General features: G+C 40.6%; 10 protein-coding genes and 1 long non-coding RNA gene across 15 annotated transcripts in view; 4 read left to right on the top strand and 7 right to left on the bottom strand.

Moving 5' to 3' along the window:
* Positions 1–668: 668 nt before the first annotated feature.
* Positions 669–8,005, bottom strand: LOC137295898 (mediator of RNA polymerase II transcription subunit 20-like). Its single transcript, XM_067827466.1, has 4 exons — positions 7,916–8,005; positions 5,315–5,460; positions 4,375–4,625; positions 669–1,964 (listed from the first exon to the last, which is right to left on the bottom strand). The coding sequence occupies exons 1-4, from the start codon at positions 7,927–7,929 to the stop codon at positions 1,728–1,730; spliced, it is 648 nt and encodes a 215-aa protein (XP_067683567.1). The 5' UTR covers positions 7,930–8,005; the 3' UTR covers positions 669–1,727.
* A 163-nt stretch (positions 8,006–8,168) lies between these two features.
* Positions 8,169–11,421, top strand: LOC137295897 (small nuclear ribonucleoprotein F). The gene is made up of 4 exons (XM_067827465.1): positions 8,169–8,302; positions 8,919–9,044; positions 9,994–10,058; positions 10,372–11,421. Exons 1-4 carry the CDS (start codon positions 8,297–8,299, stop codon positions 10,439–10,441), a joined length of 267 nt encoding a protein of 88 aa, XP_067683566.1. The 5' UTR covers positions 8,169–8,296; the 3' UTR covers positions 10,442–11,421.
* Positions 11,422–14,370: 2,949 nt separating this feature from the next.
* On the top strand, positions 14,371–15,287 carry LOC137295768 (uncharacterized). The gene is made up of 3 exons (XM_067827306.1): positions 14,371–14,437; positions 14,680–15,069; positions 15,223–15,287. The coding sequence occupies exons 1-3, from the start codon at positions 14,371–14,373 to the stop codon at positions 15,285–15,287; spliced, it is 522 nt and encodes a 173-aa protein (XP_067683407.1).
* A 4,018-nt stretch (positions 15,288–19,305) lies between these two features.
* LOC137297097 (uncharacterized) lies at positions 19,306–21,767 on the top strand. The gene is made up of 3 exons (XR_010957685.1): positions 19,306–19,391; positions 20,951–21,062; positions 21,640–21,767. It is a non-coding gene; the product is annotated as an uncharacterized lncRNA (long non-coding RNA).
* A 2,208-nt stretch (positions 21,768–23,975) lies between these two features.
* Positions 23,976–45,028, bottom strand: LOC137297080 (urocanate hydratase-like). Of its 5 annotated transcripts, none has more exons than XM_067829056.1 (21): positions 44,961–45,028; positions 43,556–43,906; positions 41,308–41,438; positions 40,430–40,583; positions 39,647–39,775; positions 38,381–38,442; positions 37,925–37,991; positions 37,237–37,380; positions 36,800–36,951; positions 35,797–35,905; positions 34,399–34,469; positions 33,208–33,305; positions 32,026–32,134; positions 30,487–30,575; positions 29,778–29,848; positions 27,616–27,714; positions 27,068–27,167; positions 26,458–26,539; positions 25,911–25,959; positions 25,676–25,726; positions 23,976–25,040 (listed from the first exon to the last, which is right to left on the bottom strand). In XM_067829056.1, exons 2-21 carry the CDS (start codon positions 43,679–43,681, stop codon positions 24,900–24,902), a joined length of 2,034 nt encoding a protein of 677 aa, XP_067685157.1. In that variant the 5' UTR covers positions 43,682–43,906; positions 44,961–45,028; the 3' UTR covers positions 23,976–24,899. The 5 variants fall into 5 exon arrangements, with proteins under 5 accessions (XP_067685157.1, XP_067685161.1, XP_067685160.1 ...); XM_067829060.1 differs by having other exon boundaries at positions 43,556–43,769; positions 44,961–45,023; XM_067829059.1 differs by having other exon boundaries at positions 43,556–43,831; positions 44,961–45,014.
* Positions 45,029–46,841: 1,813 nt separating this feature from the next.
* LOC137296004 (mitochondrial intermembrane space import and assembly protein 40-B-like) lies at positions 46,842–52,419 on the bottom strand. Its single transcript, XM_067827629.1, has 3 exons — positions 52,273–52,419; positions 49,203–49,289; positions 46,842–48,088 (listed from the first exon to the last, which is right to left on the bottom strand). The coding sequence occupies exons 1-3, from the start codon at positions 52,292–52,294 to the stop codon at positions 47,766–47,768; spliced, it is 432 nt and encodes a 143-aa protein (XP_067683730.1). The 5' UTR covers positions 52,295–52,419; the 3' UTR covers positions 46,842–47,765.
* A 19,940-nt stretch (positions 52,420–72,359) lies between these two features.
* On the bottom strand, positions 72,360–80,586 carry LOC137297092 (UDP-galactose translocator-like). Its single transcript, XM_067829076.1, has 3 exons — positions 80,341–80,586; positions 77,226–77,566; positions 72,360–76,089 (listed from the first exon to the last, which is right to left on the bottom strand). The coding sequence occupies exons 1-3, from the start codon at positions 80,408–80,410 to the stop codon at positions 75,445–75,447; spliced, it is 1,056 nt and encodes a 351-aa protein (XP_067685177.1). The 5' UTR covers positions 80,411–80,586; the 3' UTR covers positions 72,360–75,444.
* A 2,567-nt stretch (positions 80,587–83,153) lies between these two features.
* LOC137297086 (dol-P-Glc:Glc(2)Man(9)GlcNAc(2)-PP-Dol alpha-1,2-glucosyltransferase-like) lies at positions 83,154–87,849 on the top strand. Its single transcript, XM_067829067.1, has 3 exons — positions 83,154–83,354; positions 84,972–85,172; positions 86,272–87,849. Exons 1-3 carry the CDS (start codon positions 83,205–83,207, stop codon positions 87,346–87,348), a joined length of 1,428 nt encoding a protein of 475 aa, XP_067685168.1. The 5' UTR covers positions 83,154–83,204; the 3' UTR covers positions 87,349–87,849.
* Positions 87,850–99,339: 11,490 nt separating this feature from the next.
* On the bottom strand, positions 99,340–104,790 carry LOC137297093 (thrombospondin-1-like). The gene is made up of 6 exons (XM_067829077.1): positions 104,723–104,790; positions 103,325–103,405; positions 102,967–103,001; positions 102,250–102,438; positions 101,861–102,055; positions 99,340–99,731 (listed from the first exon to the last, which is right to left on the bottom strand). Exons 1-6 carry the CDS (start codon positions 104,788–104,790, stop codon positions 99,406–99,408), a joined length of 894 nt encoding a protein of 297 aa, XP_067685178.1. The 3' UTR covers positions 99,340–99,405.
* A 6,472-nt stretch (positions 104,791–111,262) lies between these two features.
* LOC137295769 (uncharacterized) lies at positions 111,263–112,173 on the bottom strand. Its single transcript, XM_067827307.1, has 3 exons — positions 112,107–112,173; positions 111,461–111,850; positions 111,263–111,327 (listed from the first exon to the last, which is right to left on the bottom strand). The coding sequence occupies exons 1-3, from the start codon at positions 112,171–112,173 to the stop codon at positions 111,263–111,265; spliced, it is 522 nt and encodes a 173-aa protein (XP_067683408.1).
* Positions 112,174–118,678: 6,505 nt separating this feature from the next.
* LOC137297095 (peptidyl-prolyl cis-trans isomerase-like 1) overlaps positions 118,679–121,896 on the bottom strand; it is a 6,489-nt gene continuing 3,271 nt past the window's right edge. Inside the window, exons 3-4 of the mRNA XM_067829078.1 lie at positions 119,860–119,928; positions 118,679–119,581 (exon numbers count right to left, since the gene is read on the bottom strand). Of these exons, the coding sequence (XP_067685179.1) occupies positions 119,358–119,581; positions 119,860–119,928 (293 nt within the window). The 3' untranslated portion in view covers positions 118,679–119,357. The remainder of the gene's footprint in view (positions 119,582–119,859; positions 119,929–121,896) is intronic.

Below are 121,896 nucleotides of genomic sequence, written 5' to 3'. Positions count from 1 at the left end.
AACCACTAGACTACCCCACTGCCCACACAGGATCATGGAAGTCTTGGCTAAATGTTCTGCACTTTCTACCCCAGTAACTATAGCATCATGGTTATCACTCATGTCACCCTTTTCCTGGCCTACCTGGTAGATACAGCCTCCATCCAGTACCCTGAAAGGTCCCTCCTTCCATTCCATTGTCATACTAACACCTAACACCTACTATTACCTCTGAGAGCTTTCGTTGGTTCACTTTTCAGGGTTCAAAACACATAATGGTCAGCTGGTTTGAAAGGACAACAAAGCATGTTGAGCTGAGTGAGTGTGTCAGTGAGCCAGCCCTTATCACAACCCACCATAGTAAGTCAGGCAGAGGAAGGAATTGTCAAAAGTATGGGATATTGAGCTTTTAATTCCCACAATGTTACAAATGACACTGAAAGATGCTATATGATAGGGGTCCATGGTGGGTAGCCTAGTATTAAAGCGTTGGCTTGTCATTTTGAGGATCCGGGTTTGATTCCTCAATGTGAAGCCCAATTCTGGTGTGCCCCTGTTGTGATATTGCTGGAATGTTGCTAAAAGCAGTGTAAAACCAAACTCACTCCTTATATCATGTAGAAACACATTCTTCAGTGAATCTCATCAACAATATGGATTCAGCTCTAAAACTATGAAAAAGACAAACATTTTTGTGAATACATAAGAAGTATTTATTCACCACTACATTGATCCTTTCTTCATTCACAAGATATTAACAAATACCAAGACAGCGAGTTTCACTTATCCAGCATCTGTATCTGACCAGACTTATAAATGTCATTCATCCAACCTGCTTCCATATAGGGGAAATAAGTCACATAGTGCTCCCCACATAGTATCGCAACAATAATCCACTTTTCACAAATATACACAATACAACTCTTTTTGGGTTGTGTGTTTTGCAATGGAAACTGTGCCAAATCAGTTTATACAAACTCCATACACAGGAAACCAGACAGATATCAAAATTGATACTTCTCAAAGTCACGTGAACAATATGTTACAAACATAATACAAAAGGAAGTTAAGAAACTGAAAGATGGAAGGTTGTGTGTTGCATTACCCACCCACTAAGACAAATTTAAGAAAATCTCGCATCAAGTGATGTGTTTTGAATATATTCTACCCATTCCACATGCGATCTTTGCCAAGGTGATGATAAATCTCATGATGTAACTTTCACCCAGGCACAGAGTAGTCCTGAGATCTGTTGTTGAGTGAGTGAGTGAGTGAGTGCAGTTTTATGCTGCACTCAGCAATATTCCAGCTATTTGGCAGCGGTCTGTAAATAATCGAGTCTGGACCAGACAATCCAGTGATCAACAACATGAGCATCGATCTGTGCTATTGGGAACCAATGACATGTGTCAACCAAGTCAGGGAGTTTGACCACCTGATCCAGTTAGTCGCCTTTTATGGCAAACATGGATCGCTGAAGGCCTTTTCTACCCCGCGACCTTCACGGGTAGATCTGTTGTTGAATGAGCCACAGGGTACATCAAGACATCCAATGGGTCACAGTCCTAACCACAGTTTTTAACTTCAATATAAGGGAACGCTGATGTGCTTTGACAACAGGCTCAATCTTCTTTGTCTTCCAGCTTTGCCTGCAATAGTTGCATTAACTGTATTTAACCAACCAGTCACCAAAGTGGACACCATTTAAAGCATATACTGCACAGAAATCCTCAGAAATGTGCGGCATTCTACCGTGATATCATAGTCGGCGGTGTTGTCGACCCTGTTGTTGATGCTGACTTCCGGATGTTGTTGAAGTGTTCCAGGTACTGACTCATAGTATCGGTTGTGGTGTACAAACTGTCCATCTTGGACTTGAGGTAAGATGGTGGGTTGTCTGTAATGCTGCTCCCTAAGATGCTCTGTAGCAGCTCTTTCATCAGGTTCCAGCAGTCGTTGGGGACGACACATGGACAGTACTCCACCTGCAACACAGTACACAACCTTAGTCAACCCACACAGAATGATACTGAAATATGCTACACACAGCACCAAACCTAAACTCACTTCTCAGTCCTGTGCATTCAAAATCTGTCAGTATTTAGATTATATTTACCCTCTTTGCTATGTATAAATAATAGGTTCAATACCAATACCACAAAGGAAATTTATTCAGAGGCATATAGTCTGGTTCATAATTATTGAGAATTTTTCTTCTTACTTTGGGCTATCCTAACACCTCAACTGATTCACTGATACTTAAAACAAAGTAATGGTATAAGGGAGGTAACTCATCTTGGTCTACTGAGTATAGTACAATTAGAGTTACTTCCCCTGAATTTGTAGCAGACGTCATTTTCCTCAGCACTGTCAACAATCTCTGCTGAAGATAAAAGAAGGTTGATTTTTGAGTTGTGTAATCAAGGAATTGATGATGTAAATACATTGGCAGAGAGAACAGGAACTCCTCTTTCTACTGTGTATAGGATTAGGAACAATTTTAAAGAGGAAAAGGATTTTGGGCACCAGAAAGGAGCAGGGAGACCCAGAAAATTGGACTTCTCAGATCGCGTCTGGCTGGGAATTTTAGCGTCTAAAAAGCAAAGGGCAAGCATCTCCAACATCAGGTATAAAATGATAGAAAGGGGATCAACAGTTGTATCAAAATCTACAGTTAGAAGTAATTTGATTGATCTTGGATGGGAGAAAAAGACTGGAATTCCTTCTCCTCTCATGAAACAAGAACATAAAGACAGGCGTGTTGAGTGGTGTTTGGCACATGAAAACTTTGACTGGGAAAATGTGATTTTTACTGATGAAAGCTCAATATGGGTATATCCCAATAATGTGAAAATATGGACAAAGTCTGCGTCAGCACCGTTGTATGGACGACCTAAATACAGCCCAAAGTTTCATGTATGGGGAGGGATATCCTTATTAGGAACGACCCCGCTGTGTGTGTTTGAGGGAAATCTGACAAGTCAACGCTACACTAACATATTAGATAATTTTCTCCTTCAAAGTGCACATGTGTTTTATGGAAATGACTAGATTTTGCAGCAAGATAATGATCCTAAACACACCGCAAAACATGCCAAGCAGTGGTTTCAGGAGAAAAATGTGACTGCATTACCATTTCCTGCATATAGTCCTGACTTAAATCCCATTGAGAACATTTGGGGGATGATGAAGGAATGTGTGAATCAAAAGGGGTTGACAAAAATTGAAGACATGAAGAGAGAAGTGGTCCGATAGTGGGACAGCATAACTCACGAGACACTAACCTCTCTGATAGGAAGTATGCCTACCCGTCTTAGACTGTGCCGAGAAGCTCAAGGAGACTTGATAAAATATTAAATTGTTACCTACACAACATGAAAAGGTCAGTTCACTTTCACAATACATTCAGTTTTATCTGATTTGTTCTCGTTTAATAATATGAAATGCTTTAGCTATTCTCAATAATTTTGAACCATACTGTAAGTGTCACCGACAGCCATATTTCTTCTTTATTCTGTCCTACGGTTGCCGCTCAGCTATCAAATAAAAAGGAGTTGCATGTGCTACCAGTATCTGATTCACAGGTATAGTCCGTTGGCACAAAAGCAGATCCATGAATCTTAAGGACATAAATTCCGCAAAACACTAAGAGATGGTCTGATGTTTCGACTAGGATGGGCATTTCATAGAGTATTACATGTTTATTAGTTTTCGAGTTAGATTGCAATTGATCGGTGTGCTTTTTAATAACATGGGTTATAATTCACAGGCTTTTGACAGTGACGGACAACAGAAGGTGCCAGACAGATATCAACAATTCATACTTTCACCTCTTCTAATTAGGCCAGACCAATTTCATGTCTACTTTGAAAGATCCTCCCTTCAGATTTTTTTCAAGAATAAAACAAAAAATATAAATTAATTTTCTCCACTCAAAAAAATTAAATCGTTATATTAATGTGTTATTAGTGAAATACTCTTGAAATCAGTATGAAACCTAAACTCAACTTATTTTTAGTTGATATAAACAAAATAAACAAACTAACATAGAGACTTGTGTGGGTTTTGCTTTGACCGGTGATTTTTTCAGTTATTTTTTTTCTCTCCTGCCTTTAGGCTTTCTGAGGAGAAAAATCCCTAAAACAAGAAATACAATTGGTCTGGCCTTACAGGTAAATAAACAGCTTCTAAAGCAACTCTGTCTCCTCTTATTTGTCTCAGACATAAGGTTTGTCCTGAACCTGCGACATATGGAAAATATATGATGCTGACCATTGTTTAACCCATGGGTCTTCATAATTAATGAAATGAACAACTTTCATAGATAATAATAGATCTCATGACAAATTTGAACCTTTAGTGAACAAACAGCTTACAAAATGTTCCTAACTTTACCTCAACTAAAATTCCTTTGAAATTTGATGTCAGTGTCACAGAGCCTATCTTTATGACGAAGTCCCCCAACTCATATCTCTGTCCCTTCGATTCAATCTTGAATCCTTTCCTTTGCTGGTAGTAGTTCTTGAGCTTCTGCACCAGCCCATCAAACAGATCATCTGCCACTAGACTCGTCCCTGAATCCAAGATGGCGAAACACGTGGCTGGATACTCACTGTTGTGAAGGATGCTCAACTGTTTCTGTTGGGCTGAAATCATAATCCATGATTGCTCAAACTTTCAGAGTATATTATTTGGTATATGATTTGTTTGTTTGATGTCTAATGCAAAACTCAGTATTCCAGCAATATAGCGTTGATATGAAGATAATTGAGTCTGGACCAGACAATCCAGTTATATACTGCATTAACATCCATCTACGCAGTTGGTTTACGATGATAATAGATTCAACATGTGCCCCATCCTGACCAGTGAACAACTTATAGTGTAATCAAGTGAATTGAACTGTATCTCTTCATGAATTCAGTTGATTATTTATGGTGATTACAATAAAAGACTCACAAATTTATTAAAGAAAGTGTATTTTCTACTTCAAATCACCAATTATTTATCAAAGTGGGACTCATACAAACCTGTTATACATAATGTAAACATAATGTATTGTTGCAACCCTAATGTTGCAGCCCAGATAAAGTTCCCGTTCAGCTGTACTTGCCTTAACAATGTCTCATGTGAGGACTAAGCAGACATATTGTCAGACTTGGCCCTTCTGTTATAATACACCACTAAAGCCAGACGGTGATGATAGTTGCTGAATTAATCAAACACTAGTTTGTCTGATCACGATTTCATGATATACCAACCCCTTATGCAAAGAGCTGTGTTCCATAACATTCACTCTAATAGAAAGTTTCATGTATTAATCTTTTGACCATACCTCCTTGCTGGAAAGTAGATTGGAATGTTTCACAGTCCACACAGAAATTGCCTGCCTTCACTGCTCCAAGCTGCTCTGTCTGTCGCTGAAGTGTGTCCACTACTTGCTGACCACTCTTCCCCTCCGGCACTGGGTACAGGTACACGCTGTAAAGAGGAACACATGGTCTCTGTTGTGAGTGAGTGAGTGAATCTAGTTTTACGCCGCACTCAGCAATATTCCAGCTATATGGTGGCAGTCTGTAAATAATCGAGCAATATCAAAAATGCCTATACTCCAACATACAGATATTAATAAGCAAATTCATTGCATTCAGTGTATTTGCACCATTAAGGTTTATCAGTGTGTTAAATAATTTTGAATATATACACATGGAAGACTGTTAATTTGAGGGCAATAATCGCCAAGCAATCTACCTGCTGCCATGTTGGTAATGCACACTTCCAGCTGACTGCTCTATTGCTGACATTGGGTTTATGTGGTATAAACTTACTATGAATCACAATACTTGGCACCATGACACATGCATTGGAAAACAAATCATATGAAGTTCACATGTGGAAGCATTTGAAACATATTTACAACAATACCTTCTGTTTGACCATGTAAAATGTCTAAATTCACAGATTCAGAAGTCAGATCTGCTAATTACATTTGGGTTTGCTGTATTTTTATCTCAATTGTCAGTTGACATATTTCCTAACATGGTACTGAAGAGAGTGGTTGAGAGCCATAATATGATAGGGTTCCAGGACACAGTCAAGACACGATCCATGGCAACTGATATTTGTTAACAATATACAACTGACTTGACTTGAAATTCTTGTCAGATCTGTACCTATTTTGGCGCATTGGTACCTTTTTGCTCAAGCTGTACCCAAACCAAGATGACATGTAACCCATACCCTTTCATTTCATGGTCACAACCAGATAATGTTTAACCAGTTTTGACTGTATTTAATGATAAAACATCTATTTTTCTCATATTAGAACAAAACTTATTAAACCTCTTTAACAGAAATTTATTCCTTGGACTATCACATTTCCAACATTTCTGAATTGACTGAGGTGATATATTGTCATTTTAGTATTAAATAAGTAGGGCTAGAATCCGTTGGAGGAACAAGATGTTGACACGGTCAAAATGGTCAGTGATTACTAACATTTGCAAACACACTTCAACAAAATCTTATACATGAGAACACGCCTAATTCGTTGAACAGATACTTTTCTGATGTGACTGAAACTACTAAAAATATTTTCAGCGATTAGTTCATAATAACACCACCTCAACATGTGCCCTGTCTCAAACAGTATTTCTTTATCATTGCATGTGATTTCATTAGGTCATTGGTGCAGTTTAGAGTACAAACAATCGCTTCAAATAGTATATATTTTCTTTGGGTACAGTTTGGCTTTTTCAGTTATGAGTGATCCAGTTGTTTGTCTTGGTTGGTGTTGACTGGTTCCCCATGAAAGTAATTTATGAAAGGTATTTGATTATATTTTTTGTCTGTTTCTGCAAATTCATACTTTTTGAAGTATGGTAAACAGATCATAGCCTTACTAACACTGACATGTCTACTGACTATTTCTTAAATGTTTTTATCCTCAGTGCCAACAGTGAACTCATTAAACATTAGGCTGTTGTGAAAGCCCTCTCCTGTCTGTACTACTGCATCAGGTAACCTTCTCTTCTGTGTAAACCAGCACATCTCTGGCTTCCCTAATTAGAGTGATAGCAGACACTTACAATTTGGAGATAAACATCATGTGTTGGCCAATTTCCGGGTGTTATTGCAATTCATATTCCTGTGCTTCAAATACTCAGAGAAACAACAAGAAACTGGCCAACACATGATGTTTATCGACATTGTAAATGCAAAAGTAAACCAAAAGGCCCACATGGGTTTTACTATCACCACTCATTGACATCAGGTATGGGTACAGCAGTGTAGTGTCAGCTGGTTCCCAAGGTAACCTCAGGAACTCCTCATTTGTGATGTCATTCAGATTTTACATCACAGTATGATTTGAATAAAATCACCAATACTGACAACGCAATAATACAACTATGTGTGATATTTGAACATTTCAATACACAGCGAATAGCTTTGCAATTTCAGTGAATCGAATACCATTCAGCCAATCAAATACCAAATGTCAAAGTGACACAGTGACTTTGGGTTTAAAACCACATCTTCATTACAATGTTTATAAAAATGCAGTGCATATATTGCTTTGTATCCTCTCACATCGGGTCACATCGGGTAGCATGAGTAAATAACTTGAGAAAAATCGTCATACACATGTATGATAGTGAAGTTGTTATCATTATCATTTCTGCCTTGTTTTCACCAGATACCAAATACCGGGGCCCCAATACCGGTAAATGGTCTCTGTCTTCACCCAATAACTTGAGATTATGAGAAGCAAGAGATGCAAATTCAAATTGGATTAGAGAAAGAAAGACACCATTTATCAGCTTGTGATATTAATCATTCCAGCCAGTGAATCATTAGGGGAAAATCATTAACTGGGATACACTAAAAGGACTATCGTTGACTTTCTATCTACTCCTTCAACATCGCACATACACACCATACAACTCCCATTGTTTTCACTTGAGTGAGGAGACTTCAGGGCAGCGCCATGTTGATTGATCACAAACTGGAATACGATAACAGAAACGAACGAAAATGTGTAAAACCTTTGACAAATACACTGAATGTATGCTTTGGGGACTTTACTTAGACATTATGGGAAACGAATAATTATTTATCACCAAGTCTTTGTAAACCATGCACATATTTAAAGAAGTGGCATTTATTCAGAAAATGTATATACATTTCAGTTTATACATTTAACCGGAAGTAGGAGTGCGCATGACGTTTTCGTAGAGACCACGCTTTGCCGGGAGAAAATTGGTTTCGAGTTTGGAGGACCTTTATCAACTGAGCAAAACAACTCAAAACACACACAATGGCTGTAAGCATTTCCATGTATTTCATCCATCCTGAACTAAATATGATTAGTTAAGTGATGAGTTGTTTCGAAACACCCAGTCTGACTGAATTGATTTAGAACTGGAAGGCGCCCGTCTAACAATGTGCGTGATTTCCTTCGTTTCTGATTTATAGAACAATTTCCATTTACCGGAAATATGCATGGCTGCAATTCTTTTCTTTATGAAAATGACGCCTGACCTTTTTGGCTTCTATTAGTTTCCATGAACATAATAAACCATATGTCGAACTTTGATCCGTCAAAGAACATTTTGCACAGGATCAGGTTCTTCTTCCATGTTTCACAGATTTTGGGAATTATCCTTTACTTCTGCTTTCATTTATGGATGAGTAAGCCGAGTGTAAACATGGCTTTTCATGTTGAAATGTCATAAGCAGTTCAAGTGGTCATAATTTGTTCACCCATGTAGTCAATTAATTTCAATGCTCCAAGTCCTAATGAACATGGCACCGAAATGTGTGAAATGTGATCAGCTGAAATGGGAATTTTATGAAATCCTGGAGAGATTTGTGTTGTGATGTCACTGAACACAAACATGTTTTGAGAGAAGATCATATCTGACATTTTTACTTTGCAGGCTCTTCCTATGAACCCCAAACCTTTCCTGAATGGTTTAACAGGCAAGCCAGTGATGGTGAAACTCAAATGGGGAATGGAGTACAAGGGCTATTTAGTGTCAGTGGATGGCTACATGAACCTACAGGTATACACACACATATTCATATGAAGTTGCATACAACTTGAAATGTGGAATTCTGTGAGTGTGATAGGAAAACATGTACCCAGCAACTTTACGTCAAGACTAGGGTAATTATTGTCTGTTATCAGTAAAGGCCATGATGTTCCAAGACAGTCTTCACATAATAGGGTGGTAGTTTAGCCAGGATTAAACTGTTTGCTTGTCATACCAAAGAGTCAGGTTCCTTTCCACACATGGATACAATGTGTGAAAATCATTTCTAATTCTAGTGTCCCCTGTCATGATTTTGGCATAGTACAGCTAAAAGCAGTGTACAACCATACCTACTCACAACATGGTATAGGTTTTCAATTACAAGGAGATGAGTTTGTTATAAGAGCAAACTTTGATGCAGTATTCATCCATACTAACGTAGTAACCAGCATATTGAAGTGTTGGAACTTCAGGTTTACTGCTCTAGAATTTGTGCATGCCAAGGACCTCTTGGCTTTCATGCCTAATTTTGGACCCGTGAAGGTTCCGGGGTAGAATAGGCCTTCAGCAACCCTTGCTTGTCATAAAAGACAACTATGCTTGTCTTAAGAGGCGACTTACGAGATCAGGTGGTCAGGCTCGCTGACTTGGTTGACACATGTCATTGGTTCCAATTGCTCAGATTGATGCTCATGTTGTTGATCACTGGATTGTCTGGTCCAGACTCAATTATTTACAGACCGCTACCATATAGCTGGAATATTGCTGAGTGCGGTGTAAAACTGAACTCGCTCGCATAATTTAGAGACTTGGCAAGTTGGCTAATTTAAATTAGCAAATTATGACTTGTCACAGTAAAAAAGAATTGGCGTTAGTGATTGGACTGTGTCAACACATGTTCAGCATTTTCAATATGTTTACATAGTTACGAGTTTGGTATTTATAAAAATGTCACTGAGACATTTTTCCTTTGTTTCAGTTGGCCAACACAGAAGAATATATTGATGGTGCATTAGCTGGCAACTTGGGAGAGGTTCTCATCAGGTAACACATTCCTAGATATGGACAAGACTGTTTGGGTCATAATGAAGTGGTTGTCTGATTAATTGAAATAATTGAAGTTTGGTTACAGTGACTTATCAACTAAGCAGTCAGACACAAATAATTTTTTAATGCTTGTGTCCAGTAACATTATTTTTACCAGGTTAGTTTTGTCTGTGTCATTAAGTTTGCATTTCATAAGCACAAGCTTGTTAGGATTGAATTTATCTTAAAGGCACTAGGAAATTTATGTTCCTAAGATAAGTAAGGTCCCTTCATTGAGAAATGAAAAATTAGCTGATGTGTTTTCTTGCAGATGCAACAATGTGTTGTACATCCGGGGAGTGGAAGAAGAAGAAGAAGAGGGGGAAATGAAGGATTTATAAAACAGGGAATGGATATGAAATGGACTTGAACACTGTGCCCGGTCTGGAACAATGTTCCATCTAGGTGTTGGACTGACCCAGCCACCAATCATTCCTGCAGGGTTTTGTCATCTGCCATTGTGTTTAAATCCACATCGATTCATGGAGTTCACCTCTACAAAGACTGTGTGGACAAAGCCTGTCATCAATCATTAGTTTGTTTCATGTATATTGTTTCTCAAACCAGTGTGAATCATGCTGTATGGAATTATTTAAGACGATTGTCATTGCCTATGTCATCACACATAATTATTTCACATGCAGAAAAGGAAACATGCCATGTTTGTTCTTTCCATTTGTTAGTAGATAAATAGGCCAAATCCCTTTGAACATTCATGCTTCACTAGCATATTTATCAACAGTCATAGTACACAGATGCCTTGGACTGTGAAAACTGTAGATACTACTCAAAAGTTAAGAATAGGAAGAATAAAAAGAAAGCTTTGTTGTATCCACCAACAATTTAAGAATAGCTATAATCACAAATAGTGGTATTGTTTTACATGTTTGCTGGTAGCATAAAAAACTTGCTATGCAGTAAGATTTCATGAAAGTCTAATAATTAATCTATTTTGGCCTTGAGGGTGTGGTCAGGCCCTGTGTTGGGAAGTGAACCTGAAAGTCAGGAGGTAATTGTATAACCCAAATGTTCAACATTTAAGAGGTTCCATGATTAAAATATTTCACCAGTTAACTTCACCGAATCCAGGGTTGTTGTTGAACATTGACCAGGGCATGTTTCAAGATGGTGTTTCTTATACTGGTGGATCAGTACAAGTACCACTAAGGAGGTGTATTTGTCGAGGCTTCACATCACTGCCCTGTCTTTATTGTTTCAGGTATTGTATCATGTATTTCAGGATACAAAATGTACCTGTTTCAGATGCGTATCTTGAACTTGTAATTTTTTTTAATGAAAGATAAAGAATGTCGATTTAAAAGTATGTCTTTGTTGTTGATTAAGAGCAGCTGGACATCTTGACTTGAAAAAGTTCAGCATGTCTGTGTTATGTGCTAGCGCTGGATCTAGAACTACATAAAATGTTACAAAATCAAGTGTTCTTTAACTTCTAAGTGCAATGTGTGTCATCAACTCAAAGATTTGAAAAAGTAGGGCTTGTTAGCTGGTAAGGCTACATGAGGTAGATTAAGAAACATTCTTCAGTGAACTTAAGCAGTAAGTATTTTCTGCCGGGACATTCAGACTTTAAATACAAAAGGCGAAACAGAGTATTTTGAGATCCTGTCTGTAAACTCTTAGTATTACATCAAACAATACCAGGTCACAATGTCAAGTTTGTGAGTTATTTGAGATCTATTGTATACAGTTTTGTACATTTGCACTATGACAAGCACTTTGTGTTCAGAACTCAAGGATAATGAGAGTTAACACTGGATATTCCTGAGTGCCTGGTGTGATTAGTGGCACTCAGCATTTACTAAACCTAGGAGAATTAGTTCAGTTTTTCACATTGACCACACATGGAGCATTTTCACACTTCAAAAACAACAGTAGGGGTAACAGTGGGTAAAGACACCAGTCTCATATGGGTACAGTGGGTATATTTCTAAAAGCTGGGTAAAACTAAAATCACTCACTCCAACCTTTGGCCTCATCAGATGATGGTCAGGATTCACTTCTTATGATAATGGTATTAAGGAGAAAATATGAGCCGTTTGTCAAGAACTTCATTTAGTTGCTGCACATTTCTTAATACTTAAAAAAACTATTCACTTACTATACATATTAAAGCGTGCAAAGTAAAAGTATAAACAAGTCAGTTTGTCACTATACGTTCACAGCTGGAGAAGGGTGGCAAATTTGGGACAAAGGTTTGGTAGTCCAGTTATGACCAAAAAAATTATACTTAAAATATGAAAATGAAAGTGACACAGTTAACAATTTGTAAACGTACATAAATATTTTCAAAGTATCAAACAAAGCATCCTGGCAACCTTTGTATAAAATGATTTAACTTGTACCAAAGACATATATACACGTCTTCGCTGTGCCGAGTGCAGCTAGGTGCTTGCCACCATTTTGACACAGTCAAAAAGGAAAGGTAACTCTTATTTGATTCGAAAGTTAAGACTGAATTGGAATGTTGCAACATCAGTCATACAACGTAGAAGTAGGGGCCAGGCAGAGTGTGATCATCAAATACATTGTTGGTGTCCTCGTGACAATAATTCTCCTTATGCATGCTTCAATGTGATTATAAGTCACCTCATCTTATCACACCGCTGGATCCGCCAATGCTAGCCTACTGCCCCTTACTGAATCTCCAGGTACAATGTATAACAGTGAGTGAGCATGGTTTTCACACCGCCTTTAGCAGTGTTCCAGCAACATCACGGCGGGGGACACCAGGAATTAGCTTTACACATTACACCCATGAGGGGAACTGAACTAGGATCTTCGGCGTTGCGAGTGAATGCTTTAACCACTTGGCTACCCCACCACCCGATACCTCTAAAACACTATCTTTAAATACTGAGTGTAATATTTTCTGCCTTTACCCTTCCCAATCCCATCCCAGAAGATAAATTAATGAATAAGTAGATATTTTTATTCGCCGGTGGTGGGGTAAGCAATTGGTTAACCCTTGGATGCCGAGTTTTGACTCTCAGGGCGTTAAAGCGTTCGTCCGTCACACCGAAGACCCATAACTGAAGCTTAATGTTGGTGTCCCCTGTCGTGATATTGCGGGAATATTAGCAAAAGCGACGTAAAACTAAACTCACTCATTCATTCACTAACAATAACAGAAAAATCAAGAAAATTAGCTGTTTGTGTTTCCCAATTGCATACGTCAAATGCGGGTTTAGGTTCACTTTTGTGCTGTACCGGTCGATTCAGATCCTAATTTCCCTGACGTGAGTACATTACTTTGTGATGAAGGGATGGGTTTTGTTGTTTATTAGCCAAATTCGAACTGGTGTAAAATATTCACCGTCATTCAATGGTTGCTCCGTAATGTGGGAAGTGACGTCATAAACAACCCCGCATAGTTACGCCTTCATTATCAGCGCGTCGCCGCCTTAGTCGGACGTTTTGTTGCTGACGCCGTTGTTCCACGCCGTTATAGACGCCGTCATATCAGTTGGTCGAGGCAAGGTAGGTAACAAGTTTCGTACTATGTAGAATACCAGTGGTTAAACGATTCAGGTTATTTTTACATAAGCTTTAGCAAATTTATCTCTACAGATTACACTTACAATCAGGGATTCGAACGCGTCACCAGTTGTGGTGAACAAGTTAACCCATTTAACTATCTGCTGGCAAAGACAGCTTCTGTCATTTTTAAACCCGGATTTTTCAAACAGTGATTTGACACAAAAGTTGTCTTTTTCTAAGGTTAATATCGTACATCAGTGTGTTGGTACAGATAATTGCATTGTTTTACTGCATGCATGGATGAAGAGCAGTGTGGTAGCCATGTGGTTAAGCGTTCGCACGTCACGCTGAAGTCCCGAGGTCGATTCCCCACGTGGATACAATGTGTGAAGCTCATTTCTTGTGTCACCCCAGCGCCACACGGCGTTACTGGAATGTTGCTAAAAGTGGCGTAAAACTTAACTAACCCACTCATTCCCATATTGCATGTGTGTTCATTTCAGTAAATATTGTCCTTTGTGCACCGTCAGTATAGACAGCCAGCTTCAATGTCAATTTCTAGTGCGTTACACAATGAATAGGTATTGAAAGGTGTTTATTTCGCTATAGTGTGTGATCCTTGTGTGATTCTTCTGTTTCATTATTATCCTAAAATTAAAATAGTATTTATATTTCCAAAGTAAGTCACTGAATTTCCAAAATAAGAGAATGTATCACTTTGGAATGATAACATGCATATTTCGTTTTGTTTTCCCACAGCACTAAGAGCAGGATGATCTTCCTTCACGGTCTGGCTCTTGCCGTGTATGAATTTCAGAGATACCTCAAACACCGCGATGGTAGGTATTATTTCAACATCTTAGGCAATTTATGTTTGTGGTGTTTATATTCAAACTACATGAAGGCGGTCTGTGGTCAGTTCTGGACAGTGGAATACGTGTATTTACATCATGGGCATCGGTGCTGTTAACGTCGTCACGGAACTCCTCCAACGAAACATTTGTTCGTCTTTATGTATCCATTACTGTATCAGTGAAAATACACTCTCTATGAAATAATAAAGCTCGTTTCCCACCAGCAGATCAGAGACAAGAGATGGTAAAGCGAGAGGCAGATCAGCAAGCCGCCGAGGCGTACGTCGCCGCTGCTGTGGAGAAGGCCGAGGCTGCTACTGCTGCAGCAGACGCTGCATATGCTGCCTGGAAAGAGGCCCTGCTTTTTGCTGCCATGGAAGCCGAGAGAGTGTCGGCATATTCCTCTAAGAACGCTGGGTTGCCTGCAACGTTGGAAGTCCATAGACTGGAGGACGTAGCATTAGAGAAGGCATATACGTATGCTGCACTAGAGAAGGAGAGAGCAGCTGCAGCTCTTGCAATGGAGAAGGCACAGGCTGCTGCAGCTGGTACTGACCTCCCCAAGGATGAAGACGCTGCAGCTGCTGTTGCAGCCTCCGATGCCGACACCGTTCAAGGTAAGAAATAAGGATGCTATGTTAGCTAAACCCCATTAGAAATCGATCCAGATATTTTAGCATAATTTGTGTGTCGGTGTTAATGGACTTGAAACTTAACCATTAACCGAACTGAATCATGTCAGGGGCTCACATCCTCATATTTTCTTTCAGCCAAACATGACAAGGCCAAGAAGAAGGGCATCTTCGGGGGCATGAAGGCTGGCTTCATGCTGTAAATGTTTTTTCCTTATTGGTCATCGGCAGTTTCCCTCATCCTTTAAAGACCCATGCATATGTCCTCCACTAACGGCCTTGACCCTGATTGAAGTAATACCGAATGAACATTTTCTCTCTCTGCAAGAACCTCCCGGTCATCTTTAGATGAGATGCATATATTCCGAGGCTGATGGGTAAAAACGCCTTTGAGACATTGTTTGGACACCCACTAGTGGTGTCATTTCATTAGATAGGTGTTGATTTGCATCAAAGATCTCTAGCTGTTAGCATGTTCAGGACTGTTCAGTGATTATAACTAATGCCATTTGTCCAGAACAGCAGGAACACTCACATCTTTTAACGGGAGCAATTTATTTTACCTTTTTGATGTGTGTCTGACAGGTCTAATCGTTAATATCACATGTGATTCACAGCAATGTCTGAAGTTACCATGGTGATAGAGTAGTGGTCTATATATGATAGATAGCTGAATTCTGAGGTATTACCGTGAAGGTCGGAGAGGCTGACTGTACAGGTCGGACTTATGAAAGAGAGGGGCGTGTGGGGTGTTATGGAACTGGTGGGTGAGGTGATATTGAAGGGGTGTGTGAGTTGTTTGGGAAGTGGTGTGTGAGTTGTTTGGGAAGTGGTGTGTGAGTTGTTTGGGAAGTGGTGTGTGAGGTGAAAGACCTATGTGTGAGGTGTTAGGAAAGTGATGAGTGAGGTGTTGTGCAAGTGGTAGGTGAGATGTCGAGGAAGTGGCAGGTAAGGTAAAAGAGAGGGGTGTGTGAGGTGTTGTGGAAGGGACGTGTTAGTGGTTAGGCGAGGTGTTTTGGAAGTGGTAAGTGAAATGAAAGTGAGGGATGTTGAGGTGTTATGGAAGTGGTGGGTGGTGTGTTATGGAAAAGGTAGATGAGGTGTTAGGGAAGGCGGCAGTACATGCTTGCTTATTTTGAGTCTGGCGGAGAATTCTCGATGGGAGAGGCATCTTCTTGCGTGGTGATGGTCTCTTGGTGTCACTTCCAGTGTTCTAGCGTTCCAAAGTACCACAGTATTACCTCTCTTGTGTGTCTTCCTAAGACAGCAATATCACGTCTCCAGTGCGGTGTTCCCAAGACACCAGTGTCACCTCTCTAGTGCAGTTGTCCAAGAAAACAGTATCACCTCTTTAGTGCGGTGGGCCCAAGACACTAGAGTCACCTCTCTAGTGTTGTGTTCCAAATAGCCCAGTATCACATCTCTAGTGTTATATTCCAAAGGCACCGGTGTCACCCCTCTAGTGTTGTGTTCCAAATATCCCAGTATCACATCTCTAGTGTTGTATCCCAAAGACACCAATGTCACCTCTCTAGTCTTGGGTTCCAAATAGCCCAGTATCACCTCTATGGTGTTGTGTTCTAAAGTCACCAGTGTCACATCTCTAGTGTTGTGTTCCAAAGAGCCCAGTATCGCCTCTCTAGTGTTGTGTTCCAAATACCCCAGTATCACCTCTCTAGTGTTGTGTTCCAAAGGCACCAGTGTCACATCTCTAGCGTTGTGTTCCAAATATCCCAGTGTCACATCTGTAGTGTTGTGTTCCAAGAAACACCAGTGTCATTTCTCTCGTGCTGTATTCCAAAGACACCAGCAACATCTCTGTAGTGTTTTTGTTCGAAAGACACCATTGTCACCTCTCTGGTGTTGTGTTTCAAAGACCCCAGTATCACCTCTCTAGTGTTGTGTCCCCATGACACCTGTTTCGACCCTGTAGTTTTTGTTCCAAAGACTCCAGTGTCACCGTGTGTTCCTTATATCCACGCATCAATCTCTAGTTGTGTGTTCTAAAGACACCAGTGTCGCCTCGCTACTGTTATGTTCCAAATATCCCAGTAACATATCTCTAGTGTTCTGTTCCTGTGACACCAATGTCACCTCTCCAGTGTTGTGTTCTAAATATCCCAGTATCACATCTCTAGTGTTGTGACCCTAATTAGTATGTCACCTCTATAGTTTTTGTTCAACGACACCAGTGTCCCTCTCTAGTGTTGTGTTCCAAATATCCCAGTATCACATCTCTAGTGTTGGGTTCCAAAGATCTCAGTGTCACCTCTCAAGTGTTGTGTTCCAAATATCCCAGTATCACACATCTAGTGTTGGGTTTCAAAGACACCAGTGTCACCTCTCAAATGTTGTTTTTCCAAATATCCCAGTATCACGTCTCCAGTGTTGTGTTCCGAGGACACCAGTATCACACATATATCGATCATCTGGATCTGCATGCGACAAAAGTCGTTAATTTACCCATCAGCCTCTTTTGTGATTAAAATACTATGTTGTTTTGTTTTCATTCTGCCAGATGTGCACGGGTGTTGCACATAAATAAATGTGTCTATTTTTCTATCAGAATGACTTTTGTTTCCTAATTGTTTGTACAAGTGTCTTTGATTGTGCACGTCATGGCTACACACCGAAACGTATACTGGTTGTCGAGAAACAAAGACTGGTCACGAACAGTTCATGTAACACGTTGTAGCCATTTGGCCATTTGAGTGAGTGAGTTAGTGAGTGAGTGAAATGCCATCGGTTCCTAATTGCGCAGATCGATGCTTATGCTGTTGATCACTGGATTGTCTGATCCAGATATGATTATTTACAGGCCGCCGTCATATTGCTGGAATATTGCTGAATGCGGCGTAAAAATAAAACTCACTCACTAAACTGTGTTTAGCGCATTTCTGCTCTACGGGTGTTAGACTCCACATCGACACGTCGTTAAATTAAACAGAATGTTATTTACACGGTTATTGAATTTCACATGAACTCGCCGACTACAAGAATTCTAATCTGACAGAATTGTTCAAGCACAAGAAACGATTAAACAAAGTGTATATTTAATGAACGAATAAAATCATGCTTTTTTTATACTCTGTTAACCATAACATACGAAACACTTGTGGGTAGTCTTAAGCGGAACGCCAATTTCGTTCTTTAAAAGAACGTGTGGTTAATGAATATCAAGCAATTAAAAGTTGCCCAAAAGTTGTCTGCTTCTCTTCCGCCCGCCAACGAAATCACCATGTACGTAACTGTCGCCAGAGCACCGCAGCGACTACTGTGACGTCATGTGAGGAAGGATTTTCGATTAGTTGTACATAAAATATGTAACAAGCTCGTCAATTTGCTGATTTCTCAACGTCAGCAAACTCAAAGACATGTCGAATCGTTCCGTTGCCGTCAGATGTTCCTGGGTGATGGACGATGGTGTCACCATGCAGAGATTTCATCCGGAACCAGGGCCGCAGTTAACTTTTCAAAATAATGTGGTCACCATCCACGTTAAAACAGTGTTATACCAAAAGTTTGATGCACAAAACAAATCAGTGAGAAGATTCTAGGGGTCACCTGCACCCTTGCCCCTCCAATGTTCTTAAGCTGGTGACTAGATTAAATGGCAGTAGATTGTGAAAACATAGAGCTTTCAGTTTTCCAAACAATTGTCACGGTTGCAGGTTTAGACAAACCCATAAACAAGATAATCCAGCCCCCTAAATGTACATGAATAATATAGCAAGCCAAATAGGTACGCCCCTACCATTGGTTGAGTAGTTTTGATGACAGGGTTTCGTTTATAATGATGTCAGTAGATGATTTATGCATTTGTACCCTCCTAGAGCATATGTGATCTGTACAATAAAAGCGTTATATACTTTCGTTGTTGCTTATCCTGGCGTCGTTGTTGAAATACACCCATATATGTGACAAATGTTCACAATCAGTCTTTTTGCTTAACGTTAAACAACCAAGCAACCCTGCCTATTAATCCTCATTTCGTAATTATTTTGCAATTTGTCCAAACTCGACCAACTCGAAGCATATTCTCATGCGTCTTTGCTTGTACGTACGCTTCACATATTAAACTAGTCTTGTGATTGTGCACAATGTGCGTGTAGACGGGCGCTCAGTCCAGTCTTGTTTCCTCCTCAATCGGAGCTATCTCACATGAGCTAGGGCAACTCGGATTTGTTCCGATATAAGGTGACGTGTTGAAAACTACCGATTGCTTCCGAATGCCTAACTAATCCCACAAGCATGGCGTCTGCGGTTGTATCATTCGCAAAGAGTTTATGGACTGACCCATTCAGATGGTTTGTATCTAATATGTGTTGTATCTGCTTTACAGATTCGGTAGCAGCCAAACTGAATTCGGAGCAACACGAGAAGTACGCCTTCCCTGAAAGCCGGATTAAATCGCCATTCATTTATAAGTTATTCATTGCCTCAGAATTCGTTCACCCCTGTGAAATCGCTGGCTAGTGGCTGATCAGTAAACTTCGTGCTGTTGTTTCTTAGTACATGCATATAGATCTATGTTTGTTGTAACCACTATTTGAATATTGGTTATTTAGCTGAATTCATGTTTGTCCATATTTCTCAGGTTGATGTGCAGGGGTTGTCGACAAGGGTACGACAGATTATTCCAGCCATTTTAGCAAATGTTGAGTCTTCAGTGTCTGTATGAGAACAAACAGTATCTTTATTCTGAACGTTGAACGAGCCCATATTCCACAACCCGCATGCCAGTTCACCTAATTTCCGGAGTTTGCACATGATAATACTCTGTTCTGGAATTATGAGTGTGCTGTACAGTTATGTTAGACTAACAACTATAGTCTCTGAAATGAACATATTTACTGATATGTACTTCACTGTGAAAGTTTGTTTTCTCTACCTTCATATGTTTCTAATTTTTTTCATAACCATTTGTTATATTGTAATGGAATGTATTTCATAAAACCAGAGACCATATAACGGTATGTGGTCTCTGATAAAACAGTATAACTGTTCAGTATTTTGATTATGGCTTGGGGTCTTTTCTGTATGCTAATACATACTTTGGGTAAGTATCTGTAGTAGGTGTGCCATCAATAACCTTTCCAGTTTGCTGAAAACTAAAGCTGACAGAATTAAAGATAAATAGGTAAAGGATGCTGTTTGATCAATCATAAATCAGGGGTCAAATAAACTCATTGACAGAATGATATGTCTTTTGGTGTACCCAGTATCACAGGGGCTTGTAATTGAAAGGAAAGTGATAAGATATTGTTAGTGACAATACAGTCGAGCACCGCTGTGTCAAACTCTGTGTGGCATGAATCAAAGGAATGCTGTAGTGTAATCAGATTAGGACTGCACTGAAGGTTTCACTTATTTGTGATTTAATTAGGATTACTTATGATGGAATTAATTATGAAGTACCCACTGTTACAACTAGACACTACTGATGCCAGATTATAGTTATGATCAAAACATACTTTGAATCCAGTGAGGTCTTTGTGTCATCACGTGATTAGCATGTGATCTTTGAATTAGGTTTCATTAGAATTTCAGCACAAACTTAACAAATTAGAACACAATACCTCATGACATACTGTGTGAAACTTTGCTAACAAAAGCATTGGCGAAACAGTGCCTTGTGTCATCAGACTTTAGTAGATTATCGATTGTGCCCACTCTCTTCTCAGTGTACTGTTATCTCTGTACACATTGCCATGGAATAAGCTGCGGACACTTTATCATTTACTTATTTAGTTATTAACAGTTTATGTTCAAATTGAAAGATGATTTTCCACATCATTGCTTCTGCCTCGTTTTAATGTGACTCAAGTGTATTCCTCCACATCTAATAACACAATAACTGTTGCAGGTCCCTTGTGAAGAGTGTCGTCGTGTTCTGTGGCGCTGTTTATATTGCAAGGGAGGTAGCTGCAGTAGAAGCTGCAGAGGTGTTGCCAACGTCTTGAAACATGTTGAAGCAGGTTTGTCCAGTTGCCCACTAAAACTAAGCATCACAGATTCCATAAGAAATGTTGCTATGAATCCTAATTTGATTTTCAGGAATTGCATGATTTGGGGTTAGAGTTTTAAGCATGGTTCATTTTCTTGCATAATGGTTGTTTTACAAAAGGTCAGTAAGAAGTGTTATACAAATTTGTAACATGTCAGTGGCACATAAGAATTAAAGCTTTATGAGTAGTGCCATTTGTCTGTTGGAAAATCACTGTTAGTCTGAGATACGATTTGAGTTTAAGTTTTTAGAATCATTTTTGCTAATGTCTTTGATCAAGGTTGTTTTCCTATCATAGACCCTGCCTAGCTGATTTCATATAGCACAAGGTGAAAATGAATCGCACAAGCGGGAAAATGTAAAGTTTATAGCAATTTGAACAGTGGAGGTGGTCATCAACATCTGAAACCGTGCATGGTAACCATTAGAATAGGATGATGATACAATACCCACTGTAATTAAGGATGAATTTGTTGTTCATCTTGATGATACCACTACTACTGCCACTACTACTGCCAATATCATTCATACGCCAATTTCTGTTTCAGTTGTAATTCTGTGACATTACTGGCGAGAGACTGTATCGAGAGGCAACGCCTGCATTGTAGAACAATCTGAATTCATGTGTGTGCAAGATCTGTGATGTACATGTTGTGTATAAACATGTGACAACTTGTGCAGTGGTTACATTTGTTTTTGTCACAGGACCCATGAAGATCTGGGGCAGTGTGCGATATAGCCACTAGCCAGTAAATCTCCACAGTCACTGGCCCAACTGGATAGTGAATTATCATGGGGTCATTTTGTAATTTTATCACTCTCTCCGACTTGTTAAGTTGTAACATTTCTTGAATCAAGAGAGATAATGGCCTGATAAGTATGTTCATCACATCAGCAGCTTAATAACGCAACATTAGTTGACATTGGTTCTCATTTGTGCAGATCAGTGTTCATGCTGGTGATCATTGGATTTTCTGGTCCAGACTCGGTTATTTACAGACTGTCACTATATAGCTGAAATATTGCAGAGTGCCGCATAAAACTAAACTCACTCACTCAACCACTCTACAGTAACTGTGATAGCGTATTCCATCTGTACATATTCCAACTCTGTTCAGTGTTCAGATAGTCATAACATGTACGATGAATAAGTATTGCCGGCATTGGTACTGATACTGGACAGCTAATTGAACTCTACTGAGGATAAGAAAGAATCCTTTCATGGTCTTCCTTACAGACAAAATCTGTGAATGTCAGGGTTAGAATTGGTCTACAGGAATCCATGCTTGTCATAAAGGGCAACTAATGGGATCAGGTGGTCAGGCCCACTGACTTGGTTGACACAAGTCATCATTTCCAAATTGGATATATCAATGTTCGAGATGTTGATCACTGGATTGTCTTAGACTCCTACAGGTGGAATATTGCTGAGAGCTGTGTTACCCCACAAACAAAGAAACCTCACAGTTAAATGATAATCATGTAGTATTTGAATTCTTAAATTTGGAAGCACCCAACAATACTGCAGTTTTGGTACCAGTTTGAACTGAATAAAACTGACAAAATGTTCATAAAGTAAACATTGCTGTCATGTTCTAGTAGGGCTAGCTGTAAAATGAGGACTAGTGAAATATGGTGTGCTTGTCTTCAGGACATGCCCTATGAAAACAGGAATGTTTGAGGCTGAATTCTGGTGTGATTTATAAATGTGCACTCAACAAATCTTGTCATGGATCATTAATGTGTGGATATGTTGATGAAGTTTTGTGCTTAGTATACACTACAAAAACATTCAATATCACAATTACTGGTATGTTTTGTTCAGTATATGAAAACATTATGGGGTGGGATCACTCACAGTGTGTGGATATGTCTGATGGCCCTGCAGGTGGACAGACTTTAGCAAATTAGTTTACTGGTGCATCTGGATATGTTATATTCTGATGAATATGTTTACGTTTGTCTGTCATGCACAGTAAATGCTTTGTCAGTATGACAGTGCTTTGGTTATTTCACTCCCTGGGATTCGAAGCACTGTTTGGCCAGTAAGTTTGAAAAATAAAAATCTAAACTTTGGCAATCATGTATTGTTTAACATACATTTCAGATTTGAACAAAATTGGCGCAGAAAGAAAGATTTCAAGAAATTCTACGGTTAGACTTATTACATGCTGAAGTATATGAGTATTTTGACAGGCTGCTGTCATATTGCCAGTGCTTAATTATAAGTAATCAACCTGGTCATACCAAACATAATTTGGAGAGAATTACTAAACGTGACACAAGTTATTTACATGAATTTTTAGCTTTGTTTATAGGATCCCAGACAAGTTTTTGTCACTTTAGCAAGGAAAAGAACTTAAGACCTACATATGGTTCTGTCTTAATTAGTTATGCCCCAAGTTGTTGAACACTTGATCTCAAGTTATCCCAGTCTTTATCAAAACCTCCATCACGTTAGGGTGATACGGTTACCATTCGCGAGTTTCATAAATATGGTGTTACACTGGACATAGTTTAGTATTTCATTTATCACACATCCAATATTAGCAAAATAATATCGAGCAAAGTACGTCCTTCCTAAGAATTTAGCAAGTGTGATGACTCAGCTTTCCGCAAGGTGTAAACTATTGTGACAGAGGTATTAGCATTGTGACATCATAAATGCAAAATACTTCATACGTACGGCATCACGCGATGTTATGGTACAATGTGTAATAAATTTGTAAAATTATTAAACAGTGATAACTTCAACTGGTGAGTAGTAAAGTACACTACCCGCTTTTCTATGTTAACACTATGGCCGGAGTATGAGTCAGTGGTGAGCATCCCTTCTCTACCCTCTGGATCCGCCTTTGATGTACATTGCAAAAACAACATTGGCTTCGCGCATGTTTACTTTATTACAGTAAAGGATTTGACATTACCGCCGATGAACACAAGAAACAAGCTGACCTGGTCAATATTTGTGTGGATACACCACGCTCCTCCACCATCCGTCAATACATACAACCAACCAGTGAAAATCTGGGGAAGAATCCAGCCACCCATACCAGTAAGGGGCGACTAGCAGTACGTGGCGGTTGTTCTCAACACAGGCAAACTGTAGCACAAACAGGGGTGGGCAGCGGAGAGAAACGTTACCAGTCTTCCTACATTCGTGCGGGGCTGTTCTCATGGACTAGATCGATATTGTAATTGTATCCGGACTGCGTAGACCGATGCTTATGATATCAATCATTGGGTTGTTTGGTGCACACTCGATTGTTTAAAAAGCTGTGATATACCTGAATTATTGCATTTCAAGCATGGTTGCCAATTCATGAATTATTGCATTACAAGCATGGTTGCCAATTTTGGAATTAGGGCATCACAAGTTTGGGCCGCTAATATTCTATTATTATTCTATTACAAGCATCGGTTGCCAGTCCTAGAACTAGTGTATTACAAGCATAGGTTACCAACTCCAGGATTATTGTATTTCAAGCAAGGGTTACCAATTCTAGAAATAAAGCACAGCAAGCGTGGTTTGCCAATCTACATGGATCGACTGTTCTTGTGACCTGCTTCATGTCGTTTTAAGGTATCTCTATGCTTCGTGGTCAAGCGACCATGCTCACATAACAGATCACAGTCATATAAGTGATTATTTCCGAATATGGCTTTAAACAATATACAAGTACGTATGGCGGTGGAACATGTGTACTATAATGGTCAGCTGTAATATGAGACATGTAATATAATATGGCAGGATGGAGTATGTTTCAGTGTAAATATCTTTGGATTTCACGAGTTTCACGAGTTGACACTAGCCATTGAGAGCCTTGTCGATAATGTCTGGGTTTTTCACGTGATATGGTATCGTGACCTTCAACTTGGGGTCGGACTCCATTGCCCGACATATTGTCTCCTCAGCACGGCTGTTGCCGGACCAGCAGCGACGGGCCACCTGAAAAACAGATTTTTAAAACAAGATTTTTTTCACCTAAAAACGAACTCCACTGAATATTCGAAAAGTACAGGTATAACATGACTCCATTCTTCATACGGATGTTATGGCGTCGCTTAGCGATACACTGACGTGAAGGAAGTATGAGGTAGAAAAAGGTGTAAATATAATGAAAAATGTTTTGATTGTGACTTTATCATGACCGTCTAAAAATGAAAAAAAAAACTTGATGAAAAATCGGGGAACGAGCCACGACATCGATGTGCACTGAGAAGCACGTTATGTTTAGAAGTGCACAACAATACTACCCAGACAAACGAACCGATACAAAACTATCAAAGTTCACATGTACCATGCACTCACACATACCTACACACACACCATATATATGAATAAGTTACTAGTATATCCAAACGTTTGTTTATACGTAGGGTCCTAATTTCACGACACATTGTATCTGTCCCAGTAAAGATACACACGATCATGATATATCTGAAAATGAAAGTAGCCTATCTTCTAAGCAGTTGATAAGTATGTCTCTGATTGGCCCAAATATTCGTAGATAATGAGCAATCGATAAGTAGGATATAATTTTTCGACGCTAATCCCATTTTAACCCTGTTTACCCTTCTTACCCCGTTACTGACGTCCCAAGATAACATCCGCTTGGCTCTCAAGGCCGAGTCCTGGAACAAGAACATTTGTGTGAGGACAGGGCGACAGAAGTATCCACATAAATATTGTATCAAACAAAACCCCGATCAGTACGTCACCTTCCTCCGTGGTGCCGCTTGCCGCAAAATTGTATTCCAAATCAACGTTGTATACTAGTATACAATTCATCCATGTATATAACAAAAAGATACCTACCAGGCTGCCATCGAGGACGAGACCAAACCCGCCGTTGATGACTTCTCCCCTAGGAACAGAAGGATCACACAATTCAGTTATCTCATGGCAAAGGGGTCACATATAGCCCACACACAATTAGCGGCCTTGGTTATGTCAGGATCCGCTGAACTGCGGTTTCCTTTAAATCCTTCTGCTAGTTGCATCCCTGATTTGGATTCAGCACCCAACAATAACTCGGCGGTTTTACTAAACTATCAAACTTCTACAGTGACTTTCCTCTCACATCAAATTAGAACGCTGTGATATAGCTGGAAATACCAGTTCTAGACAGCGTTAAAACCAACAGGGTTTGTCACTTACTCACGGTAGATAGTGAGATAGTGAGGTGTTAGGCCATGTGTCATTACTAGCTTGCCTTGAGGATGCATGACCAAAATTGGATTTATAAAAGACCTGTACATATATTATTATACGCCAAAGCCGTACTGACGTGTGATATAGGTTAACTGTTTTCTGACTCCATATACACCGGTTGGCTTGACGGAGAAAATGTGAAGCGACTCACCAGCCAACACCACCGCCGTTGTGTATCGCCACCCACGTCGCTCCACGGAAGCTGTCGCCGATGACGTTTTGGATTGCCATATCTGTATAGTCAAGAATAAAGTGAGTTTATCCACTGAAAATCCTGAAGCAGATACACTGTTAGTAACAACAATGAGTGTTTGATCTCCGCTGACGGAGCGCGAAGGGTGTCACTGCGCAAAGCAATCTTAGTGGTCGCGATCTTAGTGATCGTCAATCCCATGCCTTATATAGACTTAAAACAGGCGTAGCACTAAGGTTTCATTTTATATGCAAGGGCACCGTGGTCATCGTTCTACATGCGATACCGGCACAGGGTCTATCGTAAGTCAGTTAAACCATGGTAGTAATGTCTTAGCACTGGGCCCTGGTCACACCTATTTTTGGAGAAAGTGGTAGCACTGGTTTCACACAATGTACTCACTAGGGAATCTAACCTTGTCCTCCTCTATGATCATAATTGCGTAGATTAATGCTCATGCTGTTGCTCACTGGATTGTCTGGTCCAGACCGCCGCCACATAGCTGGGATAATGCTGAGTGCGGCGATAAACAATAAACCAACAATGTCCACACATAGACATGACGTACCCGCACAGACGGATGACCCGTCGTAGATGTTGGACGTCTCCCTGAAGGGGCTGTCTGTACCACTGACGTCGTGGTGGTCACGGCTCAATACTACCGGGCCCTGCAAGCATGTAGAACATGTATGACCATCCTCAATCTTAACCCGGGAACACTATCTATAACCATCCATCTCATCAATACAATAGTCATTACATCTCTCCATCTCATCAATACAATAGTCATTACATCAATACAATAGTCATTACATCTCTCCATCTCATCAATACAATAGTCATTACATCTCTCCATCTCACCAATACAATAGTCAATACAACCATCCATCTCATCAATACAATAGTCATTGCATCTCTCCATCTCATCAATGCAATTGTCATTACATCTCTCCATCTCACCAATACAACGGTCATTGCATCTCTCCATCTCATCAATACAATAGTCATTACATCTCTCCATCTCATCAATACAATAGTCAATACATCGATCCATCTCACCAATACACTCACTACTCATTATATCTATCCATCTCATTTGCATATATAATTGCCTACCTTTATCTGCCCTTCTGCAATCGCTTTGTTGAAAGCCAGTGCAATCTTAATCCGCCCCATCTGCTCCGAATACAATATCCGAGCTTGTGACCCCACGACCTGCAACCAGAATAATGATACTCTGATCAGATACTCTGATGACAGGAGGCACGTGTTGTTCTTTGACGTCGTTCACGGCGACACTGGTCTGTAAGTGGCCGTTGTTCATAATATCAGTCACTGGGTAGACTTTTCGATGCAAGGCAATCGAATGACTGATATCATGAACAACCTACGACCGAAACATGTCATAATGATATTCTGTCTCAGTTTTGACTACCCTTTAGATCATACGAAGGTTGGCCAAAAAATTCTAAGCCTACATAACTTCTATATTAGTGACACCTACTAATCCTAGAAGTGTTGTTGAACAGTGTTCTTCATCGGTATTTCAAGTTAATTTACTCAAATAGATCAACTAGTTCGAAAGTAACAGGTCCTTGAAGCATACTGGGGTATACATATGAGTACAACATGAGAGATGTTGAGGGCTGGGGTTATATTTATATGAAAATGCTTCGTCTCACATCTCTCGATTGGCAAAGTCTGCAGTACATCAATGCGGCTTCCAAGAACTTCCTCATCCTCCATACTCACCTGACCCAAAACGACTTTCACCTGTCTCAAAAATTGAAGGAACATCTCCGTGGAAAACGCTACGGCGGTAATGACGAGCTCAAATCTGCTCTAGTCGTATGTATACCCCAGAATGCTTCAAGGACCTGTTGCATTCGAGCTAGCTGATCTATTTGAGTAAAATAACTCGAAATGCTGATGACGAACGCTGTTGTTGGAGCTGATGACGAACGCTGTTGTTGGAGCTGATGACAACGCTGTTGTTGGAGCTGATGACGAACGCTGTTGTTGGAGCTGATGACAACGCTGTTGTTGGAGCTGATGACGAACGCTGTTGTTGGAGCTGATGACGAACGCTGTTGTTGGAGCTGATGACGAACGCTGTTGTTGGAGCTGATGACGAACGCTGTCCAACAACACTCCCAGTGTTCACGATGGTGTTTCAGAGTAACAGGACATTGGGTCCTGTAAGTTTCAGATGTCTGTCTGACCCACTGAATATTCACAGGACCCACAGAATTAAGTTAAACATTTTAGATTTACCATTTCTTATAACTGACATTGTAATTTTTAACATTATATGATTTATATACAGCAAACAAGTGTCACATGCCACAATTAACAACTTCACACAAAGACATTGTGAAATATTCAGTCAGACACTGGGGCTGGTGGGTTGATGATTCTGGAGAATCTGCCAGATTTGTCAGAGAGTCAGACGCTATTCGTGAATACTGCACTCCTAAGATTAGTTGGTGTCACCAATCTAGAAGTTATGTAGACTTAGAACATTTTGACCAGCCCTAGTATGTACAGGCGATGACGAAGCATGGGTGTCACGCACGACGTGACAGTCTGTTGTTGACTGCCACAACAGACGTAGGACAAATGATTTACATTCATCTACATTGATGGCTGTTTCACAGGTTCATTTCTTCAGGGTTAATAGGATCCTAACATAATAACAATACACCACGCAAATAGTATACCTTCCAACGTGTACAGTGTCTACAGCTACAGGTTCTGTCAGTACCACCTGCGTAAACTAAAAACAAATTGATCAACACACGTGTTCATTCTGTCGCGGATACGGTTTCATGTTTCACTTGCCATTTATTGTAGTTTACATAAAAAATAATGATCTTTACAATTAAAAATAATGAAAAAAATATTTTCTATGGTTACCGTCATGCCACCGTTATAAACATACACGATATATTGATGATATTTATGAACGAAAGAACATGCCTTCCAATTCACACAGCGACCATATGTAGAGAATGTCATGCTGTCTCACTCTTCTGAGCAAAATAAAGTATGGATGTGAAAAGATTTTTTTCGTAAAACAGTGTAATATATATCAAATCAAATAACCTGTATATCTTTAAATGATGCAATATTGCATTCCCCCGGTAACATTTATTCCACCAGCTTGTATTGAGGCACCTTTGACAGTGTTACCCTCAACAAACGCCAAGAAGATTTGCAAGTCACTAGCTAGTGTTGAAGCATTACCAAAACAAACCTCAGGTAGACGGACAACTCACCAGCTTGTGTTGAGAGGCTTCTCTGATCCAGCGGAGATTGTCTTGGTACAACTGTTTAACTGTTTCAGGCACTGGAATAGTGTATGCAGATATATAGATACTGAAGACACGGAGTGTTATACCGTATATATATTACATCTTTCCGTTTACCTGACAAAGGAAACACGCGGCCGCACTCACAACACTAGATCAGTGAGTAGCTATGATTTATACGAGTGGGCGAGTAGGGTTGGGTGTGGGCGAGTGAGTGAGCGAGTAGGGTTGGGTGTGAGCGAGTGAGTGAGCAAGTAGAGTTGGGTTTGGGCGAGTGAGTGAGTGAGTACAGTTGGATTAGGACAAGTGATTAGGTAGAGTTGGGTTTGGGAAATTGAATGAATGAGCGTGTAGGGTTGGGTGTGAGCGAGTGAGTGAGAAGAGCTGGGTTTGGGCGAGTGAGTGAGCGAGTAGAGTTGGGCTTGGGCAAGTGAGTGAGTGAGTGAGCGAGTAGAGTTGGGCTTGGGCAAGTGAGTGAGTGAGCGAGCGAGTAGGGTTGAGGTTAGGCCAGTGAGTGAGTAGGGTTAGTTTGGGCCAGTAAGTGAATGAGTGAATGAGGAATATAACGCCCCTTCTAGTACTATTTTGGCCAGGTCACATCGAGGTGACCAGGAGCCACAAAGAAGATGCTATGCTATTGTGGATTCCCCGTCATCCATCTATGCCGACTACCTACCTTCCTCCTTGAGGATGTCTTCCAGGACATTGGCGGCGATGTCGTCCGTCCTGTCAAGGTCCTCGGAGTCCCCGGATGCACAAACCCACCTGGAGGACGAAGACAGGGATTCTATACATACACATTGTACACATATACTGTAAGGAAGGGTATAGCTGGTCGGGTACCAGCTACAATATAGGATATACTAAGACCGTACTGTCCAGACATGCAAGACAAGGATCAAGGATTGAAACTCTTGAACAATAGGCTTGCAACAGTTCTCGCGCTAGAATCGTTCTGTGGAACCAGCTCGTCCTGACCAACGAACTCAAAACTTTACCAATCAAATCAGTCAATAAATCGCCTATGTCCGACCATATCGGTATACCATCACAATATCAAAGGGTTCAAATCTTCTTCAACATTTGCAGACATCAAGGCTGTTTCATCCTTCCGATTGCCTAATATGCAAGGTCTCATTAAGCGACAAGCTCACCCTACTTTGCATACTTAACCCTGACACATCGATTTCCTCATCAAGTGTTCCTTGTCCACCATATTGTTTCGATATTACCCTTTTGTCATTACCTCAACCCGTGAAAACCCGGGTTAGAGTTGACCTTCAGCAACCCATGTTCGTCGTAAGAGGCGACTCCCGGTATCGGGTGGTCAAGCTCGTTGGCTTGACATGTTATCTCAAATGCGCAGGTCGATGTTCATGCTCCTGATCACTGGATTATCTGGTCCAGACTCAATTATAACAAGAATATTGCTCAAAACTCACTCACTCAATGCTATTTGCTTCCCTTGTCATCTCACTCATGCCTTCAGTTCGTGCGACTGTTCTTCAGTTACCTCTTATACATTGTATACTACATTCATGATTTAGTCTTGGATAACAACGATATCGAGGTCTACACCCAAACCTCCTTATTCTACTGAAATACGTTGTAATCCATTGCATCTGTTGTGTCACCTGTTGTCAGGGTTTAGTGTCAGTCTCATTTACAGGAGGAAGATTGGCTTCCTCATGTTTCGATTCCATCTGTATAACGTCGTTAAATGTGAGAAATATTCTTAAGTACGACTTCAGAGCACAGTTCACCTCACCTGACCTCACCATCTGTACTAAGCCGTATGGTAAATCGCACCATCTACACAGATACGTGAACACACCCTGAACCTAGACATTCAGCTATACCACTGGACACTTATTTGGGCACGCCAATAGCCCGAAAGACCTCAGGTATATTCTACAGGCCTATTCTTAGATAAATACGGATCGATCGAGGTATGTAAAGTATAATTTTACGCCACTTTCAGCAATATTTCAGCAATAATTCAGCAGCAGCATGGAGGGGTGACGAGGAATGAGCTGCACACAAAGTACCCATGTGGGAAATCGAACCCGGTCTTAAACGTTAATAGCGAACCGTTTCACCAGTAGGCAACCCCACTAAACCAGTGATACTGATACAGAGACAACAGTGGGGATCGGTTGGCCAAAATGGATGTCTGTTGTGGATATGAGTTCCTGCTATGGGATAAAATGGTTACCTGAACGGGCCAAAGCCCAGCGAGAAGATGTCGCCCATGATGTCTTGTACATACGACGGGAATCTGAAGGCGGTGCCGTGCATGTTGTCGCAGCGTCCAACGTCGGCACCTGTGCAACATCGTCATTCTGTTACAAAGAAACTGTGCGGGGAGAACCCATTTAATGTATCTGTTATGAAAGGATATTCTGACATGTGCCTATCAAACTGAGGGAATGCTCTGTGAGGTTAACTTCACGACACTTTAAACTGTATATCGTTTACGTCTTGTCGCTGGGGAGAAAATCCTTAAATGATGACTGATTAGGCAAACATGACATTCAAATCTACGGTTTATAGGTTCATGGCAGACATCGGAGAGGTAGGTCTACATATTGACTTCATCGAGCCACAGTCACCTGTTCCACCACTTCGGCTAAAAGGTGAGTGAGTCAGTTTTGTTTTACGCCGCACTCAGTATTACTCCAGCTGTGTGGAGGCGGCCTATAAATAATTGAGCGTGAACCAGACAATCCAGCGATCAACATCATGAGCATCGGTCTACGCAGTTGGACTACGATGCAGTTGGACTACGACGCAGTTGGACTACGACGCAGTTGGACTACGATGCAATTGGACTACGATGCAGTTGGACTACGATGCAATTGGACTACGATGCAGTTGGACTACGACGCAGTTGGACTACGATGCAATTGGACTACGATGCAATTGGACTACGATGCAGTTGGACTACGATGCAATTGGACTACGATGCAGTTGGACTACGATGCAGTTGGACTACGATGCAGTTGGACTACGATGCAATTGGAGTACCAAGTCAGTGAACCTAACAAACCGATCCCGATACGCGCCTTTTACGACAAGCATGGGTTCCTGAAGATCAGTTCTAACCCGGACCAGAAGGAGACATATATAACAAGCATGAGCTATGTCAGTTAACCAGCCAAATTGTTTGCAACCCTTTGTATGTGCGAAGGAATAACTGATGATACACCAACTATTATCTCAAATTATAATGTTTTTGCTGTTAATGGCAGGAAAATATTAAAAATTGATATCTAGCTAGATTTTGTTTCGAAATGTGGATGAATGTGCTGACGAGGATGAAGATAAGGGAAGACTATGTAGCTGATACGCATGTAAGTGTTGACGATGGAGAACACAATGTCACTGATGTCGTTACCTGCTCTGCTGGCCTCAAGTAGGAAAGCGTTGCCGTAGTCCCAAAATGACATTCCCCTATCTGCCAGCCGGTTGATGGCCGCTACCTGACGCCGGAGACTAAAAAGAAACAGACATGTATCAATGGCTGGCTACATCCACTTGGGTAACACGATATTTCTTGTTGACTTCAGCAAAATATAACAAACCCAACATTTTAGAGGACATTAAGACATTCATAGAATTGACATTTACAGCGCATCGCCCACCGGTTCGGACAGCCCAGTGGTAAAAACATTCGCAGGGCACGCCGAAGACCCGAGTTCGATGCCCCACTATGTTCAGCCCGTTTCTGGTGTTACCAGCCGTGGTTATGCTGAAATATTGCTTGAAAGAGACCTGAAGCCTGAAGTCATTCACCCACCAACACACCGACCGCTCAGCTGTATGTATTTGCAGACATATTTCACACAATCATTTTGACGAATTTCTGCATTTGTGGACACTTAAAGAGACATGGGTTTGAGACGCGCCATACTGAATCCCTTGGTCGTGTCCGGATACACATAGGTTCGAATCCAGTTTTATGCTCGGTTTTAGCCAGCACCACATGAAGCTAGTCCTCTTAGACATAAACCTGTTCAACTATGGTAGTAAATATAGGATACTAAACGACCTTCCGTGTAATTCCATTTTTATTAAACGAGTTAATGAAAATGGTATTTCACGAAAGTGAGTTTAGTATTCTGTTTATTACTCGCCAACATTAATTGACAGAAACTGCAGCGAAATTGCCTGCAGTGTGGGGATTCTCAGCTTTCAAGTCAAGCAAGGTCTAGTAAAATCGCGACATCAACATTAGCATTGTGACGTCACAACGTCATACGTCAGGCGGTATTCTACCATGACTTCAGTAAATACTGGATTGTGATTGGTTAATCAAAGTCATCCAGAGTTATATAATCACGTTATATACGTCTGATTTTTTAACATGTTAAGTATTTGTTTAAAATCAGAATAACACGGTAATGGTAGAGTGGAGATAAACGTATTGTGTTTACGCGTTCGGTTTTAAATCAAATTTAGAGCTATTATAATTTCGTAATATACCTCTGATTTCCCAACACAGTATGTTTATCTCCTAATTACACTCGTGTAATATTGAAGTAAAAATATTACACTGCAGTATCTTCAACGGGCGAGTAATAATTACCTCTCTTGGACTAAGATCTTGAATCTTCCTGGGTCCGTGTGCATAATCTCTCTAGCCTCGTCATACCCCACCTAAGAAACACAACATACATTTCATGTCATCTAATCCTCGATAAACCAGGGGATCTTCGTACCGCTATGACAACCACCCTAGAAATTATATGATCAGTAAGTAATTGGTGACGTCACTTCCGAAACGAAACGAAGCTAAAGGTCAAGGACATATATGCTGATAGTCTGGAGAAATACATTTAACTGCGGATGTAACATACTCAAATAGACCATACATTCTGTTTCGCAATAACGGTAGCTGCGGGGACACCCTAACACTTCTTTGTAACTTCGGTATAAGTGTGTTATTCGTTGTGTACGCAGTTTACCGAACTATCTAAGAGTCCAATGTATGAAGCCCATTCCTGGTGTCCCCCAAAGTGATATTGCTGGGATATTGCATAAAGCAGTGTACAACTGAACTCATTCACTCACTACACATCCTTAATGATATACTATACATCCGCATACCATGTACTTTCAGCAAGCATGTTCTCCAGGGCCTAGATTTTCGAAGCTGTCTTAGCGTCAAGATTGTGGTAAGTGCCACACATTAACATAACTTACGACTATCTTAGCGCTAAGAGAGCTTCGATAATCTAAGCCCAGCAACATACTAACATTTTACAATGACTACAGTTAACGTTATGGGAATACATACATACACCTCCGGTGGTCTAAAAGTGTATTTTCAGTCGCTTGTAACGATGTCATATCAGTACATGTACAACGCCGGGAGTACCGCATTGACATCTCACATGCAGAGAATCGAACACAAGCTTTCCGATCGCACAGAATTATAACTAGGCTACCCATCGCCCCAAATAAGAATGTACACTGAACAGGAAAGTAAGGTTAAATATTTGCAAGCATACAATACCTCCGAAATATTAATTGTATTGTTCAGTATATTTATGTGTTACAGGTAAGTGATGTTGATAAACGCCATTGCTCTCTCTCGTATTACTCGTATGAACTTCCTGCCATGTCTACGAGTACCCTGCACGGGTAGTAGTTACCTGCACGGGTAGTAGTTACCTGCACGGGTAGTAGTTACCTGCACGGGTAGTAGTTACCTGCACGGGGTAGTAGTTACCTGCACGGGGTAGTAGTTAACTGCACGGGTAGTAGTTACCTGCAAGGGTAGTAGTTACCTGCACGGGGTAGTAGTTAACTGCACGGGTAGTAGTTACCTGCAAGGGTAGTAGTTACCTGCACGGGGTAGTAGTTACCTGCACGGGTAGTAGGTACCTGCACGGGTAGTAGGTACCTGCACGGGTAGTAGTTACCTGCACGGGTAGTAGTTACCTGCACGGGGTAGTAGTTACCTGCACGGGGTAGTAGTTACCTGCACAGGGTAGTACCCTCCCAAAAAGGGATTGTGACACGACGTCTGGTCTGACCCCAGCTCCACCAGTAGGTCGCCTGTCTGTTCATATTCTTCTGCCAGTCTTTCCCTGAAATACATGGAACTCCATCTGAGACCCGTGAAGATCCTGGTTAGAACTGATCTTAAGCAAGCCAGGCTTGTCGTAAGAGGCGACTAACGGGATTGGGCGGCCAGGTTCGATGACTAGATATTCCGGGTATATGGCGGCGATGTGTAAATGATTGAGTCCAGGCCAGACAATCCAGTGATCAATAACATGTGCATCGATCCATGCAATTGGGTCACGATGACATGTGTCCACCCGATCAAGTTAGTCGCCTCTCGCGGCAAGAAGGGTTGCAGAAAGAATCAAGTCTAACCCAGATATTGACTAGCGTGACAAACGTGGGTTGCTGAAGATCAATTCTAGCCCATATGTTCACGAGTGGAAACAAGCATGGGCTGCTGAAGACACAGTGTAAGTAAACTTAGTCTCAGTGTATTTCGTTACACTCCACCACTGGAGTAGTGGAGTGTAACGAAAAGTACTGAGGATAAGTTTACTTAGACTGACTGAAGAGCAAGTCTAACCCTGAACATCACGGGTGGAAACAAGCATGGGCTGCTGAAGAACAAGTGTAATCCGTATCTTTGTGGCTTCAGATAAGTTTGGGTTGCTGAAGACCCAATCTAACCCACATCTTAACAGGTGCATTAAGAATAAAATCAATGGACCTGTTACATTCATACGCGATATACTTGGAATGAGGATAAGCATTGAACATGCTTTGAATGTCATTTCTTGAAATCGTTGTATGAAGAAGTTCTAGTAGAAGTTTACTTTATGCATAGTCACAGCGATATAGTCACAGCGACAACATAAGACCTGATAATTATTTAAACCATCGTAAAAAAACATTCGTCACTTTATAGCTAAAATATTGCGGCTTTGACTTATATCGCAGTCGTTTACAAACCTTACCAGAGACTGACAATGTTGCCATGGTAACCAAGACTAAACGCCTCCTTCTTTTTCCGCGCATGACGTATCATGGCGATACAGTCGTCCAGGTCATCAGTGATCCTCATGAGCCAGCCCTGATTGTAGCGCTTCCGTATCGCCTCCAGACTCACCTGGACAAACAGTGAGTGAGTGAGTTTAGTTTTACGCCACTTTTAGCATTTGTTTCAGCACACCACTTCGGGTGACACCAGCACTTACCCACTCAGCCATCGCGGTTCTAATCCCAGATAGGACACAACCCAAAAGTGAGTGAGTTCAGTTTTGCGCCGAACTGAGCAATATTCCAGCTACATGGCGGACAACCCCCAAAGTACAAGAATTTACTAAGAAGGTTTACACACAAATAAATTGTAAAGTTTATGTATAAAATTAACTTATACATATGGACATCATACCTCTGCCACAACTCCGACACAGCCACAGATGACGGCGGCCTTCGCCTGAGCGCCACTCATTCCCCCCAGGCCTGACGTCACAAACACCTTGCCAGCCAGATTGTTGGTGCCCATGTGCTTCCGGGCCGCGTTCAGCACAGTCAGCTGCAAACATATGTGTCACAACCAAGAGTCTAGGAACATTAACATTAGCTGGTTGGTTGGTTTGTTGTTTAACACCACACTCAGCAGCATTTCAGCTATACGACGGCGGTCTGTAAATAATCAAGTCTGGACCAGACAGTCTAGTGCTCTGCAGCATGACAGTCTACGCAATTGGGATACGTGTCAACGAGCCTGACCACCCGATTCCGTTAATCATTAAGAGTGAAGTGAGGTATATAGTATACTATCTTTAAATCTTTGTCAGTTCGCAAATTAAAACCCTAAACTTCCTGTGCAATTTCAGCGTTACAGAAACAATTTTCATTTTGTCTTTGTTGATGACTGTAGTAAGTTTATCTAACTTCTTTTCGACGTTGAGTGATGTTTCGGGGTTTTTTTTCATTCAGAATAAGCATGACCACAATATTTCAATGTTACAAGTTGTCTAAACTTGTACCTTTATCTCAGTCACACACAAACACAAGTGACGTGTGGCACCACCTGCACGTGCAGATATCCATCTTGTAGAATGTGAAGAACTCACCGTGGTACCGTGAACGATGCCCTGCGGTCCTATGTAGCAGAAACTCCCTGCCGTCATTTGCCCGTACCTAAAACACCGGGTGTCACGCCAAGTGGAAATATCATAAAACATGTCATGATCGGTGGCTGGGTATTTGTCCATCATTCATCGTTGCAGGGATTCCAATCTAGGAGCACCCGGGTTCGATTCCTTACATTTGTACCCTGTGTGAAGCCCATTTCTGGTGACCTCGTGATAATACGGGAATATTACCAAACGCGGCGTAAAACCATACTCACTCACCTCTCAAGGATACAAATCGGTGATTTATGTAACAGACTTTAATCCCTATACTAGCTCAAGCGGCTTCACAATGAGTCCAATAAGAATGTTTTGTTGTTTACTAGTATATCTAAATACATTAGGGATGTTTTGTTTTTATCTCCCAGGACTAAACACCGACTGTTCTGTACTCACATTGTAACACCAAGTGCAAACATCTTTTCATACATATCTCGAGACGAGTAGTTGGGCACCACCTGAATCAAACAAATGAAGTTTCATAAGTGTATGAGTGTTTTCAAGGAAATGGCCATTCGATATTGCAGGGGTAGGGATGAGATTATAATGTTATTGCTTATTGTTGAAATGTTCCTACAGATGAGATTGTACAGAGAACTGGTGTGTTGGAACAATGCGCTCACTGTGAAGCTGGGTTTGTAATGCCAGGTCATTTGATATTGGACGGGTACGGGTGGGAATAATTGTTTTTTCGTATCTTTATATGGTTTGTATTACATGAGGGTAAGCGAAGTAGATGAAAGGGTGAAACTAATCCACGTTCGGTACTTGTTGGGCGTAAATTTTGACAAACCCTACTTGCTCTCGGTGTTTCATTTAATGAGCATACCCCCTTGTTATACAAACCAAAAACAGCGATTTGAAACTAGGATCGTTTGTTAACCAATGTTTATCCTAAACTGACTAAAATTCTGAGGATTCGCAATTTAAATTTCACTTCGTTCGATTTACTTTTATGTTTAAAGTGAAATTCATCGGTACGTTTTCACTGCAAACAGACTATAACTGTAATAGTAAATGGCACTGTTGTACGGGATCAACCCCCGTGGGAAGTGGTGTTTGGGATGTGGTAATTTTGGGATTGGAGGTGTAGGGTATGGAATATTTTGCCACCAGTGTCTATATTATACTCTTACAAAAGTAGGGGAACCTGAACTTTGAAGTCTGGTAGAAAAAAACCTATTGAGACACATTGTTTGTGCAGCATCATTTCACGTTATCACTACACGCAAACACAACGCATGGGAAGCACGTGCACAACGTGGGAGCCTCCTACACGTGCATGGGGTGTCATTATGAATCTTGACGTTTTTCAGACAAGTCAATAAATCACTGTAGACCATTTTTTCTGATAATTTTCTTGCATCTGTGCATGGTCAGGGGTTTTTCAGGGTAAAATCACACACTACTGACTGAAAATTGTAAACCTGAAAATTGACAATCGGACATTGAAAGTACAGTTCGTCTGCTTTTCTAAGAGTATATCATAGATACAAAAGCACACACAGTGACTTGGTGCACAGAGACCTTGCATGTGTCCGATTGACTGTAGACATGAAGTCGAAAAAAGACATGAACTTTACTTTAGACACTGAAATTGAAGAAGATTAATTAATGTCGATTGGGCCAAGTGCTTCAGCCAGTGTGGTGGTGTAGACTCACCATTCCATTCGACACGACGAGTCGGGGGGAGGAGGGGCTGCTGGGGAAGAGCCCCATGGGGTGTCCGGAGTACAGCACCAGCGTCTGGTCATCTGTCATCTTAGACAGGTAGCTCATCACGATCCAGAACTGCAATGGCAAATATATTTAACTGTCATTACAGTGGGTGACGAGACCAGTAGGCCAAACTTTTCGGATAGAAAACTGTCCACAATCCACAGACTTTCGCACTGAAGAAAAGTAGTTACAGGGACCAAATATGGTAACCTACATTGGGTATTTATACAACGGAACTGCACTAACTACTGGAGTCGACAGAGAATTCAATACTCTGGAGTTAACACTTCAGAGGATCGTGAAGCTTGACACCAGGGTTTTACGTCTAAAAACGGAAGGTGCACCATGGCCTAGGTTTTACGTTTAACGAAAGAAGGGGACATACAGGCTGGGTTTTACCTCAAAAAGGAAGGTGAAATTAAGGCCTAGGTTTTATGTTTAACGAAGGAAGGTAAACTATGGCCTAGGTTTACGTCTATTAAAGGAAGGTAAAGCAAGGGCTCAGTTTAATGTCCAGGAGTCGGAGGATAATTACAAACTGGGTTTAACAGATAAGGAATGAAGAATAACTACGAACGGAGTTGAATATCGTAGAAGGAATTATAACTTTGACTTGGGCTTAAGTTGTTGGAAATGAAAGATGCCCCGCATTTGAACTCAATCAAACACCAAGAAAGCCAGACCTGACATAACGAGATATATTACGCAATAACATATCAACTATACCTGGGCCCAGTTAGAAAATACTTGTCCATTTCCACCATATGTGATGAGTTCGTGAGGAAACTGTGCCACGTGAGGGTCAAGGTTATTCATGATCATATGCATTATGGAGGCGGCATGGCGACTCCTAGACGGGTACTCGTCGACAGGGTAGGCTCTGAAACATACAACCGTGCATTTAACACTCGATGCGATGGGGCACGATGAATCCCCGCGGGGTGGTGGGGTAGTCTAGTGGTTAAAGCGTTCGCTCGTCACGCCGAAGACCCGGATTTGATTCTCCACAATGTGTGGAACCCATTTCTTGTGTCCCAGCTGAGAAATTCGGTGCGAAATGAAATTTGAATTTAAACAAAACAAAACAAATGTAGCAGACACGCACACGCATAGACAAATTGAACAATCACAGGATCAGGTCACGTCTCGTCCATGTTGTACTATGAACCGCCTCGTCCATGTTGTACTATTAAATGTTTCCAATCAGCGTTTTTCGCATTTACTCATCTGACTTCATGTTTTGATGATTACTAGTATCTGACATAGGTATATATCCAAACGTTGGAAGAGCGAGATCTAGTGAGTGAGTTTAGTTTAATGTCGTACTCATAAATATTCCAGCTATATGGCCGTAGTCTCTGCATAATGGAGTCTGGATCAGTCCAGTGATCAACAGCATGAGCATTGTCTACTCAACTAGGATATGATGACATATGTCAACCAAGTCAACCAAGTCAGCGAGCCCTGGTTGCCTCTTAGGACAAGCATGGGTTAATGAAGATCAATTCTAAGCGGATCTTCACGGGGGAAGAGAGTAGTACATGACCCAAATCTGGTTCTACGGAAGCATTCGATAAATATCCGACATCCTCGTACGAACTCACCTCATCTCCACATCAGGCCTGAAGCGGTACATGTAGATGTGTCCATACTCTCGAAGCTCCTGGGCGAACTCCGGGGCGAGCACATCATGAAGGCCAGGGGGGAAGTAACGCAGAGCGTTCTCCAGAGCCAACTGAAGCCACGGAACAAACAAATATCTGAGGTCGGAAACGCTATACATTCTTCAGGAAAACGGATATACTGTTAACTACAAAAATACGAGTTCTATCCCATATGGCGGGTGATTGTGGGAGTCCCGCTGAACGTGGGTCCAAATCTCCGATGGAAGTCAACCCCAAAACGTACTTTTTTGTCCGTACGTTACTGAGAATGTGCAACCCCTAATTAATGTACATTAGACAACTTACTAAGGTCTTGTGTATTCATATGATGTGTGATGTATTCATATAATGGCTGCATCGCCATGATATTGATAGAATAATGTTAATGGCAGCGAACACCGTTACTCACTCTACTGTTGGCTGTTCACAAAAAGTAATTCTCTGTCCAAGTTCAGTCAGACTAAAAAACCTTGAGGCTTCACTGAATAATATAACCCCTCACACATGTTTGTATTGATCACAAAATGTTACCGGAGGTAACGCTTGTTGACTTCTACATAATCCGTTTTCAGAAATGGTACATGATCAGTTATCAGAAATTGTACATAATCAGTTATCAGAAATTGTACATAATCAGTTATCGGTACTCCTACATAATTAGTTGTCAGAAATTGTACATACATAATCAGTTGTCGAGAATTGTACATGATCACTTGTCAGAAATTGTACATAATCAGTCATCAGGAATTCTACATAATCGGTTGTCGAGAATTGTACATAATCAGTTGTCAGAAACTGTACATGATCAGTTGTCAGAAATTGCACATAATCAGTCATCAGGAATTCTACATAATCGGTTGTCGAGAATTGTACATAATCAGTTGTCAGAAATTGTACATGGTCAGTTGTCAGAAATTGTACATGATCAGTTGTCAGAAATTGTTTATATTCGGTTGTCAGAAATTGTACATAATCAGTTATCAGAAATTGTACATAATCAGTTATCGGTACTCCTACATAATTAGTTGTCAGAAATTGTACATACATAATCAGTTGTCGAGAATTGTACATGATCACTTGTCAGAAATTGTACATAATCAGTCATCAGGAATTCTACATAATCGGTTGTCGAGAATTGTACATAATCAGTTGTCAGAAACTGTACATGATCAGTTGTCAGAAATTGCACATAATCAGTCATCAGGAATTCTACATAATCGGTTGTCGAGAATTGTACATAATCAGTTGTCAGAAATTGTACATGATCAGTTGTCAGAAATTGTACATGATCAGTTGTCAGAAATTGTTTATATTCGGTTGTCAGAAATTGTACATAATCAGTTATCAGGAATTTTGCATAATCAGTTGTCAGAAATTGTACATAAGCAGTTGTCGAGAATTGCATATCATCAGTTATTACTCCTTGTACAGTGTCAGTTATCGGGGCTTTTATGCAATCTGTTATCAGGACATATACAGAATCAGCTATCAGAAGCCTAATGTTTACTCAAGATGTCAAACATGTTTATGATTTGCACATTGGACTCTGATGGAAATAGGACAATGAACAATATATTAATCTCATCAAACCATAAATCTGAAGGGCCATTATGCTATTATAATAGCCAATATAAACCAGTTTGAACATATTTTCCCCATATTTTTCAGTGTCAGTGCTTACTGTCCAACCAAACATAGCGTCCACATGGTAATTTAACTGCTTGTGTTGTGCACTACTTGCAGAGATTTCAATCGGGGACATTCTAAACGAATAATTACTGAACATAATATTGTAAATAGTATAATTATTTGACAAGCCTGAACAAATCGGTTCTGCAACTTTACCGGATTCAAGTCATTGGAATGGCCTGCGAGTATGTGATCAACTTCGGGGGCTGTGTGGTAGCCTAGTAATTAAAGCTTTCGCTTGTTATATAGAAGACCCGGGTTCGATTCCCCACATGGGTACAGTGTGTGAATTTCCGGTGTTCCCTGTCGTGATATTGCTAGAATATTGCTAAAAGCGACGTAAAACTGAAACTCAATCAATCACCAAACTGTGTGTGTGATGAAAAGGAAAGAAGGAACAATACGTCTCTAACGAGGTCAGGTATTTATAACCAGAAAAACACAGTATGAATTGGAACATATCTGAGACATATATGAGGCAGCACGTGACGATACATACCCTCTGATCCTCCAGTGTGAGACTGGGGGTCAGGACAGGTGCGTGGGGTACAGAGTCGTCCCTGTCGCGGCGGGCAGGGAGAGGGTGTAGGGGTAGTCCCATACACAGTTCTTTCAGTGTGGACATCGTCAAGTCGGTCTGTGTCAAGTATCCTGTTGATGAGACTGAAGACACCGGTATATATTCTTCCAGCCGTTATCACTGTGGGACCACGCTATGGAGTGTCATGTAATCGGTTAGTCTCCTAGTCCGACCAACGCTAATCCTTGTCCAGATCTACGGGTTCACGATAAGCATGACAGACCAAGCGCCTGTAGGAATTGAAGTCAACAACACCCACAGGGCAACAACCTTGACACCAACATAGAATAAACAATTCATTTCAACAACTGTAGATTCAAGTACTAAAACATTTCGGAATACATGATGGTAGACATTGCCATCAAGGCCCTGAACAAGCGTAGTAGGGTCTCACCATGATATCACTTCAAAGTTTATAAAGAACGTTTATACACCAACTGTCTGTTGCTGAATATAAATACATATGGGGCGGTGGGGTAGCCTAGTGGTTAAGGTGTTCGCTCGTCATGCCGAAGACCCGGGTTCGATTCCCCACATGGGTACAATGTGTATAGCTCATTTTCTGGTGTCCCCCGCCGTGATATTGCTGGAATATTGCTAAAAGCGGCGTAAAACTAAACTCACTCACTGAATATAAGTATGAGTCTGCTCATGTTAGGAAGTTGTTACTGGGAGATATTTCTGTTCACAAGGTTTGGTTGGCATGTTTTGGAAAAGATTTTATGTCTTTTAAGTACTATCTGAACAATCAGGGACGGTGGAATAGCCTAGTGGTTAAAGCACTCTCTCGTCACGTCGTGGGACCGGGTTCGATTCCCCACTTGCAGTTAATTCATGTGTGACGGTCATTTCTGGTGTCCCCTGCCGTGATATTGCTTATATTTGAAATGCTGCTAACAGAGCCGTCAAAATAAACTAACTAACCTACTCCATGCTTAGCTCAAACAAGATGAAGACAGACAGACAGACAGACAGAGAAAAGGATGGGGAGTCGGCTGGACACACACACACAAAAAAAAAACACACACTCATACATACATACATACATACATACATACATGTACTATATAAATATTATATTTCAAACAAATAAGAACAAACGAAATAATCGCTATGAAACTCGTATTTGAAAACACACATGAACGGCGTTTGTAGGACAGTATTTCGGTGAACATGAAGCCACAGGTTGGCCTATATATACGTTTTGGTAGAATAACCAGACTGCGTAATGTTCCTTCCCATATAACGGAACCATACCTGATTTTCTTGATGAATAATAAAATTGTCAAGTTTCTGCGTAAAACATGATTATATCGTGAGTTACCTGAGCAAGTGAGATGGTCTCCGTATGAAGGGCAGGAGACAGGTGCGTGATTCTACATAACTTATCTTATCTATGCACTGGCACATCTAGAACTGCGTTTAACTGGGAAAATAGCCCGTTGCCCGTGGACGTTAGAGATAAGGACAGGACAACCAAAAATCTAAAATGTCCGTGTAATTCCCTTGATAATTTCGAGAAGAATGTCAGCCGTACAGGTATTATAGCCTCAACGGCATCCACAAAATACAGCTATGTAGAGAAGTGTGCATTATGCGGAAAAGTTCAATGTGTGAAGACAATTTCTGGCGCCCCTCTCTGTGATATTGCTGCAATATTGCTAAAACTGACGTAAAACCTCAATTTTTATTTTAAAAAATATTATGTTGAAGCACTAGGTTGCGTTACAGAAATAAGTTTTTGAAATGTGTTTTAAAAGTAGATGCATCAGTGCGCATTATAGGTAGCTGGGTCAGTTGGACAGTAAAATATAAAAACTGGCCATAGATCGCCAGCAATTATAAAAGTAGATCAGTAGATCACCATACTTACAGTACCTTTGCTACCTGCATGGACCCTAGCTGGATTTATATCAGCTCTACAGCTGCTGGTGAATGTGGTCAAATTTAGTCCCATTAAAATGATAAAAATGCTACATTTAAGACAGCTCGTACATATAACTTTCCTTTGAATGTCTCGGGAATTACGCACCCTCTCAGGGGTACAATAATTTTACAATACTTCAACCCCCATCGAGGGCACAGCCATGAACAATTTCAGATACTACTCTGAACAACTAATAATAAAATATAAAAAAATAAAAATTAAATCTATTTAGAAATCATTTAACAAATCAAATTCTTTTTAAAATGCAAAAATCAAGTGAGAACTTACATTGTTGAAAAGACTCTTCATAGTTCGGGATTTGAAATAGCTGTCCCTTGTGATGGAATATTCAACACGGTCAAGCAAAACATGCGTGACCGTGATTCTTTCATCATAAGGGATACAGAATGGAGGATCTTCGCCTGTGAATAAATATTCGTGAGTATATCTAGCATGGCCAAGGCGACACCGTCGCATGGCCTCTTCAAATCTGGAGTTTATTTCATGTAATTTGTGGATGCCTAATTGGTTGTCCCACTTCTTTTGCAACAGATCACGAATATAAGATCTAATAGTAGCTCTATAATCAGCGTGTGGAATAGGACATGGTGTCATTGATTTGTTAAGTGCTGCCTTAGCAGCAAAATCGGCCACTGTGTTCCCAAAATTACCAACATGACTGGGAAACCAACAAAACACGATGTTGCATTGCCTAGTTGCAAGAACATTTTATGATTCAATAATTTCTGTTAAAAGTGGATGTTTACAAGAAAGACTTTAATGTCCGGAAGACATGGAAGAGAGACTATGGATTGTTTGTATTTACAGTATTTATTAATACATTTAAGAGATGCTAAGATGGCGTCAGCTTCTGCTGTGAAAATAGAGCGGTTACTTGGCAATCTAGAAGATACTGTTCTGGATCCAATGACAGTGACACAAGCAACTGCGCCACGATCAGGTATAAAAGTGAAAGTCCTCTTTTGACCTTGAAATGAAGGTCAAGGTCACCAAACCAAACTGGGATGAATCAAACCATATATAAAAAGAATCTAGTCAACGGTTCTCCATATATTCCAATTCGTATGGATGAACAGAGTTTAACACTATATCACCGGCTTCCTGCTAAACGCGCTGTAAGAATAATTAGGCCACCCCACTGCCTGTGAATCAGTGCTTGTTATTTCAGTCACTGGAGTGTCTGGTTCTGACTTGTTTATTTATTGGCCACAGAACCAGAGATGTTGAGTATCTCCTAACCGCAAACAAACATGGACGAATCATTCAACACATTTTATTTGTCATCTAAACAATACAGCTAATGTTCTACACACAACAGATGTATACTTCAATACTCTTGGATATTGAGGTCAAGATGACATAGTTTTGAAAAAATGCAGTATAAAAAAGAAAATGGTTACATATAAAGCTCCAACCTAATAATTTTGTATGTGAGCGGCTACAGTGACTCCATCATCTATACTTTACATGCGGCACATCTACACAAGACAAGAATGTTCACTCATCAGTATCAGACCAAAGTTTCACATTTCATATATAAGTTCTTCTGTAGTAAATTTGAGAGGAATGAGTAAGTGAGTTTTAGTTCCATGTCACTTTGAGCAATATTCCAGCAATATCAGGTGACACCCAAAAATTAGCTCACACACTACACAAACCTTTTCAATAGACCAGCTAACATGTGTCTTGAGAAGATGTAGCCCTCATGAACATCACACACACACACACACACACACACACACACACACCTTTTCATACACAACTAGACCCACCTTCTAATGTTCCATCAGAACCACTCCTAGAGTGATAACAGAAGTAAAGTGACCCATCAATCAATCACAATTATCAGAACAAATCACGGGTGGATCCAATATTTTTTCAATGAATATGGGCTTGAATAAAATCCATGATTTGTCAAAATTAATTGGTGAAATGGGGGAAGGGGGTAGTTCTCATTCTGTAGTACTACCTTCCTTTAATGAATTATGCTCAGCAGGGAGGGTTGCGATGATCAAATGTAGATTCGTGTATAAATAAACCATGAGGAACCTGATCCCCTCCCAAATACTGGACCCACCGTTTTTACGTTTTTTATACACATATTATTTCCAAAATCAAATTGGAAAAATTATCACCAGAACAGTAAATGCAATAATTGACCTATACAAATCTTTAGCAATGTCAAGATGAGGCCTTTTCTGTTTTCTTATCAGTACTGGCTACTGTAAGAGATTCTAAAGACTCGGTTTTAGTTTCGTCATTGTTAAGTTTGTTCTCCTTATCTGCCTCCTCCTCGTCATCCTTGGAGGGGTAAAGTTCTGGGTAATTGGTCATACAATCCTGCATGGCGCGGAACTGTTGGTAGCAGTCGGACCCCTTGGGTTCCGCCTCACTGTAGTGGAAGCAGGAGAAGGCCTCCCTGAAGGACACGCCGCATGGCCCACTGGCCATCCCCCCGAGACATGGGCAGTTCCAGTTGATGTCGCCATTGGGGAGGATTAGACCTGCAATACATACAAAGTAAGGTAAGGACAAAGTTTAATAATGATGGATTATTAAACCTGCAATACACACAAATATTGGTTAGGCACCAACCCTCAAACCTGCAATACACACAAATGTTAGTTAAGGATGGACCATCAAACCTGCAGTGGTTACGGACCAACTATTAGAACATCAATGCACGCATAGGGTAGTTATGAACAAACTATTAAACCGTTGGTGCACACATATCCTGGTCAAGAACTAACGACTAAACATGTAATAGACATAAAAGTTCAGGACCAATTACTAAGCATGGACTTGTTAGTGACCAACTATTAAACATGTAATGCATGCATATACTGGTTAGGGACCACGACGTACACATTAAATACACACATACACTGTCTAAGGCCCAACTATCATACCTGCAACACATATTCATAGTAGTTATTGACCATTAAATCTGCAAAACCAGTAACTTATTTTTCTTCCACCCAATTACAAGAAAATGTAATTTAGTTGTCATGATGTCAGAAAAATACGGTATATTTTTTTACATCAGCTTCAGTCATGTTAAACATCATTCTCAAAAAGGCAAATATGACACAAACAGAAAGCATGATAAGATCCGGCATAACGCTTCAACTCCTCACAAAGCCCTATGTGTAGCATGTTAACAATGTTAGTGTGACGAAGGAGCAAACAATGTAGGGAGCAGTAGAGTTGCCTCCCTTGGCTGCATCAGCGACCTATGAAAGCAGGTTCACATCCTGCTTCACTCTCAGTATATTTCTAGTTTTTTTCGGCATAATACCCATGGTTGTGAGATGTGCATCACTTTGGGTTTTCCTCCCACATAACACTGGTGCAATGTATCACAGGAATAGTGTTAGACCTGGGTTTTCATCACTCATTAACATCAAGAGGCCTGACCAGATAACAATCAAACTTCACAGCTGTGGTATCAGATACTTCATGAGTCTGGAATTAGCTGAACAGTCCTAGATGTTTGCTATTATAACAGTATCTCTATTTTATGACTACCGTATGTCTGCATAAAGGTACATCTGCATGGATATGTCTGCTTGTCTGTACGTAACCATGGTAACAGGTATATGTGGATGTGTGATGTACCTGGTTCCTCTTCTTCCTCTACTTGGATCAACGCCGAGCTTGGCTGATCCAGATCTTCCTTAGTGGCAAAGATAATCTGGTCCTTTCCTGAAACACACATAAACCGAAGAGTGGATACATGTTACTATGGTTACAGACACAAACAGAGCAGTACCATTTGCCCAGTCCAGACTCATCATGAAATTTCAACAGCATTTACTAACGATCAATCCATTATATTAAAAATGCTGAATTTTCCGTCAGAACCACCTGTCTAGAAGGTACCAGTTAACCTCCATTTGACTCTCTGTACCCCATTCAAGGTCTCAAATAAGCACTGATTATGTCAGACTTAAATGATTTTTCCAGTATGAATAATAAAGCTTGTTTAAAGATTAAGTGCAAATGCATTGATCATACGAATTATGGCACCTATAAAAGTCTCATCAGCTGCATAATACCAAGTTTATATAATCCTTTATAATCCTTTAAACAAAACTCAAATTTTGAAAGTGTTGACATAAGGATTGGCTGCTTCATCCTGACAGACACTGAGTGAGTGAGTGAGTTTAGTTTTATGCCACTTTTAGCACTATTTAAGCAATATCACGGCAGGGTACACCAGAAATGGGCTTCACACATTGTACACTTATAAGAAATCGAAGTGACAAGCAAACATGGAATACGAAGGTAGATATAGAGATTGAAGTTCTTCTTAACATATTTGAATAATACAATAGGTCTTTGGAATAACTAATTGATACTGCTGAATAATTTTTTACAAAATGCACTTAGCTCATTTGATGAATATATCTTTAGTATCCACATAAAGGAATAATATAAACCTGTACAAAGAAACCTGTTTCAATACCATGTGTCTTTGTATCTAACATTTAACAATGGAATGTTTTAAACAGTGTTCTCCTGTCAACTGATTACAGCTGATTCACATTAGAGTCAAGTCTCAGATGAGGGAGCACATGTGTCTACATTCATATCGACAGTTCTTCAGAAGTTCAAGCTAGCTACACAACAACGAACATTCAATCAACATATTATGAGCTAATGCTTTGAACCAAATAATTTGCTTTTACACCAACGCCTAGACAAGGGTGTGTTCCATCTGCTTTAGTCAACCTCCATTCATAAACACTTTCCACAAATACATTATGCAAGAAAACACTGATTACCCGGTAATTAAGTAACATAATTATCAGTTAATTGTTCGATCGAAGTTTTTTGCAATCCATTTGGCCTTTTCTGTCTTGCTGAACGTCCATTCGCAAACTACATAAGGTAAAATATATCAACAGCATCAATAAACAGCCTAGTAATGGACTGAACAATTACTCAAGACATGAGAAATGCCAAATGTGAACCAATGACTGCCAAATATCCTTCACACCCTCAGATGCAGGAGTGAACTTTCCTGAAGTCTTTTGCTCAGACCTGGTATTGCGAGTGCTGTCAACACTAATGGAACTTGTTTGATGGGTAGCTGAAGTTACTGCCATCCAGTGATGTGATTACAAAGGCTAACTAGGCTGAGCTGGCTGGACAGATAAAAGATAAAGTTTTGTTACCATTTAGCACATCTTTCAGTCTTTCATTACTTCAAAGCAAGCAGAGGTGCATGTAAAAGTTCATTAACATAATAAAATCAGTAAGACTTCTGACAGTCTCAGACAATTATATGACACTATTGATTCGTGGACACAAGGGAAGTGCAGTGAAAATCAAACTTCCATGCAAAATTTCATTTTGCATATTTTTTCCATGGATTCAGCAAATAGAAAAAGCCTAATATTTCAGTTGTTAATGATATGTCTGTTTAACAAAGACAGCCCATTTCAGCAAGTATTGACACTAGGAGAGCAGATGATGAGATGTGAGGAGGCTGGTGCTAATGATATCTTTTTTACTTGTCATTTTGAGTAAACACAAAATGGTATTAGTGGCATTAGTGATCTTGGGCTATTTATCTCTGTCCTGGACAATTTGGTTTAGTGTATTTACGTGAAATGCAGAGATTTGGAACATATGTTTCTGCAAGCCGTGGCACAGTGTGAACATTAAAGGTAACCCCTTCATGATGTCATTCAAGACTTCTAGGGGTGGTCAGCAATTTCATAAACATGTTCTGGAGTAGGGGGTGGGGGCCTCATTGATTTTGTGTATGACAAACTGGGGTGGTGGTGGTGTCACTTACTTTGTACATAAATTTAAGGACATTTTTGTACATGCAACTCCTTAAAAATCAACACCTCTCCCCAACCCAGCCATTAATTACGAATGGTCCCTTAAAATCAAACATTCCTTCTGTAGAATGTTGTTTACGATACATGTGTTTTCTACAAGTTATGGATGTGGTTATGTGATTAGCCAGATAACTACAGACCGAAAACACAATGCAAGCATGCTCTATGCCAGTGGGTGTCTGTCTAGTAGTCCCTGATCCGCATGATATTGTCTACTGCCAAGCCTTCTCTGCAGTGGTATGCCTTAAATGAGGCAAGTCTAGATTTCTTCAGGTTCTTTTGAATCCCTGTCCTTCCTGCGGCTTCTTTTCAGTTGATAATAGGTTTGTTAAGCATTAGTCTGACTCTATGCCAGCCGCCATGTAAAAGGTCACTACCATCCCTTCACATGTATTCAAGGACAAACTATGCGGTGTTTATCCCACCTCGCATTCATCAAGTAACATGTTTCCGTTATTCTGCGCAAGGCAAGGGCAATGCCATTGAGTGAATGTGCGTGTATTGACGAAGTCTTCGACCTCAAACAAAATTACCAATCCAACTTTTTGATAAACCACCCGCAATTTACGTATCGCTCAATGTTATGTAAACTCATGGCTGATGAAATACTGAAAAGGTGACACTACATTAATAAAATATTTACAACATGTGTGACCTAAACCTGTGTCCGAACAAAACACAACTAAATCGAATGGATTCCGTTCTACGGGAAAGCGTTCCAAAGACAAGACACGCCGAGTGCGGAGAGATGACTCGTTCCATGACTGCACTGCAGTGGAACCATCACCAGTACATTTTAACTGCATTCACTGGACTGTTGTTGTGACACATACCTTCCTGTCTGCAGTAGGACATCCTGCCTTCCAGCTGTGCTGTTCTCAACGTTTAACAACAAACGAGAAATATATTAAGTTTAGATGAACAAACCCCTGAGCCTGATAACATGTCACTTGTAATCGCACATGGCTTGAGAGACGGACGGGAAATCTTTTCCGAAATGAGAAAATCTAATGCTTCCAGATAGTTCCAAACGAAAAATATTGTGATAATAAATGGCAGAGAGCAGAATTGTTATCATTATTTACTATTTTTATGTCCAGTAGATTAATCTAAAAACATTTTTAATCATTTGTATTAACACTGTTTGCACATGAAGTTCAGCAATTAGATGGCGGTTTGGATAAAGCTGATTCATAAGCAGAATTCAGTTAGAAAATAATTCTTTTATTTTTTTTTAAAGCAGACTGATATCTAGGGCTGAATTTGAAAAAAATGATCATCTTGTAGATTTTGTCGCCAAATTACAGACAGATATAGTACTTGTTATAAATATTTGATTATATATATCTAAACATTTATATGAGGTATTAATTGTTTTTATCTATTTTTTCGCTTAAGGTTACCTACAAACAAAAGTGGACAGTCTTTCATAACACTAAAGTTAATCTCTAATGTCAGGAAATATTTCATATTTATACACTATACAAGAATAGTAGAATCAGTGGTCATAATCAGGCTAATTTGGCATTGGAGCTCACAGGATCGTGGCATAAACAAGGGAAGCAACTCTGCACAATGAATATCAATACTTTTTTGGGTGAGCAATAGCCCGGACTTTTTTGTCGCATTGTCTAAAGCACATTTCTGGTGTCCCCTGCGGCGATACTGCTAGAATATTGATACAAACGCAGTAAAACTAAACTCACTTGCTATATTGCACTATCCTGTATTGTAATAAATGATTAGTGCTAACATGCTAGTTTTTAACTTTCTGACTGTGATAACGTGGTTATTTCACTGTCCTTAGCTAACAGGTTTTACTAAATAACTTTATTTATTATTGAAGTATATATTGTTTTTGTCACGATATGGCTGTAATATTGCCTGTGTGACCTTAAATTGTAACTCATTCATGCTCACTCACTCAATTCAGTTATGAAAATAGTGACAATGTCATTTATAATGTTAAATTCAGAGTTCTAGAGGAGGCTAATGAGTAAATCTCGTTGTTAATCACTACCCTGCATGAAGCATACAAATAATGTTTTCCTTTTCTTTAAATGCGTTCGAAAAAGGTGTGCCTGTAAATGTGGGTTTGACTGATTCACGAGTCTTCACGAGTCTAAAAATAATAGAAACGTCAAATCAGAGCATTTTCCAGTAAAGAATGAAATAAAATCAGATTTAAAATGTTCATTTGATCTTCAATTTAATTATTTTTATGAACATATCATAATGAAACCGATATATCGAATATTACATGAAGACACAAATAACAGATCTCATGGTAAATTCAACGGTTGGGAAGTGACACCAATCACCCATCCAGGAAATTATTTAACAACATACATAACCTGCCAACCTGCAGATGTGTAACCCCTTACTTTGAAGTTGTCACATCTATCTGGTAGTGAAAACTGAGGAACGGTTAATTATTCTCTCACATCTGAATGTTGCGGAAAACACGGCAATTTCAACCTAAACTACGCGTTAAGTTATGCCACTGCACATAGAAAGTCGTCGTCTCCGCGCCACGGGTACACTGGAGACTGAATTCAATTGTTTTTGTGTTCCCAAAATGTAATTTTATCAAAGGTTCTAACTGAAGAAACACCCAAATTCTATTGCTCCATATACATTTTTTGAAAGAAGAAACTTGATGTAGGAACAATTTCAATTTTCGGAAAATATTAATCGATGCAGAATCCCAACATGTGGGGGAATGGTTGCCGATGACAAGACTTTGAAAAAGAGAAACATTGAGCAAAAACAAAAGTTTACACCCAGCATGAAATGCTGTCACTATATGTGTCACTATAGACGACAAAAGAATGAAAACACTAACAGAAGCTCAACGACACAACATCATCGGCCATTTACAAGGATGGGCATGTCAGCATGAGATGGCAAGGCACTTCAGCATGTCCAGACAGACCATCTCAAATCTATGGACTCAATAAAATTATAATGGGAGTGTTAATGACCGACCCAAGTGAGGTCAACTTAGAGTTACAACCTCTGCTCAGGATTGCTACATCCATTGAGACATCTTTGTTCAAACACCACGGCCTCATCATCCATAACAATCCAAATCCCTGGGCTGTGGCAAATCTTTGACCAAGACAGTACACAATTGGCTAGGCTAGACGTTTTGCCAGACAACCAGTTCATCATCATGCTGTTCCCTTCATCAACATCAACGGTTGATCCAAAATTGGAGCATGATAATGCTCAACATCACATTGCAAGTGTTTTGGAGGACTTCCTCCAGCAAAAGAATGTTCAGGTGTTACTTTGGCCGTCTCTGTTACCCAATTTGTCTCCCATTGAGCATCAATGGGATACTCTTGATCGAGGCTTGTGTCAGTGTAATCCGCCACCACCTCAGATACTACAAAAAATGCAATCAGCACCTCAGCAACAGTCAAAACATTCCTCAAAGCTACATTCAGCATCTCCTTTCTTCTATTGATCTGTTATCAATGCTCATGGTGGTCTCGCCGTATACTCCATATTATACTCTGACCAAGTGGCTTTGATAGCCCTCTGTGGTTTTACCAAACACTTTCTGGATGACATTGTTTGGAAATTTGTAAAGTGATGATTTTACTGTAAGTGAGCAATGATAATAATAATAATAATAACAATAATAATAATAATACAGCTCCAGGGCCTGATGGCATTCGAAACCGGTATTGGAAACTGTTCCCTTGTGTCCAAACACCATTACTTCACTGTTTTAACTCTCTTGTGGACACAGGTGATGTTCCTCCATGGTTCTGCAAAGGTCGCACAATACTCCTTCCCAAAAAAGGAGACTTGACTGATCCCAAAAACTTCCGCCCTATCACGTGTTTGAATACTCAATATAAATTATTCACAGGGTGTTTAACAAACCTCGTGTCATCTTACTGCTCGTCCAATGAGATCATTTACAGAGAGCAGAAGGGGGCGAGAAAGGCATGTTGGGGGTGCAAGGATCAACTTCTTGTACAGAAAATGATTTTGTAAGAGGCTAAGACATACCACCGCAACCTCTCCATGTGCTGGATAGACTACAAAAAGGCATACGACTCTGTCCCTCACGAATGGATTCTGAAGTCTCTTCAGTGTATTTACCTCCCTGAGCGACTACTTCATTTACTCAAGTCTTTAATGAGTTGCTGGTCGACTCAACTTGAGATGTACTCGCAAGGAGAGGTGCAGACTTCGGAATCTATTCCAATCAGAAGGGGAATATTTCAGGGGGACTCCTTCAGTCCATTGCTTTTTTGTCTGTCTCTAAATCCTTTGAGTTTCCTGCTCAACGGGGAGGAAGGGTACCATCCCGGACCTCCTCAGCACAGATCCCCAACACCTCTCACTCATCTCCTCTATATGGATGACATCGAGCTCCTTGCCAAAGGAGAGACCAATTTGAAAGAACAGGTTCTCCTTGTCGAGTCCTTCTCTAAGGATATTGGCATGACATTTGGACTTGACAAATGTAATACTCTTCATCTGAAACGTGGCAAGGTAACTAATGATGGATCGGTCAAGTTACAAGGGGGAGGAGTTATTGAGCATCTTGTGGAAGATCGGGCCTACACCTATCTTGGAATGCAAGTTCGAGACAAGCTCCAGAATGCCCAGATTCAAGATAAACTTCGGGCCGAGTATAAATCTCGCTTAAAGAAAATCTGGAGTTCAGAGCTAAATGCTCGAAACAAAGTCAAAGCCACCAATACCTTTGCTGTGCCAGTCCTCTCCTATTCCTTTGGAGTAGTTGATTGGACAAAACAAGACATCCAGAATCTTGACCGCCTGACCAGAAGGATCATGTCTGATAACAGAGCACACCACCCTCGTTCCTCTCTTAATCGTTTATATATGCCAATCAATTCTGGAGGTCGGGGTTTGATTAATGTGGAAGCTCTTCATGACAGAATGTTATTGTGTACTTTTGCACATATTTATTTGTCACATGATCCTCTGGTGATGCACGTCAAGATTCATGATGAAAGCAAGGAATTCCACAGCTACTTTAAGCGTGCCAAGGTTGTTGGACACAATTTGAAATTTGACGTTGATTTTGTTGATGGCGATGTACTGCTGGACGGTACAGTGATGGGAGTAAACCAGGTGAAGTCTTTCACCAAGTCTGCCCAGAGTCGGTCCTTTGTGGAGAAGCTGTCTGAGAAGCCATTGCATCGTGTGTATATGCAGTGTGTGGAACAGAACAGCAATCCAACCGACTCCTTCGCCTGGATGAAGTCGGCTGGTCTCAAATGTGAAACTGAGGGCTTCCTTTTTGCTGCTCAGGACCAGTCACTTCCCACTCGCAATCGCCAGAATGTGATTCTTAAAGAAAACATCAATATGAAATGTCGTCTTTGCAATCAATTTACAGAGACTGTCCAACACCTTGTCAGTGGATGCCCTTCCTTGGCACAAACAGCATATCTTAAAAGACATGATGGCATGGCTCGCTGCTTTTATTATCGTCTCCGCCATGCCTGTGGCTTTGACTCCGAGGTCCATCCATGGTACGACCCTGAACATGTCCAGGGCGTCCTGGAAAATGATGCTTTTAAACTTCTCTGGAATAGGCCAATATACAGCCTGAGACGAATTCCAGCCAACAAACCTGATCTTGTCCTTTTTGATAAAGCCAATGAAATTATTTATATCATAGAATTTTCTGTCCCTTTTGACAGCAATGTGATTGGCAAGATTCAGGAAAAGCATGATAAATATGCGGACCTCGCCTTTGAAATGTCTCGCTTGCATCCCAAGTACACTGTCGTCAGGCTCCCCATTGTTCTCGGTGCCCTTGGTTTGGTACCTCCTGATCTCTTGGCGCAGATGAGGAGAGTGCCCGGGTTCTCCACCGGGAGCACAGCCCTTCTGACAATCTGGGTAATGCAGAAGGCTGCAGTGTTGGGGAGCCTTCATATTCTTCGGAAAGTTCTTGGTGGGTTCGACTAGGCAGTGTTTCCTGGGAGAAGTCCCATTCGCTGTCTGGGCTGCGTGTAGAGGGGGCGAGGGCCCTGAGCTGATGATGAGCTTGACCAGCCTGACTGTGCCAGGATCACCCGAACCCTCTCTGCTGCATTTCAATTTTTAATCTGTAAAACATAATAATCAAGTCAAATTAACAGAAACTAGGAAATATATTTCCTGGATAGAGCTGTGCCTGAAATTAAGATCACCAGGGAATCCCATGTCTAAACGACAAAAGGCAATTTGGAGAAAAATAAAATTACAGTACAAGACAACAAAAGAAAAGGTACTTCTCCAAATAGTCGATTCCCTTAAGGCAAAAATAAAAATTTGGACTGAAAGAAAGAAAAAATGGGAGAAGAGAAACAAATTTATCAAACAAAATAAGCTTTTCAAAAATAATGAAAAGCAATTTTACAGGCAACTCAAGACAAGTGGTGTTGATGAGCATGATAAACGGCCTCCCATGGCTGCCAGTGAAAGGTTCTGGAAACAGTTGTGGTCTGTACCCGGCAACTGTAACCTGGAGGCACCATGGGTCAGTGATTATGACCATGCAATGCATGAGAAAGTAACAAGGTCATTTGTCTGTTACATCTCACAAGATTGCCTGAAGACTGTTATAAAGAAGTCCAAATCTAATACAGCTCCAGGGCCTGATGGCATTCGAAACCGGTATTGGAAACTGTTTCCCTGTGTCCAAGCACCACTCCTTCACTGTTTCAATTCTCTTGTGGATACAGGTGATGTTCCTCCATGGTTCTGCAAAGGTCGCACCATACTCCTTCCCAAAAAGGGAGACTTGACTGATCCGAAAAACTTCCGCCCTATCACATGTCTAAATACTCAATATAAATTATTCACAGGGTGTTTGTCAAACCTCGTGTCATGTTACTGCTCTTCCAATGAGATAATTTACAGAGAGCAGAAGGGGGCGAGAAAGGGATGTTGGGGGTGCAAGGATCAACTTCTTGTACAGAAAATGATTTTGGAAGAGGCTAAAACCTATCACCGCAACCTCTCCATGTGCTGGATAGACTACAAAAAGGCATACGACTCTGTCCCTCACGAATGGATTCTGAAGTCTCTTCAGTGTATTTACCTCCCTGAGCGACTACTTCATTTACTCAAGTCTTTAATGAGTTGCTGGTCGACTCAACTTGAGATGTACTCGCAAGGAGAGGTGCAGACATCGGAATCTATTCCAATCAGAAGGGGAATATTTCAGGGGGACTCCTTCAGTCCATTGCTTTTTTGTCTGTCTCTAAATCCTTTGAGTTTCCTGCTCAACGGGGAGGAAGGGTACCATCCCGGACCTCCTCAGCACAGATCCCCAACACCTCTCACTCATCTCCTCTATATGGATGACATCGAGCTCCTTGCCAAAGGAGAGACCAATTTGAAAGAACAGGTTCTCCTTGTCGAGTCCTTCTCTAATGATATTGGCATGACATTTGGACTCGACAAATGTAATACTCTTCATCTGAAACGTGGCAAGGTAACTAATGATGGATCGGTCAAGTTACAAGGGGGAGGAGTTATTGAGCATCTTGTGGAAGATCAGGCCTACACCTATCTTGGAATGCAAGTACCAATTCGGGAGGTCGGGGTTTGATTAATGTGGAAGCTCTTCATGACAGAATTTTATTGTGTACTTTTGCACATATTTATTTGTCAGATGATTCTCTGGTGATGCACGTCAAGATTCATGATGAAAGCAAGGAATTCCACAGCTACTTTAAGCGTGCCAAGGTTGTTGGACACAATTTGAAATTTGACGTTGATTTTGTTGATGGCGATGTACTGCTGGACGGTACAGTGATGGGAGTAAACCAGGTGAAGTCTTTCACCAAGTCTGCCCAGAGTCGGTCCTTTGTGGAGAAGCTGTCTGAGAAGCCATTGCATCGTGTGTATATGCAGTGTGTGGAACAGAACAGCAATCCAACCGACTCCTTCGCTTGGATGAAGTCGGCTGGTCTTAAATGTGAAACTGAGGGCTTCCTTTTTGCTGCTCAGGACCAGTCACTTCCCACTCGCAATCGCCAGAATGTGATTCTTAAAGAAAACATCAATATGAAATGTCGTCTTTGCAATCACTTTACAGAGACTGTCCAACACCTTGTCAGTGGATGCCCTTCCTTGGCACAAACAGCATATCTTAAAAGACATGATGGCATGGCTCGCTGCTTTTATTATCGTCTCCGCCATGCCTGTGGCTTTGACTCTGAGGTCCATCCATGGTACGACCCTGAACATGTCCAGGGCGTCCTGGAAAATGATGCTTTCAAACTTCTCTGGAATAGGCCAATATACAGCCTGAGACGAATTCCAGCCAACAAACCTGATCTTGTCCTTTTTGATAAAACCAATGAAATTATTTATATCATAGAATTTTCTGTCCCTTTTGACAGCAATGTGATTGGCAAGATTCAGGAAAAGCATGATAAATATGCGGACCTCGCCTTTGAAATGTCTCGCTTGCATCCCAAGTACACTGTCGTCAGGCTCCCCATTGTTCTCGGTGCCCTTGGTTTGGTACCTCCTGATCTCTTGGCGCAGATGAGGAGAGTGCCCGGGTTCTCCACTGGGAGCACAGCCCTTCTGACAATCTGGGTAATGCAGAAGGCTGCAGTGTTGGGGAGCCTCCATATTCTCCGGAAAGTTCTTGGTGGGTTCGACTAGGCAGTGTTTCCTGGGAGAAGTCCCATTCGCTGTCTGGGCTGCGTGTAGAGGGGGCGAGGGCCCTGAGCTGATGATGAGCTTGACCAGCCTGACTGTGCCAGGAACACCCGAACCCTCTCTGCTGCATTTTAATTCTAATCTGTAAAATATAATAATAATAATGATAGGGAATCCCATGTCTAAACGACAAAAGACAATTTGGAAAAAATTAAAATTACAGTACAAAACAACAAAAGAAAAGGTACTTCTCCAAATTGTCGATTCCCTTAAGGCAAAAATAAAAATTTGGACTGAAAGAAAGAAAAAATGGGAAAAGAGAAACAAATTTATCAAAGAAAATAAACTATTTAGAAATACTGAAAAGCAATTTTACAGGCAACTCAAGACACGTTGTGTTGATGAGCATGATAAACGGCCTACCATGGCTGCCAATGAAAGGTTCTGGAAACAGTTGTGGTCTGTACCCGACGACTGTAACCTGGAGGCACCATGGGTCGATGATTATGACCATGCAATGCATGAGAAATTAACCAGGTCGTTTGTCTGTTACATCTCACCAGATTGCCTGAAGACTGTTATAAAGAAGTCCAAATCTAATACAGCTCCAGGGCCTGATGGCATTCGAAACCTGTATTGGAAACCATATTGTTTCCCTGTGTCCAAGCACCATTACTTCACTGTTTCAATTTTCTTGTGGACACAGGTGATGTTCCTCCATGGTTCTGCAAAGGTCGCACAATACTCCTCCCCAAAAAGGGAGACTTGACTGATCCCAAAAACTTCCGCCCTATCACGTGTTTGAATACTCAATATAAATTATTCACAGGGTGTTTGACAAACCTCGTGTCATCTTACTGCTCGTCCAATGAGATAATTTACAGAGAGCAGAAGGGGGCGAGAAAGGGATGTTGGGGGTGCAAGGATCAACTTCTTGTACAGAAAATGATTTTGTAAGAGGCTAAGACATACCACCGCAACCTCTCCATGTGCTGGATAGACTACAAAAAGGCATATGACTCTGTCCCTCACGAATGGATTCTGAAGTCTCTTCAGTGTATTGACCTCCCTGAGCGACTACTTCATTTACTCAAGTCTTTAATGAGTTGCTGGTCGACTCAACTTGAGATGTACTCGCAAGGAGAGGTGCAGACTTCGGAATCTATTCGAATCAGAAGGGGAATTTTCCAGGGGGACTCCTTCGGTCCTTTGCTTTTTTGTCTGTCTCTAAATCCTTTGAGTTTCCTGCTCAATAGGGAGGAAGCTTACCATCCCGGGCCTCCTCAGCACAGATCCCCAACACATCTTACTCATCTCCTCTACATGGATGACATCGAGCTCCTTGCCAAAGGAGAGACCAATTTGAAAGAACAGGCTCTCCTTGTCGAGTCCTTCTCTAAGGATATTGGCATGACATTTGGACTTGACAAATGTAATACTCTTCATCTGAAACGTGGCAAGGTAACTAATGATGGATCGGTCAAGTTACAAGGGGGAGGAGTTATTGAGCATCTCGTGGAAGATCAGGCCTACACCTATCTTGGAATGCAAGTTCGAGACAAGCTCCAGAATGCCCAGATTCAAGATAAACTTCGGGCCGAGTATAAATCTCGCTTAAAGAAAATCTGGAGCTCAGAGTTAAATGCTCGAAACAAGATCAAAGCCACCAATACCTTTGCTGTGCCAGTCCTCTCCTATTCCTTTGGAGTAGTTGATTGGACAAAACAAGACATCCAGAGTCTTGACCGCCTGACCAGAAGGATGTCTGATAACAGAGCACACCACTCTCGTTCCTCTCTTAATCGTTTATACATGCCAATCAATTCTGGAGGTCGTGGTTTGATTAATGTGGAAGCTCTTCATGATAGAATTCTATTGTGCACTTTTGCACATATCTATTTCTCGGATGATCCTCTGGTGATGCACGTCAAGACTCACGATGAAAGCAAGGAATTCCACAGCTATTTTAAGCGTGCCAAGGTTGTTGGACACAATCTGAAATTTGACGTTGATTTTGCCCATGGTGATGTACTGCTGGATGGTACAGCGATGGGAGTAAACCAGGTGAAGTCCTTCACCAAGTCTGCCCAGAGTCGGTCCTTTGCTGTCTGAGAAGCCATTGCATCGTGTGTACATGCAGTGTGTGGAACAGAACAGCAATCCAACCGACTCCTTCGCCTGGTTGAAGTCGGCTGGTCTCAAATGTGAAACTGAGGGCTTCCATTTTGCTGCTCAGGACCAGTCACTTCCCACTCACAATCGCCAGAATGTTATTCTTAAAGAAAACATCAATATGAAATGTCGTCTTTGCAATCAATTTACAGAGACTGTCCAACACCTTGTCAGTGGATGCCCTTCCTTGGCACAAACAGCATATCTTAAAAGACATGATGGCATGGCTCGCTGCTTTTATTATCGTCTCCGCCATGCCTGTGGCTTTGACTCCGAGGTCCATCCATGGTACGACCCTGAACATGTCCAGGGCGTCGTGGAAAGTGATGCTTTTAAGCTTCTCTGGAATAGGCCAATATACAGCCTGAGACGAATTCCAGCCAACAAACCTGATCTTGTCCTTTTTGATAAAGCCAATGAAATTATTTATATCATTGAATTTTCTGTCCCTTTTGACAGCAATGTGATTGGCAAGATTCAGGAAAAGCATGATAAATATGCGGACCTCGCCTTCGAAATGTCTCGCTTGCATCCCAAGTACACTGTCGTCAGGCTCCCCATTGTTCTCGGTGCCCTTGGTTTGGTACCTCCTGATCTCTTGGCGCAGATGAGGAGAGTGCCCGGGTTCTCCACCGGGAGCACAGCCCTTCTGACAATCTGGGTAATGCAGAAGGCTGCAGTGTTGGGGAGCCTTCATATTCTCCGAAAAGTTCTTGGTGGATTCGACTAGGCAGTGTTTCCTGGGGGAAGTCCCATTCGCTGTCTGGGCTGCGTGTAGAGGGGGCAAGGGCCCTGAGCTGATGATGAGCTTGACCAGCCTGACTGTGCCAGGATCACCCGAACCCTCTCTGCTGCATTTCATTTCTATTCTGTAAAACATAATAAATGCATACTTATAATGCGCCTGTTCCACACCCTAAGGCATGCTCAAAGCGCTACAAAATATATACAATGGAATATTTACAGCTGAAATAATTAGTAGTGTGCTGTGAAAAAGTGAGTTTTAAGTCTGGACTTAAAAATGTCAATTGTGTTCGAGCTTTTAATGGCCCAAGGGAGAGAGTTCCAAAGCACAGCTGCAGAGTACGGGAAAGACCGGTAGCCAAAGGATTTCAGTTTGTTTGTAGGGTGGGATGACCAGTAGATCTTGAGTGTTTGAGCGCAAGTTGCGTGCGAGGACATACAGATGTAGCAGTTCACAGACAGGTAGGAGGGAGCCAATCCATGGAGGCACTTGTATGTGAAGTGGCCAGGCATTTTTGTGTCCATCGAAACATATCATCTCTATGGAGACGTTTTCAAGCACATTCGGCAAACTTTAGAAATCGCTTCCAGACTGCCAGTTTGACTGCTCGGAGCATTCCTGGCTTACGTCTTATCAGTTCCAGGGCTGTACGGAACCGACTGAGGGAGCACAACATCTGACCCGATGGCCTGCAATACATCCAATTTTGCTCCAACGCCACCTACAGGCACGTCTTGCCTGATGCAGACAGCGTCCACGGTACAGGAGACAAGATTGGGATGTCGTTTTGTTCAGTAACGAGTCGAGATTTCAGATGACAGGGTAAGGGTGCAGACACGGCGAGGTGACAGGTTTGCGATGCATGTATGAGGTCTCATGCGCAGCTGTTCACTCAGAGAAGTAACTTCACGCTTCAGCAAGATAATGCCCTTTGCGTTTGCAAATAAAGCGGTTGCTTGTCACGCCAAAGACCCAGGTGTATCAATGAGTACCATCTGTGACGCCAGTTTCTGGTGTCCCTCGCTGTGATATTGCTGGAATATTGATAAAACCTGCGTAAAACCATTCTCACTCAACATGCATTTAAGAAACAGATGTAGTTTATCTCCCGTGGTTAGATTGGGGAAACTGGATGTATCCCAGGTCTGGCCAGCTGTTATGTCGGACTCGACACTTTTAAGTTCATCTAAACCCAAACCCACTAGATCCCCAATCCTGATAGACGCAGTCTTACCAAACCTCCCTTCAGATCAATGTTCTGCAAGTATCTCGACAGTTTTCGTGTCCCAGTCAGACAACACACTCCTATTTCCTCATGCACTTCCTGGTAGAACCCGTGAAGGTCCGGGGGTAGAATAGACCTTCAGCAACCCATGCTTGCCATAAAAGGTGACTATGTTTGTAGTAAGAGGCGACTAACGGGATCAGGTGGTCAGGCTGGCTGACTTGGTTGACGCATCTCATCGGTTCCCAGTTGCGCAGATGACTGGATTGTCTGGTCCAGACTCGATTATTTACAGACCGCCGCCATGTAGCTGGAATACTGCTGAGTGCGGCGTAAATCTAAACTCACTCACTTCCTAGTAGATGAGACCCGTAATGATCAATGACACAGATAATCTCACCAATAACACCTATTTTGTATATATTTGATCATGCTTACACACCGGCACAGACTACACACAGGCAAGAATAATGGTGTCCAGTAACCCATGTTTGTTGTAAAAGGCGACTAAGGGATATGGGTGGTCAGGCTTGCTGACTTGGTTGACACATGGCGTCGTATCCCAATGGTGCAGATCGATGCTTATGATATTGATCAGTGGCCTGTCTCGTTCAGACTCCTCTAATTAATGGGAACATTTTCGACTGCAGTGCTGAACCATAAACAATCACAAAACCACCAGCAGACTTTCATTTACAGATGAGGTGAGATGGGACGTCAGTTGCGTTTTCAGATTACTGTACGTAGACTTTCTACATAACGATATGCTGGAAAGTATGCGGCTGCTTAGTCCCGACAAATATTGGTTTTTTATTGCTAGCCAACTGCGATGCTACAGGCCCACTTGCACATAGTGATCTTAGTGCAACGACCATCTTGAGCCTCTGTTGGAGTATGGGAGTTACAATCATTGTAACGCTAAGATAACTTTGTGCAAGTGGGCCACATACTGATCCTACCGGTACTTGTTTTATCCCCTAAATGTGTCTTTTTTCCCGAAGTGTGTGTCAGCCGGTGTGTTCCTTCGTATATCTTTGCGACCCATGAACTTTGTACTTCATCTGTTTCAAAATCACTGATCCATCTCTAGCAACAGCTGCTCACATTTGCCCTTGCCATTACATGACAACACCGGGTCCACTTTGGAACAAATAATTACCTCTCTTGTTGTATAGCATGTATAGGCATACTTAGGAGCACAGGCCAGTAAGCACAGTCCTTTGTTGGAGAACAGCCCTTTGTTGGGGCACAACCCTATGTTGGAGAACAGGCCTTGTTGTGGCACAGCCTATGTTGGAGAACAGGCCTAGTTGGGGCACATCCTATGTTGGAGAACAGCTCTTTGTTGGGCACATCCCTTTGCTGGAGAACAGCTCTTTGGGCACATCCATATGTCAGAGGACAGAATTATGTTGGACAAAGGCCTTTTGTGAAGAATAGTGCTATGTTAGGGTAAAGGACTTTGTTGCAGAACAGCCCTATGTAGAGGCATACTCTATCCCAAGGTGTGAATGTTGATGGTCATACCCAACACCTGACTTACTCTGTAACCAGTGGGCTGTAACAACAGTGTTTCATTCAAGTGTAACTCAGAACCTGTCAAGCAGGCTATGTAACAGTTCTAATAATATAGGTTTCTCCTGTCAATAATGGCACAAGCTGATAACAAATGATTGCAATGTTATGTGCGCAGTAACAATGTTATTATAGGATATTTATACATTATAATAGGATATTTATATAGCGTACATATCTACGCAAAAAGTACATACTGAAGGCACTGGTTTTTTAACCCCTGGACCAGTGGATGTCAATCTCAACAGTACATTGTAGTATCAATCTCAACACCCTTGGATTATACCACTTGTGCAGCCACTAGGTGCACCAAGTTATTGCAGCTTTCTCATCCTTTCAAGGGAGGTACAATGTTAAGTTACAGTTACAATTATTGCAACACTGAACCAAAGAAACAATTCAAAATCCATTTCATTTACATTTTATTTACACTGTTTTTCATACATCATTCTCAAGCATCCAATTTGCACCTGAATATTTTTTCAAGTAAGTATCCATTTCATCTCAATTACTGAGATTTACTATGTAATTGTGGTATTAGTATGATGTAAGTTAATGAATACAAGAGGATTGCTATAGTAACTGAATAAACACATTAACACATACGTTGACATACAAGGAGTGATGTATATTACTTATCCTTTGCTAACAACCAAAAAAGTCAAAACTGTAGTCTACAGCAAAGGTTGAGAGAGTGAGTACTCTGCTTTTAGCGATATTCCAGCAATATCACAATGGCGGACACAAGAAATGGGCTCCACTTTGCTACAATTGAACCTGGGTCTTCAGTGTGACAAGTGAACACTTTAACCACTAGGCTACTCCACGTGGGCGTTTACAAAATCTTCAAGGGCAAGTAAATGGCATTCCTGTTCATGTTTATTACAACTGAGGCGATGTTCTGGTGGCGTATTTCAACACTGCTATCACTTGTCTGATAGAGGTGTTGGAATCAAACAGTCTGCAGTAGTAACACACAGACAATTGGTCAATAACAGAAAACATAATATGACTAACTCCAGGGGTTAACTAAAACCTGCTGAACACTTAAAGACAGTTTTAACATGAATTCAAAAGCTGATTTCAATGTGACCACTGATACAAGGATACCACAATAAGAATTGAGATGTATTTTATTCCCAGTGACTCCATTACAAACATCCAGGACATTTTGTCAGTTGATCCCGAGTGAACAATAAACATTAACAATAAACACTGAGACACCTCAGTGATTGAGACAAAAATAATACTTCCACATAATCAACAACATCCTCGATATCTCCAGGGTATATGTTCCGATAAGTCTCCACTATACCCTGGACGCATCTACGGTTCTGCCCGATAAATTTGTTACCTCCCTTTGCTGGCTCCGCCTTCTCACAGTAGCCAATCAGCTAGGCCACCGTTATAACTGAGCTTGCCAGTGTCAACAAAGGTAGCAAAGGTTTGCTCGCAGTGCGTCCCAGATTTTAGGGAAATCATACAAACAAATTGACAGGTCCGAAACTTTAAAACAACATATGCAAGAACGCCTTCTAACTCTTCCAGAAAACCTCTGCATGGTTTCTGTTGCCAAGTATAATCGGTTAGATAATTCAGAAAATGAAAGTGAGTTGTGATTGGTTCGCTCAACTTCCCAGCGTAGACACCTGATTGGATCAAAAGACAGTCAAGGGAGGGAATAAATTTATCGGGCAGAGCCGTAGATGCGTCCAGGGTATAGTGGAGACTTATCGGAACGTATACCCTGGAGATATCGAGGATGAATCAACAAATGTGTACACATGTCAACATAATACATATTGTGTAACCATGGTAACAGGCATGATGCTGATATACATACTGATGCACCAAAACAAAACACCAATCCATAACAAACCCCTCTAGCTCTTGCTAAACCAGTAACACAGCAACAACAGAATACAGAGCCAATCAGTATACTAATGAAAATCGAGATCTTACAAACATCACTAGTGTATTTATTTGGCCATTTCATCACTAGGCCTTACAGGCATGATGCTGGCTGAAAATATATCATAACCTGCCCACAATGTCTTGACAAGAAGCTGAATAACCTTAACCTGTGTGTATATAGGGATATAAATCATATCACTACCCCTGTAGCGCTATATGAATCATATATCTGCACAACATTGTCCCTCAATCATGATTATATTACAGTATTAGTATAGCAATAAAGAATCACTTGTTCCCACAACAAAAGCTACCCTGTGCATTACTATATAAATTCTACAACTACCTTCCCATTAGAGCAGAGGATCTATCTGCAGTCTGTCTCATGTGAGGACTCAATTAGTTGTGACTCCATTTTGGAAACAGGATGTAGTCGTCTCTGCTAGACAAAGAAACTGGAATCATTTACCAGCTATCCTCACAAAACAAATTGTCAGCACCTCAGAAATTCTACATCTAAAACTTGAAAAAAATGAAAAAGATAATGAAATAATAAATTGAAGAAAAAAAAAAGCAACCCAGTTTGTATATGTTACAACGCCCAAATTCAAACTTCATCTGAAGTGGCGTTACCATGGTGAAGTTGGAGAAATGCCTTACACAGAACAGAACCTACGTGCTGGTCTTGAAGTTTGTGCTTGTTGATAGTGTTTAACAGCCATCATATACGTTCCACAAATGTATTGCCCTTAACACTGCAGGTAACATTCTTCCATTTCACAATGAGCAGTCCAAAGCACTACCGGTGATTCTGAAATGTACTGTCCATATTCTACAAAATAAATTTCATTTTGTTTAAAACACATTGATCAGTGCCCAATCAGTATATGTCTGTTTTACTGACTGTCTTGCTCATTGTAGCACCAAATGTTATAATTGGGACAAAACTTTCTCAGTAAAGTACACATTCTCATACAATTGTTGGGTTTAGTCGCATCTGGGATTTCAACACACACCCTAATACTAGCAAGTCAGGCACCTACCTGCCAGCACAGAAAGTCAGACAACTAACCTGCTCAGACACAGCAGCTTCCAACAAGAGTCGGACAAGTGGTAGTCTAGACTGCAGGCTTTGTGTACCCCTCTGATAAGTGTAACTTGGCAAGGATGCCACGGCCAAAAGCTATGAATACACAATCCCATTTAGAAAGTGTTCAAATGTAACAGATGTTACTATGTGCTGGCAATCACACGACTGACTGAGGGTGCAAGTTCAAATCTCACACGGAAACTCAACCCAACAAAAGTACTAGAATCTGTACTTTACTAAGAAAGTGTAATCCAAAATATAACATGTTACATCTGAACACTTTCTAACTGGCAATGTAAATTCATACTGTAACAGTAAGTTGGTTTTGATTTGAGCTAGAGTTCTGAACAGGTACAAATTATCTCAATATGCTGAACAAAATAAAGAACTCTAATCAAACACATGTAATCTAATTCAGTGCTTTTATGTTGCCCTATTCAGGGTACTCACATTTGTAAAACAAAGAAAACAATCAAGAATGATATATCTATTAATAAATAAATGAACTGTGGTTCAACATGGAACAATAAATGCAAATAAAATCAAAAAGTCATCTTTATTCCATTTTGCATATTGTTCTAACAAAGTAGAATGTTCTTATGATGTAAAATGTTCTAATGGTGCAGAATGTTCTAACAGTGTAAAATGTTCTGATGGCGTAGAATGTTCTAACACAGTGTAAAATGTTCTTATGGTGTAGAATATTCTAATGGTGCAGCATGTTCTCACGGTGTAGAATATTCTAATGGTGCAGAATGTTCTAACAGTGTAAAATGTTCTTATGGTGTAGAATGTTCTAACAGTGTAAAATGTTCTAATTAGGAGATAAACATCATGTGTTGGCCAATTTCCGGGTGTTATTGAGTATTTGAAGCATGGGAATGCATTTGAAACCGACAGCGTTCCAAAATATTCCCGTGCTTCAAATACTCAATAACACCCGGAAATTGGCCAACACATGATGTTTATCGACATTGTAAACACAAAAGTAAACCAAAGGGGTTTTAGTGTCTGCACTCGTTTACATTGAATACGGACACAGCAGTGAAGTGTCATCAGCTGGCCGTTTCAGCTGGTTCTCATGGTAGCATCTGGAGTTGCTCATTTGTGACGTCATTCTAACTTTACGTCACAATATGATTTGAATGACGTCACCACTGTTGATGACACAACAAAACAATTGTTTATGTGTCAATACGCGGTGAATAGTCTTTCAGTTTCCGGGAATCTAATACCATTTAATCATGTTTTTCAACCAATCAGATTACAGAACACAGTAACTTTTGGTTTACAATGGTGCAGAATGTTCTCACAGTGTAAAATGTTCTTATGGTGTAGCATATTCTGATGGTGCAGAATGTTCTAACAGTGTAAAATGTTCTTATGGCTTAGAATATTCTAACACAGTGTAAAATGTTCTTACGGTGTAGAATGTTCTAACAGTGTAAAATGTTCTAATGGTGCAGAATGTTCTAACAGTGCAGAATGATCTAATGGAGCAGAATGTTCTAATGACATAAAATGTTCTAATGATGATAAAGAAGCAGACTTAAACTCTGTACAATCAAAACAGAAGTCAAGTAGTGGAAGGCACGACCAATTGGAAATTGTTTCAAGAAACTAAATAACAGAAATATTTAACAAGTTAAAAAAGACCTCTGACCACTATACTATCAGTAAGATGAGTTGCCCGTTACTCAGAAAGATGAAAAGTCACCACAACAACATAATGTAGTTTAGCTCAGAATAAGCCGAATGACTGGATGGAGACAGGCAGGATAACCATTTAAAATATAACATAATTCAGTTGCAAACCCACTCCAAAAACAGTGCAGATAAAATTGTAAGATGATGTGATATTGCATGGATTGCACTTGTACAGATGAAAATTGTGTACATTCTTTGTGGCAGAAGCACCAATACCTGATGATCTCCATGGAAACAACATGTACACATAGGCAAAACATAATGCACCACCAAATGAGTTGAAAATCACAAAAATGGTTTTCTGTTGCCTGTATACATGTATCAGTCTCTTGTTCACTTTCAGCCACGGCCTTTCAAATTTATGCATTTAACAAATACAAATACTTTCAAAGTTCTTCAATCAACTCAAGTACTGTTATACAACTAATTACAAATTTCACTGAATTTGGTGTTAGGTGCCATTGTACAAGGGAATCTTACTACCAAGGTGACCTTAACTCCCATACCTTAACATAGACTAAGTTAGTCTTAGTGCTAAGGTTGCCTTCTAAAACAGCTCCCGCGCTCAGTTTCACAAAACTCTCGTAGAGCTACAACTGAGTCTATGTTACAGTATAGGAGGTATGACAGTCATAACGCTATGACAGCTTTGTGAAACATGGCCCTGGTTTCAGAGTGCTGTGATATGCAGTGTTACTTGATACTGTGTACATTTATGCCTCTATTCACACTACAGCGAAATGCTGCAGCAGTAATAAGCATCGTCCCTGTGTCATCTCTGTCAAGGATGAAAGTGTAAGTCTTTTGGTGTCATCACCAGCTATGGCAGCATGTATGCTGTGGTAGTCATCTTCATGGAGCCATTACACGTAAGTACAGCGATGCATCTGCACAGTTCTTCAATCACAAAGGATACATCATGTTTTACACCAGATGAGGCCATGATGGAAGTATAATGGAACCCAAGTAAGTAGGTTTAGCAATGTTTAAACAAAGTTTTGACATAGGTTATTGGACACTTCCCCTTCACGAAGGTGGGCAATATAGCTCAGTGACACTGATCATTTTTGATGCATAGTTTTGTTGTAAAGGTCTCAAATAAAATTCAAGGAATTGAAACTTGTAAAACAAGTCTAACATTAAGTACCAACAGACATTTGTGCAAGCTTTCACTTTCATGTTAACATGTTCCACACAACAAAGTTTGCCATGGCAGCCATTTTGAATTTCTGACATAACATGAACTGAGGTATTTTGAACATGCTCAACTCACAGGGCATCAAAGTTGTCAAGCCTCAGGCAACCTCAGAGACACATTTTCGAGATAAATATATCAACAGCCCCAGGCAATCAGGATCTCATTTTAAAGAAGTTACAATAAATCTTTCTCCCTCGCTCAGTAAATGATTCTCTGCTATTTTCATCAGCATGCCTAAGGGTGAGATTATGTAATCAAAGTGAATGCTCTCACTATTGTGATAGGGTAATCTTCAGTATCAACTGGGAAGGATAAAAGCCATTTTAAACACCTAAACTGCATGGTTTAGATATCATACCTTAGAAATTAAATAATTTATTAGATATGTTCATGTAAATGAAAACCGGAATAAACCCACTGCAACAATTGCATATTTCGCAACACTACATGTATCGCTGCGTTAGAAGTACCTGCCTGTCCACCTGCGCAGGACAGGTTGTTCTCAGCACTGACTGCCAGATTCTCAAATTCACCTGCCCAAAGGTTAAGTTAACTTCTAGACATACATATGAAGTTAGTATTAGTTCTTTCAATATTTTACAAGTTTTACTTTTATTATACTAAGTAAATTAGTTTTATTTTTGTAAGCAGGTAAATTCTGGGTCTGGGCTGGGACATTTTACTTCTAACCAGCCCTGTGGTCTGGCTGAAATGTTTGGGAGTTTCATCCCCTGATGTATAGAAAATGACAGTGGCTGGTGTTAAGGGCTTTCATGAAGGGTTTCACCAACACAGTAACACTCTGACCAAAACATAGATGTTCATAAAAATATTACATATATCTAGTAAAGGATTCATGTTGGGTTACAGACATATTAAATCCACAATTTGCACATGTAAGAAATAAAAAGTTAATTTCTTCATTTGAACATGGCAGTTGATGTTCACCCAGAAGTTTCAAATCTTCGGCAAGTTGAACACTTGAACTATTACTCCATTTCATTCATTCTGTAAGAAGTTTGGAATTTGAATTGACAGCTTATCTCATATGTTACAGTCACATAGGAAATATTTACAATGTAGTTCGGGGGTGTAATATATATATTAATAAAATAGGTACAAAAATAACAGATCAACAACTATTTCAACACAGGGTGAATTTCATCTGGAAAAGTGTGAAAAATCATACACACATCAACATCATATGCCTATGCATGTAGTAATTGGTTGAGGGGCTACCCATACTACACAGGGACAGATGTTGACCCTAATTCGGCATCAAACTTCATTAAAATTCCCAAAATAGAATGATAGATTTCCTAATTTAAGCTCATAAAAAATAACAATCTAGCTACTATTACAGCAGGTAGATATGACCTGCATTTCCCTAGAAAACAGGGAAAATAAGTAGGAACAGACTGTAATACATCGGCTTATAAAATACTTATTTCAGTCAGTCATAAAGTACACTTTTAAATAGGTCTTTCTCTAAAATGAAAATAAAAAAATTAAAGAAATTTTTTTGTCATCAAAATTAGTATTTTCCCACCAATTATTCAAGGGTCACTTAGTTTGGAATCTCTGATAAAATGAAAAAACTCTGCTGGAAACAAATTAGTTTAAACAACTCTGATAGATGTACACGTGGTGAAAGTAGCCAGAAGCATCACAACACCACATTCTGCCCCAAAATTTTACCGGTACCATCACAGTGAACAGAAGAAAAAAATATATATGTGTATCATGATTGGTCGACATAAATTAAGGCATATCCTTTGCGGTAGTGATTATCTGTCGCATCTCAGCAATAAATACATCTGGAAAACTTCATGACATTTTCGACATTCCATGTACACATGGCTCAACTGTGAAATATAATGATAATCAGAAGAAAATGGTGTCAGTCCCAACTGGGCATGCTAGGTGCATATCAAAGAGTGTCAACCCCTTTTAGGAATCAAGGATACTGCAGTAAAGATTGATGCCATGAAATGCGTATCTGGTACTTGGATGAGAGTACTGGACTTGATTTCTCTCTTTTCTTGTGATAAATCGAAAAATGTTTAATCCCAATTTTGAAAGTATGCTTACTGGTAGTTGTTGCATTGCTTTTCATGTGCATACACTTAAATGAAGAATTCCCATAGTGATTTAGTGGTATTGTGGATGCCTAGAAAGAGTGGTGACACCATCAGTTACAGTACCTTCTGAAACTGCTTTCTGAACAACTCGTCACCAATGTTTACAGAGGGCTCAGGTTATCAGCTGAACACTACATGACCGCGCTTCAGATTTACTTCTTTCCAAGGACAAAGACTGACAGTCACAAAAATGTCCCTGGACTTCTGTGTTATATCTGGTAATGTTATCCATATTACATTCCTATTTTCTAATTTCCTGCTCGCCCTGCTTTTTCATTCTAATGTGAAGTAACTTAAAATTTTCAAACCTCAAAATTATGTGCCAATGTGACGAACACTACTACCATCAAACACTCATAAGAAAAACAGGTTGGCTTTATCTTTCTGCAGCAATGTTTGACATTTATTTCTGAAGCCAGCAAAGTTTCTGTTAAGACCATCAGACTGATACCAAGAACTTTAAATATAAAATGGCATAAAATAGCATGTACTGTTAGTGACCACATTATTCAAAAATATGTTTCGCCCACCCTTTCAATTGATTGATGAAGATGATGGTGAGAAACTAAAAAACTAACAGGACAAGTCAAATGAAATAGTCATGATGAAAAGATGATACAGTCATGAAAATTGCCATTGATGACAGCATCTGGATGTTGCACAAGATGAAGGTGGGAAACCTGTTGATTTTTTAGTTTCAATGTCTTTAACACGAGATTCACAATTTACATACTTCAAAGTAAACCATCAGTGAACAGTTTTTTTCCTTCATACTGACCATGCCACACTATCACCATCCCAGTGTGACAACAAACATTATCATTTTGAGTTATCTGTAACTAAACAACAAAGCAAATAACACGTCCCAGACATGATATACAGGGTATACAACCACATACAATGTTGTTTAATAAACAGTCATTGAGTCAATTGAGCTTTGATGATAACATCATATAAGCCCTCCCAACCATGATTTAATAAAATGACAAGGGTGAGTCGAGCAGGGGTGAAACGGTATACCACAGTATTAGTAGAAGCTGTTTTGCCTTTGATTCGGTATACCATTTCAGAAATACAAAATTTGTTTTTTGTACCATTATTTTATCTAGTCATAAAATAACACTGACTTGAATTTGGTTTCACACCTCTTCTAGCAATACTCCAGCAACATCACAGCAAGGGACACCAGCAATGGGCATCACACATTGTTGGGATTCAAACCAAGGTCTTCTGTGTGACGACCCAACACTTTAAACACTACGCTCCCCTGTTCATTCAAAAAACAAATTTTATGGTTTATGGTTATGTTTTTCCATGTTACAGTGAAAAGTTTGGCTCTAGACAATTTTCTGCATTATGATCATAACTAATATACCAAACCGAACAGACCAAACCAAAGGCCTTGTACTGCAGTATGTGCCGAGGTAAGAGTGTACCGTTTCACCCAACAGTCAAGCACCATCAAACATGACCAAGACAACCATTATCAATGACAGTCTGATTTTCGATGATCAACACATGCAGTTGAAAATAGATGGGTTGTGACTTAATGAAGGCAGGGTCTCTCTCTTCAAGATTTAAGTCGACTGTAATGCCTTGGGTGGCACTGGTACGTATTTGCTGTACATATACACTGCCAGCATAACAAACGAGGCACCCACTACAAACTGAAGAGATAACTCAAAGTTGAAGAAGTACATGGAAGCAATACAAGATATCACAATGGCTGCCGAGGTGGCAAACCCCTTGAGAATATTGTCTGCATACTTCACGACAACGGCCACAAGCAGGCCTCCGAACGACTGGAGACACACAACGAACCACACTACTCCATCATAGCCATAGAAAAAGCCCTTTTCTTGAACATTTGTCCCGTCCTTGATCAGCATGGTAATAACGCCAATGATGCTGCCCAGCACCCCAAGCTGGACATTCCTCAACCAGACAGACTGGTGCGTGCCTTTAAGAATTTTTTCAAAGTACACCCCAGCGAAGCCAGACATCAGACATGATATGATGACAGCTATGAGGCCTTTGATTGGATTCTGTTCAGTGGCCACTTTCTCCTTTGCATCCTTTTTATCAGCAGAAGGCTGCATCTGGACGATGGACACGCCCACAAACAGAATGACCAGTGCTATCCATTGAAGCTTACTCAGCTGTTTCTTCAGCATGAACACAGAAAAGATGGCAGTCGTTAGAATCTTCAGCTGGTAGGTCACCTGCAACAAGAAAGTGTTTAGTACAGCCATCAGGAAGTACAGTACGCAATTAAAATGGCAAGTAACCATTTGTTCCAGTCTAGAGAATGGGTTTAATTTCAGCCACATTGGCAGTATTCAGCCACTATACTGTGACTTCATCAAGTCATATAGTGTCAAATAAAACATTTCAACCTAAAACCTGTCATCAAAATACAGTAAAATAACAGTTACAAGGTGATCACAGATATAGGTCTAAAACTAGAATGAAAACATTAAAAGGGTGCTGGAATAGATGTAACGAGACAGCCAGACCTGATACACAGAGACTGACAAACACAGAGAATGAGAAACAGGAGGAGTGAGAAGCACGGAGACCGAGAAATACAGAGAATGCAGAAACTGGCAAACACACAGACTGACAAACACTGAGAGTGACAGACACAGACACTGACAGGCAGAGAAATGGATAGAAACTGGCAAACACACAGACTGAAAAACACTGAGAGTGACAGACACACACACTGACAGGCAGAGAAATTGATAGAGACAGACAAACAGAAACTGATAGACAGAAATACAGACAGACAGAAAGACAGACAAATATAGACACATTGATAGAGACTGGCATACACAGTGACTGACAAAGAAAGGGACTGACTGACCAACGCAGACATTGACAGATAGAGGGACTGACCAATACAGACATTGACAGATAGAGGGACTGACCAATACAGACACTGACAGATAGAGGGACTGACCGACACAGACATTGACAGATAGAGGGACTGACCAATACAGACATTGACAGATAGAGGGACTGACCAACACAGACATTGAAAGATAGAGGGACTGACCAATACAGACATTGACAAACACAGAGACTGAACAACACAGAAACTGACAGACACAGAGCCTGACAAATAGAGAAATTGACAGGCACAAATTGACACAGGGACTCAGATCTCCAGCATGATGAGTAAACGCTAATACCACCAGGCTACATCAATACCCAAAAGTCAAAAGCTGCACTGCGTTAAGCACATTTTTACTGATGTCACACATCTTTGTCTATACACTTGAAAATCAACATGTCTATCTGTTTACACTAATTACAGAATAGGGATTAAACAAAAACGCTTATAAGGTCCACTTACCTGAAAGGTTGCAGCATCCAAATTTGACACTGCCATATACAGCAAGTTATTCTGCAGTGTGTATATGAGCGAAGGTACAGACACTTTGAGGCAGTCAAGCGGCTGTTGAATAATGTCTTCATTGAGACGATGTAGGAAGCGTTTGAAGTTTCCCTCTTGGAAGAGGATGAGCAGCAGGCATGATGAGAACTTGAGTATCTCAGAAAGGATGACAGCCGTGGTTGCCATGAACATGTCTCCGTTCCGAGTTCTGACATAGCGCATGACGAGGATGAGCAGAGCATTCTGCAGGGTCAGGCACAATAAACTGAAGTACTTCAACACCTCCCCGGATGATGAGGCTGTGAAGTGGAAATAACAGAATGGTTAGCAAGGTTGTAATGAGACAGGTCCCAACTAACACAGGTCTAAGTTAACACAGGTCTAGCCTTTTCAACAAACTACTAACAGCGCTGCAGATAACATCTGGGGTCATTGAGTTATGTACTCACTTGTTAATTTTGTGTGTATGCATGCAAGACCAAACTTATTGAGTATTTGCAAAAAATCAAGTGCACTTGTATTCAACAGACGTAATAGGAATTGAGTTTTCACATAAGTCATGAAAATATTTGTGTAATTAATGCAGGTACGCATCTTATTTATACCTCTGCATAAAAAACACCATGAACCATGTTCAACAAAAATGCATGTACTTCATCTGACATATATTTTTGGGGTCCTATGAAATGTTTACATTATTTAGACAACGTCTGCATCCATGCAATGTGGAGCAATAAACATGAAATGCAATTTAGTGTGAAAAATTGTTCTGACTGTTGAAAACAACCCCTACTTCTCCCAACAAATGACCATGAATGTAATGCTCATTTCTACAGATAATACCAGAAATGGACTTCACACACTGTTCCTTTGTGGGAAATCAAACCTATGTCTTTGGTGTGATGAGTGAAAGCTCTAAACACAAGGCTACCCAGGGTATGAAATAGCGTCTGCCTGGAGGCCAAATGCTTGCTAGTTACATGGCAGGCTTACAACTCTATTTCATAGACAGCTCTGTTGACCTAAATGCTATTACTTTTTGCTTGTTTATAGTAACCATTTACTATAAAAACAACTAAAGATTGTTCAATAAATCAGTCTAAGTAAACTTACCCTCAGTACTTTTTGTTACACTCCACTACTGAGTCTAAGAAAACATTATGGGAGGTCGCGGCAGGTAACCTTTGAGACTGACCAATCAGGACACATCTTACCATATCGCAAAAGTGGTCATTCGCACAAACCTTTCGAACCTTTTATCTCGAAAAGGTTCGTACCCGAAGGATTTCCAATGCTATTTAGTGTATGCTCCCTTCTGAGTGATGCACACAACGCATGTTACAACCATGACAATGATGAGTAAACAGCCGCTGAAAATAGAGCTTTTCGCAATATTCAAGGATGTCATCTTGCAGAAATATAAGAAAATGGTAACCATGTCAACAAAAACCTTAAAGCGTATACACTGCACATCAGATAACTGTGTTATATGCGGATTCTTGTTTGTGGAGAAATATGTGTCAGTGACGTGAATATTTTGCAAGTCTCTCCAACCCCCAAGTAGTAACCGTTGTGTGATTGGTTAAATCTATTTAACCATCTCGCGTTTGATTGGACGGTCATAGGCTCAAAGTTTACCTTACACAACATTCTACTAGGGTTTGTTAGACTCAGTGGTGGAATGTAACAAATGACACTAAGACTAAGTTTACTTAGACTGTTCAATAAATGCAGCATTCTCAATTCCAGTTGTAGGAGATCTCCATGTTCACTTTGGTGAACAAATCTATTTTGATATTTTACTTGTCTTTGAAATAATCTGTTCTTCATATAAAATCATTTTTTGCATAATAATGGTAGTTGAAGGATAGTTTCCACACCTTAATTCATTCCCCATAAAACTTAGGTGAAGAATATTGCTTGATTTTATGAATATTGCAAAGATTGGATCTATAATCACAAATATGTTAAGATTATGTTGCATTATTTTGTCACATTTTGTCACTTATAAAATTATTACCCACATTTTCGGACCAGTTGAACACCATATTAAAGAGACTGATTAGTATGTATCATATTTGTGGTGTTTATGTTTTTCACCTCAGTTCCAACGATACTGAACTTCGACATGTTTTCTCAAAACCTGAATCAGGATGAAAAAAGCGTGAGCGTGACTGGTTGACATAAGGAAATAGCTGTATTTTCTGTTTCACTGAACTTACTCTCCAAAAAATAGCTCCAAAAACTAAAAAAGAAGAACACTCTGCTCTATCTTACACAAAATTACATCACAGGACTGGCCTAACTTTACAAGGTTTATCATGTTCTGTAAGAATGTTGTGTTTCTTGATTGCAGTCACGTAATGTGTAGTTCAAACATTGTATTAATAACTACCAGTCAGGCAATCAGACTTTGGGAAACATGTTTAAAGTTATTTTACTAAACTTTGTGTAACCATGGCAACATGAAGATGTTCAAGATAAATCACATTTACTTAAATTGATATGATAGCAAAAAGATCTCTCATAACCATTAATGCTGCAAATACTGTATAGCAGCGCTGTGCATTTCTTGCATACGGTCGTTATTTTCTGTTTACTGATATTATATCCAATAAATTGTATCAGTACGAATCACGATATACATCGAAAATTTCAGATAATTTCGGCAAATGTCATTTTATACATTCCGCAATGTGTGACTTTTCAGAAAGTATAACGCACTGTGACAATCCTTTCCAAGCCGTCCAACATAATTCTGTTTTACACATGTATGCAACAAAAGAAGGGGCCCAAAAGAAATAGTTCATGTTATCTTCTGCACACGTGTCATGTGGAACTGCCTCAACAGCCAGGGATATTACTGCAATGTGGCATGTCCAAAATCAATACATAGGCCCAACTCGGAACTGTCCAACCATTCGTCACTTGAACAGCTCCTAAAGCAAGCAAAGTTAAGAATGCTCTGCTCAATTTTACACAAAATTACATCATTGCATACTTTACGAGGTTTATCATGTTCTTAAAAATGTTGCAGTTCATAGATGGTCTATTTTTCGGTAACTTTTCTTACCCGTCTTCGCCATTTTCCCTGCCTCGAGATCACGCGTTTTCTCGTCAACAGGTGCAGATGTGGCAGACATCGATATCAGATTTCGTTCACACCTAAACCTGTCGAACGTCTCCAGTATATGTCCCCAACTTTAATGTGACTGCTGCCACAAGTCTCGTCAGTTTATGCCAGTAACGGTACGCCCTCGTTCATACAGCCGACTCGATCACAAGAACCGACACGATGTTGACATTCCAACACAGCAACGAAGGGGAGTAACCGGTTTCGAGGAACGGTAATACTGGGCTCCTACCCGGCTTGACATAAGAATATAGACATAACAGCGACTGCGTCGTCTAAACGTAATGACAAGTATTGTTATGTCACGCCGCGACCAAAACTGGTTTTGCGCAACATATGCTTGAAGCTATGACCGTAAACTTGTTTGTTAAGATCGAGCTGGCTGATAAGTTTGTATCTGAAAGGAAATTCTATGATAAAAACACAACAGGCAAGGTATGTCTCTTGATTATCTAGCTTGGTCTGAAGCTCACAGGGAAAACCTCTTAATTGCAGTGATCTGTGACAAGCATTCGAAATAACTACTGGCCCGCAAAAGACAATTGCTAGCTGACTGTGAATCGGGCCAGTAATATACTGTTAAAGCTCTCCTCCAGGCTAGCTGAAAATCTCAGATAATTTGTTTTAAATTAATGCACTTGGATATGATGAAGTCAATTATTAAGTCCGTCCGGAAAGGTTTCGTGATATGTGTTACATCTTTTGTCATACGAAGACCGCTATATTAGACACATCATTTGTCTCTGAAATGAAGTTTCTAAACTTTTAACTTGACTGGCTAAGACTCTAGTATCAAACTTGTTTGTCTAAGACTCTAGTATCCAGTAAGTTTTGCCGTTGTTATGCTAAATAGTGTACACACTCATCCTCTATGTTTGATTTATATTGTTTTCACGGGGCAACGAAAAAAGTACAATCAAACATATAACACCAGTTCTGACCAGTGTGCATTTTATATTGATATTTGTGAAGACCATTTCTAATGTTCCCCGCCGTGATATTGCTGTAAACCAATACTCACGGTCTGGTGCCTACTTTCGCCCTGAGCATCTCTGAAATGCCTAGTGGTCCACGCGACTTGTTACTTGCTGCACCTGAAACAGGTTGATTCAAATATAGACACATCACACCTGCAGATTTTACGGGCTCAGTTCCTAGCGCGGATATTCTGTGGTCGCTACACTGATGCTCAGTTACACTGATGCTCAGTTTGGGTATTTAAACAAATTCGACCCGCGAAGATCCGGGGTAGAACAGGTCTTCAGCAAACCATGCTTGCCATAAAAGGCGACTTTGCATTTCGTAAGAGGCGAGTAACAGTATCAGGTGGCCAGACTCGCTGATTTGACTGACACATGTCATCGGTTCCCAATTGCGCAGATCACAACAGCTGTTAATCACTGGATTGTCTGGTTCAGACTCGATAGCCATATGACTGGAATGGTGCTGAGTGCGACGTAAAACTAAACTCACTCACTGGACAAGTTTATTACTTAGATTTAAGGGAAATGAATCTCAGTAGCCTACCGCATTACGTGAATGTTGCTGACAACATGGTAAGTACTAGAGCAATGAGTCACCCCACATATAACATTCCTACCACATTGACAATGGTGTGTGACCTCGGATCTGAAGTTCGGGGGTTCGAAACCCATCACAAGACTCGAAAATAGCATTGTCGCTACATAAGAACGGAGTCGCATCTTACAGCTGTACTAATTTCCACAACATGTGGGTTCGAATCCCAGATTCATCCCCAACTATAACCATGCATTGGCTGGTCTGCACCATACCTGTGAGATTAGGTTAAGGGCAAGCTCTACTGGTCATTTGAGGTGGCTAGTGGATCGGGAGGTTAGATTCATTGACTTGGCTGATAGTGTGTCATCAGAGACCATAAAGCAGATAGTATATATATTGTTGTTGTTATCATCCTACTTCGACTGCGAGGATCTTTGCTCGTAATATCAATCGCTTGGTTGTCCGGTTCAGACACTTATATTTGCAGGGCTCGGCGTTAGGTTGGAGTATTGCTGGCTCAAGCAAAAATGAAACATGAATAGAAAGATGTGATGGGGGACTTATTGTACCCATGTGGGGAATCGAATCCGGGTCTTCGGCGTGACGAGCAAACGCTTTAACCACTAGGCTACCCCACCGCCCCATAACCATTTCAGTACATTATAAGACCCGTGAAGGTCCGGGGTAGAATAGGCCTTCAGCAACCCATGCTTGCCATAAAAAGCGACTATGCTTGTCGTAAGAGGCGACTAACGGGATCGGGCGGTCAGGCTCGCTGACTTGGTTGACACATGTCATCGGTTCCCAATAGCGCAGATCGATGCTCATATTGTTGATCACTGTATTGTCTGGTCCAGACTCGATTATTTACAGACCGACGCCATATCGTTGGACTATTGCTGGGTGTGGCGTAAAACTAAGCTCACTCACTCAGTACATTAAACTCTTTGATGTAAAGTGTAAGTGCTATTACACTTAGCCTTAGAGCGGGAACCTTTTGATTAATTTTAAAACAGACAGTCGGTAACTTTAGGAAAAAAGATTTTCAAAATGTTGACAATTCGATCTTCTGTTCAACAATTTCCAACACTTTACCTGACTGCAGTTTAGTTTGGACTCGGTACCTGTCTTTCCTGCAGTTTAAGCTGGGCCCTGTCTCTCAATATCGCTACAGCGTAAATTGACCACGCGTAAAGGGCGGGGACCAGCCTACCTAGTGGTGTCATAACTAGGGGCAAGTTACTCTAAACGTACAGTTCTGGAGACGTGGATGCGGTTTGAGGATGATCGTGTTTACAGTGGGCTTGTTGCTCTATGCAGCCTCTGGCCTAATGCTTATGAAAATCCTCAATGACGTTCAAGGAAAACCTTACATGGACGAGATTTTCCATATTCCCCAAGCACAGCAATATTGTCATGGGAATCTATCTGAGGTGCGGCCTTAAAATTATACTATCGATTCAACAAAATCTGAAATAACATAGAAAACTAAGAAAAACGGCGTTCATCATTCAACGCCTGACAATCGCACTAAGAAATCGTTTTCAAATAGGATCTAATGATAACTGTCGATGGGGGTCAGCTTGATATTAAACACAGAAGCACAAACTAACAATAATTTGTCACATAAAAATTGATATGGGAATCATAAGAGTATTCGGTTTATTTCATCATGTATTTCGTCATTCTTACAGGTTTACATTGATCTGTCAGGGTCATCTATTTCGAGGCTTAAGGCCCCACAATCAGTGTATGTATTCAGTTAGGTCATTTCGTAAAAGTTTTTTATACATGTATGTCCATTTTGCAAACAGTCTTTATGCAAGCCATGATCTGACAGACTGGTGACACCAGCATACATAGACAGGTCATGCAAACTCATTCATATGATAAAGCAATACCTGTGGCAGGAATGAAGAATCCACATATTTGAGATCCCCAGACTGCTCTCTGACATTGACTTCTCGACACGTCTGCATGTCGCATTATTTTACCTAAGATATTTCAATATCTGAGCTGTTAATGTTTTAATCAGATTATGATTCAGGCATGATGACATTTCTAGCTTTGTAAACACTAGAACGTGTGTGGTAAACGACTAAAACCTGCATCACTTTCCACTGTCCTCCAACATATAGCTGACACACAGCAGGGTTAGAACTTAACTCTTTAAGGCACAAGCAAAAGACTGTGAGTGACTCTTTTTAAGTTACAAGATAAATCAAATTTGCCTGAAGCAAAAACATAAAGCTAAATAAATGTGGAATGTTTCTTGGACATTGGCGTGTCACTTTTATTTTTATGGGTAACAGTTTTTTATTGAAAAAAATAACTTTGACTGATCATCCATTTGTCCACTATAAAAATGGCTGTCTGTAAGAACAAGTGTGACTGATCTACAACTCATAAACACATGCTCAACTTTCCAAGCTGTATTTCTGAGAGAAAAAAAAGAACATGTTCCTCCCTCGTCGCTTTTTTTCTAGAAAAATTTAAAAAAGAAAGTCCTACCGCCTGCATCACATACTAAATAGAATTCTGAAATCCTGTGACACCTCTACAGCCCACTGCTTTTGCTAGATTCTCCACATGACTGCTGTCATTTTTTTTGTCAGGACTTATTCCCGATTCCTTACCTACACATTTCTATTTTAAGTAGTTTGTTATCATGTTATTTGTAATAATGTTCTATCACAAATGCCAAATTTGACCAGTGCACGTGTTCACTAAGGTCTGCCATCATTGAATCGAAAAATCTTGATGCAGTACTAAGCATGTGACTGACTAAATCTCCAAACTGAGCATGAATGACAATAGTTTTATATGACATTCTTATATTTTTTCTGATTTTATTCAAACCAAATGATAGGGCACTAGAAAAGTGAATTTTTAAATGCATTTAGCACATTAGAGGCGTTTTCCTTTGCACCATATTATAAGTGAAATACTGTTCAAAGCAATTTTAAAACTAGTTCGCTACACTCACTCACTCACTCACTCACTCACTCACTCACTCACTCACTCACTCACTCAGGTTATGTCTGTTCCAGTGGGACCCAATGATTACAACCCTGCCAGGGCTGTACCTGGTGTCTGCTGGGTTGCTGGTCCCCACATCGCGGCTACTGCAACTCCCCTCAGCCACTGCCTGCTCCACCCTTGTTCTGCGAGGGGTCAACCTGCTCTTCATGGTGGCTAATGTCTGTGTCTTGTATCTACTGGCAGGTGCCATTCCAAGTTGGAAGAAGAAGGTAATTATCATGTGTACTGTATCATGCCGTTTGTCACCCCTCTGTGTGAAGCATGAAAATAGCACAATATTTACATGATCGTTTCTCAAGCCACTTTTTCCCTGATCCATAATTTTTTTTCCTGATCCGTAATTTTCAGATTTCAGATCTTGAGATTTCTGGACCATGCGTCCTATGTATGTTTTGTGCCCTTATTCCTATTTCGAGTTATTTAAGGCTAAATAGCAATAAATGAAATGTTTCTCGGGCATTGATGCGTCACTTAAATATGTGCCCATGACAATATTTTTGTACCGATTAAATACAATTTTTCACTTGGCCGGGTCCTGATCATCCTTTTGTCCACAATAAGAATGGGTGTCTGTAAGAATGAGTATGACTGAATCTACAAGTCATTAACATGTGCTAAACTTCCCAAGCTGTATTTCTGAGGGAAAAAAATAAAAATGTGTTCTTCCCTTATCACTTTTTTTTGATAAAATGTTCTTTAGAAAGTCCTACCGCCGTCATCACTTTTGAAAAAAGTGTGCCTGAGAAACATTTAATTTTTGTTGAGTAGCGTAACCATTCATCATTCTTAGGTGAACCCAAACAGACCTTAGAAGTGTAAAAATTTCATACACATTTGGAGAGTCAAAGCTGCATCTTTAAAAGAAATCTTAGGGTCAGGTGGTAATGAGAAACAAGAATATTCTTATATATGGCCTTATTGAAGAACTTGTAGACAGAAATTATGACACTTTAAGTAACTCTCATATGATTTGTTCTTTCAATTTTGTTAAGGGTAGGGGGGAGGGATTTGGCATATGCGATGACTTTTGGTATAATTAATGTGATATCTAGGTTGAGGTAGCTAGTTTTCAGGGATAATATAATTGGACCAACATGGAGGAAAAGACTTTAATGCTTGATATCACATTGTGTAAGTACAGTGTAAATGCCTAGAAATTAAGAAAATTTAAAATGATAATGATTTTTTTCAAATGCATGTACTTGGAGTGGTCTTGTAATTCTTCATACTGTATGACATTTCTGGTGACATTTGTTCACCAAGTAAAGACCTTATCTTACTTGATCCTTTGATATCTTTGCTTTTCAGAACCAGAGAGTGGACTCACTATCACAAACTCTTCAAGCAATATCTCTGGGACTGTACCCAGTCCTCTACTTCTTCGCCTTCCTCTACTACACCGACCCCGGATCTGTCCTTTGGGTCCTCCTTATGTACCTCGCCTGTCTCCGCCATGTCCACTTTGCTGCCGCCATCTGCGGTGCCATCGCGGTCTTGTTTCGCCAGACCAACATAATCTGGGTAGTTTTCATGGCCGGTATATCCTGTGAGAAACATGTATTTAAATGGCTAGATGACTGCAAAGATTTGCGAGGAAAGGACAGCATAGATAAATATTCTTTGACCATACTACAACCTCTCTTTAGATGCCTAACGAAAACCTTATTACATGACCAGAAGAAGTTATTTAACTTTTTGAAAAATATCTTAAAAACTATTCTCCCTTATCTGTTTATTGTTTTGGTATTTATATCCTTTGTTTATCTCAACAATGGCATAGTTGTAGGTGATCGAAGTCATCATCAGGCATGTCTTAACTTCCCACAAGTGTTTTATTTCTTAAGCACATGCCTTTTCTTCAGCTTCATGCATTTCCTATCCAGGTCAAAGATCACCTACATTTTCAAATTCCTTTTCAACCATCATTTTTTGGTCAGCATTTTTGTAGTCTTTTCAGCATACTTGATCTCGAATTTTACTTATGTTCATGAATATCTTCTGGCAGACAATCGTCACTACCCATTTTATGTCTGGTCGAAGATCTACAGACGACATGAACTAGTGAAGTTTTTGCTTATCCCGGTATATTGTTTCGCATTAATAGGCTTCAACTGCTCCTTGAGTCACAAGACAATTATATGGAAGATGTGCTTCTGGGTGTGCGTTATTGTGTCTCTTGTTCCTCAAAAACTGCTGGAGTTTAGATATTTCATAATCCCCTTTTATGTTTGGAGATTGAATATCAATGACCAGTGCCAATCTAAGCTTACTCTAGGTCTGGAGTTGCTGTTTTTTCTTTTCATCAATGCAGCAACACTTTACATTTTTTTGTATAAACCATTCCTTTGGCCAGATTCTAAAGAACAGCAACGTTTTATGTGGTGAGGAACTTGGGGGTAGGAGAGATAGGTTGAGGGTAGGTTCACCAACATAGAAAGGCTCATGTACTGACTGTAATAAGGGGGTATTTTCATGTAACAGCTCATTCAGAATCAGGGAGGGTTATATAACAGCTGATACTATATCAGGGAGGGTCATGTAATAGCTGAATCAAAATTTAGAGGTAATACAGCAGATGATGGATGATGGTAGGCGCTGGGATGGGGTGGGAGTGTGTGTTTATTATTGTGCAGGGACATGTAATGAGTTATATAATATCGGGGAGGGTAAAATAAATATTATTTCACATAGGAAACTTAAAACAATTACACTGCTAATGAAAGTTTGTGTAATCTGTATTCTGAATTGAAGTGAATTGAATTGAATTGAACAGCCTTCCCAAGTCTGTCTTTGCCCTACTGAGACAAAACCTTGGTTGTTTCCAAGAACGTCTAGCATTGTCATAATTTGTTATTGTTACCTTGAAATAAACATCACAGAAAATATGTTTCATGTTGGAATGTTTTTCATCCATCATAATGGTGGTGTTATGTGGACCATTGACCAGTGATGTCATGGACGGCACCAGTGGTTAATATTGTAGGACTTCCGAGTTGGTGATGAAGGTCCAGGGTAGAATACCTTCAGCAACCCATGCTTGTCATAAAAGGCGTAAGAGGCGACTAACGGGATCGGGTGGTCAGACTCGCTGACTTGTTTGACACATGTCATCGGTTCCCAATTGTGCATGTCAATGCTCATGTTGTTGATCACTGGAATGTCTGATCCAGGCTTGATTATTTACGGACAGCCGCCATATCGCTGGAGTATTGCTGAGTGCAGGGTAAAACTAAACTCGCTCACTCTCTCCGAGTTGGTTTTGGTCACCACCAGTTGCCTGGATGTAAATCGCTACTTAAGGGAACAGGTGGTCAGACTTGCTGGCATGGGAGATCTTGTGTCATCGTACATAGAGTTCCTCCTTATGGTTGTCTATGGTGGACTTAGGGTTTTTGGTTTGTCGTCTATCACCGCTCTCGGCTATATTCCAGCTACCTGTACATGATGACGGTCTGTAAATAATCGACCCTAGGACCAGACAGTCAAGTGATCAACAGCACGAGCATTAACGTAATGGGATATGATGACATGTCAACCAAGTCAGCGAGCCTGACCCACGAATCCTATTAGGTGCCTCTAAGGACAGGCATGGGAGATCAACCCATGCTTGCCATAAAAGGCGACTATGTTTGTCATAAGAGGCGACTAACGGGATCGGGTGGTTAGGCTTGCTGACTTGGTTGGGGCATGTCATAGGTTCCCAATTGCGCTGATCGATACTCCTGTTGTTGGTCACTGGATTGTCTGGTCCAGACTCGATTATTTACAGACCGCCATCACATAGCTGTACTCTTGCTGAGTGCGGCGTAAAACTAAACTCACTCACTGACAGGACAGTTGGACAGAGGTTGAGTGAGTGAGTAAATATAGTTTTACGCCGCTTTTAGCAATAGTCCAGCAATATCACGGCGGGGGTACAGCAGTAATGGGCACCCAGATATTGCAGCCGGGTCGTCAGCCGAATGCTTCAGCCACATGGTCGACAGTTGGATTGAATGTTGGTGACGTGTTGATGGTGTTGGGGTAGGGAGAGAGTGGAGTGTTGGTTCATACGATACATATGGAGTTTATGAAACGCACGCTCACGCGCGCACGCACACACACACACACACACATTAGAGTAACATCGGTACACACAGGTGGCACACGTAAATTAGTCTAGGGTTTAAAGGACCACATGCGCTTGTAATCCCATTACAACTCTTATTTTCATTTATTTTCTTCACTTTTTCAAGAAAAAAACAACGACAAAAGTACGGTGCACATCAACACCGAAATGTTAATATTTGCGTACCATAATCATGTAACAGCGGCCAGCGTCCTGCAGTGCGGGCTCGGGATATAACTTACAGGGTACGTGAGGTACCGAAAGGGGGTTAGTGTCAAGATCACAGATGATTTCGTTTATATAATTAGTTTATGGTACTGTAAATAGATGTAGTATGGTATTGTTAGAGTGTGTTATATATTGTTGGGAGTTGTTGTTAGATTATGTTCGGTAATACTATGGGAACAGGGTTATGTTCAGGGAAGCGTGACCAGGTATGGCCAGAGAGCTGGGGTGTTAATTTGTAAACAATAGAGAGGTGTTGAGTAGCTTGGGTATGGGAGGTCAATATAAATAGTGAGGAAGGGTAGTAATCTGGACAGTCAGCCAGAATCACCACTGTGTTCACCTGTATGGGTTCAACTTTTGTATGGGATTGCATCTCACGCTGGCTGGCGTAAGTTTTTATTATCATTATTACTTTTGTATTTATTGATTGAGTAGATGTAGCAAGAAATTGTTTTACTGATGTAGTATTTCTAGATATATGTGCATATTGTAACACTATATAGCCACAAAGCCATTCAAAATTTGAATGTTATCGTTCCACAAAAACTGTTCCACTTTCAAATATGTAAATCGGAGTAAAGTACATGCATAAAGTATAAGACATTGACACATGTCTTACTGAGTAACTGTAGTTACTTATATTGTATTGTAGTGTCCCGGAACTGGCCGGTTATCCTTAAAGTAAGGAGAGGGGTATTATCTCCGCCTGTAAGGAGACAGACAAGAGTCTTCCCTGTTGTACAAGGAGCATGTATCTCCTAGTAATGTGAGATGTGGATGGCACAGCCATCAACCATTACACAGGCCCCTTAAACTCCGTGAGGGAAACCATCGCCTGGGTGTGAGGGATACCACACAAATACCATGACGTCACCAAGTGGAACCACAGTGCACTGACATTCTGATTACATTGTAAAGAGAAAGTGTTCTCTCTGAGTGGCTAATTCCTTTATTGTTATTTAGTTCAATTGTTTAGTTTCTGATTGGGATTATATGTAATCATTATCTATATTAGTGAGGGTATTAGGATTTTAGTGTAGTTAGTAGTAGTAGTAGTATTATTAGAACTTTAGCAATATAAGTGGTAGACAGAACTGTATATGTAGCTAGGTTAGGTAATTAGATTAGTTAGTTGTATTTGCACCTGTAGAATTAGTTTAGTATAGGTATTGGGGTTACTTATATCTTAAGGGGAGGAATAAAGTTTTGCAAAACAAACTATTCTTCTGTTGTGGTTACTTTGGTATGTGACATTTTGGTGGCAGCGGTGGGATAATTAGATTATTTGTCACTATCAAAGGGAACCCTAGTTGTGTTCTGTAGCGCATTTGATGTAGCGTTGTTGATTGTATATCGCTGCAGAATCTTTGTGTCCATAAAGAAGGGTTAGAACATACGGCACCACTTCTGCGTCCTTGAGTGTATGATTTGGAATTCAAGGGTGGAGGGTGTATTGTGGTTATTGGTCAGTTAAGGCCATTGGTTCGTCGTGAACATTTTGAACATTGGGATATATGGGAAATCACCTCCGGTTTTATTCTTGGTAGGATCCCTATTTATTCCAGACAGTTTGACTTTTTGTGTACCCTGCTTTGCCCTCATACAGACAATTATGGACATTGACAAACTTATCAAACTGGGTCAGAGTTTAGGGTATGAGAAAGATGATTTGAGAGTGTTTGTGAAAGAGCAAATGGAGTTGGAGAATGAGAAAGAAAAAGACAGGCTCGAACGGGAGGAAAGAGCTAGGGAGCGGGAGATTAAAAAGTTAGAACTGGAGGAAAGAAAGGAGAAAGAAAGGTTAGAATGGGAACGAGAGAGAGAACGATTAGAATTGGAGAAAGAAAAGTGTAAAATACAGTCAAATGAAAGAATAGAACTAGCCAAGTTAGAAAAGGGTGCGGCAGGAAATCAAGAAGGGCAGGTAGGAGAGAATAGATCGGCAGCCATTCCCAAGATGCCTAAAATGCCTCCATTTGACGACCACAATGACAATATTGATGCATATCTGCAAAGGTTTGAACGTGTAGCTACAGCGCAAGGCTGGGACCCGTCCCATTGGGCAGCTTACCTGTGTACTCTGCTGAAAGGTAAGGCTTTAGAAGTATACTCCCGGTTAAATGCCTTTGAGGCTGAAAATTACAATGCAGTTAAAACTGCATTACTTAAACGCTATGAAATGACTGAGGATGGATTCCATCAGAAATTTAGGACTGCTAAAACCGAAACAGGTGAGATTTTCACACAATTTGTAGTTAGAATTGAGAACTATTTCAACAGATGGATTGAACTAAGTGGTACACAAAAGACGTTCGAAGGTGTGAGAGATTTGCTGCTGCGTGAACAGATTTTGAATGTGACTGGAAGGGATCTGGGTATATTCTTGAGAGAGAGAAAGCCAAAAGACGCGATGGAAATGGCTAGACTAGCAGAGCAATTTATAGAAGCTAGAGGTACGAGTCATGGAAGATACAATAGACCAGTTATTCCAGGTCAAACTGACAAGCAGGTTTCCAAAGGGAAAATAGTCGAGGGTAGCGCATCAGGTAAACATGGTACTTGTTCCAGACAATTTGTTCCTATTAAGGAAAGGACATGTTACAACTGCAATCAAACTGGGCATTTGGCAGCACAGTGCAAGAAACCCAAGTTTAAAGTGGCAAGTATCCAGGTGAGTGAAGACAACACAAACATGTCTCTAATACATCCAGATAACACAAAAGTAGAGCCCTGCATACATGAAGTTCTAGATGGTGATGCAGCAACTTCAGAGGAGGTTACTAACGCAGATGTAGCCTCAGGGAGTGTGCTTACCAAAGATCACCGCATGCCATTTTATCAGGGAAAGGTAAACGACACTCAAGTAGATGTGCTTAGAGACACGGGATGTAACGGTGTAATAGTGAGGAGGTCAATGGTAAAAGATGCATGTTTGACTTCAGAAACACAATCTTGTAAATTAGCAGATAGCAGGATCTTGACACTTCCGGTAGCATGGATTACTGTAAATACGCCCTTTTACACGGGTATGGTGAGAGCAGCATGTATGGACACACCAATCTGTGACTTAATATTAGGCAATATTCCCGGAGTTAGAGAGCCAGGAGATCCAGACTTGATGTGGGATAAGCAGGACATTAAAACAGTAGGTGCTGTAGAGACAAGGAGCCAGAGAAGAGTACGCCAAGTAGGCATGGAACCCTTGAAGACATTGGAACCTGTTGGGTTGACACTGAGTCGAGGTGAGTTCGTATCCCTACAACATCAGGATTCAAGTCTGAACAAAATAAGAAAATTAGTGGAAGAAGGTAAGATTAGGGAGACCCGACATAGTACTTCCTCTTACTTTGTGGAGAATGATATGCTGTATAGGAAGCATACTTCCAATAAAATGGACAATGGTAAACAAGTTGTACAGGCAGTAGTACCGGTTGGATTGCGCACACAGGTAATGAAGGTATGTCATGAAGCACTGATGGGTGGACATCTTGGAATCAAGAAGACTCTAGATAGGGTAATCTCACAGTTTTATTGGCCAGGAGTAATTGGTGATGTCAGAAGACATGTTCAGTCTTGTGATATTTGTCAACGTACCATGCCGAAGGGAAAGGTAAGGAAAATACCACTGGGACAAATGCCATTAATTGAAGTGCCATTTGAGAGGGTAGCTGTTGATTTGATTGGTCCATTGTATCCTGTCACAGACAAGGGTAATAGGTATATACTGACGGTGGTTGATTATGCAACACGATACCCAGAAGCAGTAGCTTTACCCAGAGTAGAGACAGAATATGTTGCCGAAGCTCTGTTCGAGATATTCAGTAGGGTTGGTATCCCCAAGGAGATATTAACAGACATGGGAGCCCAGTTCACGTCAGGCGTGATGAAGGAGGTAAGTAGACTATTGTCCATACATCAGCTTACTACTTCCCCTTATCATCCAATGTGCAATGGCCTAGTGGAGAAGTTCAATGGAACCTTGAAGACGATGCTGAAACGGATGTGTGCAGAACGACCAAATGACTGGGACAGGTATGTACCTGCTTTGTTATTTGCTTACCGAGAGGTACCTCAAGAGAGTTTGGGTTTTGCCCCATTTGAACTCTTATATGGACGCACTGTGAGAGGACCAGTACAGATTCTGAGGGAAATCTGGACAAGAGATATACCAAATCCAGAGGTAAGAACCACATATGAGTATGTGCTAGATCTTCAAAACCGTCTTGAGGAGACTATTCACGTAGCACAGCAAGAACTTCAAAAGAAAGCATGTAAATACAAAAAGTTCTTTGATGTGAAGTCCAAGCCAAGAAAAATGAAGGTTGGTGATAAAGTATTAATTCTGTTGCCCACTGATTCAAACAAACTGTTGCTGCAGTGGAAAGGGCCATATAAAATACTGGATACCTTTGGCATTGGCAATTACAGAATACAGGTTGGTAACAAGATTAAAACCTATCATGCCAATCTACTGAAAAGGTACATTGAGAGAGAGGAGGTCAAGGACACAGCTGTATGTGACGTCAGCATAGCTCAACTTGTGCATGTCAGTGCTGGTCTGGTGGATGTCAAGGCTGAAGAGGTGAGTATGTTAGACATAGCTTCACCTTCTTTAGTTTCTAAGGAAACGTATCAGGATGTAGACATTTCTGAAGATTTGACAGAGGAGCAACAAAATGAGGTGAAGGAGCTCATAAGTGAATTCAAAGATGTACTGAGTGATTTACCAGGGAAGGTAGATTGTATGGAATATAAGATCAAGCTGACATGTAATGAGCCTATACGATCCAAGCCCTATCCACTTCCTCATCATATGAGAGATGTTGTAGCTAAGGAGATACAGCTAATGTTAGACATGGGGGTGATAGAACCTTCTCAGTCACCATATGCATCCCCCATTGTACTTGTGAAGAAGCCTGACTCGACTTACAGATTTTGTACCGATTTTCGCAAACTGAATCAGGTGACCGTATTTGATGCCGAACCAATTCCATTAGCTGATTCCATCTTTGCACGGTTACGGAACTGTAAATATCTTACCAAAATTGATGTAAGCAAAGCATATTGGCAGATTCCAATGGAAGAGAGTAGCAAAGAACTGACAGCATTTATAACTCCTGATGGATTATACCAATGGAAGGTGATGCCATTTGGAGTAGTTAATGCACCTGCAGTATTTTCCCGACTGATGAGACAAGTATTGCACAACATACCAAATACAGACAACTTCATAGACGACATCATAGAAGGAACTGAGAACTGGTCACACCACATGGTAAGTCTGAGAGCAATATTTACGAGGTTAAGACAATTCCATCTTACAGCTCGACCTTCAAAGGTAAAAGTGGGATATAAACATCTGGACTTTTTAGGGCACAAGGTGGGTAGTGGTCTAATTCGACCAGAAGGTAAGAATGTAGAAAAGATCCTAAATGTGGAGCGACCTCAAACCAAGAAACAAGTGAGAGCGTTGTTGGGACTGACCGGGTACTACCGGAAATTTATCCCAAACTATGCAGCCATAGCAGTTCCGCTAACTGATCTCACAAAGAAAGGAAAGCCAAACAAGGTAATATGGACAGAAAGCCAGGAATTAGCTTTCACTACGTTAAGAACCCATATGTCAAGTTTTCCTATCTTGAAACTACCCGACTTGAAGAAACCATTCTTGGTAAGAACAGACGCTTCTGACGTTGGAATCGGAGCTGTACTGCTACAAGAACAGGAAGGTGAGCGATTTCCAATATTGTTTGTGAGTCGGAAGTTAGTAGATCGTGAGAGAGCGTATTCTACAATAGAAAAAGAGTGTTTGGCTATTGTGTGGGCAATACAGAAGTTAGAAAGATATCTGTATGGGAGAGAATTTATTTTGGAGACTGACCATCAGCCCTTAATATGGATGACCAAGGCAAAAATGACCAATGGACGAGTGATGAGGTGGGCCCTGACTTTGCAACCCTACAGATTTCTAATTCGTGCAATCAAAGGAAGTGAGAATGTTGGGGCTGATCTCTTGAGCCGGTGTTCACCCTAGTCATACTATGTGTATGGCAGTGTGTAAATAATGTACTCTCTGCATATCCAGATTATTTGTCAGCAGTTATTTCTTATGTATTACTGTGCTATTGTACATTTAGACAATTGTGTTTTATGATATTTATGCATTAAAACAAACTTAAATGTGATCTTGAGTGTAATATATAATTGTACTTGTGTACAATTACTTGAAGTGGGGAGTGATGTCAAGATCACAGATGATTTCGTTTATATAATTAGTTTATGGTACTGTAAATAGATGTAGTATGGTATTGTTAGAGTGTGTTATATATTGTTGGGAGTTGTTGTTAGATTATGTTCGGTAATACTATGGGAACAGGGTTATGTTCAGGGAAGCGTGACCAGGTATGGCCAGAGAGCTGGGGTGTTAATTTGTAAACAATAGAGAGGTGTTGAGTAGCTTGGGTATGGGAGGTCAATATAAATAGTGAGGAAGGGTAGTAATCTGGACAGTCAGCCAGAATCACCACTGTGTTCACCTGTATGGGTTCAACTTTTGTATGGGATTGCATCTCACGCTGGCTGGCGTAAGTTTTTATTATCATTATTACTTTTGTATTTATTGATTGAGTAGATGTAGCAAGAAATTGTTTTACTGATGTAGTATTTCTAGATATATGTGCATATTGTAACACTATATAGCCACAAAGCCATTCAAAATTTGAATGTTATCGTTCCACAAAAACTGTTCCACTTTCAAATATGTAAATCGGAGTAAAGTACATGCATAAAGTATAAGACATTGACACATGTCTTACTGAGTAACTGTAGTTACTTATATTGTATTGTAGTGTCCCGGAACTGGCCGGTTATCCTTAAAGTAAGGAGAGGGGTATTATCTCCGCCTGTAAGGAGACAGACAAGAGTCTTCCCTGTTGTACAAGGAGCATGTATCTCCTAGTAATGTGAGATGTGGATGGCACAGCCATCAACCATTACACAGGCCCCTTAAACTCCGTGAGGGAAACCATCGCCTGGGTGTGAGGGATACCACACAAATACCATGACGTCACCAAGTGGAACCACAGTGCACTGACATTCTGATTACATTGTAAAGAGAAAGTGTTCTCTCTGAGTGGCTAATTCCTTTATTGTTATTTAGTTCAATTGTTTAGTTTCTGATTGGGATTATATGTAATCATTATCTATATTAGTGAGGGTATTAGGATTTTAGTGTAGTTAGTAGTAGTAGTAGTATTATTAGAACTTTAGCAATATAAGTGGTAGACAGAACTGTATATGTAGCTAGGTTAGGTAATTAGATTAGTTAGTTGTATTTGCACCTGTAGAATTAGTTTAGTATAGGTATTGGGGTTACTTATATCTTAAGGGGAGGAATAAAGTTTTGCAAAACAAACTATTCTTCTGTTGTGGTTACTTTGGTATGTGACAGTTAGCCTCTCACTGCGTTTTTTGTGCGTCTTCACCACACATCAATGTTTTCACTCCACACTTGGCAATATACCAACAACATCAACACAGGGTATACCAGAAATAACCTTCACGCATTGCATCATGTAGGCAAACTCGATTCTTCAATGCTCAAAGCAAACGCTTTAACTCCAGGCTGTCCGAGCACTCTTATTGCCTAACTGAGTGATAGTATTACGATATTTATACAACCCACGGAATGTGTGCATATGGTTTGTAATTCATATGAACGTTGGAACCTATAAACCAATATTTGTACACGTTGCCAAATTTATGTCCATTGCATAGGTTCAATGTCGATGAAGTATTAATACGCGCAAATACCCCAAACTGAGATATCTACGAAATATTGTACTTATGACAATGACTATCCTTTGCTCAAATGTTTCTTACAACACTAAATAATCACTAACTGTATGGTTTTCACCACCCGACTATATACAATCATGGATTTTAATCAGGTATAATGTCAGTCATTTAAGTGGATGGGAGACTTCTGCTAGTCCCTAGGCTTCTGTCTAGCCCCGCATTGAAACTCATTACCTCTATCGTATTTCTGTGTGACTTTGTTCCAATTACGCCTCTCTTCACCTTGATGTGAACAACATCAGTTAAAATTAAGTGCGTGAATACAGTTTTAACCGCTGTTAGCAATCTTCTAGCAATAGTGGTTGTAAATCTTCTAGCAATAGTGGTTGTAAATCTTCTAGCAATAGTGGTTGTAAATCCTCTAGCAATAGTGATAGTAAGTGCATAGGGCTCAAGTCACAGCTCAGTTGAAGTCATGAGCAGCGTTGGGCACGGAGAGTCTTTGGATGGGTGACCGTGTTGGGCACGGAGAGTCTTTGGATGGGTGACCGTGTTGGGCAGCTTCACTCTCGAGAGTTTCTCTGACTTGAGTCAACACATGTGATGCATGTGGTCTCGCCTTTGGCAAGTGAGTTTGTTTAAAATTGCCTTTGTTCAGCCAGCAGTGAATGGGTACCCGGTGACATAAGTCATATGACTGTTAACCTTCTAGAGCCAGGCAGCCAGGGTTTTCCGGGGTAATAATGTGTTGTGCTTTGTTTATCAGCGCTGTGAGCATTCACCTAGTGAATGAAGTTTAGCGCATGCACTTATTAATATTACCTTCACAGCAGGGGACACCAGAAATGGGCTTCATACGTTATACACATGTAGGGAATCGAACCCAGGGTTTCAGGGTGTCGAGTGAACGCTTGAACCACCACACTACCCCTTTCGTCCTAGGTAAGATGTCAGTAAGACTGACAGTTTTTACCTCGTCACGGCTTTGTGAGTTTACTTCATGTGAAACTCAGAATGTGGGGCACACTGATTCCCTGACATGGTTATGAAACATTCAGCACTATACACTTACCTGTCGAACTCGTACTTTAATGCTCAGCACAAAGGGAGTGGAGTTCAGCTAACCATGCAGGGTATTCATATTTGGTGCATTCTCTGTTTCCAGCAATGAATGTGTGAAGAATGCAATGAGTGCTCCGTGTAAATGATTGCATGTCCCGTCGACACTTTGACCCCACACCCAGATGCCCTGTACTGACTATATGCATATATTATATATAATAGAATGTGTTCCTCTAATTGCCTGTACAGGATCTTAAGCGTCAATCCTTAAACACGTATTGGTGTTTGTGTACGGAGAATGCGACCCATATTGCTTCTATGAACGTCAGGTGAAAGATATTCCCGTACTGGTGAATATATAAATGCGTTAGGTCAGTTCAGACGACATGTGATCTTTGCACAGTAGAGTAAGTTATTGTTTCTATAGAGAGTACAAAAGTCTTTCGGAACCAGAAACATATTTGTCACTAGAATTGGAAGACTTAATGTACATGTTTTACAACGTCTATGTTTTACAACGTCTATGTTTTACAACGGTCTATATTTTACAACGTCTATGTTTTACAACGGTCTATGTTTTACAACGTCTATGCCTCTTGTGTAAGTTTGGGGAAGACAATGAGTATCATTGTGCTAATGTTTGTTCGTTTTAAAACAAATTCAGACTGAAATATAAGAGTCAAATGTTGTCATAAGCCCAATATGTGTAAGTTGAAAACTCTTTTATGTTCTGACAATGAATCGCTTTTAAACATTTTGCGTAAATACCGATAGCATGTGTATGTGTATAGAACATGTGCTCATTTCACGAACCAGCCTTGACATTCTTTAACATTGCGCAGTGGTTACCTTAGCGACTTACGTTCACCTAAGTGCTGTGAGCAAGGAGGCCCTGTTCCAAAGTCCACAAAAATGACAATAGATGTTACGGATAATTATAGATTATGCAAAGATATGAATATAATTCATGGGTCCTCGTTAAACATGCCGAATATGATATTTGACTGAAAGCCAACCAGTGAATGTTCTGTCTCCTTGGTGCTGAGAATCTTTTGGTGATTAGAGTTCGAGGATCGAACCGTGGACCATTCGCTCTTCGGGCAAACGCTCTGGACACTAATCCACGGATATTCGCCATGGATACAAACAGCTGATGTAACTCTTAACACGTTTAAGCGCACGTTATAATTTTATTGTACTTCTATTATTTACATGTGTGTTGTCAAGTATATTGTTGATGTCGTAAATTACATGCCGCAGATTTGAGTGGTGGCAGGGTCGTCACACAGACGGGTGTCGGCGTTGAACACCAGCCCAGGGGGGCACACTAAGTCAATAGTGCGGGTACCTGCCAGACACATGAAGAATTTACGACAGTCGCCGGGGAACGGCTGATACAAGCCCTCCATGATGTTGCATGGCTGTGGCGTACACGTCTCCGCGATGCTGCTGAAGGTGGCATGGTCCGGGCACTCCTCCAGGTACGCCACGTCGCCGGCCTCATTGCACTCGTAATAGTAGTGTTCTTTGACTTCGTGCCGCAGGACCTTGGGGTTATCAGGAGTACAGATACCTATCATAGAGGTCATTGTCAGATTACGTCTGCTGAGCGCAGGTGAAACTGAAAACTATCTCAGATGAATGTGGACAAAACTTTCACTCAAACAGGTGCCTTTCATATTCAATAAATAATGCGTCCGTAACTGAAATGATAATTTGTAATTACACATGCGTATTTGCGAATAATTTCCATCCAAGTCACCGGTTTCGTGTGTTGTTTCATAATAAATACTATCTTCCTCACACAGATGACAAACTACATTTCACGGTAACACAGTCTGGGCATACGTTCTATAAATTTAATTAATATCATTTTGATAAGGTGTACTCAAACCCCAAGATTAACTCCAGGAACCAACATCTTTGTTGCTGTGTACTCATTTGCATACAATACGAGTTTAGATGTTTTTGCTCTGAACACCGATTTAGACTGATATCATGTTATTTCATTCATAAAGTTTTCTCAATCTTTCAATAAAACGATTACAAAGAATATTATCTATGAGTTGTAATGACTAACCTCAGTCATAGCAAGTATATAATAATCTTTCTAAATCACGATTAAACCTAGCAATCTCGTGAGACGTGATATTTCACCAAAACACAATTAGAGGTCACTGATTCTTAGGAAGAGTGAGTGAGTTGAGTTTTAAGCCGCACTCAGTATTCCAGCTATATGACGGCGGTTTGTAAATAATAGAGTCTGGACCAGACAATCCAGTGATCAGCACCATGAGCATCGATCTACTCAACTTTGATTCGATGACATGTGTCAATCAAGTCAGCGAGCCTGACCACCCGGCTAGTCTGTCGTACAGATTCTGAAGTATATATATATATATATGCAAGAAAGCCCACGCAAGTGTAGAAACAGTGGTAAGTCTAGATTTCCATAGGTTCTAAAAATGAAGAAGGTCTCAGGGCTCCATTTCATTAGATTATTTTTTTTCACTGTGAACGTTTTTTCAGTAAAATATGTTCATTTCAGAGACTAGCTGTAAGTCTAGCCTGTGGCAAGATGCGGCATCCCGTGCGATAAAGATTATCATCTGCGAATCGGATAAGACGATTATCCGATGTAACACTACTCAACCTGTAGATGCTATCTTCCTTACGAGGGGAGGGGGTGGGGGAGTGTTAAGGTAAGGTAACCAAGTGTTCGTCACGCCAATGACTCGATATTGATTCCCCACATGGGTATAATGTGTGAAGCCCAAATGTTGATTATTGCCAAAAGTGGCGTAAATCTGTTATCATTGACTCAAGGACTCTACCTCAATGAAAGAATGGACCAAACGCTGACAGGCACGGAATTACAATATTAGCTTCTTTCAGATGCTACGGCTGTTCATCTCCGAAATCTCCAGGGTAAACGTTCAAACAAATCCCCACTATACCCTAGATGCATCTACGGCCCCATCTGCTGCCTCCTTTGGTTGGCTTTTTATCCAACTTGAAAATATTTAAGTGCCAGAGCTGTCAGTTTGTATGATTTCCCCCTGTTTAGTTATCGGGCCATAGATGCATCCAGGGTATAGTGGAGATTTATTGGAATGTATACCCGGGAGATATCGAGGATGATACATGTCATGATATTACACGAATGTTTTGTACTTGACTCAGGGTAATTGTATATGTAATTATGCGTATCTTTAAGCACCATCTTATGGACATGTTTGAGTGATCCAACACTGGAGGTCATAACAGCCTAGGGGTAACTGCTTGGGCTAATTGACGCCACATTGTCCAATGGCGGTGTTAAGAGAAATTTATACGTTAAAAGAAACGTAAATTTACCTTCTATTGGGTACACCAAGAATTATGTATTATTATGTAATACACATTGGTAATATACTAATAAATTACAGAAGTATTATAGTGAGGTTATTGCTCGTGGCTGGAGAGGTGGGGTAGCCTAGTGGTTAAAAAGTTTGCTCGTCATCGCGAAGACCCGGGTTTGATTACCCACATGAGTACATGTCGCCCAACTGAATATTGCTAAATATAGCTGAATATGGCTGAAATTAAACACCAGTTTCAACTGTAATGACCTTTTTCAATGATATCTGTATTGGACGTTTTGTTAAACAGTGACACGCCCAATGACCAAGTGACCGGAAGTGAGATGTGATATGCACCTACCAGCGCAGGAGTCGGTGTTACAGTCACCCATGACGGTGATCTCGCTTGCGGCACCGACGCAGTCCTCTCCGCCATACTGGGGGGCGGGGTTGGTACAGGTCCTGGAGCGGATCAGGTCTGTCTTCCCACCACCACACAGCGCAGGGCACTCCTCGATAGTGGTCCATTCAGACCAGGCGCTCCACCCACCGGCAACTTAAACAGATGTAACGTGTGCACTTCGGTTGTCTCGAAGTAACATGATTTGTGTTGCGTGTTCCTTATCATGTAATAAGTTTGCGGTTCGGTCGGAACCTGATAATAACATACCTTCAACATCGACACAACCGCGTTTGAGTAAGCGAGATCTGTCATTTTCATTTTGGTATATGGTTGAATGATTCACATACTTGGGCATGGGTGAGTGTTGCACGTGACTGTCCTCGTCTCCGACGTCTCGCCTTCACACTGTCTGCCGCCGTTGCTAGGCGCGGGGTTGTTACACTGGCGGGTCCTCTGCTCCGTTTTCTCCCCACCTCCACAAGGTTCAGAGCACGTGTCGGTAGCGTCCCATGCTGAAAAGGTGCTCCACTGGCCATCTGGACAACAAAATCATACTCACGATCACATACACTGGGCTATATATTTAAATATTCACACGTTTTCCATTTACCAATCTGACCTTCGTTAAACACCAGTTATTTCACTACATCGTACTTCATATACAGCGGGGGCAGTAGGGTAGCGGAGTGGTGAAAGCGCCACAGACCCGGGTTCAGCTCACCACACGGATATCGATTCAGGTTCCGCCGTGATGTTGCTGGAATATAGCCAAAGCTGCGTAAAACTAAACTCACTTGCTCTATTAACCACATACCGCTTCACTGGCGTAGTGGGTGGTGCTTTAGTTGGATAAGGAACGGTGGGTGGTTCGATCCTCTCACTGCGTCATACCAAACTAATACCATGTAATTGTTGTATCCCTGCCTGACTATTGGCATAGAGTGGATCGATTCGGTGTCAGTATGTTGTCTGATCGAGTTTACATGACGTATAACTCTGGACTAGTACAGGATGTGCTCGAAGCTAGTGACTTACGGCTAGTAAAAAGCATGTTCTGCACTCACGTGTACAGTCTTTGTAGCAGGTGCTAGCGACGCTCCTGTATGTGAGAAAATGAATTTTGTGAAACTCTGTTAAATATCTTTACTGAAACGATATTTGGAACATGTGATTATTTACAAGTCGTCCCCGATTAAGCTTACAGGTCATCATTGATAAGATCTACTTTCACAAACAAAGTCCAAAGTATGTAGTATGAATGAAATTGAAACTTATACCCTCTAAAATATTCATGAAAAAATATAAAAAAGGAAAATTCCTCTAGTATCAGTATCTTGTGCAAAACTGCATCATGAATGGTTGCATTCGGGCATTAATGACAACTCCCTCCCTCACTCACTCAAACACTCACTCACTCCTTACTTGTATTTGCTGCAGCGCTTCCAGCCCCACCATCCACATGATTCACTGCTGAGCTCCGTCCTGGTACACGGGTACTCACACCTGGGGACAGAATGTCTCCGTGCAGCGTTCATTACACCTCGCTTCACATGTTTTGGACAAGTTGCGATACTATTCTGGATGATTCAACTACCGAAGGCACAACTGATGTAACGACAACAATTTCATACGCTCTGACTTTGGCACCCGTGTGTTTCACAAATACAGTAAACCACGCATGTAACGAACCCGCTGATTACGAACTGACAGACATCACGAACTACCGAATTTCTTCTAATAAGGGCACGGTGTAAAGGAGCTCACTAACAATTAGGGTAATTACTCCTGGGTCTCTTATTAGCGACGGGTCTCTACTCAGTGAGCGCCGGGTCTTGAAGTCCGCTTATTAGAGGACATACGGTATGTTCTTGCCCGGTCACTTGCCGTGAGTTAAACGTACTTGTCCCTGTGAGTTCGTTATGGCTATACTTTACGACAACGTTTGATTGATAACTTTAGGCAAGACATTGTAATCGGAAAATTTAAGAGACATTATTGTTATTATCATGAGACGTTATGATACTTTAGAACCTGAAAAATATTTATCTTGTCTTCAAGGTAAAAATATTAGAAACGCAGTTGTGTTCGATTTAGGCTGGGCCTTACAAGTCTAATGATCAATGAAGGTAGAAAACGTGATACAGACAGGTCTTTACTATTATGCCCTTTGTGTGGTTTTCGTGCCCATCTTATAATATCTTGGCGAACATTATTGTCCAAATCATGTCAGTCATACCGCTTTCGTTGATCTCATGGCTTCCAAAAAATGAAACAATTTTGTCTGATTTGGCATTATATGTACATCACACACTGATACTAAGACATTCTATTGTATGATTTATTGTACCTGCATACTGAATGTTATATCCATGTTTCTAGTAATTGAATGAATGATTACAGCAGCATGAATAGACTCACATATTGTATCTGTGGTTTGTATATAGGCCAATGGCCTTTCAAGCAAAAACCACTTTGAACCTTTACTGTAAACAGATTTAAAATGCGCCACAATCTGTGCGCAAAAAGTGAAGTACCTAAAAATCATTACCCCGGTCAAAGGATCAGTATGCCGTCGAGTTTCATTCTCAGCTCCTTGGGGATTATTCATTGCTGCATATTCCATGGACCAGACCATCCAGTTATCAACAGCATGAGCATCGATCTACTCAACTGCGATCCGTCATGTGTGAAACGAAGCGAACCTGCGATCCCGCTACTGCGCTAGTCGCATCTTAACCAAACATGTCTTACTGTCAGCTTTCTGAAGATGCCTTGTAACCCGGATGTTCACTGGAAGGCGAGAGAAGAAAATCCACTCACCTGTCAGCTGTGGCGAACGCTGACCACAGCGTGACGCTGACCACTGCAATACACCAGGTACCCCTCATTTTGATACGCACACCTGACCCACAACTGAAGCCTTATATAGACGCCAACATCAGTTCAGCTTGTGAATATGCATGATTATATTTACACCATTAATGGAAACTGCCTGTTCGTTTCGAGTGTGAATACTTTGCATAATAAGATAATCATTAATACTATTACCCTTATTCATGCTGACGTTGGGGAATATATGAAACTACGACATATCCTGCTATGTAGCTCAGAAGGAACTGAGCGCAACATAGCCTTTTGTACTATTCTTTTCCGTTGGCGCCAGCAGTTACGGACTGATTTAATTACTTCACTGATGAGCAAGACGCTTAAACTACCAAACCACCGACACCGGCCTTTAACATGTGAATACATTGTAATCTGAAAATTTAAGAGACATAACGCTCTGAGCATGTTTTGATATAGTGCGTAAATCTGGAGAAAGCATTATTGTTAATATTATCATGAGACGTCATCATCGTCGTCATTGACACTATGGTCATCTTTACCTTTGTATAACAATTTACATCTATCTTTTTAACTAAACTCAAGTCCAATGTCAGTTGTATTAGTTCAAAGAAATAATGCAGCACGTTTAATGCCGTGTCAGCAATAAGTCAGCTTTTCTTATATAGGCTTGTAGACAAATCCGATCAAAACAAACACGAAATTTGCATTTACATAAGGCTGTTGTTTGGATTTCCACATTATCTCTATCCGATATGACAACCTCGGATTTGTTTCCAAAAATGTTAAAATATTACTCAGTGGATTTGTTGAAGCTTACGAACATTGAAGCATGACAATGGTTGAACTTGGATAAGGAGGTAACATAGGCAAATGTAGACCTGTGCGTGGTATTGATTTCCAATTGCCTTTAACGAACAAAACACATTTACTTTAACGAATGTTTTCTTCGTTATTTCCTTTAACTTCCATTAAGTATATAGAACACGGCTGATTACTTCGAGTTCGACTTCGACGTAGCTAGAACACTGCAAGATGGTGACGAAACCAGGATCAATATGCAGGTAAATGACAGCCTCCTCTCAGAATCTGCAATGTTGTGTTGCATGTTTTGCGTTGCATACCCAGGTTTGGTTGATTGTTTCACGTTGAGCACAAGGACTAGATTGTGGACCTGTATCACACTTACGGGTGTATTTCAACAACGATGCTATGATAAGCAACAACGAAAATATATAACGCTTTAAATGCACTCTTTGTTTTATCATTCATTGAGCTTGAACAATTATGTTTGATTGGATTTTTTGAAGTTGGTGAGTTCATGTGAAAACAACTGTGGGTAAATAACAAACAAATTCTGTTTAATTTTAGCGACGTGTCGATGTAGACTGTAACACCCTTTATCAAACTGGACAACAGTGTAAGAATGCACTCCGACACATCTCTATAAGCAATAGACCAGAAGCAATTATTTAAATATTTACGTTTTCTGCATGCTGCTGTAGTGAACTGCCTTGCTACTTACTCACAGTTGTTTTGTTTATCACCATAAAGCTAAAGTACAGTAAAATCGTACTGTGTTCACAATATGGAATTGTTTGTCTATATATATGAAATTTCACAAAAGGAAGCGAGTGAGAATGTTTTTGTCGTTTGTAGAAATGTTCCAAAAATGCAAAGGCGCCATAAAATAGAAATGCGTTAAATTAACACAGTTTAGATATGAAAAAAGTCATTGTAATGTATCATTCTTGAAAGAACTTCTGGTGTCTCAAAAGCGTATTGACTTAAGTCCAATATACATACATGCGCATAAATGATCGTTCAAATGTACACAGATTCTGAGCCTTGGATTTTGAAGATACTGTCAGTAACGCGAGGAACATAATACATGGTGCATGAGTGAATGTTCTTAAGGAGAGCGGGCCGTACCCGGAAAGAAATAAAGCGTAGGCACAGTTAAACGTGCAAGTGCACGTAACGCACAAGACGTCCAGTGGGGTCTGGGAGCATTTCTATATTTTCATATTTTCCTGAAAATGTGTATTTTAAACTTATCTTAAAATATATTTCAGTAATAAAGGGAAGTTACTAAAACTGAACTGATGAAGTTAGTATTCTAACAAATGTATCAAAAACATATTTAAGCAATGACAGAATGGCTCTTTCAGCTATAGCCATTATTGTATTTGGTCATCAAATGTTATGTACGAGATGATTTACTTTTGGATATATGCTAGTCTGTGGACTAATACTAGTTACATCGGCTGAAGACATCTGATGCAGGTAGTATGGTGAATACACATTGAATGTGGGGACGCTAGTACCTCATTACTTTATAAACATTATTTGAACAAATGACAAGTGTGTATTCTGAAGTGCTAGACACCATGTTGGCATCAAAGTAGCGTGAGAGTTATTCACCTTTCATAGAAAGGGAGACTACTTTTAAAAAAGATAAACCCATAATACTAGTATACATGTTAAAACAGTTGCTGTAAAGAGTAAGTGTAAGCATGTGCCTATAGTGCCCAATGGCTAGTCGCTACTGGAGAGAAAGCTGTAATTTAGTGAGCGAGTAAGTTTAGTTTTACGCTCAACACGAGTTCGATTCCCCACATGGGTACAATGTGTGAATCCCATTTCTGATGTTCCCTGCCGCGATATTGCTGGATTATTGCTAAAAGCGATCTTAAACCAAACTCATTCACTCTATAGGTATCAGCCATGTGTGGTAAAGACAAACAGCACACTCCAAACCTGTAAACCTTTCCTAAGCACGTAAGCTGACGTCTTTTGGTTCCAGTGTTGGGTGCTGGACAGTCAACTACTTTTATAACGAACACGCTAACACCGAACTGACGGATTTAACGAACTGTATTTTGTCCTACTGACAATGTGTATTGCAAATCGAAATGCGCATAACCAGCTAAAATTACCAGTCCATCGAGTTCGTCGCAATATACTGTATCTGAAAACATCTGCCTGTCTTAAAATTGATGAAATTGTGTAAATTGATGGCAGCTTTGATGTGGCCTACAAGAACAAATGGCTACAAGGTGTCACATGAAATGTTCGTGACCAGTCCTTGATTCTCGGTTCTCGACAACCGGTATATTTCATGGCGTGTAGTCATGACGTGCACACTCAAAGACACTCAAAATAATAAAAAATAAATAAGATAAAATCAAGAAACAAAGGTCATTCCGATAGAAAAATAGAGACATTTATTCATGTGCAACACCCGTGCACATCTAACAAGATGGAAACAAAACAACATGGCATATTATTCACAAAAGAGGCTGATGGGTAAATCAAGAACTTTTGTCGCCTTATTTTGCCTACAGAGAATAAATTTACTAAACATACGGCGTGGTAGCAGGGCCTTGTTTGCAGCCAGACAGGATCTGCATGTGACATGAGGGGGACAGTGGTGTGTAATGAGACCAGTCACGAAAATCAGTTGATATGTGTTCAGAGGACGTGTATTTCGTGGGTGTTATGGTTGCTCCAAATGTAGTTTTCCTGAACTTACTGCTTTTTGGAACACAACACTGGAGAGGTGACACTGGTGTCTTTGATACACAACACTAGGGAGGTGACACTGGGGTATTTGGGACACGGCACTAGAGATGTGACACTGGAGATATGGTACTGGGGTATTTAGAGAGGTGATACTGGTGTATTTGGAACACAACACTATAGAGGCGATACTGATGTCTTTGGAACACAATAATAGAGAGGTGACACCGCTGTCTTTGCAATACTACACTAGAGATGTGATACTGGGATATTTGGAACACAACACTAGAGAAGCGATACTGGTGTCTTTGAAACACAACACTAGAGACGCGATGCTGGATTATTTTGAGCTCAGCACTAGAAAACTGACACTGGTGTCTTTGGAACACTACACTAGAGATGTGACACTAGAGTAACACAACGAAATGGAGGTGATATCGGTGTCTTTTGGGACACGGCAATAGAGATTTGATACTGGGATATCTGACAAACAACACTAGAGAGATGACACTAGGGTCCTTGACGTAGAAAACAAGAGAGATGACACTGGGGCCCTGGAAATACAACACTAGAGGTCACAATGATATCACACATGAAGGTACACCTCAAATCGAGAATTCTCTGCCCTTCCCTAACGCCTCATCCACCACTTCCATAATAACCCACCCAACGTTTCCATAACACTCCACCCACCACTCCCATAACAACTCTCCAACCTCTCCCTTTCACTTCACCCACCACTTCCATAACATCTCTCCAACCTCTCTCTTTCACCTCACCCACCACTTCCATAACATCTCTCCAACCTCTCTCTTTCACCTCACCCACCACTTCCATAACACCTCTCCAACGTCTCCCTTTCACCTCACCCACCACTTCCATAACATCTCATACAGCTCTCTCTTTCACCTCACCCATATTTTCACCCAACCAATCCCATGTCTTTTTGGACAAAACACTAGAGATGTGATACTGGGATTTTTTTAATACATCACTAGACGGGTCACACCGGTGTCTTTGGGACACGGCACTAGAGATGTGAACGTGTGACATTTGGAACACAACACTAGATAGGTGACACTGTGTCTTTGGAACACAACTCCGGAGTATTTGGGACACGACACTAGGGAGGTGATACTGGTATCTCAGGAACAACACTAGAGAGGGGATACTGGTGTCTTGAGAAAACAACACTAGAGAGGTGATACTGGGTTATTTGGAACACAACACTGGGGCGGTGATACCGGTGTCTTTGGGTCACGCCACTAGAGATGCGATACTGGGATATTTGGAACACAACACTAGAGGGGACACACCGGCGCCTTTGGCACTAGAGATGTGAAACTGTGACATTTGGAACACAACACTAGATAGGTGACACTGGTGTCTTTGGAACACAACACCGGAGTATTTGGGACACGACGCTGTAGAGGCGATACTAATATCTCAAGAACAACACTAGATAGGTGATACTGGGTTATCTGGAACACAACACTGGGGAGGTAATACCGATGTCTTGGGGACACGCCACTAGAGATGTGATACTGGGATATTTCGAACACAACACTAGGGTGGTGATGCCGGTGTCTTTGGGACACGCCACTAGAGATGTGATACTGGGATATTTGGAACACAACACTAGAGAGATGACACTGGTGTCTTTGGAACACAATAACGGGGTATTTATCTGGGACACAGCACTAAAGAGGGGACACTGGTGCCTTAGAGGCACTGCACTAGAGATGTGATACTGTGATATTTGGAACACAACACTAGAGAACTGATACTGGTGTCTTTGGAACACAACAACGACGTATTTGGGACACAACACTAGAGAGGGGACACTAGTGTCTTTGAGGCACTACACAAGAGATGTGTTACTGGTGTCTTTAGAACTCAACACTAGAGAGGTGACACTGGAGTCTTTGGAACACAAAACCGGGGTATTTGGTACACCACACTAGAGAGGTGACACAGGTGTCTTGGGAACACCGCATTAGAAAGTGATGCCGGTGTCTTGGAAACTCAATACTAGAGGGGTGATACTGGCTGTCTCTAATATAACACCTCACTAACCACTCCCATTGCACCTCACCCACCTCTCCCATTGCACCTCACCCACCACTTCCATAACACCTTACCCACCACTTCCATAACACCTTGCCCACCACTTCCTCAAGTCAGCCATCCCTAACACCTCACCCATAACCTCTTTTTGACACCAAGCACTTTATTTCACCCCACCGATCCCATCTCTTCCAATCAACAAATCCATAGCTTTAATAACTAAAGACATTGAGTTGGATCACACAGATAGTTTAAATTCAGTATGATTAAGTCCGACTTTTACTGTCAACCTCTCTGACCCCGTCGTTAACACCTCAGATTTCAACCAAGTGTCTTTCACCGATCACCACTCTATCGCCCTGATTACTCCAGACATTGTGTTGAATCACACAGCCAGTTCAGTTTAATTTCAGCACGATTAAGTCCGACTTTTCCTTTCAACCTCTCCTAACCCCCTCGTTAACACCTCACCACTCTATCATTTACCAACCACTACTCCATTGTCTTGATAACTTCAGACATTGCGGTGATTCGCACGTGTAATTAACGATTTGGTCTGTCAGCAACAGATCAACAAGGTAAAACAACACGCCCGCACACTCCCGTCACAATATGTCAGTGTTCCTGCTGTTCTGGACAAATGTCATCAGTTATAAACACTTGAATAGTACTGAATGATGCAAATCAACACCATAAAATAACATTACAAGTGGGTGTCCAAACAATGTCTTAAAGGCGTTTTCGCCCATCAGCCTCTGAATACATGTATATGCATCTCATCTGAAGATGACCAGGAGGTTCTTGCAGATAGAGAGAAAATGTTCATTCGGTATTACTTCAATCAGGGTCAAGGCCGTTAGTGGAGGACATGTGCATGGGTCTTTAAAGGATGAGACAAACTGCCGAGGACCAATCAGAAAGCAGCATTTACAGCATGAAGCCAGCTTTCATGCCTCCGAAGATGCCCTTCTTCCTGGCCTTGTCATGTTTGGCTGAAAAGAAAATATGAGGATGTGAGCCACTTACATAATACATTTGAAAGTTAAGTTTCAAGTCCATCAAATTATTACATATTTTGATCGATTTCTGTTGAGGTTTAGCTAATACAGCATCCTTATGTCTAACCTGGAACGGTGTCGGCATCGGAGCCTGCAACAGCAGCTGCAGCGTCTTCATCCTTGGGGAGGTCAGTACCAGCTGCAGCAGCCTGTGCCTTCTCCATTGCAAGAGCTGCAGCTGCTCTCTCCTTCTCTAGTGCAGCATAAGTGTAGGCCTTCTGTAATGCCACTTCCTCCAATCTATGGACTTCCAACGTTGCAGGCAACCCAGCATTCTTAGAGGAATATGCCGACACTCTCTCGGCTTCCATGGCAGCAAAAATCAGGGCCTCTTTCCAGGCAGCATATCCAGCGTCTGCTGCAGCAGTAGCAGCCTCGGCCTTGTCCACAGCAGCGGCGACGTACGCCTCGGCGGCTTGCTGATCTGCCTCTCGCTTTAACATCTCTTGTCTCCGATCTGTTGGCGGGAAACGAGCTTTATTATTTCATAGAGAGTACATACAGCGTTTATCTTCGTATATACAATAGCATAAATGTAGTCGTAAGATGCGAACAAATGAATCGGAGGAGTTCCGTGACTAGGTTAATAGCGTCAATGCCCAGGATGTCAATACCCGTACTTCATTGTCCAGAACTGACCACAGACCGCCTTCATGTAGTTGGAATATACACCACAAACATAAAATGCCCCAGATGTTGAAACAAACACCTACCGTCGCGGTGTTTGAGGTATCTCTGAAATTCATAGACGGCAAGAGCCAGACCGTGAAGGAAGATCATCTTGGTCTTAGTGCTGTGGGAAAACAGAACGAATTGTGCATGCTTTCATTTTATTTTGTAAATTCAGAGCCTTATGACAAAAGGAATAATTCATGAATATTATTTTCATTTTAGGATAATAATGAAACAAAAGAATCACACAAGGATGGCAAACTATAGCAAAATAAACACCCTTCCACACCACCCCAACCCCGCTTTATCTTTTTACTGTGTAACGTAGGAAAATGGACATACCAACTTTGCACAAAGGACAATATTTTTGATATAAACACACATGCAAGATGGGAGGTTAGCTGAGTCGTACGCCAGTTTTAGCAATATTCGAGTAACGTCACCACCGGAAATGAGTTTCACCCATTGTACCCGTGTGGGGAATCAGATTCAATGACGAGTGAACGCTTTAAGCACTTAGCTATCACACCGTCCTTCATGCAGTGTGTATTATGGGAGAAGCGATTGTCTATATCTGTAACAACACATTAATATATGATATTGATCTTAGAAAAAGATAACTTTTGTGTCAAATCATTGTTTGAAAAATCCGGGTTTAAATATGCCTGAAGTTATCTTTACCAGCAGATGGTTAAATGGGTTTGTTGATCACTGCAGGGGCGAGTTCGAATCCCCGATTTTAAGTGTAAACGAGAGAAAACATTTCTAAAGCTTACGTAAAATAGCATGAATCGTTTACACACTGGTATTATACATAGTACGAAACTTGTCACCTACCTTCCCTCCACCCAGTGATATAATGGCGTCTACAACGGCTTGGAACAACAGCGGCAGCAACAAAACGTCCGACTAAGCCAGTGATGCGCTGACAATGAAGGCGTAACTATGCGGGGTTGTTTATGACGTCACTTCCCGCATTACGGAGCAACCATTGAATGACGGCGAATATATTATACCAGTACGAATTTGGTTAATAAACGACAAAACACATCACTTCATCACAAAGTTATGATCTCATGTCAGGGAAATTGGGATCTGAATCGACCTGAACAGTATAAAACTGAACCTAAATCCGCTTTTGACTTATGTAATAAGGAAACACAAATGGTTAATTTTCTTCATTATTTCTGTCATTGTTAGTGAGTGAGTGAGTGAGTGAGTTTAGTTTTACGTCGCTAACATTCCGGCAACATCACGACAGGGGGACACCAGAAATGAGCTTCTGTCATGGGACGGGTGAACGCTTTAATCCCCTAAATGCCAAAACTCGGCATCCACGGGTTAACCAATAGGTGAGTGAGTGAGTTTAGTTTTACGCCGTTTTTTGTCAATATTCCAGCAATATCACGACGGGGGACACCAGAAAATGGGCTTCACACATTGTACCCATGTGGGGAATCGAACCCGGGTCTTCCGCGTGACGAGCGAACGCTTTAACCACTAGGCTACCCCACCGCCCCTAACCAATAGGTTGCCCCACCGCCCTCTTTTATTGCATGGAACATTTTACTATCGAACAATGTCACTGAGTAACGATAATCATGATTCTATTGCGCTTCAATATGAAAATACTAAGCCCGCGAATAAAATCATTACTTTATTTTTTTGTGCCCCGCTGTGATGTTGCTGGAACATTGCTAAATGCGGCATAAAACCATACTCACTCATTCACTGTTATACACTGTACCTGGAGATGCAGGGTAGGCTAGTGTGATATGATTGTACTAGATTCAGATAATGATCTTGCAAGTGTTTCACGGAGTTTTTCCCAGAATCTTTTGCACCCAACAGTAAACATAAGGGGACTTAACTCCTGTCTTTCGTTTTACATAAAATATGACGTCACAATGACGCCAACAATGTGTTTGATGATCGCACTTTGTGTCTGGGCCGTGCTTCCTCGTTGGATTATTGATGATTATTGATGATTATTGATGATTATTGGTGATGTACCTAACACGGTATTCACTGCTATCATCGCCGATCACGTTCGTTTGTTTTTTAATGCATTCCAGCAGTGGTGGTCTGTAAAAAACAACCTGGTCAGATCTAAAATGTGCACCAAAATGTACGTCTCATTCATTCACAAAAACGAACGGCCAGACAGGGGTGGAAGTGAATCTAAGTGGGATGTGGGCTGGGGAAGGCTGGGGCTTTGTCACGTGACAAGCGCGTTATCGACACGTTTGTCCTCTCAGGGCGTCCTTAAAAGTTTCCATTTTTAATGTCTATGGTATATTGTTTGTTAATTCATAAAAAACTGGCAAATATCCGAAGGTTTGGCTTACAATATGCTTCGCATATTCATATTATATGCAACAAATGAGAGACACTTTTTGAGCACGGAGATTATAGTGATCATTGAGAGTATGTTTCAAAGTGGTTTAATAAGAAGCATAAACTTTTGTTAGTGGGTAGTCATCTCCCGTTGAATTATCTTAGAGTTATCTTTCCTTTCAGGCGCTGAGTCAAATGGTGGTAGTCTTTGGCCTCATTCCCAGTCAGGCGCAGCGATTATTTTTCACCACGAGCGACGGACTATATTTTTGCATCTCACGTGACCGGACTACTTTTATGAATGTAAACAGAAGTGCATTTACAAGACTATTGATGACTGACAATCCGATTTAGATCTAGATTGGATTGTGCAAAGGTGTGGTGATGTGTTATGTTGAAACCATCAGAGGGAAGATCTTGAGTATATTTCTACGCTACCTAGAACCAGAGACCATATATCTATTATATGGTCTCTGCTAGAACGTAACTGTATAGTATGTCTCCTCATCGGTTACGGCAAATCTTTGATCTTTCACCTGCTTGATCCGCTTCTGTGCCAAAAGAAGGATTATGATGCAGGATCTGTCCTGGTGATATCTCTTTTGAATATTATACAAATATTATACAGAGTGGTTCATATACCACTAAAAGTAGATATGAAAACATTTAACCACTTGCTCGGACAGGTAAACGGTGTCCAGTATTTCGAGTGTCGAGCATACACATTCGGTGTATAGAACCCCTGTTCATATAAAATACGTGTAATACGTTTGCGTTAAACGCTTCGCTCTCATATATGAAGACTGGTCATTTTCTCCACGCTGCGCAACACATTTGCGCTACAGTTTGCATGTGGTTGAAATAACTGTGTTGGAGACAGCGAGGTTCAACTGTCTTTCCACTGACATAGAACAAGTATAAATGGATGACAACTTCTTTAAGACTAGAGCACGACGTTTCGATACATGTTCTTGTATTGTTTTCAAGTGTGAATGATACAGGGAGGGAACAGGTATCGTTTGAGGTCGATTCCTTCAGTTATCTTGCGTCTGATTGGTTCTTTGCGAGAATGTTGATTTGGTGACTGGGATGAGTTGCCATGTTGTCTGATATGGCTATTTTCTGGTCCGATTTGATGGTTGATGTCTGATGTCCCTTAAATCTGCTGTTGAGCCTGGATGCTTCTCCTATGTACGAGTGTCCACAACTGCAGTCAGTTTTGTAGATTACCGATTTGGTGTTTCATGGTTTGTGTGTATTGTATTTTCTTCCACTGGCCTGGCAGAGGTTGAGAAAGTGGTGCCTATGCCTTTCTAGGCTTTAGGACCCTGCTAATCTGGTCGGGAGGTCTGCAGATATGTGGGTGGAAATCTTTATAGGAACGGATTCAGGTTCAGGAGGTTTGGTAGTTAAAATAGCACATTTTGCTCATGGTTGCAACAATGATTCAAAGATCACAGTTGAAACTGGTTACGTCTCGATCTCGCCAGCACAAAACCATGGCTAGAGTCCATTCTCAGCTGGCCGCGTCTATTGACGTTAACAGATGTCAAGTCAGTTTTGAAGCCTTGTTCGTTTCAGGCAGGTGTTTCCCAGCATTGGCACGGGGTGTCACGGTTACCAGTTCAACCAATCAGGGCTCATGTTTGTTTCGGAGACATCGGTAGAGGTCTAGTATATGTTTAAAACACAGGCGCTCGACACTGATACGTATTTGGAAGTATGACCTACATATACAAGATATGGATCTTGTATATGTAGGTCATACTTCCAAATACGTATCAGTGTCGAGCGCCTGTGGTTTAAAAGGATTATTCTTACCTGCTTCGCTGGAATTAATCTGATATTCACCGATACAAACCCCACTTCTGCTTTTTGAATGATTGGAATTCACGCGCATGAAAAAACTCGTGCTGAGGAAGTGAGCCCTGGTTGGTTGAACTTGGCTGACTATAACATCTAGCTGTCAGTTCACCTGATGAAGGGGTCTGAACATTCTCTTCCCACAGAGAATGGGGTCTGAACTGTCCCCGAAACTTTGTGTGTCAAAGAATTAAAAGAAAATTTATCTATAAAAGATCTTGGTAACCGAATCATTGTCAAGATACCCTAATTTCTAAATGAATTGGTGCTTATGACATATGCCACTGGGTTTTCAGATCCTGACTCTGTTACCTTTAAGCCGGCGTTGCTGTTGGATTTTGGAATAAGTGAATGAGCATGCATATGGCTTTACTCAGCTTTTATAAATACGCCAGCTATTTCCCCAGGGAAACCCGAAATTGTGTTCACATCTTGTATTCGTGTGAAATATCGAAACCAGGTCTTCGGTGTGACGAACGACCGCTTTAACCACTAGACTACACCGCCGTCCTTTGGAGTAAGTGTTCAGCTAAGCAACAAAGGACGACAAAGCTATTATGTTCCATTATGGTACGTGTTGTTTCAGGTCGTAGTGTAAAATTTGATCATGTTCTTCAGGATGTAAAAACCAACTGTCAAAAGTAACGGTTAAAAAAAGAGTGTCCTTCTGTTTACGATTAATTAAATAGTACGCTGTCCTGAAATCATGTGATACGAAAATCATGTCTGAGTTGGTGTTTTGAAGCAGTGATGCCACTTCCCCAGCCAGGCTAGTGTTGTGGGTGGGTTGAGTGTATAACTGAAACTTAATGTCCTGGATAATTGCAAATGCAACTCTCTATTTTTTGGTATATTTGCATCGTCCTTTCTGGACTGAGAGGTTATCAAGACTGTAAAGTTTTAGATATATGTATTTACCATTTAGATCACCATAAGGACACGTTACTTCGACACGTATTTATTTATTTATTTATTTATTTATTTATTTATTTATTTATTTATTTATTTATTTATTTAATATTTATTTATTTATTTATTTATTTATTTGTGGGGCCTTTTTTCTCTTGGCTGCATGTGCTACCTTCTATGTCACATGATACCCACTTTCTTATCGCACCCACTGCCATAAATGTACTGTTACTCTACTTAACTGGCTTTAAACTCAAAACATTGATTACAGAACAGTTTCGTTTCCTGTTGAATGAGTTTCATCCTATTGCTCAACTTAGTGCGATAACCAGTCCAGAAATATTTGGCGGTCTGGTACGGAATTAATATTAAATCAGTCTCATTGTGCTTCACAGAACTACACAGAATAAGCGCAAAAAACACATACCAGGTGTAACCAGAGAGCCAGATGCATTGTGAATCATTTTTCGACCTGATCAAACAGGCAGTCTGTCATTTCTTAGTTAACGTATGCTGCCTAAATCTCGACAAAAAATATAGAAATACGGTGTTATTAAAATTTAAAATTGAAACAAGGAATTTGTTGAGTGTGGTGTCTATTTTCACATTCACACGAGAAAATTCACAATGCCACGAGAAACGGTGGCATGTGGAAGCGCCTCTGTGATGGGTGTCCCTCTCTTCACTGATGTTGGATGCATTAAACGACAAAGATGAGTGAGTGTAAGTGAGTTTAGTTTTACGCCGCACTCAGCAATGTTCCAGTTATATGGCGGCGGTCTGTAAATAATCGAGTCTGGACCAGACAATCCAGTGATCAACAACATTAGCATTGGGAACCGATGACGTGTGGCAACCATGTCAGCGAGCCTGACCACCCAATCCCGCTAGTCGTCTCTTACAAGCATAGTTGCCTTTTATGGCAAGCGTGGGTTGATGAAGGCCTATTCTACCCCGGGACCTTAGACACCATATTGGCCTGGGGGATCCACAAAGTGTTCATAAACTATCGATGTTAGGACAAGTCGTAAAGTTACGAAACCTTTGTGACTAAGGAGCTGATTTCGAGCATAAGTGTGTGGTGGTGGGGAGCCTCTCCCATGTGTCTGCACAGTTGCATAACATGTCATACGCACATCCCCTGGGGTTCCCAGTGGACTGGGTGGGGCCTGTTGGTCTACAGTTTGATTTAAGTCGCCAAGGTCGAAGGTTATCCGATAGTCTTGCAGCGCTGCTGTCTCCTGAAATATTATTTATTCTCTCTCTCTCTTACTCATAACCTAAAGAAAGACAGGGCTTTTGTTGCATGTTTTACCTGATAAACCACACAAAGGAAATTTACAACCATCAGATTCTTTGAAATAATAAATGAATATTATTACCATATGCTATATATTGCATGACAGCTGTAACTGTAATAATATGAAAGGACAGACTGAATAGTCCTTAACTTCATTTACATGATTTAGTTACTGGTACTATACAATGACAATCCAAAGACATGTTTATTTACAAAATTTATTTTTTGTTCCCAAAAGAACTAAAACATGACATTTGATACATGGTATGTTCATGATGATTAGATGATAAATGTTTGACCTTGTATGACAGACGTTGACAAATGAGGACACAATACAACATGCATTATCAATACTGGTGAAATAGCTCTCTGACCTGTCACAGCTTTAAACCATGTCAAAAACCAACCAAAACAAACAATCTAAGCCATTCTGAATCCACACTTAGCAGAGGAACTCTTTCTTAAAGATACATCTCAAATTTTCCCTTAATCTCATAGTGTACAAAAGAGCACATTGAAACTGATCTTAAGTAGAAAGTTCTTACTCAGAGTTCTCAGAAGTCATGCACGGTATGCAGAGAATATTCCTGTTTAAACAAGCTAACCAGAATATCAAGATGAAGTGTAGCCAGCTCATGTGAAAGGCACATGAAGGGCTGGTCTCACAAATTTACTCATTATGAGAACAAATCTGGACCTGTTCGGGTACAAACACTCTCCCCACTTTGCCACCTGTAAAAGATATTAGCCCCTATCAGCTGTACACCTTGTAGTGAATAACTGGTTAAACAGATGATTGGTTCAACAGTTCATATGGCAGAGAGTTCTTCAAAAGGACCAAGGCTTCATGGTCCAGACCTCAATCTGAATTGTCAACAGAGTCTCATGAAGGTGTGATGAAAGCTTTCACAATCTTTACGTCATCCACTGGTCTGTCATTCTCATCCGTCTCCACCATGCCGATACGTTGGACGACCTGCATGCCACCAGACACTCGACCAAAGATGGCATGTTTCCCATCCAGCCACTGTGTTGGAGCCAAGGAAATGAAGAATTGGCTTCCGTTGGAATCAGGACCACTGTTGGCCATGGACAATACACCAGCTCCTGTGAAAGGAAATTCCAGTTTGATCAATATTGTAATGTTATCCAATCAGTCAATATGTGCAAAGTCGTTAACTGTAATGATAAATTCTGAGAGCTCCCTTGCTCGTCTTACACTGATGAAATTTGTCAGCATTTATGACTGTTCACTTAAACTAACATTAGTTTTCTGGACATTTTTTAAACCTATTATAACATAATCATAATAATTATCAAATGCAATAAACTGGTATTTTCTAAATTCAGGCTTTCATTATAGATATATATATGAACATTCATACCTGCATGTTTAAGTTCATCAGATATTTCATCTTCAAAGAATTTTCCATATATAGATGCCCCACCTCGGCCTGAAAAAAGCAGAAATTTCCATTTAATCGCATGTTAATAGCATATCTTTACACTGAAATCATCAGGTCCATGTCCTTCTATGCTGACAGAAAGTCCACAAAACTGACAGACATATGCCATTAACATCAAGCACTAGACTGTCGCATCTATTGTTTGATGGCAGTTGTCACATAGCTAGAATATTGCTGAAGTATCAAACACCAGTAATTCATAATAGCTCATTATGGATTTTGGTCTGTTTCTCAATAGCAATTCCCACTCATATTTGTTCCAGTAACTGATTCCATTGACAAATATTTACATACAGATTCCAAACTATCACTTGTAATGCAGTACTCTCCCTGTTTCTCTTCAGATCAGATTAGAAAAATGACAATTAAAATGGCTGAACCATCATATGTTCAAGGGTTTCAAGGTATGTTAGTGTTGCAGAGGAAAGTAAAATACAGTCTTGTTTATCCAACACTTCAGGCCATATGACCTATGGTACAATTTCACCTTAACACATTATTTTGTCACAAGGACTTGATAGAATAAACAAACCTAATAATTAAGAATGGCATAAACTATATATGTTAAATATGTACCTCAAATATATTGATAGTAGTTTAATTTTTTGTGGGATTTTATGAAGAAATATGTCTGATGCACATGATGAAGTTACATTTGTTTGGCACAACAGAGGTTAACCAAGGTAAATATTTCCTTCAGTGTGCAGATTATTTTGGACAGGAAAATGCAGTTTTTTTAAATTCATCTTCGATGCTGAGATGCATGCAGTGTTCACAGCAGATCTCATAGTCGTATTGTTGTTACTCCTGTATGCATTTACCTTCAGAATGTTCAATGCTATTCTTAATTTAGAGAATTTAACGTTTTCATTTGTGTCAGACAGCACATTTAATAATGTGAACAAATATCCATGACTATATTAAATTTCATTTCATTATTTTCATAACTGACACTTTCAGAAAAGTTCATGTGTATCATAAAGTACCGGTATTCCCCTGACTGTGATCAGGCAGTCATGAGAATAAGTAACTCTCAGATAGACACTTGTACGTGTAATGGGGGACCATCTTGTTTACAAGTTACATCCACTACTGTTTAACGAAATGCCCAGTGGCAACTGTAACTAAATATCATGATAGAGTATCAAGAAATTATTGCTTGACATGCAGTAGACAAGCCTGTGCAGTAAATGCACTTGTGACAAGTGGGCAGGGCAGGGAATGTAGATAAATACACTTGGTTGCTACAGCTACGTGGGGTAGATCTGGGATTAAGCATGTGCAATATACACTGACCATGGTGTGAACTCAATGCCGCTTCTGTTTAACACGTGTCCAGTAGTATGATATAACAATCAAAACATGATTCGCACAAGGAAATTGAACTTTTCAATATTTAGACGACAACCTGTTTCTCTTTGATTACACAATGCCATTAGAAAGTGGTTAAAATTTAATTGCAACATATGTCATATCTGGGATGTCACTTTCTTGGTAAAGTCCAAATTCTAGTACTTTTCGGTTGAATCCCATCCAGGATTCGAACCTGCACCCTCAGAGTCAGGCACCTAATTGCTAGCACTCAATGTTAGTCGCCTAGCCTGCTCAGCCACCACGACTTCCACAAAAATGGAAGTCAGACAACTGGTAGTCTAGATTGCAGGCTTTGAGTACCCCCTGATAAGTGTAAATTTGCACGGGTCCCACGCCAAAAGCTATGATTACACAAAAAAATAACCATTTTAGAAAGTGGTCAAATGCAACATATGTCATATTTGGGATTTCCCTCTCGTTTCAAATGGAATGTTCTTGAGGGCATTCCCATATATGCAAATTGAGGTCATTTGTCAGGTCATTGCTCAACTAATACTTGTCAAGCAGTAGAATATGAAAGTACAATCCAAGAGAAACCACACTGATCATGGTCAGGGCCTTATCAGCTGACATAAATCTTGG

The sequence above is a fragment of the Haliotis asinina genome, chromosome 9 (assembly GCF_037392515.1).
Source record: "Haliotis asinina isolate JCU_RB_2024 chromosome 9, JCU_Hal_asi_v2, whole genome shotgun sequence".
In the NCBI taxonomy this organism is placed as follows: Eukaryota; Metazoa; Mollusca; class Gastropoda; order Lepetellida; family Haliotidae; genus Haliotis; species Haliotis asinina.
Note: the sequence above shows the minus strand (reverse complement) of the source record. Positions and strands in the feature narration are given on the sequence as shown.

Bases quoted from the DNA above. Each gene is read 5' to 3' on its own strand.
- LOC137295897 (XM_067827465.1), top strand. The intron at 9,045-9,993 runs GTATACACACAC...CCTTTGTTTCAG, and splicing joins ATGGCTACATGAACCTACAG to TTGGCCAACACAGAAGAATA. The intron at 10,059-10,371 runs GTAACACATTCC...GTTTTCTTGCAG, and splicing joins TTGGGAGAGGTTCTCATCAG to ATGCAACAATGTGTTGTACA.
- LOC137295768 (XM_067827306.1), top strand. From the start codon at position 14,371: ATGATCTTCCTTCACGGTCTGGCTCTTGCCGTGTATGAATTTCAGAGA. The intron at 14,438-14,679 runs GTAGGTATTATT...TCCCACCAGCAG, and splicing joins ATACCTCAAACACCGCGATG to ATCAGAGACAAGAGATGGTA. The intron at 15,070-15,222 runs GTAAGAAATAAG...ATTTTCTTTCAG, and splicing joins CGATGCCGACACCGTTCAAG to CCAAACATGACAAGGCCAAG.
- LOC137297086 (XM_067829067.1), top strand. From the start codon at position 83,205: ATGATCGTGTTTACAGTGGGCTTGTTGCTCTATGCAGCCTCTGGCCTA. The intron at 83,355-84,971 runs GTGCGGCCTTAA...TGTCTGTTCCAG, and splicing joins GTCATGGGAATCTATCTGAG to TGGGACCCAATGATTACAAC. The intron at 85,173-86,271 runs GTAATTATCATG...TTTGCTTTTCAG, and splicing joins TTCCAAGTTGGAAGAAGAAG to AACCAGAGAGTGGACTCACT.
- LOC137295898 (XM_067827466.1), bottom strand. The intron at 4,626-5,314 runs GTATGGTCAAAA...TTATGATTTCAG, and splicing joins ATCTACTTTCCAGCAAGGAG to CCCAACAGAAACAGTTGAGC. The intron at 1,965-4,374 runs GTAAAGTTAGGA...ACTGTGTTGCAG, and splicing joins TCAAAGGAATTTTAGTTGAG to GTGGAGTACTGTCCATGTGT.
- LOC137297093 (XM_067829077.1), bottom strand. From the start codon at position 104,790: ATGAGGGGTACCTGGTGTATTGCAGTGGTCAGCGTCACGCTGTGGTCA. The intron at 102,439-102,966 runs GTGAGTGCAGAA...TTTGTTGTCCAG, and splicing joins CTGCTACAAAGACTGTACAC to ATGGCCAGTGGAGCACCTTT. The intron at 102,056-102,249 runs GTATGTGAATCA...CATCTGTTTAAG, and splicing joins CAACACTCACCCATGCCCAA to TTGCCGGTGGGTGGAGCGCC.
- LOC137297080 (XM_067829056.1), bottom strand. From the start codon at position 43,681: ATGTCCACACTGAAAGAACTGTGTATGGGACTACCCCTACACCCTCTC. The intron at 27,168-27,615 runs GTAGGCAATTAT...ACATGCTTGCAG, and splicing joins TTGCAGAAGGGCAGATAAAG to GGCCCGGTAGTATTGAGCCG. The intron at 26,540-27,067 runs GTACGTCATGTC...TTGACTATACAG, and splicing joins CGGGTCATCCGTCTGTGCGG to ATATGGCAATCCAAAACGTC.
- LOC137296004 (XM_067827629.1), bottom strand. From the start codon at position 52,294: ATGTCCTACTGCAGACAGGAAG. The intron at 49,290-52,272 runs GTATGTGTCACA...TGTGTGTTTCAG, and splicing joins GTCCTACTGCAGACAGGAAG to GAAAGGACCAGATTATCTTT. The intron at 48,089-49,202 runs GTACATCACACA...TATGTATTGCAG, and splicing joins AGAGGAAGAAGAGGAACCAG to GTCTAATCCTCCCCAATGGC.
- LOC137297092 (XM_067829076.1), bottom strand. From the start codon at position 80,410: ATGTCTGCCACATCTGCACCTGTTGACGAGAAAACGCGTGATCTCGAG. The intron at 77,567-80,340 runs GTAAGAAAAGTT...TCCACTTCACAG, and splicing joins AGGGAAAATGGCGAAGACGG to CCTCATCATCCGGGGAGGTG. The intron at 76,090-77,225 runs GTAAGTGGACCT...TTCTTGTTGCAG, and splicing joins TGGATGCTGCAACCTTTCAG to GTGACCTACCAGCTGAAGAT.
- LOC137295769 (XM_067827307.1), bottom strand. From the start codon at position 112,173: ATGATCTTCCTTCACGGTCTGGCTCTTGCCGTCTATGAATTTCAGAGA. The intron at 111,851-112,106 runs GTAGGTGTTTGT...TCCCGCCAACAG, and splicing joins ATACCTCAAACACCGCGACG to ATCGGAGACAAGAGATGTTA. The intron at 111,328-111,460 runs GTTAGACATAAG...TTTTCTTTTCAG, and splicing joins CGATGCCGACACCGTTCCAG to CCAAACATGACAAGGCCAGG.